This window comes from Pelmatolapia mariae, linkage group LG23, assembly GCF_036321145.2.
Source record: "Pelmatolapia mariae isolate MD_Pm_ZW linkage group LG23, Pm_UMD_F_2, whole genome shotgun sequence".
Taxonomy (NCBI): domain Eukaryota; kingdom Metazoa; phylum Chordata; class Actinopteri; order Cichliformes; family Cichlidae; genus Pelmatolapia; species Pelmatolapia mariae.
Genome location: NC_086246.1, coordinates 46,545,058 through 46,689,236, shown reverse-complemented (window position 1 = coordinate 46,689,236; position 144,179 = coordinate 46,545,058). Strand labels below are relative to the sequence as shown.

At 40.3% G+C, this 144,179-nt stretch overlaps 2 protein-coding genes across 3 annotated transcripts; both read right to left on the bottom strand.

The window, feature by feature from the left end:
• Positions 1-51,577: 51,577 nt before the first annotated feature.
• Positions 51,578-53,509, bottom strand: dmrta2 (DMRT-like family A2). 2 transcript variants are annotated; one of them, XM_063467029.1, is made up of 2 exons: positions 53,050-53,509; positions 51,578-52,675 (listed from the first exon to the last, which is right to left on the bottom strand). In XM_063467029.1, exons 1-2 carry the CDS (start codon positions 53,507-53,509, stop codon positions 51,786-51,788), a joined length of 1,350 nt encoding a protein of 449 aa, XP_063323099.1. In that variant the 3' UTR covers positions 51,578-51,785. The 2 variants fall into 2 exon arrangements, with proteins under 2 accessions (XP_063323099.1, XP_063323098.1); XM_063467028.1 differs by having other exon boundaries at positions 51,578-52,672.
• An 11,487-nt stretch (positions 53,510-64,996) lies between these two features.
• faf1 (Fas (TNFRSF6) associated factor 1) lies at positions 64,997-129,458 on the bottom strand. The gene is made up of 19 exons (XM_063467113.1): positions 129,170-129,458; positions 126,767-126,835; positions 124,815-124,861; positions 121,529-121,794; positions 121,327-121,418; positions 120,948-121,039; positions 109,999-110,104; positions 104,256-104,342; positions 95,678-95,773; positions 95,449-95,572; positions 95,274-95,337; positions 95,089-95,170; positions 87,088-87,242; positions 82,804-82,940; positions 82,614-82,702; positions 78,931-79,011; positions 77,207-77,284; positions 73,843-74,058; positions 64,997-65,952 (listed from the first exon to the last, which is right to left on the bottom strand). Exons 1-19 carry the CDS (start codon positions 129,227-129,229, stop codon positions 65,869-65,871), a joined length of 2,025 nt encoding a protein of 674 aa, XP_063323183.1. The 5' UTR covers positions 129,230-129,458; the 3' UTR covers positions 64,997-65,868.
• Between the last annotated feature and the right edge of the window lie 14,721 nt (positions 129,459-144,179).

The following is a 144,179-nucleotide window of genomic DNA, read 5'->3' as shown; positions in this document are numbered from 1 at the left end:
TATGTAAAACTTCAGCAGCAGCGGAGATCGATGTAGAAGGATACCTCTCAGGGGAAAAATGATTTTAAAAACATTATTTTTGCTGCAAAGTCAGTGTAAAGGTTTATGTTCAAAATAACTGCACGGATAACTGTGAGAAGTGTGTCAAGATGCCAGGTGATTTGGTTGTAGACGGTGATTTTGAATATTTTCCCTATATCGAACCAGAATGTAAGTGGTTCATAGATTTCCTCAAGTTCAGCACTGTGATCGACATTATGGAGTTTTTTAGGGACAGACGTGGGTTTGAATGAGAAGTGGATTGCTGACACTACCTTGGTTAGCAAGCTGCCTCTGTACACAATATAGTGGCTGTCAAGCACAGATAGTACAAACGATGGGCGTAGCTACTGTGATGTAACCTACTGGTCTCTGAAGTCCTGTGATGAGCATTCTGACCGTCCCCATTTTGCGTACACTGTTCACTATTATAGTCTGTTCAGAGAGCTATGCTTCCACTACTGTGAATATATTCATAGCACTCTGTAGATCTGTTTACCACACACCGGTACATCTGCATATATGTAGCACATCTGGTTATATTTAGCACATCTGTATATTTGTTCATAGTACATCTATATATCTGCCCGTCTGTATAGCAATATAGAACATCTGTATGCTATACAGATCATCTGTATATCTGTACAAATGTATACAACAGTACATCTGTACATTTACTGTAGTTCATCTGTATATTTGGTCTCTCTGTACATAATTCTGTTCATAACTATTCCACCATTTATACTACGCTTATCTGTATATATCAGCATATACGTGCATTTGCCTGTAGTACATCTGTATATTTGCTCTTTACTTGATCTGTATATAATTGCTCTTATTGCACTTACTACTCTTGCAATTCTGATTAGATGCAAACTGTATTTTGTTACCCTGTATTCATCAGTGTTGGGAAAGTTACTTTGAAAAAGTAATTAATTATGTTACTAGTTACTTCTTCAAAAAAGTAACTGAGTTAGTAACTGAGTTACAATATTCTAAAAGTAATTAATTACTTGAAAAGTAACTATTGCGTTACTTTTAAAAAAACGTTTAACCCTCTGGGGTCCAGGGTATAATTGGCCATTTTAACTACTTTTGATTTTACCTCTACATTTCACCTTTAAAAACGATTTACTTTGCCTTGTTTGGTATCATTCTTTTCAGCACAACCTCACGTGTCTGAATTTACAGTCATGTTTTCATTTTTTACATACTATATTAACACAATTGATCTAAAATCAGACAAAAAACATAAAATCAGAGTAGAAAAAGTTATATTTTTTACTGTAACAACCACAAACATGTTTAATGAATCATATTTCATAACTTTCAATGCAAATATAAATTGTCAATTTTAAAATCATATGCACAAGTTTTGCAAACAACAAAGTTATTTGCATCCATTTACCTTTTACCTTGATTTTTTTTAAATAACCATTTCAAACTATTTACAGAACAATCAGCTGTTCTGCATTCAATAAGATGCCACACAAATTATTTGTGCCACTCCAAAAAATTAATTTCTGTCCACTATAAAGGAGAACATCACAGCCTGATACCTGCAGGTCTGACAGCAGCAGGTGTATCACTCCTTTTTCTACCTGGAGACAGCAGTCACCTTATTGTTCTGACACACAACACAAAATTATCCACAACACTACATGCTAACTACACAAGACAACACATTAACTACACACCCCAAACACGCTAAACATCACAAATCTCTCACATCTCAAAACTCGCTCTCTCTCTTTTTCTGCTGTATTACTCTCTCTCTCGCTCTCTCGCTCTCTCACTCCTAAAACTTCCCATTTTTTCTGTTTTTTTTTTTGCTCATAAGCAGACAGTGCTTGCTAGCGCTGTCCTTAGACAGTAAACGTGACGAAACTATTGAGGAAAAAACGCCGCGTATAGATTGTTTATCATGACTCTGGTTTTACGTGGCCTATCAACACAATTTATAAACTGGTATAAATCACCTTGTTGCTTTGTCTTTAAGTGGTCATGTGATTAACTTACCACGACTACTTTATTCTTCCTCAGTCAAACAGCAGCACTCATGCGATTGTTTTGCCCCCTTAGCTCCAGGTGTTGTGCTAGACAGTGATCGTGATTACCGTCCGCGGGAGCGCGCGCAGCTGCTTAAAGCTGTAGCGTCCAGATTACTTACATAGTCAGCTACTTTCGCGCAACTGATATAAGATGCGGTAAGCTGAAAACAGCTTCGACTGTCTGTTTGTTGAAAAATAGTAACGGACCGCATTTTCTTGTTAGTAACTGTAACGGCGTTGTAACGATAGGAATAGTAATTAGTTAGATTACTCGTTACCGTTATTCCCATCACTGGTATTCATACAGGTGTAATGACAATAAAGTTGACTCCTAATCCTTGATGTTTTGAAACGGGATGTAATGAGTGAATTGGCTAATAATATGAAACAGTCACAGATTGTAAGCCTGTGAACATACCTGGAATAATCTGTCTTTCTGAAACAAGTATGACCAACATTTACAAAACAGACTTGATTTTTTTTATTGAACATGTCCCAAAGTGAATGAAAGAGCTCATAAGCTCAGCGGGAACATGTTTTCAGAAGTCAAGTGACTTCTAAGTCACTTGACTTCTAAGTCAAGTGACTTCTAAGTCACTTGACTCTTAACCATGTGACAGTTTTGGACTTGTGACAATCATGGAGATAATACGATGCGACACGATACGATTCACTTTACGATGCCAAAGTATAGTGACAATAAAGGAATCTTTATCTTTTAATATAGGGTCAAGTGAAAAAAAAAACAAACCCCAGTCACACTGGCCTAAAGACCAGTCTTTGACCATTTGGCAATCACCTGTCGTGGAGACAAAAATGTGTATTCCCTGACTGGTTAGCGAGTGGTTACTTATGGTCGGTGGCAGTCGCTGCAAATCGATTGCTAAAACCCCAGTGACACAGACCTACTGTGTGACTCATTACAACCACTGTTCACTAGGGAAAAATGTGAATTCATTTTCTGGTTGGAAAAAACCTCTTTATGATTGCTTTGGTCGCTAGCAGATTTCAGTGTTTGCCCACAGCTTATATGGAACATGCCGACTTGTTTACACTCACCAGCTACTCTCCAAGAGGCAGCGAAACTGTGAAAAGTATGGCACAAACTGGAAACAGGAAACTCCTCCAAAATAATGTTTACTACAACACTGAGGGACAGCTTTTAATTTGAAGGTGAACCTTTTCTACTTCCAGTTTGTGTCCCTTTTTTTGGCAAATAGTTAGCAACTGTTTGCAGACAAGTCACCGTCTTCCAGGCAAACTACGGGTGACTATGGCAAACTGCTAGTAACCAAAGATGGTTTTTACATCTACAACTCTTAAGCAATGTCAGAATCATATAACATGAGAAAATCTATAGTCCTTTTGCAGCCACAGGTATCGCCATCTGGTGGCTATCTGGTGGTAATTGAAAAAAACATAAAGGCCCTAATGCATTGGGGCCTTTACTGGCTTCATTTGTCAGACCGAGAAACTATAGTTTCCTTCTGTGAGACACACCTGAATTAATTAACATTTTCTGTATAACTGCAGTACCTCAAGAGGTGATTGCCCCCCAGTGTCCAAATATGTATTACACCAAAACAAATACCAAAACAGAAAAGGAAAGAGTGGCTCATAAATACAATATAAGTGCATTAAACAAACACATTTTAAGATGCGCCAGTTGTCACAAGCACAGTGTAAAAGCTCTGATGGCTACCTGCTACAGCCATCTTTGTCAGGGTGAATAAACTGAGGCCTCAACACTATTTAAACAGGTGACTTACAAACAAAATTAGCCTCAAATACAAACGTCATTAAATGAGGAAAGCAACTTTTAAAGACTGTGAACATGATTGTTTTGCTCTAAAGTTGTGTAATGTAATCTATGGGATTGATTTGCTGCTGGAGCCAGGCTCAAGGGGCAATTCAAAGAACTGTAGTTTTTAGCACTTGCACACTGACTTGACTTTTTATCTCCAGGGGTTGCTGCTTGCTCCCCCAACAATGCACATTGTTCTGCAGCCTGTAATACTCGTCTGATGTGTATTAATTTGCCACAGAAAATAGTTAGCAAAAAATGTTTAGTTTACTTCTATTTGACTGCTGTTTGCCACAAACCAAGGTGCCAAGTGTCTTAGGAAATTGTTTTTTAAAAATGGAAATATATTTAACCTTTTTTTCTTTAAATAAAAAATAAAACAGCTAAACCCATCATAGACTAAAGGCAATTCAGAGTAAAATATGGACCTTTTTATTAGAGAAAAAACACAATAAAACACCTACACAGTGGATCTGTGTACTTTGCTTTGCTTTGTTTTAACTCAAATTCCTCACGCTCACGGGTTCTGTGAAAAAAGTGAAAGTAATTAAAACACGTGAAATGGCACCGAAGTAACGGGGCTCCATTCTCCCCCTGTTCCAGACACCTAACACTACTATCATAATCTCTTTAAAGTATTCTTGCTCAAACTTTTACATTTTTTGCAATTACGACGTACTGGACCGTTTTCCGTATGTCTCCATTATCTAGAAGTCTCTTAAATGAATCTGTAATGCTATCTGATTTAATTGCCAGCGCTCATGATTTTGCTTTATGAGCAATAACCTATTCACCCCAGGGGTATATCAATCCTAATGCATCTATTAAAGTCTCCAGATGACATTATTATGATTAGTCACTTTGTTTTTCCAGGGCTGGGACAGTACAAAATCTGAATATGAATACAGAAATATTGACATTATTATCTACTGTCAACACACATTAATCACTACTAATCTTCATGACTGATATTAAATATATTCATGTGGCCTTTTTGGACGTCCTCACCTTGTTTTTTAGAAACAGATGGTATCAGACGCTGTTAAATAATTATTCCTAGGAGGATGTTGCAGTTGCTTTGATCCAAAACCCCTAATATACATGAACTGGTGTCATTTGGTGCGCATGTCTGGGGATTTGCAATAACGAAATAATTCAACGAGGAAATTCTGCCTTTTTCGGCTCAGGGTGAGAGATTCCACCTGGAGGAAAGGGACTGTACGATTGCATAAGCTTTCACTGTTGCACTTTAATAACAGCTGTGACTCTGTAAACATGACACATTTATATATATTCACAAGTGCTCTACAACTGTCTGTAGGCATATCCACAGTCTCCACATTGCCCTTTCACCTGACACAAGATAGCTGGACTAACAACCCCACCAAGTGGTCAGGTGTGCCACGTCTATTTTCTAACATCTGCTCATACCTCATTTATTCTCCCAATAAATCAACAAGTCATACGTATTAGTGATTAATAATGTAGATAAACCTCAGGAAACTTGAAGTAGACAAAAGCACCCTGTTCTCATTTAGCAGGCACTGATGGATGGCTTTGTAAAAACCAGCAAGTCTTAGTATATTAAAACTATTAAAAATGGCATAATATGAGTTGTATTACCCCGATTTATATGAGCGGTATGGACCTACTACTGTTTTGTGTGTCACGCTAATGAATAACATAAGAAAAACTTACATTACACCTGCAAATCCATCATAAAGTTTGCAAATGAGCTTACAAGTATTAGAACTATGATATGAATGACAGAAGCTCCATATTTCCAGTCCTTAGGGAAAGGAAGACTATTTTCCCCATTATCCCATTTCCATGTTAATCTCTCATATCTTCTCATACAAAGAGTAATAGATCTTCTTTTTCCTGGTTTGTGGAATATTTAAGAAAATTATGCCCACATATGGAGAAGAATATGTCTACATGTCTGCATGAAAACACTTGAAATTGGTGCCATGCATCATCAGAATCTGGACTGCGGAGTGCTTTAAACATGCAAAAGTTAACTATTCAGCAGAGATTGTAGCTTCATATACCAAAGGTTAATCTCAGGTAATACAAAATGGTTGGTGCGACCTGTCCAGTGTATGCCCCACTTCTCAAATCTCCGAGCTTCCAGTGACCATGAATTGGATGAGCTGTAAATAAAAGGCACAGATGTATAACAACATCTGCAACGCCTTAAAAAGCAGAAATAAAAAAGAACAGCATTTACTGTTCACTGCACCTCTCAAAAAAAAAAGACACATTTAAGAAGAAAACTGTAAATCAAAGAAGCAGCAGACAACTTTTACAATGTGAAAGTCTCCACTGTTAACTTATCACCATTGTCTTTGATTGAGATTGAGCACTGCTATAAGTTTAATACTTAACTTTTGTTTCCTGCACTGTGAGGACAGCTGACGATATAGTCAAAAGTTGCAGTGTTATGGTTTGGGGTCTTTTACTCAGTGTTTTGTGGGTTTTTTGTATTTTGAGTTCTGTTATTGCTAAATATCTTCAGTCTGTTTCTTAGTTTTCTTTGTATCTTTCTGCTTTGTTTGCTGGCTATTGTGAGTTTGGAACTCTCGCTCACTTTCTCTTTGTGATTTTATTCTCAGTCCTGTAATTTGAAATTCCCCGAGATGTTTTTCCTGCCCTTTCAAAACCACGTTTTTGTTCCCAAGTTAAGCTACTTCCTGTTTTATTTTAGTCTTTTGTCTCTGGTGCTTTATTTCTACTTTTACATCCATTGTGTCATTTTTCTGTGAGGTTCAATTGTCTTCCTGTTTGCCCTCATCACTTTGTGTATTTATTCCCTCAGTTTATCTCAGTTCTTTATTGCGTCATCGCTCATTCCTTGTGGTTGTGTGTGTCTCAGCTCTGTATTTCCCTAGGTGTTGAATTCCTTGTTCCTGTACAGCCTTTGTTTTGTGTTTTGTTAGAGTTTAGCATAGAGCTGCCTTTTGAGTTTATTTCCTGTCACCTGTATCTTGCATTGGGGCCCAAATCCTGTCTGCCGCGTCATGATGGTAACATGATGGTAACAGGCCACGGTGGGTTTACTACTTAAAAGGGGTTTAGCTCAGTGTAGAGTTGTGTCCTCAGTAATTTGAAAGTAAACGAAAGTTGGGGGAAAAAAGAGACTGGACTGTCAACCTGTTGAAAAGCTTGCTAGCAATGCCTAACATCTTCTACTTAACACAACCAATGGCTTAAAAAAAAAAAAAACAGAAAAAAAAACCCACACTAAAAGTCTACATTTACAGCTTGAAATGAATTGAATCACAGAGATAGCTTTGATGACCGAATCACGAGTTACAGTATTTGTCTTGATAATGATATAAAATTTACACTTAATGTAATTTGTACAAAAAAAAAAGTTTAAAATTTGAAATTCATGGACGCCAACTACGTTTACTCCAGAATATATGTATGAATGTATAACTGTCTTTAGGACTGTGCCGTACCTTAGCACAGAATTGTGTGAAGTACATGTAGCTCACTGTTGAATCACTCAATCAATCAGCAAAACATTTACCATTGAAAAATAGAAAAGTGCATTTGTTTTGATGGTCAAACATTCGCAGTCTAACAAAATGGTCGTTCTGGCATTAGCTTCTACTAGTAAAGCATTTTTTCTGAAAGCTGGTCACATTTTATCAAAAAGACACTTTTTTCCACAAATTTCCCACTGCCATTGTACACACAGGCACTGGTTGGGAGTTGATATTATCATAACACTATAGTCGATCTACAGGTCAATGAAAATGTTCTATAGAGGAAACCACAGTCCTCCCCTAGCTTCAACAACTTGAACAGAATAAGTTCACTCAACACCTCAAATATAACACGCTGCCAATCACAACAACCAACAGGTACAACAATCAAAGGTGATGCTGATGGTAAAGTTTATGAAAATACTATCGCATAAAATAGGTACATGTACAGCAGAAAAAGGCATCACAAAGGGCACAAAAGGTCAAACAACAGACACTTCGAACAAACAACATTACACCGCACAGTTGCAATAATGAAACATCTTTAAAGCTACTTTTCTGACCTTTTGTGAGGAGACAGATCAATCAAGTCAATCAATCAACTCGAAGTATATCAGCTGTATTTGGTGGGACGTGGTGAATAGCCGTGACAAAGCAGAGATTCTTGGTCACAAGGCTCCTTTTCCAGTTCTATTAAGTAAACAGAATATTCTCTTGTTAAGGAGGCAAGACTGCTGCAGATGATTGGATGAGTCAGCTTGTTGGTCTCACAAATTTCAGTGCCTTGTTGTGCGATGCGACAGGGTTGTGATGAAAAGTCACTTTCACTCTTTTCTTTCACTTTCCCTCCAAAGTTCTTCAGTACGCCAAGTCCCTCTGTGGTTCCCTGTGCTGCAGCTGTAATGAGCTAATATTTAGTTTACTGGCTTTCTGGTGTACAGGCTACCTTATAATCCACTTCAAACTTTTTCCAGGTGTGAGCAGTGATGATTGCAGTATGGGATGCTTGTGCATGTCAGCAGTACCCTTAAAGGGCATTTTTAATGCCATTTATTGCACCATTTAAAGTATATGATGACCATCAAGGGAAAGCCCTAACACAATCCTGTTGGACCATTAGCACACAATAACAAAATTAGCTTAGAAAATACAAAAATTATTATTAGCCCCCTGAAAAATGTCAAGGTTTTGATGTGTGGCAGGCAGTGGTTTGACCCAAACGCAGGACTCTGAGACGGAGTATTTAACTTAAAGGCAAACTAAAAGCAAACTAAGAAACACAATACATGAGCACTAGAAATAAAACAAAAACTCAAACTAGGAAAAATGACCTAGACTGGGAGTACATGACATAATCTAACCTGGCAAAACATGACGGGTGAGGACCACACAGGTAATGTGGGGTATGTGACAACTAATAGAGAAAAACAGGAGGGAAGCACAGCTGGAGCTAATCTGACGTAAAGAGACACGGGAGGCAGAGCAGGATACACTGACATAGGACATGGACTATCAAAGTAAAACAGGAAACACGACACATATGCAAAGACAGAGACTCAGGGACACGGGCTTCACACTGAAACATGACTGATTTGGTAATGACTAGACATGAGACGTAGGACCAGGACAGGCACAGAGAAAACATGAGAAAACAGGCTAAGAAACATATAAAGGGAAGAAGAACTAAGATCACTAAGCACAAACGAAAGATAACCAAAACCAGGAATAACAATCATCAAAGAATATTAAACCAAGAACTGAAACACAAGCACCGTGACAAAAAACAACCTTTTTATTGAGCTTTAGCAGAAGCCACAGCTGTGCAATGATGGGCTTTAATTTTGTAACGCTTGTAAAATCAAGTCAAAGCCAAGTGGTTTTTCAATTTTTCCAATTTCCACAAAAACTTCAACAAGGATTTAAGCTGTCACTTGCATCAAGCCAAAAACAAAATCAGTTCAAACTTGAGAAAAAGATTTCCCAGTGATCATAAAGCAGGAGATGGATATGTAAAGTTAGCACAGCCCTGCGCTGCTTATTTTTGCAGAAAGAAGGGAGAAGCATGTGATCCAAAGAGCACCGTCCCCACAGTGAAACATGGTGGTGGGAGTATTATGTTTTGGAGATGCTTCAGTGCGTCTGGAACTGGGAATCTCATCAAGGTAGAAGGAATCATAAAGAGTTTTAAAGAAAACCTCAAGCAGTGAGCAGCAAAACTGTGTCTGGACTGTCGCTTTGTTTTCCAACATGACAACGGCCAAATATTTGGCGAAGAGCTATCTCCAGAAGACCAAAGTGAATGTTTTTGACTGGCCTGCACAAAGCCCACTGAATCCCACTGTGGGGTAAAATAGAGACCAATGTCCATGCCACATGATCATCAAATCTGTGGAAAATTAAGCGATTAGCCAAAGAAAGATGGGCTGGGATTGCTCAGGAGACGTGTGTGCGACTGTGAAACTGCTGCACATCAGGGTGGTGGGGCGGGGCTAATAATTTTGTCCCAAGTAGTTTTTGGTTTGTGTGAAATCATTTTATTTCTGCATGCAAAGTAAAGTAATGTAAGCATTCATAACAAAACTAGGATGTTTGGAAAATTAACAGCACTATTTAACAGGAAATAGTAATAATTATGTCCTCATCTGTAGCAAAGAACTAGAAGTCTCACAGAAACTCCATATTGAGACATACGTGGAAAAGAGATGCTGTGGGTTATTGACCTTCCTCATGGTGACTTCAGTCCACATCCTCTGGCACATTTTCTTCAGCTGGTTTCTCCATCAGATTGAGACCAGCATTTTCATGACCTTATTACAGGCGGAGAGGAGGAACAGTTTGTGTTTGTTTTGTGACCATATGGCCCCATTAGTAGGGTAACGACCCCGCAGTCCCTCCAGGACACACGCTCATTTCTAAATGTGTGTGTGTGTGTGTGTGTGTGTGTGTGTGTGTGTGTGTGTGTGTGTGTAAAATAACCTTGGAGACCCTCCAGGACACTTAACACCGCCCCCAGTGGCCACTTACACAAATGAAGCTTCTCCATGCGCCATTTGGCCAGCGACCACTGCTTGGATTGTGTGAGGCTCACAACACACAAAAACGCACACTCAGTGTGTGTATCACTCACACTGCAAGATCACACAAGATTCATGCTGGGCATGTTGTTGATACAAAAATAAACCTTTTCTACCTTTTCTATGTCTGAGAAAAGTAAAAAGAGCTGAGTTATAAAGTAAAATCCTGAAATCTGAAAAAAGACATGAGGTTGGGTCAACAGGAAACAGAAAGAGAGCTGTGGAGATGTTGGTCCTTGTCAGATGAGTCACTGGAGGTGTTAGCACATAAGCTGGTTGGCCTGTTGCTAACACCTCAAGCTATGATTACTGGTGAGTCAAGCACATTAGGAAACCTTATTTGCCCTTCTCAGATGAGCTTAATTAAAAGCAGACGAATACTGTTTCCTGCATGACTGTGTACTCCAAGAACAAACTCCTATCCAAAACAGGATAAAAATTAATATGCTCACTGCTGAAATAATGACAGATTTCGGCAACCTCTGGACACCTTTTGCGGTTAATAAGGCTAAGCACCTATCTAAATGAATGGGAGGATATTCATAGCCATAATTTACGTCTCAGTCCAGAGTGTCAGCATGATCACCCTCTCAGGTTCATTGCAGCAGAGCACTTCAGCAATGTTCAAGCCAAATTCACAATATGGATGCAGTAAGGCAAACAATAAGTATGCTTAATGACATTTTTCCAACTGTTTGCTTGCCATCGCACAGCTGAAATAGTCCTGAACTTCAATTATGCACAAGAATCAGTGCAACACGACACGTCATATGTCTCCAGGAAGCTGGATATTGCCGGCTTTATGGTAGGAGAGGCAGGTCATCAACCATAGAGGATTTTTTGAGTACCATGTCTCTATCTTTTAATGTCTCTGGTACAATTGCTACATAAAGAAGCTACTTTCATCAGCTCCTTTATTAATGTGGGAAAAAAGCAGTGGGTGGTTCTACATGTTTTTTTTTTTGTTGTTTTTTTTTTTTACACGGGGTCCCCTTCCTGATTTAATTCCCAATTGGATTTGTGTCTCCTCCTGGGATTAAACTAGGGTTCTTTCACTCCACTACACAATGAAGTCATGTGCAGTTGTTACATCTACATACCATTGTATTTTTAAGTCAGTTATATAATGCAAATTCAGAGTCTAAAATATCCACTTTGGTAATCCTGCTTCCCTATTCAGTCATCTGTCCAGTAGCACCTACACTATACTGCTAAAATTATTCACTCACCCATCCAAATCATAGAATTCACGTATAATGGGTCATTCTCAGGAGCTCAAGGAATTCCAGCAGCTCCAGCATTTCCTCACTAAAATTACAGAGCAGGGTCAGTGGATGCTGCTGTGCATAGTGCGCACAGGTTGCCAAGTTTATACAAGATCAGTTCCCACAGACCTGCAAACTTCATGTGGCCTTCAGATTAGCTCAAGACCAGATGCGTAGAGAGCTTCATGGAATGGATTTCCATGGCCAAGCAGCTCCATCCAAGACTTTCGTCACCAAGCCCAATGCAAAGAGTCAGATGTAGTGGTATAAAACATGCCGTCCCTGGACTCCAGAGCAGTAGACATGCATTCTCTGAAGTGACAAATCACTGTTCTCTGACTGGCAATCTGATGGACGAGTCTGGGTTTGGCAGTTGCCAGGAGAACTGTAGTTGTCTGACTCAGTTTAATTCAATTCAGTTTTATAATGCCAAATCACAACAAACCTCAACCTTTCGGATTAATTAGAAGTGAGACTGAGTCAGGCCTTCTCATCCAACATCAATGTCTGATCTCACAAATGCGCTTTTGGAAGAATGATTCCCAAAAATTCCCATGAACACATTCCTAAACCTTGTGGAAAGCCTTCCCAGAAGAGCTGAAGCTGCTATAGATGCAAAGCGTGGGCCAAAATCATATTAAAACACTATGGATTAAGAATGGTTCGTGTGTGTGAAGGTAAACGAGCAAATACTTTTGGCAGTATAGTGTACGTCGGTCTGATCCAAGGTCCACTCTTATCCCACTTTTCTTGCTTCTTTATTTCTTTCTTATTTCTGATTCTAATTCAGGTTTGTGCATGAACTTTGAATGAGGTTAAACGCTCAATTATTATCAAAAACATGAACTTAGACCATTCTTATGCTGAGGACAACAGTCTACGCTGTTATAGCAGACTACTACATATGCAACACAGCCTCTGGCACTACCGAACATAATTTTTCCTGAGCAGTCAACTATCCAGCTGCTGAGTGAAGGAGTAATTATGAGTCATCTTTGAGTGTAGGAGAGAAGGAGATAGTTAGCTCCAGCAGCAAAAGCCAACGTAAAGAGGCACAGAAAAGAGCAATTCCTACTGAAATACGAGGGGAAAAATACCACCCCTACTGTCTGATTGACAAACACTCCCACTGGCAGGCACTACAGCAACAACATAATGGTATTCAGTTATTACCACGAATGTCACAAAATTAAATTAACGATGAATTTGTGAGTTATCGCTTTGAAGAAAGCCTTTTAGAAAAGCTGTTTGACAGACCAACATGCAGATAGATATCTGTGATTCCATGACAGCTGTCATCGACAGCAAGGCCTTTGTTGTTGTTGTTGTCTTAATATCTCAGGGGTGCAAACTAATACTTCACACAGCAATTCACATGTTTGCTTACTTCATTTTTTTCCCCTTCCAGTAAAATTCAGCATTAAATGTAAATTCTTCCCTTCACTGCTTTGGAGGTAAATCGTTGACCAGCTGGTCTTCGTTTTTGATGTTCATTTCCTCTTTCATATCAGCCACTTTCTCTCTCTTTCTCTCTCCATCAAACCCTTCTGGGTACCAATTAAGGCTCAGAGCTGCTGCAGTGTGTGCGCATAGGTGTTTTTGTGTGTGTGTGTGTGTGTGTGTGTCTCGCTGCGTGTGTGATAACGCCAACTCAGACAACAAGCTATAGGCTACCTGTCAACAGGCACTTCAATGCTCACCATCTGCTCACGCTGCAAAACGGTCTTCATTTACCCACAAACCAACACTACACTCACAAGGAGGGGGAGGAAGGGAGACGTGCAGGGTGGGGGGTTTAGTGTTGATTAAAATACGATATAACTGCCTGATGCTACTCGGAGCAGTAGTCTTTTTTTTTTTAAGCCTACAAGCACTATATCACCATATTTGCATTTTTGTGAGCGTGTGAGTAAGAGATGGTGGTGAGAACTGTATTGTGTACAGTTGTGTTGTGTTTGTGGGTGTTGTGTAAATGTGTTCAGCCACACTACTGAATAGCTTATTCTACTTAGCAGTGTTCGGTAATGACTAACTAGTTATAGTAGATTATATAAGATTACTGCTATTAAAGAGTTAACCTTCAAGCAATAAATGTAATTTTTTAGACTACTTTTTCACTATCCATTTTCTTAACCACTGATTCAGTTTATGGCCAAGACGCAGGTCGCACTCTGGACAGGTTGCCAGTCTAGTGCAGGGCTAACAGTCTTGTTATACTCTCTGCTCATGTTCACCTAAATGCTGCAAAACTGATCAGAGTTTCACAGTGCAGTTGGATAACGCTAAGCATTCTGCAAAAGCAACCCAACACTTCAGCAAGCTGCAAAGCGTGCTCTATTGTGTTGAAACCAGTCACCAAGTTTATATCCCAGGAACTCGGTGACTGGTTTTAGCTTTGCAGCTTCTGAAAACTGAATGCAGAGACACCCACAAACAAGCAGCAACCTTTACTGATGATTATTGATCATTTCAGTTTTTAAATCAGCGCCATGGACAACAACCACAGTCAGAGGTCAGGTCGGTGGACACATTTATTTAAGCTCAAGCTACAAACTCACACTATCTTCTTCAACCAGGCTACCACAAGCCCAAAACAGATTTAGCCTTGCTGAAGTAACATAAAGGCAACTGTCATGTTTGTAAGCATGGAACAGTAGAGAGGAGCCACCTAACCACAGGTACCCAACAATTGTTTCTGGTGGATTAACTACTAGATATTAGTGTATGAGTCTATATTACCCATTACCCAACTACTCACCCATCAGAAAAATCTTTCAGTTTGCTCAAAGTCGTCGACATCACTACTGAAATCCAAACTCCTGGTGGTACACTCATCCTACTCTCATCTGTCCATCCTCTTTTTTAGTCTAAAAAGTTATGTTTCTTTGACTCGATAAACGTCAATAGAACGATGACTTAAAACGCTTTTACGCTTTTATCGTACTGCTGTAAATATGGCAGTATAGCAATATATCTAAAATATAGAAGAGACCTTTGTAATAGCTATTTTACATGGGCCACTGGGCTTTTCCTTGGCTGCTCCATCGGTCTTTACACCTTTAAGGATGGTTTCTAGACTTCAAAATACAGACTTAACCTCATATTCTGGTGGTCTATCTGTCATGAAGTAGGAGAGACACTGAAAATGATGCATCGGAGATTTTAAATTTTGGTTGTTTTTTTTTTTTTTGCACTAACACAAAGTGAGAGTATGGAGCATTTGAACTACAAAGTCAACCTTTAATGTTACTTGTAACTATAAAGCACTCAGACTACTTACAGTTATTCTGTAATTTGTTACAGAATAACTGTAACAAAGTACTAATGTTTTTGAGTATTGCCTTGGCCCATTGTTTGCTTTTAAATCAACCAGTTTTAAATGTAAATGTGTTCTTTTGTGTGTCAGTTCAGTCTACAAAAAGTTTGAAGAAGTGCAAAGCACAAACTGAAAATTGTAGTTTTCCACTCGATTAAAATGCTGACAATGCGTGCCCTCTCTCCCCCATTCTGTCTTTCCCTCTCCCGCACTCAGGCTGACCACCCCTCTCGCTCGCTTTCTGTATAATGTCATGCAGACATACATTGCCCCCAGCCTTCAGGCCGTGGGGATTGCATACAGGCTATATTTATAGAGGGGGCGATCTGTTCAAACATATGTTCCCCTTAACAAAGTCATCAATGTCAAACCTTGCTCTCCCGGGCTCCACTAATGCTACATTTAGCTTTGCATGCATAACATTAAAGGCAGCTGGACAGAAAGTCTTGGAGTTGGAGTGAAAGCTAATAAGCTACGCTGTTGACCTTCCTGGGGCCCAATAATTACTTCAATAACAGGAGAAGTATACGTTGGAGACTATGTGCTTTGTGTTAATGTGGTGAACAGAATGTGGCCCACAGACTGAAACAGCTATTAACCAGGACAAAATATTTATACCCTGCATAAATAACTCGAGAGTTCAGTACAGTGAAGTTTAACAAGGTAAATAATTGGTAAATCAGCTATATAATTTCAAATGGAGAGCAAGCAAAGAGAACAGCAGAGTGTTAGATTTGGGCCTTGAATGGAAGGAAGGTGTGTTTATTTTAGATGAGAATAACAAACAATGAAACAATGAATCCCGATGATTCATAGCTATTGATCAGTAAAGTAAAGTAGTATATGTAGTGTATTGATGGACTTACTGCTTTTAAAAACAGAAAGCTGTTAGTCAAGGTAGGGGAAAAAGCCTTGACTGCTCTGAGAGAGGAAAACTCGTGAAATGAAGACTTTCCTCAAGACAGAGAAGTTTGGAAAAACTTGAAAACTCCTGTAAGTCTTTAAAAATTCAGCAGAAGGGGTAGATGTCTGAAAAGAGATGGACATTCTCTACTTAGGGTGATAACTGACAGAAAAAATCCTGCTTCTGTCCGGAAAACACCTGCATTAGTTCAAATAAGACAATTAGGAGGCAAGAGAGGTGTGGAGGCTCCACTATATATATGTGTTTAACCGTGTAGATCTCACCATATAAAGTGAATGATTCAGTGGGAGAGACTGACATAAGAGAGCAAAACATTAGGTACTGGAGGTGTGGAGACAAAGACTTGGTGTTTCCTAATGAAACACCTGAAGGTGCCTTCTGTTTTTTAGGTGTTTTATTGGAAAACACCAGGAAGCCTTGCATGCAGAGCGGAAACATGACCCTATCAGAACAATTAGGACAATCACCAGCTGAGAATAATATAGAGATGCTGCAAAGTTCAGTTTAAAGAGAACGTCTAGATGTTAGTATGTGTCCCATCTCTAATCCATCTCATGTGTTTACTAGACCCACACAAAATTACCTCCATAACAACATAATGCATCCAGGCAGGACATTAATTAAATTCAAAGTAACTTCATGATTTTGAACAGTTTTGTTCACTTTTTGATAACATATTTTTTTGTATTAACTTCATCTGTCAGAGATGACGTTTATGCAGAGAATCTACAGTCAGATGCAGTTCCCACCTATTCCCCCCGCTAATAACACTTTAACTCTCTTTTAGATTTTTTTTCTTTTAGTTCAAGCACTTAAGTGAAATTATTTACATTTTCCCACAGGACGACTCTGTTAAAGAGCTGATGCTTTCATTCTGTCTATCCATCTTTCCTATTCGCCCATCGCTCCATTTTCCCTCCATTGATACAGCTCCCCTGGATGTCTTATGAAAAAGAATGAGGTAAATAATTGCTGCACACTTTGCAGTGAATGCCTGCTGCTTCTGCTGCAGAGTGCAGCTGTGGAGACAACACAGGCTGATACTTTCTGCTCTTTAAGTACCCAACCACTAAAGAGAAAAAAGAACAACAAAAAAAGTTTATTGTGCATGATTTTTAAAAAAAAAAGAAAGAAAATCTTTCTCTAAGGCCTTGCAGACCTAATATAAAACCCCCAGGTTTCAGAGCTTTGTATATCAACATGACATCCACTACCTCTAGGTCTTGCTCAAAGTTATGTATTAGCATCCAAACCCTTTTTCGTTCCAAGGATTCAATCTCACACTATTTCTTTGGTGCCTTGGCTCAGCTATGGAGGCGAGATCACACTGTGCAGGGACCACTTTGTGCCTCGCATGCCCCGTGGCAGCACCATGCATTATGTACGCATTTCTCTGTGGACAGTGTGCTCAAAAATGCCCCCTGCCTGCCCTTGTTATTGGAAACCCTCTCACGATGAATAATGACAGACATCAGGGTGCCAAATGTCCCGTGCAGGACACCGTAGGCATTTCTCGGCTAACAGGAGGGAAACAACATCTGTTTGGCTGCTGAATGCAACGCTGATTCATCAGTCTCGCAAACACACCTTGTCTTAAAGTCGCAGTCAGCTGTTTCAGAAATGCACTCGGGAGTGAGTTTAAAACGATGTCAATCATACGGCAAAAGCACTCACACTAATGGCTAAACCAATCAGAAAGCCAAACAATGAAAAAGGTATGTTAGGAAATCAAAAGGAGAAAAGGTTTTGTAGTTCTCACACAGCTGAACTGATGACGTTACCTTTATCGTGATTTGCCTTTACTGCTATTGAAGGACTGCTTTGAAGGACATTCAGTTCAGGCTCTAAGTTCTCCCACGAGGGGGAAAAAATTGCAGACATTTCATTTTAGTGTCTCAACACTCATCAAACTTAAACATGCTCCAAGTTAACACTGATGCAGTGTGTGGAAGTAGAGAGGGTGAATGTGACCCATACTAGTGGATTGCAAGAGACACAGGGGGCTTTAATGGCTCATCTTGAGTATTAGAATAGGCCTCTTTAATCTGTAACCTCCTGACGCCCCTTCGTTTTGTTTACTCCACCATCTGACAGGTCAGTTCATATCACACGTGTTAGGAAGCGCGTCTAAGTTGAGCGTATACAGTCTGCATGTTTAACAGACTGTGTGCCCTGACTTCTCCTCAGTGGAAGTCGTTTTCACAAGCCTCAGTCTGAATGAAGCCATTTAATACAAGTCAAAAGTGCAAGAGGATTTCATTTCGTATTCCTGAATAAATCTGCAGGGGAAGGATTGTGGAGGGAGGAACTGACATGTGAATGGAGAGGAGAAAATGTATGCCTTGAGGAAGTAGACAGGAGAGAGAGAGAGCGAGATGGATGAATTGAGGGAGTATGAGGGTGCAAATAAGCATAAGTCATTTGAAGTAGTCTTCCCTGTTTCAAAGGAACAATCTCTTCCATCTGACAGGTAATGATAGCACTGCTTTCAGCATACTTCCCTCTCACCTGGGACACTATTGCTCTCCATTTGTTTCTTGTGTCTAACCAGACCTGACTACAAATGGATCCAACGAAGCTTTTGTGCGAGGTCAAACGACAATGTGCTGAATAGGTAAGGGGAAGGGGAACTTTTCAAGTTACCTCACTGGCAAGTCCTGAAACCAGAAAGGAAACTGTTCTCAAATTTTAAATGAGATTTAATGAAAATTAACTCTTCCACAATTCTTTTACTTGCAGCTGGTATATTTGTTTATAAGATTTCAGCCTGCTCAGCTCACCTCAGTCATGGTCAAAAGAAAGTAAACCTTCTTTCACTTTGAAGGTTTTACATATTGTGGACAGTACAAAAAAGAATAAAAAGGTAAACAACGATAAAATAATACTGGTACAGAAACAGCAGAGACAGAACTTCAGGGAGGAGCTGACTATGAAAGGCCAGGGAAGTGGTCTGGTGTAGAAATGATTCACTTCCTCTGTCACTGCTATGATGCCAAGCCTGATATCATCATTTTATCATCTTTGAATTCGTGAGCTGTGAACTGGATCCATTTCATGTCATGTGCGTCTCTGGGACTCACTTTAAAAGTGAAATGAAACAACCCTTGGGATCTGGCTGGCAACAAGTCATCAGGTGCCAAGTCTGAACATTATACTTACTTTATCAGTGGGCAATAGTGCACAGAGTGCAGTATCCGGCCTAAAAACTCTGCAGCTATTTAGCTACAGCAATAGCAGGTTGAGCTATCTCAACCAGCAAATGTAACTTTCCATGTTTGCAGCTTTATTTCTTAGGAGTGTTTCTGTGAAAGGCTACTGCCACCTCTCTCTTGTTCATCAAACCGACACTGACAAAGAGAAAATGGTCTTCATCAAATTGGAAATCTTGTCTGACTTGCCTTTTTCCTTGTCTCTCTTTTTGTTTCACTCTCTTTCAGTCAGAAAGCCATGATGCTCTGTCTCTTCTGTCTCTCTCCATCTCTGTAAACGTCCGTCCCTCCCCCCACCTCAGGCCAAGATGCCTTTATCCAGGGAGCAGGCTGTTTATGAGCTGGAAACCCACTGATAAATGTCACTGTCTGCAGTGAAATTAAACATTTAGTGGGAGTCCTTGGAAAGGGCTCAGGGAGAAGAGTAAAGTAGCACATCCTCAGGTTTTCTGCTTTTTCTTTTTCTCGTTTTTAATTAAGACGGGGCTAAACAGAACATCAGCGTCCACCAGCGCTGGCTTGCATTTCCTCGTCCTCCTCCTGAGTTTTATCACGTTCAAGGAGAGGCAAGGAAGAGACCGGCTGGAGATTTACTGCGAGCCAACTGCTTTCTACTTCTGAACAAAAACCCATTAACGATGCCATGTTAGTTATTTCAGTTTTTGTCCTTTTCTTGCATTCATCTCAGAAAAAGCTTTGCTTGAGTGTCTCTCACCAACGCCCTTTTTTCATTTACCGCATTTGCATCACAAAGCGTAAAACACATTTTCATAGGCGGCTCCTTTTCTGTTGTCTACTGATCTGAGTGTTAGACTAATGGTCTAGGAATGCTTCCCTTGCTTTGAGCTGCATATGCATCCCAGCATCCACACCAGGCGTTTAATGGCTCTGACTGTGTCTGACTTTTATGGTCGCGAATTTTAAAGAGGCCCTTTTCTAGAATTACTGCACATTGAGGTGTGGCAGAGAAGCAGGATGAGAGCTCTCAGGCGTTTTAGGGGGCAGGTGTTTTATGCTCTGTGTGTGCATGTGGGAGCTCACAAGTTTGTTGAAGGCTGCGTATGTGTGTCTGCCTGTTTATGTGCATTTGTGTGTGTCTCGCGTGGTCCGCTGAAGGTCTGACAGAGGTAATCACTCAGCGAGATGGAGGGACGAAGCAGCTTTAAACGCCAACTCTGTTTTAGGCTTCGCTGCATAACCAAATAACGCTCTGTGTGTCGCAGAGGCTAATAAGGCGTATTCCTTTTCCGAGCAGCTCAAGGGGAAAATAGCCTTCCTGCTTTGAAAAAAAAAAAGACTTTTACGAGATACAGACTTTTTTTTCTTCTAAGCTGACAAATAAATTGCATGCAATTTTAATGGTTTTTCTTCCTTTCCATGCTGTTGGGAGTGGAAATGACACATTTCGCTGCCCCTGCAATGTCTTCATATGGGTATTTATCAGCCCCAGTGACTCCTGGCTGTGTTAATAATCCCACAGCACTGGTGTAATGGATTCAGCCAAACCCCTGCTTTATCCCAGGTATCCTCCTTTTCTCCCACTAAATCCACAGATTATTACAGAAAATACTTTTTCTCTCTTATACTTGTTCTGTCAAATTAGCTCTTTTAGCATCCCAGCCCTTTGGAGGAATTACAGGACTTATTTGGTTTTTGCTGAACGCAGGATAATCACTGGTTCAACTGTGGGGTTTTAGGCTGGAGGTTTTAAAAAATGAAGCTCAATCTATCTTCTTTCTTTCTTTTGCTGTCTATGTCACAGAAAGCAAAGTCGACCATTTTGACCAAAGGCTACAAGAGATTCTGCTAAATTATGCATCCAGTTAAATTTAATACAGTTTTATTTTTAGCATGTGCATTTTAATAAATAATTTATTGAAGAAAAGCCGTGTTATATGTATTGGAGTATGATGTTGTTTATGATGATGATGATCATTTTTTTTGTTTTTTACATTATTTACATATTTTCATATAAACATATTTGTATTCTGTTTTTACACATTTAATGTACTTTTATACAAGAATTAAATCATATTTACACCGATTCATTATTTTATTGACTTTATTCATCTCTAAATGACTTAAATATGATAGTTTATCTGCCTTTTATCTGTCTATATATCTTTCCGTTCACTTTCACATTAACCTGCTTGTGTTTTTGCTGCTTTTTGTCTTTTCCTCCTCTATCCATCCATCAAGACATTAATTTATCTCCGTATTGCAGTTTCTGATGACGAGCATCGAGCACAATGCCTTGCTCAGGCGGACAAGGTCTATGGATGTGTGATGGAGTGCTCCAGTCTGCAACATGGCAGCGACGTTAACAAATTGATTTTCTGACAGATTAAAAAAGATTAAACCAGCCATAAAAACAAGCAGGAAAGTGCTTAATGGACCATATGTGCACAATAAGTTTTCATATGTATTCTTTTCCCGTTTCTCCTCGGGCCATCCATCTTATTTAGACTGACAGGTCACAGGCCATGCTAACGTGACTGTCATGACAGCTGGACCGTGTCCTTCATGTTATTTTGTAAAAGAAAAATTTTCGAATATGTGCCCAAACCACCAAGAAAAATATTTTCCACGCTTTTTACTTCATCTTGTTCACTCATGTTCAACTTTAAACAAATCAATCCGACAAAACATCACAACACTGCTGGGACTATCAGGTTAGCCATTCAGGTGGGCAGGCTAGCGGTAAATGAAATTTTAGGATTAAATCGTCAAACTAAGCTGACTCCACTTAGTCTCTGAGAAAATCAGAAGCTTTTAGAGGTGATTACAGGTTACTGATTATATTCCTAGTTCTATCCACTGGTTAAATCTGATGTCATTAGCCAATTCTGGGTCCAAAGACTCCTTAGTTCCCAAAATCAAACAACACAGATGATCCACTGATGGTTAAAACATATCTAAATACTCTAAGAGCAAATAAAATGATCAGAGTGGGTTTTCTCCAAAGTTAAACATCCAGGCACCCATGAAAAGAGGCTTTACAAGGTTTAGTAGAGTTAGAGGTTAGCATGACATTAGCTCAGTAAGATCCATCTAAAGGTTCTGACTAAAACACTAAAAAGTACAGCTCAACAAAAAGACGGAAAACTAAACAGCAGTGACATTTTAAGAGTCAGTGAAGTTGAACTAGTTGACATATAATGATGTCGAACCTGCAGGCTAGCTACAAAGCTATGGTTAGGCTAACATAAATGTCGAACCTGCAGGCTAGCTACAAAGCTATGGTAAGGCTAACATAAATGTCGAACCTGCAGGCTAGCTACAAAGCTATGGTTAGGCTAATATAAACGCTTTGGCACAGGGAAAATTAAAGATGGTGTTTAATTTTTCCTCAATAAAAGTTCATGTTGAGGGTTCCTGATGGACAGAATGAGAATGACCACTGATAATTTTCAGGGGCTTGTTTCTGTTAATAAAAACAAAACGTAGATATTCAAAATTTTCTTGTACAACTTCACCTTCTTCCAAGGTGGATGGAGAAAGACAAAGATCTGGCGGAATGAAGACTCCAGCTACTACTTTATAAGCTGACCAATGGCAGTGATGGGAATAACAGCGTTACAAATAACGGCGTTACTTTTTTCAGTAACGAGTAATCTAACTAATTACTATTTCTATCATTACAACGCCGTTACTGTTACTAACAAGAAAATGCGGTGTGGTCGCGACAAACAGACGGTTGAAGCTGTGTTCAGCGTACCGCATCTTATATCAGTTGCACGGAAGTAGCTGTCTACGTAAGTAATCTGGGCGCTACAGCTTTAAGCAGCTGTGCGCGCTCCCGCGGGCGGCAATCACTTTCTGGCCGACGATCACTTTTTGGCACAACACCTGGAGCTAAGGGGGAAAACAATCACATGAGTGCTGCTGTTTGACTGAGGAAGAATATAGTAGTCGTGGTAAGCCAATCATATGACCACTTTAAGGTGACAAAGCAACAAGGTGATATATACCAGTTTTTAAATTGTGTTAGGCCACGTAAAACCAGACTCATGATAAACAATATATACGCGTGTTTTTTCCTGAATAGTTTCGTCACGTTTACTGTCTAAGGACAGCGCAACACTCTGTGCTTATGACCAAAAAATAAAAAAACAAAACAAAAAACAGACCGTCCATGTTGGTGGAAAAATGCAGCATGTCGACCAATCAAAAAATGATATGGCAACATGACATTTGGTTGTTTAGGAAGAGGGGGAAGTTTTAGGAGTGACGGCGAGAGAGAGAGAGAGAAAGAAAGACAGCAGAAAAAGCGAGAGAGCGAGTTTTGAGATGTGAGAGATTTGTGACGTTTAGCGTGTGTGTAGTTAATGTGTTGTCTTGTGTAATTAGTGTGTGGTGTTGTGGATAGTTTGGTGTTGTGTGTCAGAACAATGAGGTGACTGCTGTCTCCAGGTATCAGGCCTCTGATGTTCTCCTTTATAGTGGACAGAAATTATTTTTTTGGAGTGGCACAAATAATTTGTGTAGCATCTTATTGAATGCAGAACAGCTGATTGTTCTGTAAATAGTTTGAAATGGTTATAAAAAAAGAGTAAAGGTAAATGGCTGCAAATAACTTGTGCATATGATTTTAAAATTGACAATTTATATGGTAAATGGCCTGTATTCATATAGCGCTTTACTGGTCCCTAAGGACCCCAAAGCGCTTTACATATCCAGACATCCACCCATTCACACACACAGTCACACACTGGTGATGGTAAGCTACATTGTAGCCACAGCCACCCTGGGGCGCACTGACAGAGGCGAGGCTGCCGAACACTGGATACAGTATATCAAAATGAAAACATAACTGTAAATTCAGACACTTGAGGTTGTGCTGAAAAGGATGATACCAAACAAGGCAAAGTAAATAGTTTTTAAAGGTGAAATGTAGAGGGAGAATCAAAAATAATGAAAAATGGCCAATTATACCCTGGACCCCAAAAGGGTTAAACATTTTCTTTTAAAGTAACGCAATAGTTACTTTTCAAGTCATTAATTACTTTTAGAATCTTGTAACTCAGTTACTAACTCAGTTACTTTTTTGAAGAAGTAACTAGTAACTATAATTAATTACTTTTTCAAAGTAACTTGCCCATCACTGACCAATGGGTTTTGGCCTGTGACCTTTATCAGGGTAATTATGAAATATTAGCTTGTTTAGACAGAAAACTCCTTGTGTGTAGGTTCCTACTGTAGGTTTGTGCAGAAGTGGGATGTTGTTATACAGAAAAGAAAAGATATTTTACAACCTTTATATTTCTGACAAGAAACAGCAATGTATATCATCATAGGACCAATTATAGCTAATTCCAAGAATGATCATGTAAATATGAAGGGCACTCAGGGAGAACCACTGCCCCATTTTGATCTAAGAAAAGTAACAGAAGTAGAAGACGAGTATAAGGAAACAACCCTGAATTGTAGACTGGAGAAATTTATCATTATTTTTATAGACTGGATCGCTAAAATCTTTAATTGCAACTTATAAAATGACACTTTTAGCAACTGAGATGTCACTTCCTGTTCAACAAAAAGATTTCCAGTGTGTGTGGAGTTCTTTTCTTTAAAGAGGGGGAGCCTTTGGTTTAACAGAAGCTTCAGTTGACATTTTAAAGCTCTGATTGTGTAGAAAAGGAGAGGAGATCAGAAGACTATAAAGCTGTAACGTTAAAATGTGAGAACAGAGAGAACAGATGTCATTTTTAAGTCCAGACTGGATGGTAAGTGAAAGAAGGGATAATCTGAGGATATTTTAGGTCAGGAAAAACACCAAGACTGACATGTATGGCTAATAACATAAAAACACAGCATGCAACTCGAAAAAATTGAACTCAAATCAACTCATACTTTTTGATGAGGTGCAATAAAGAAGCTAAAGGCATGGCTGGGTTCAATTTCTGTCAGCGGTGGCTAACGTTTGGCTCACGCTCTGACTATGACCTGTGTCTGAGGATGTAATTAACCAGTAGTTAACCAGGCCGAGAGTCAGAATCCCTCATGATTGAGTTCACATCAAGTTTACATAAGTCAGGGGGAATCTGGAGTTCAGGCTGAATATGTTCACATTCAGGGTCAGAAGAAATACGACAGAAGAACATATCAGTTTTAAACGAACGTCTTTAAATTTCAATGCTTTCACTGGAAAGACAGGCGGTGGATTATACGACGGCTTTTCTGTTGAATAGAAAGTTTTAATATCCTCTCTTCACGGTCTAATATGATTTGTGCTTAAGACAAACACTGCAACAACATAGAAGAAACATAAGCAGAGTTTGTAGCACAATGTCCTGACATCGAAGACAAATTGGCTTCTATGCTCATTTTGGGAAGAGTTGCAGAAATATTTTTGGTAATTGACCTTTACCCAAAAAACTATGTATGAGTATAGAATAATTTAACATGCTAATGTTACGAAATTGGCATCTTAATATAAATGTGTCACAGTTACGAAACAGTAAGCCTGCAATTGCTTTCTGTGTATGAAAGACCACTTTTGGAGACCTACAGGATGAGATGGAATTACCTCCATGTAGTCAAAGAGAAAACGAAAAGAAGTTTTAAACTTTCCATGTTGTGTATGCAGCATCTGTGTCATAACATGTGTATACGGTGTATCTTACCCACCATAACAGGAATCACAACTTAAGTTAAACTCTTGTGTTAGTGACAAATAATGGACAAATATGTGTAATCCAAAATATGGAAATTGTTATCTTTACTTGAAATTACCACTGATAATTGCATTAACTTTCATCCCAACCGTTGCAGCAGATGGCCCCACCCCTCCCTGAGCCTGGTTCTGCTGGAGGTTTCTTCCTGTTAAAAGGGAGTTTTTCCTTCCCACTGTCACCAAAGTGCTTGCTCATAGGGGGTCATATGATTGTTGGTTTTTTTCTCTGTATGTATTATTGTAGGGTCTACCTTACAGTATAAAGTGCCTTTAGGCGACTGTTGTTGTGATTTATAAAATCCAGGATAAATCCAGGAATAGGAGGAAAATCATGATCCTAGAAATAAAAAAAAAAGCTTCAGAAACAGCGTGACAAAGCAATCTGAGGAAAGGAAAAAGATTTTGGAGCGACTGCAAACAGGAGTTTAAGCAAAAAGAGCGGCTCAAGAACATGTTCAGTATGAAAACACTGTGGACATACTTTCTTGAAACAGCATTAAAGGGACTTTGAGGTACTTTTCTTTGTTTGATGAGTGCGTGTTACCCAATTTGCAGCAACATACACCTAAACATACACCAAGACAATGAGTGGAGAAGGGAGGGGTGGGTATGACCAGGCTTGACATTTTCCAAAAAACATACTGTGACCAGGATCCGAGTAAAGTCTACAAAAATAATAATTTAGTAGCCTGTGGGATAGAGATATTTCTCTGCTAAATTTTAAAATACTGCTGTGTGATGTGCAGAACTATATCTCAGTGAACAGCTGTTTCACACTAACTAACCTACAGCCGAAAGATGTTCTGTTCTGGTTAGTGGGAGTGAATGAGCCATTGATTATATCATATCTGCAATAGGTTGCACAAAGAAAGAAATGGGCATACATTCAGCCATTAAGATTAGTTCAGAGCAGCACTGCTGACTAGATAGGAGGCAAGACACACTGGAAAACCCCAATCTAGCATACATTAAGGCTACAGTCTGGGCCTGCAGCGAGGACATGATTCCCATATGTGTCGTCCCCTTGGAAATTTTGGCTTTTGCCTTTTCTTTTCACCATCATCTCTCACTTCCTGATACTTTTTTTCTACATATCTTCCACACACCGGGAGCTTCTTCCTGCTGCAGCTGTCCAAGTTACCCAGCTCGCGCCTTGACACGGTCACTTTTCCACAAACGCCTTTCTGGAATGCTGCAAATGACTATTACATAAAAGCTGAGTGAATTACAGGCAAATCCTTTCTACCCCAACACTGCCAGAGAATTCTGCCAAACTGAAGAAAAAGTGGGGGAGAGAGAGTGATGGTGTATTTTTGGGCACTAAGAACTGCAGAATGTCAGCATTTAATCCAAACTCAGCTCCCCATTATTTCCACTCACTTCTCTTCTTTTTCACTCTTCAGACATCACCGCCACCTCCTCACCCTTGCCACACCCACAGAAACTCTCTCCACACAACCCCACACACACTAAAAAGGACGTGAGGAGGCATTATGAACACAATTTCTCGTTCCGTCTTTGCACAAAAATGGAAAACAAACAACTGTGTATGTTTCATCCCTTCCCATGAAGTAAGGATGCTATTAAACATGGCATAAAAGGTGTGTGTGCTCCTGTGTGCATATAGTGAAAATCTGGATTCTCAACAGGCACCAAATGTGTTTGTGTCTTCAGCTTCTGTGATGTTCTTGGCAAAGAGAGGTTCTGCATTTAAGCATGAAGTTGTGTTTGAGCTAGAATTTTATGAGGATGAAAATATTATTAATATCGTGTGCACTTGCTTACAATTGCTTTCATTAATACAGTGAAAACAAAACCAAGGTTCTCTGTGTGTGTTTGCTTCACTGTAACAAACAAATGCAAATACACAAAAATGCACATTCACCATACTGTGTTACATAAACACTCCTTTTACGCTCCTATACAGACAAAAGTGCTTTACAAGAACATGCAAACACACACACACACACACACACACACACACACACACACACACACACACACACACACACACACACACACACACACACACACACTATGTCAGTGATCCCACAGCATCTCTGGCAGGAATACAGTATTATCGCAGTGTGTGAGCGCCACACTCTGTCACTCTGCCTCGCTGGCAAGCAGCCTATCATAACGCAGCAGCCCACACGTCCTGGTGTGATGGAATTGAGCCTGTTCCTAATTTTTTTTCCTTTTTTTTCTTTTGCTAAAAGATCCAGCAGTTGTTGTCAGGAATAGTTGTGTCAGGAATTTTTCTGACAGAGGATGCTAATATTCATAAACACCTTGATGTCTATTGACTCAGATGGATTAAAAGTTATTAGAACATGTGGGCTTTTGTACGTCAAGCTCGATTTTGGCAGGCACACATCAAAACAATGTAATAGGATTTCCTGACAGTGGAATGCAAATTTAAAATCTCCCTTTGAAGTGTTAATTAGTATAGGTAAATGGAATCCACATCACCTACAGTAAATAATGCTATAGCAGTTATAAACAGGCACGGTCTATCAGTCAGTTAGTATTTTGTAGGACATTGTTGGTGGATTCAACTTAGATTTTGGATCAGGTCTCTCAAGAATAAGGTCTTTATATTTAATGGATGGTAATGGATAGTGGGGTATGCCAGCAGTTACAGGTTTGATTCCCACAGGTATCGGTTGTTTGTCAAGTCCTAAGTCTCCTCCAGCAGGTCACTTTGTTCCCACATACTGTAAAGCACTCTAGATAATAACATCAGCTGCAGCAGCTTAAATGGAAAACACAGTTGTGTCTCTGATGATTTCATTAATTTCTCAGTGCAAGAGATTAAAATGAATGAAGTTCCTGAACTCCAAAACAGGTGCGTTTTTGTTATGGTAAGTGGTCCCTGAAGGAGACAATGCCATTAGTGACTGATTCTTCTGGGACAAAATACTGTTTACCTTCATTCTAGTTCTGCCTCTAAGACCAAAAAAATAAGGAACATTATTTTTGCCTCTTAAAAGTTATCCCTCCCTGGTGCCTCTGGCTCGGCTGGGCACTCAGTCAAGACAGTTAGCACTGAAGGGCCCAATTCAAATCTCCACCCTTAAAATGAGTGTATGGTTGCTATTTTTGCCCTTTCAGCAAAGTGATGCCATTATAGCTCGTGTACCAGGACTTCGGTGTTGTTTCAGCTGGTTGTACATCTGTGTGCAGGCATGTCTCTACAGACATCTTTGCAATCTGTGGATTTCCACGTGGCTACAATAGTTAGAAAAGACGAGATTTTCTGCAGAGGACTCTAAAAAAAAGATTTGATTGTGTTGTTGTTTGAATGCCATACAAATTTTTCCATTAAGTTTTTTTTTAAATTCCAGCAGTCTTCTTAACAGCAACACCTATTATTTAGGAGAAGACCACAGCAAGTCAGCTGTGTATCTAGAGCCAAAATATTAAATGTTATGGCGCTATGTTGACGTCACAGTTTTGCATACGCATCTATGTCTTAAAGGACTGCTGCCATAGGGTGAGAGGTAGGTTACACTCTGGACAAATCTGCAGTTCGTCACAGGGCAATTAATGAATTTACTAATTTTGTTAAAATGGCATCATTAAGCAAAACATTGTAACATTGAGGCTTGTTGCGTCTTCCCTCCTTGTTTGTTCTTGTCCTTGCCTTTGGATTTCCCCTTGTAAACCTGTGTTTAACGTCACAGTCCTGTGATCTGCATAAGTATGCATGAAGAGCTCAAAATGTCTGTGTAAGAGCCCTCGTGCTCTTGACTGTTTAACAATGGGACACAGAGGCTCACAATGAAATGTGCCTCAAAGTCTGTGAGCCTGTGAGTGTGAAGATTGGGATCAGGCGTAGGTGTGAAGCCACTGAGGAATAATTTTCTTCTCTCTGCAGTCACTAGAGACTCTGCTATTTGCACGGGGCACCTGTGCAGCAGGCGCTAAGATCTCCACACTGTACTATGCTGTAACACCATCTGTGAGTGAGAAAAAAAGCAGCTGGAGACATATCTATGAGATGAGGCCTTTGGCTGTTTATAAGCCAGAAATTGGTATAGTATGGGAACTAGATTTTATCATGGATATGCAGTTCTTGACCTGGACACCCTAGAGACATTAGTAACAGCAAAGGTTTACATAAGTAAGAGCTAACTCCTTTTATTCAAAATTTAAATTATTTAGTTAGGGTAAAAAACTAAATAGGGAGAACGTAAATTGCACTCCTACTAAGGTTGTTGATAAAATGCATTGTTTTTATTAGCTGCATCCTCTATTACTCCATCTGGAAATAGGTGCTGCGTTTTCATCAGCACAAAAACTGATAATAGTGACACCAAAAACGGTAAGACAGCATTTTGAATCTGATGAACATCAAGACAGCACAGGCTATTTATTTCACAGAACATCAGCTCAAAGGCTGATCTGGCTCTGTGTGAATCACGTGTAAATTTTGATTTGTATTTGATTTTTTAATAACAGCTGCTTTTGTCAAAGTGTGCTACAAAAGCGAGTGTTCATGATATTTGAGTATCAGAGTGCAAGTTTGATCTCTGACTGAAATTAATGTCTTAACCCAACTACAGCCAAATGTTTCAACTGAATCTTGCAGATTGTTCTCTTGTAGCTTGCATTCTAAATAACACAGATATTCATATTACAAAAAAGATTTATTGACACAAATTGCATGCACACACAAGTATATCTTCCCAAACACTTGAGCACACAAATACCAACGCACTCTTTGTCACATGTGCACACACACACACACACACTCTCTCTCACACCAGGCGTTCGGCAGTCATGCCTTTCTGTAGGATTCTCCTCTGGGTGCTGTGTCCAAGGTGAGTGCGCTGGCTGGCAGCTCCTGAGGAGTTGGTAGGAAGAGATAGCTGAGCGAAGCTATTAAAATACGGGCAGGAATTTCCCTTATCTCTCCCACCGAGGCAGCTCGCTCTGCTTTGTGCTATTATGGAGATAAAATGCACAGAGGCTGGGAATGAGGGAGGAAGGAGGGAAGACGAGGAGGGGAGGGTGAGGTTGGGGAGGGAAGGCGTAAGAACGTCAGATTTATGGAGCTAGGGAAGCTTAAGGTTATTAAATCGAAAGATTACTCGACTGCGAAATTGTTGAAGTTTTTACGAGAAGTTGAGGGATTTAGGCCTGTATTAAACGGCAAAGCATTAGGAGGCCAGCAATATACATTATTCACAATTTATTTTTACCCCCTTTCTTCTATTCCATTCACCCTCTTCGTTATTCCCCCAGTCTTTCTTCTCCGTCCTTTCATCAACCTCACAGACAATATCGAGGTCCTAAACTTTCATTCAGAGGAGCATCTGCACCTCCCATTTCACCCCTCTCCCCTTCATAGTATCAGCATGTAGACAGGCAAAAAAAAAAGAGAGGGAAAAGAGTGGGAGTCAAAGAAACAGTGATAAAAGGAAAAAGGGAGACAACAGATGCCCTGACTGAGAGGATAGACTTGTCATCTCCTGTTTCGCTATTGACACAGTGTGAGACAATTCATATTTCTATCAAGGACATTCGTCACTGTCACATTTTAAGAGACAAGTTGGGGGGAAATGTGGCAATAAGAGCAGCGGTGCCATATTTAACACTAACATTTGTATAATATAACCTGAAAACACACATGCTTGTCAACATTAACTAGTCTCTTATGCATTGTGTAGCGTCATAGCCTACACATCTAAGCTACACATATCTACATAATAGACATGTGTAGCTTCTGGGTCTGAAAATGTAACCATTTTGAGGCAAAAGTGCCTTTTTAAATTCTTTCTAAGAGACAGCATGGGCCAACTCTTCTAGTTGCAAAAAGAAGTCAGATTGCATAGATGTCTATAAAAAAATAGCACTTGCCTCTCTTAATGACCAATATTAATGACTACTTTTCAAGTGCTATTGAATGCAATATAATGTTCAGTTTGCAAATAATAGACCCCATTGAAGTTTAGAAGATGAATAAAACACATTTTGGCAGACCATTCAAAAGACTCTAACAGTGTCAAGCAAGGCAAGCACTGCTTGTCCAGTGAAATCAAAAGACAGACATCAATTAAAACCAGTAAAAGCTACCTCTCTCTTAAGCTTCTGTCTTTTCCAGTTTGTAGTCATCTTTTAAATTACTGGTACCTTACCGCATCTCTGGAAAGAGGTTTAACTCTACTCGATTCAGTTTCCACTTAAATTTATACAGATCCAGCATTTTGAGAGCATATCCATGTCGTATTAACACTGGCGTAAGTTTAACCAAGTTTTTCTGCTTGTTTGCACATTGTTCACAAGCCTCTGGTCTTTGATGGGAGACTGATCGGAGACCAGCATGCTATGAAGCATTTGTTGGCTCTGTTTTCACTTCTTTGAGCTCAGTTACCATGTGTGAGCTGTGTAGAAAAAGAGATAACATTGGCAAGTAAGAAAGATTCTGTGATTTATCATTTTACGGACAGAATTTATTTTACTAAGCACCATGGGAAGAAATTTTTCATTTCGTTAGCAAAGAAGGCCAGAATCATTGACGGTCAGCTCCCACCATGTCTGGTATAATAAAATAAGCAAACTGAACAGATGTAGTTTCCAACAGCACTTTCACATTAGCACAAAAATATTTTTGTTGAATGCATGTGTAAACGCTAAGCAGCCAACATGCCAACGCATTTTTCAATAATATTTTTAATCCCTCTGTTGACAGTTAGCCATGTCAAATGGTGCTTTCAATTCAATTTTTGTTATTTTTTCCCCTCAGCCATAAAAGGCTGATGGGGTGTTGTCGCCAAGCGGTGTCAGATCTGCCCCTCACTTGTCTCATGCAATTTCAAAACAGCAAGCTAGCAAATGTGAAAACAGCCAGGCAAACCCAAATAATAGAACCAGTAGGACGTTGTTACTATATTCGTCTTTCAGATACAGTGTGCAACATGTATGTAAATTGCCCTCATGCCAATGTAATCATTTTATCTTTGGTGCAGATAAGTAGCAACACTTTAGCAATAACAAGAAAGGTGATGTACTACTCAAATATTCATTAAAGACTGCAAAAAGGCACCCTTGGTCTTAGAAATATTTTTTTACACCTATTTTTACAATGTAATAGATCTTGATACATCCAGCTGCGTTTGTTGTTTACTGTTGACGCTAACAAATGATGGTACGGTCAGAAATGTTAACCCGAGTCCTTGGTTCACGAAAACAAAATCACTTTAACTGAAGGCATATTTTTTTTTTTGAGATGATGAAGTATGGGGTGAGCTTTTTTTTTTTTTTTTAAATGGAAGCTCTCAGTTTTGCATCAAAGCTCAGCACTTGTTGAGAATTTATTTGTGAATCACTATTCCTCACGGCGCGCCCTGGTATGCCTGTTTGTGAGAAACTGTCCCTGGCCTCCACCCCTTAGATTTTTTCAAAAAGAGAAAAAGCATTTTTCAGAAAGGCAGTTACAGGAACATGTTATTGATATATAACACATCACACAACAATAGACATCAAACACAGGGTGAGAAATTTGTCTCTCCTCTAGCTTGATGTGCACACACACACACGCAAAACACAACGTTACAAACTCCACTATCAAACCAGTGTGAGGACTTTATAGGGATGTGTCACTTTGGATGCACAACAGCAGTCTTACACACTCGCACACACATACACACATCTCCAAAGCAGAGCCTCACACATACAAATCTGCACCCGTAGTGCTTCTGCATTGTCTCTCATGATTGGCTTGGTTTCAGATGTTTACTGTGCCTCTCTCGCTCTCTCTCTCTCCGCTTGTCTCATTCAGGTCAGGCTCGTTGTCTCTCGGTAAACAGAAAAAGTAGATTCTCAGGAAAGGACATCAGGAAAGGAAATGTGAATAAAACATTTCTTTCACAACAAAACTCTTTTGAGAGCATGCACATAGACATACTCACATATTCATATCCACACATACATATACATGAACATTGGCGGAAGAGTATCCGTCCTCACGGTGTCTGTCCACATTTTCCCGAATTTCCTTCCATGAACATTATGCAATTTATATATTTATTCAACACAATTTCAGTTCATTTTAAATGAAAGAGGTTGGAGAGATTTCTTTAGTGATTAACTGATGGTTTTGCATATGTGTGTGTGTTTTTGTTGATGCTCATAAGCTGCTAAACACACAGCTGGCCATGCTCTTTGATACACAAGAAGGCCTTGAGGGTATTTTACACTCCTTTTATGCTTCTTTTCTTCAGTGCACTTTCTCCTCTCCACCTAATTTGCACAATTTCCATAGATCCTTCATTGACTTGGGGAGAATTTATGCGCCCCCAGCTGTGATCTAAGGGATGGCTGGTCAGCTTATATGTATTTGTCTGCATTCATGAGTGTGTTAGTACATGCCATCAGACGTAGATCCAGTATACTAGTGAAGCTACTTTTACTGATATTCACATAGGGGAGTGCGTTTGCACATCCCAGCTCATTTTCTGCGCTCATTTGCTTGTGTGGCGAGACTGATTACATTTTCACCAAATACTTGTGAGACGGCAGCATAATGCGGCTTAATGTGACCAGCTCCGTCTTGTCGTTTATGGAGGACTCCCCCACTGTTTGTTGACACTTGGAAAGAGAGCCAGCCATCTCCCGCTTCACTAGATAATTCTCCTCTGTGGTGTAGCAGAGAGAAACTTCATTAACCCCACTGCCACACAGTCAGTCCTGGAGATGTGCATGTGTAATGTGGCTGAAAGCAGCCTTTTAACGCTGTAAACACTAACTTGCTAAACGTCAGGATGTATTACACACTTCAGCTAAATTATCAAAAGCTGGTCTACCAGCTTGTGTTTCGTGGACTGTGGATAAGTCTAAATATTGTGTAATAAATATTATATGAATGCAGATTTGTAGTTTCAGCAACAATGCACTCACATTACATGGTCCCAGGAAGCACTTGTATATTTAATTTATGTTGATGTAACACTTTACAACCATGCCAGCACTGAGACCCTGCATCAAGAACGAGAGTGAAAGTTAAGACTATATGCATTACTGTTATCATCTTGTAAACCTGGGACTTGCTTTGTCTTGTCAGTTCAATTTAGCTTTAAAATCTGTTTTTAACCAGCTTAAAGTGATTCTTTGGCCACCTGGGGGCAGCACAGCAGAAATAAGCCCTGAATACAAATAACAACAAGCAGCTTTTGTAAGTTGAAAGAGTGAGCTTGTAAGCGGGGGATCAGACAAACACTGAACGACATTATAATTTATTATTACACTATACTATTATCATTATTTTAGAGACACGTTTATGGCTATTATGTGAAGTCAAGTAAACACTCTTGCTTTAGGCCCTTCAGATTTTATTGTTTTACGTTGAAAAAGTCTTGCCCCATCCCTCATTTCTATATATTTTCCTCCCAGTAGCAAGACTTTCCTGTAATATATTTTCAAAGTATTCTTGAGCAATATTTAGGGTTAGGGGCAGGCTTCCTGAATGTCTTTCAGAGTTTTTCTTTGGATGTTGGCTTTTTTCTTTAATTCACTATCAGTCCAGTCCTTGTGCCTGACCATTTTCAGAGGGATGTTTTTTTTGTTTTTGTCTGTTTTGTTTTCTGTTGCTTGTTGAACCACTGACCTATGAATCATTCAAACATAAAAAGCATAAAGATGGCACCCAACTCAAGGGATGAGTCAGTGTTGTGTCTACCCGTAACAGACAACCATTTTTAAGTTGTTTCTTTAGGCACTTTGTTAGTAGCAGCCTGTCACAGAAGCACATAATTTGTTCCCATTACTTTAGTTGAATCTATGAAAAATGCACAAAATACTATTTTTGCACCAACAAGGTGATTCCAGGGGAGCTATTAGCCAAAGACTTGGCATATTTCAGCAGCTTAAAGCAGACAGGCAAACAGGCAGGCTTAAATTGAAAGTATATCCTTTAATGGTGAATAGCAAGCAGTCTGAAACACAAAAATCCAGAAAAACACTAATCGAACAGGCAGGAATAATACAGGGTAAAACGACAGATATCATCACAAGGTCAAAGGAAGGACGGAAGCTTTATATGGAAAAAGGGCTAATTACAAGAAGTAGACACAGCTGGGGGGAAAAAACAGACAGCTGCAAATAATCAAGGTAATGCAACAAGGGGAAGTAAATCGAAATACAAGATAAAGGTAACTACCAAGGTAAAACAGAAAGTGAAAATCATAATTAAACAGGGAAATAAAAGCACATGAAATATCTTAACATTGGGGAATAGACAGAGAAAGATAAGATGGGAAACACCAAGGGAATCAAATAAACTAACATAAACAGCAACTAGAGCTAAACACTCAAGACAGAAAATGCTAGGAATAACACGAAGATGAAAAGATACACAATAGGCAAACTAGTAATCCAACCAATTTTTTTTTTCATTTAATTTAAAGTCCAGATTTAAAGTCCAAAAAGGACCAGGACCATGACGTGTGGTGTGCAGTTTGTCCCTAAAATTGTGAGAACGCTGAACAAGTGGAGCACAAAAAAAGATGCGTCAGGTATAAAAAAAAAAAAAAAAGAGAGAGATCTACACTAGATGAAGCAAATTATGTCTTTAAGTAAAGAGAAGAACTTCAACAAAGACCAGACACAAGACCTGAGAAATGCATCTGTCCCTATAGTGCAGGGGTGAGGAACTCCAGGCCTCAAGGGCCGGTGTCCTGCAAGTTTTAGATATCACCCTGGGTCAACACACCTGAATCAAATGATTAGTTTATTACCAGGCCTCTGGAAAACTTCAAAACATTTTGATGAAGTAATTTAGCCATTTAAATATGCAGTGTTGGATCAAGGACACATGACAGGTTTTATGGAATGATAAATCCAAATCATCAGAGTTTACAGAAGAGTTTAGGAGAGAGGTACAACAGGAAGTGTCTACAGCCATCTGTAAAACACCGTGGAAGCTCTGTCATAGTTTGAGACTGCATTTCAGCCAGTGGTGTTCGATAGAGATCTTGTCAAAATTGATGGAACTATGAACAATCATTTTTCAGCATGACAATGATCCCAAACACACTACCAATGCCGCAAAAGCATACCTGGCTAGAAAAACATGCAATGAAACACTATCAGTCATGGACTGGCCTCCCCAGAACCCAGACCTCAACATTATTGAAGCAGCGTGGGATCATCTTGACAGAGAACAGAACAAAAGGCAGCCAACAACCAAAGAAGAGCTTTGAATGTCCTTCAAGAAGCCTGGAGAACTATTCTTGAAGACTACTAAAGGAAATGACAAGCTTCCCTTAGAGAGTTCAGGCTGTGTTGAAGAATAAAGGTGGTCACAGAAGTGGACTTGCAAGCCTGTTAGAATTGTAGTGACTCATTTTTGCACATGGACTGTGCTTCAGTGTGTGTTTGGACATGTTTCTGTAAATCACTGAACCTATTTTCTATTTTTCTGGCAAAATATAAAGAAATTAGAAGTTGGCTTGTGACTTCTGGCTTCTGTATTTTATTGTATTTTTGTAAAAGTGCAATAGTTTAGGCATTGCTAAATTTAAATAAATGCAAATCATGAAATGTAGGTATTTGTCTCTTGTGTTGTGTATTATTTATATTACATAAAAAGCTAAGTTCTTCATGCTTTTTCCATGATTACATTTCAACCTTTTCAAGCTACATTTAGTTGTTTGGTCCACTCTGAATAGCAAAAAATCAAATAAAACACCACTGAGGACTCTCTATTTTATATTGCACAAACTTTGGATTGTAGCACCTACAAAATGCTTCCAGCGTACACTGTGTAGGTGATTGGTTATCAAAACCCCTTATACAAAAATAGACATGCACATACAAACACAGCTGTTAATTTAGCAATATTGCTTCAGGCTGTAAGAGGCTAAATAAAGCCTTCAGGGACAAACTCAGCCATCCTGCATCCATCCTGTCCATCCTCCCACTCCCTGAAGCCTGCAAGGATGCTTCCTCGCGGGATATTACTCCCACTATGCCTAGGGGCTGGAGCACATATGGAAGTGATGTGGAATGTCAAGCGCGAAGGAGTTAAAAGGGAGAAGAAAGGAAGACAGTAAAATATATTGTCTATATTTAGAAAACTGGCTACGTGGGCACTTCGGTGATTACAGAAGTGATTTTTTTCCCCTCGTTTTAAGTTAAGTAATGACTTTGTGAGGACACACAGTCAGGAATGGCCATCAGTGATGGCACCCAGTGTAAACTCTGAGCTGGGCAGCTGCCTGCATATCGTTTATTTCCTCCAGTATCTGCCTCCAGCACACTCACGCGTACCAGCCAACAGGCTCCTTCTGTTCCTTTATCACACACACTGATATTCACACATAGGAGTGCAAAGGGAATAAATGAGCACGCACACGCACACATAAATGCACAGCGACTGAGAGAAAAAATAAGAAAGAGAGACAGTGGAGATTGCAGCTTAACCTCTTGGCTCTGCTGTAAAGCAGCACTCACTCTCAGGAGCCTTGCTGATAGCCATCTGTCTGGCAAGGAGAGACAGCTTCACCTTCCCAGCACATCAGCACGCTCACAAACGCTCATCCCATAAACACAAAGGCAAGTATCCACACAAACACTGATGATAAGTACACAATGTAAAAATTATATTTCCAGTGTTACTTTGGTGCTGTCATATTTTTATCTAAGTGGAATGAAAGCTTAGATAATTCCTTATCGTCAGAATGAATCCAGTGACCCTTAAAAATGAAAACAGCATGCCGACAAGTTTCCACATAAAGTTATTTTTCTTCGTTCATACAAAGTTTGCTTTTCAGATATGCAGCGTGCGCACACATAGCAATGATTAGCATCTATTTAAAGTGAGAGTGGGACATTCATTGACAAAAAAAAAGAGCTATACACTTAGAAATCCTGTAAAGAACCAAAACCCTTTAGAGTCGGGCTACAAATCTGGAGCTTAGTCAATAGCTCCCTCTCAAGGTTGATAGCTGAGCCAAAGAAAATCTTTTCTGCACCCACATCTTTACCCTGCTTCCCCCTCCTCTCCACTTCTTCTTCCTCTCTCCCTCTCCAGCGGTGCTTCAGCTATATTCTTAAAACATAAATTCTTTGAAATACTCTCACTTTTCCACCTCTGCCTAAACTCCACTGCTCCCACCCCGCACCTCCGTGTCCTCTCCACCCCTCGATCCATCTCTTTCCCCCTGATCAATAATCAATCTGCAGCAGGCAAGGCCAGGGGCCCTGCGCCATCTGTCTCCATCGGCAAACCTGGGGGAGAGTGTGAGAGGAAAGTGTGAGAGAGATCGAGAAAGAGGGAGGAGATAGAGTTCAATCCATCTTCATCTATCTCCATCCACGGTCAGGTCCACTCTACCGGTATAGATCATAATTTGGAGAGGTGTAATTGCTGGTCAGAGACTGGGGGTGAACGCTAAAGGGGGCAGGAGGGGAGAAGGGGGTGTCAATAATGTTTCTACAGTCAAGTCCTCCCCTCTGCCCCACCTCTCCACTCTCCTGCCTGACCCAGTTTCCTTCTTTTTCTCCTCTTCATCTCTTCCTGTCTGTCTTTTCTTACTTCTCCTGCTATCTTCACTTTTCTCACTTCTACTTACAGAGAACCACAGACCCCAGCAACATAATTCATCACTCTTCTGGTCCACGTTTGTGTGTCTACGTGAGTGTGGATTTCTTTGTGGTTTGCACGCCTGAAGTTTGTTTTTCCACTCTAATCCTGTAGAAGAGGCACCGACGACGCCTACTCTCAGTGTTTCTGCTGCACTTGACATGCATATGAGTGTTAATGTGTCACAGGAGCATCGCAGTGCTCTGATAATGATATACCATGGAGCACCTGCTGTGGAAAAATGATTCTCAGGTCACAGTAAGCTTGCCCAAATAATAACAATTTGAAACCACCATTCCTGAGAAACTCAAAACATGTCCGAGGAGCGCAGAAGAAGTGTATCTGCTGCAATGTGCTAGAAGCAAACGGTTTGATCCTGTGCTAATTAAGAAAACAGGTCCATATATTTGACTTATTTTTTTCCAAACAACTTACCTCATTTGTGAATACCGTGAAGCAGATTCTCACACACTGACAAGACTCTAAATCAAGGATGTTGAACCAATTTTACATCCTAGGCCATTTTGATTTTAAATGGGTAAAAAAAATGTAACTGACATTTCTGTCAGTAAAAAGAAGTTTAACTACACATTTAATCCCTGAGATGATTAAATATAAAAAACTTGTGCAATTTTAACAATATTCATCAGTTTTTAAACATGACAAAGAAAATGCTGCTGTAGCAAATGAAATAAATGTAAACAATTACAGAAAAAGGTTTTGTTAGCTCATTCCCCAAACTGTGCTGTAATTACAAAACAGAAAGTTTCTGTTCATTTACTGTTACATAATTACTTTGGTATAGCATGAATTGTCTCGGGGGAGGTATTTATCAGCAGGGAAAATGCTGTAAAATGATTAAAATACATTTAAAAGTCCCAAATTTATGTCCTTTATATTTTCCAGTGGGCTGGATTGGAGACTTTGCAGGGCTAATTCTGGCCCTTGGGCCTAATGTTTGACAGCATCTCTGTGCTGCTGCACAGCATCCTAAGATGTTGCCAATAAGCATTTTCATTTGCTGTGTTCACTGTGTTATTTTAGCATGTTAATGTGCTAAGAGCCGCTAATTTAACACCAAACACAAAGCTGCACACAGCTAAAGCTAACTGGATTTCATTGTGCTGAATGAAAAGTGAAGAGACCACCAAGTCACTGCATTGCAGCAGTGCTGGAACAAAGAGGTGGCCAGACATCACCGCAGACAAAAGTTCTTCCACGCCACAGATCCACGGGTGAAAGCTGGCTGATCTTAGTGGAACTGATTAATGCAAACCCTAGTGCAGTCTTCAATGTTGGTGTGATCCATTTGTGCAGATGTAAACATGCATCACACACTTCAGTATGAACCAAAACACATTAGAGGAGGTGGTCTCAGTCCACTTCAAAATAAACTTGTGAGAATGTGATCTGACCTCAGTCTATCCCAGTTTAAAGGTATTCCCATAGCTAGCTATGGTTTGCATTCTGGGATGCAGCAGAGTACCACAGATGTGTAAAGTACGATAACTGTTGCAAGACAAAGAGCGCGGTGCATCATTTTATTGATATTTAGTCAGATGACTACATTTATCAGCTCTTTCCTGTATTTACTTTTGTTGCTCCCACCCCAGACACATCTGACCGATACGCTGACTGAACGTTTTCTTGTGATTTTCAAATTCTGGCATTTTCAAAGCTTTTTATAAATACTGCTCAAAACAGCCATGGCTGTTAACTGAGGTTTTGGTGCATTTCATCCCAATCTCAAAAGGTGACTTTCCTTTTGCTTCTAGGTCTGACTGATAGTATCAGAAAAGCACTTCAGTCCAAAACAAAAGAAAACTAAATATTTTTGAATAAAAATCTTTAGATTTGACAAATTTGGACATTGTTACTTGATTTCCCCATCCATCTATCTATTCTATTTTCACTTCTTTCAACTTTAGATGAAACATTTTCCACAAAGATGTGAAAGATGTGGAAGCCTACCAGCAAATCCACAAAAATTATGTGGTTATAGCAATAAACATGGTGGCCTTTACTGGATATATTCTATTTTATAAAGTGGTTTGTTGTGCATTGCTGTGAATTACTGAGCAACTGAAACAGCCTCAAGCATGTTAACACAACAGGGAGACTTTTCATTAAAATCTCACAGCTCATTGTCATCAACAATTTCAAACTTTTTCTTGCTTGTTACGTCCGAATTTATCCAAAACATGTCAATCATAATTATTGGCAGTCTGGTATAATGCGTAGCCTTTTTTTTCAGCCCCATAAACCTGAACTGTAAACAATTTGCCAGAAAACTCTAATTATTTTCAATGAATTTGCATATAAGAGTTTTAATTTGGACAATTTTTGTTGGTAATTTTGTGAAATTTTTTGCTTGTACTTAGTTTATCGTAAACAAATTAAAACATTTAAGGAATTTGAGGATGTCTCAAAAATGCACGTATCATATATGGTACACTTGGCATTTTGTGCAGTGCTCGTCTGTGCCTGTTTCACAGAATCACATTATTTCGGAAAGCCTCGCTTTGCCCGTCTCTACATTTTTGTTAAATTGGAAAAATAAACCACAAGAAAAAGCTGCAAGTTTACAAACTCATCAACTGATTCGGACCACAGGAAATGAAAACGCACCAAAAGAGATGAACACAAAGGTGAACCACATAAAGAAAAAGCAAAGGTGTGTCAGTGCTGGAGAAAAAGAGGAACTATGGTAACTTTTTTTTTTCTTTTAAATACTACATAAGTACGTACTTAAGTAGATAAAATTACATCCCAGTGCCACCTTAAAGTTGCAGTAATATGGTTTATGTCATTCTGAAAAGAGCTGCTCTACATAGTGAGTATATTTTGATGCTTTTAGGCTAAACAGAATTATTTGTCTTTTGCCACTTTTCAATATTCGGTACAAAAAACAGTGTTTAAACTTTTGTGCAGCATTGACAGAGGGCCGAGCATGAGCCTTCTTTTTGCACTGTATTCATTTCTGATCAAATATGATTTCCTCCGCCTTCATCCTTATTATTGGTCCCCGCCTCCATGCCATCTGGATGAGAAATAAAATCCTGGAAATGCCCTTGCACTAACAGTGCTGATAACCTATCAAATGTCCCATCTACAGTCATTACTCCAGTAGGAAAGGATGTGCTAATATTAGGCTCTGTGAGTCATCAGCGGAGAGTGAGTAAGGGCGCTTGTGTCACATTTTAGTCCTTCATACTATTAGTTAAATAAACAAACACAGGGACTATTTAAGAGTGTGCGCACACAAATGTTGTACATAGATGTTAAAGTGCACGTGCTAAATTTAGAGACTGAGTGACAGAAGTAGGTCTGCGTGAAAACAGCTCTTCCCTGTCTGGCTCTCCTTCTGGTGAGTTCTCCTCCTCAGCATCTTCTTCCTCACAATCAAGAACATTTTCACTCCTCTCCCTTTCTCTCTCTGTTCATTCTTACAGTGTTTTCCGCTTCCTGCACTAAGTGAGAATCATCAAATGAAGATTAAAGATGCTTCTGTTTTCACTAACAAGCTCACATGACTCCCACAAACACACACAAGTACATGCACAAAGGCATCAGGAACACAAGCACGTGAGCACACACACACACACACACGCTGAAGTGCACATGCAAAAAATATCTAGTATGAGCACACACACACACACTTGCCCCCTCGGGAAACCTTACACAATTACGGCTAGAATGGGATTCATTCTCAGCCTTCAACAACTCATTAACTGCATTTTGCAAATTGTACGTTTCAGCAGAAAGCATTGATGAGGAACAGCGAGAATGGGAGCTTTGGGAGAGGCAGGCATCTTTTTAGCGTGTGTTCAGAATTTATTAACATATCACATACAGTACACTGCATGTATATTCCATATGGGGGCATGGGGTGGAATGACAAGAGTGTATTTTGTTAGTTACGGCGGCCACGTTGGGAGACCTATAGGTCAAAGTTTTTTTGCAGACATTCGTTTTCATTCTGCATATACAGCGATGTAGATACGCTGAATGTCATACAGCACACATACATTTTTAAAAATATTTTTTAAAGTATACACCGTCCTTCAACTGAGTACATATCTGCAGTGCAAATGTCTTCATCTTTTAGTGTTTCCTTCTGGATTTGTGTTAGCTACTCTTTAGCAACTTATGCATTTTACTTGAATCCTTGAATCTCTCCCTTCCAATTATGTTCCTCCTTCTATTTTCTTACCACATGAATTTCCTCTTCCTCACTTCAGCTCGTGCTATCAGCAGCCTGTGGTGACTGTGAGGCCTGGTTACCAGTTGTTGCTGGTCCTACTGTTCACACATTTTGCTGCATCTATTATTGGTGTCTTTATTGTTTTCTCTTAGCTTTCCAGCTTCACCTCCTCGCTACTTTGAGAGCTCACAGCAAAGGTAGAGGAGGGGCCGGTCACATTGAGAGATTTGATTGGACAATCCAGCGTGAGTAATAAAAATGAACCAATGGGCTGCTGTCAGTGCTTGTATGGCTGGTGGGAAGAGGCCCTTCAGGCCGGTCTATTGGCCCAAAAGTGTGTTGACCCACCGGGAAAATCCCCGGTATGTCAGATTACCAGTCTGGCCCTGGTGGTGACCCCCTTCCTAAACTTCCTAGACCTGATTTTAGGATTAGGGTAAGTGGCACATGGGCATGTCAGGGGGTGGGATCATTGGATTAGAGTAGGAGTAAGAACAACAGGAATGTAACCAAGTAAATTTACTAAATTACTTGACTCAAGTATAAGTTTAATGTACTTCTACTTCATTTAAGTATTTCTATGTTAAGCTGCTTTCTTCTTTTACACCATTATATTTTGAATGCAAGTATTCTACTTTGTACACTTTATTTTAAAGCTTTAATTCCTAATTATTTTGCAAATTAACTGCATTATTATTGCTCAAACTACCCAGCAATATATAAGCACTTAAAATCACCAACAGCTGGATGTACACACATCAACAGATTAAAATTATGATCTAGTAGTATGTATATAGTACTGTATACAATCTGAAAAGTGCCGTACTACATAATGGACACATTTACTTTAGGTGCTTTTGCACTAATAAACTACTTAGTAGGATTGTAACTTTTCCTTAAGTAAAAAGTGTAAATTTACACATATACCCACACACACAGGCAAGCTTTGTTCTTGGTCCCCCCATAACACCCAATTTAAAATATCCTGGAACTGTCCCTGAGGTGGGGAGGTTGGGTTAAATTACCAGTAACACGAACGTAAGTCAGTGTATTTCCCTCAGAAATAGTTTTTCTGGATAAAGTTTGTGAAAGTTCTTGTCTGAAAGCTTTGCAGAAACGAACCCAAATGCGGGACACACAAACTCTGAGAAAAGAGTTTGCAGAAATTTTAATAGAAAGTTGAAGAAGAGGCTGGACAGAAATATGGGTGGAATTTAAAAAGGACCAGATAGTTGTGTGGCAGGTTGGCAGTGGGCAGAAAAGTTGTGGTGAAGAGAAGTTGAGTGTAGCATCTAACTGGCAGGCAAGAAAGAAAAAGGTAGTCAAAGAAATTTACTTTTCAAGGAGTAATGTTCTTAAATCGATTAAAGTAATATTCATACGACTATAGTGATCGAAACAACCCAGCAATAACTGAATGGAAGGCCGGGAATGATAATCAGCAGTGTTGATGAGAAGATGAGAAACAGATGTGCCAATGGTGAACAGCTCAAGAGCAGAAAGGTGGTGATCTGTGCAGCCACACCCACAGGTGACACAAACAGAGAAATAAGGGGAAGGGGAGGAAAACACAGGAATCCTACCATAAGCCGTGATAGCTTGACAAGAAACAAACTGCATTTCCTGCAGACTTTTATACACGTACAACATGCGAGCAGAAATCACGAAGCACACAATGCACACAAACACACAGACACACTGTTACATTCCAGCACTCCTTATCTGCCCCAGCAGTGTTGACTGACACTCTCCACTTGAGGAGATTAAGTGTGCTCACGCTGTGTCGGCACAGCTTGACGTCCATTTATCCTTAAAACTCATATGAAGCGTCTCAGTGAGCTCCCTGCCAGCGACGTGCACACATCATCCAGCACGCTCCTCAATTTCCTCATACACCCCGACTACTTTATTATCACTGCTGTCATTGGAGGAAACAGTTTAAAGGGTCATCTGTGAGCTAAGTTGAATTTGGGACCAGTGGGACTGTGAAACTGGGGGGAAAAAACCCTGATGTAGATTTTTAGAAAATGAGAATTCTTTTATGTGCTCTTAAGAACAATTTTAGATATGTGCGTTTCAACCAGCGTCAGTTTTCTGAGGCTTAATTGCCACATAGAGAGACGAAGCCGGCAGCGTTTGTAGTTAAAACAGCAGCAGATTTAACCAACACACTAATAATACACACAAGCCAGCTGGGTATATGCAGTGTACAGATAACTTTCAAACAGCAGCTGATGGTCTCTCTAAAAGCCTGTTAACCTTATTGTAATATAATTTCTTCTTCTTTTTCTTTTAAACCATTTTACAGTCTGAAGGGATAATTATAGAAAGTTCTGTTATTAACAGGAGGTGCTCTAATGGAGCAAACTTATCATCCTGCTGGACATGGTCAGCAAGCTGATATGCTCTGTTGATACTAAGACATCTAAAGTGTTCATATAAGGCAAGATCTATGCTTTCATATAGTTGTTTGTTTTTTTTTTTAAACCAAATTCTGATACTACCGTCTGAATGTTGCAACAGAAATCAAGACTCTTCAGACCAGGCAATGTTTTCCAATCTTCTGTAGCCCCAATTTCCTGTTATTAGCTAACAGGAGCGCCACTGATGTGTTCTTGTGCTGCTATAGCCCATCTGCTTCAATGTTCGACATGTTGAGCGTTTAGAGATCCTCTTCTGCTTTGCTTGGTTGTTGGAGTGTCTGTCGCCTTCCCATCAGTTCAGAGCAGTGTAGCCATTCTCCTCTGACCTCTGGCAGCAACAAGGCATTTTCATCCAATGAACTGTCGATTACTGGATACTACCTCTTTTTCAGACCTTTCAGAGACGGCTGTGCGGGAAAGTCCCAGTAGATCAGCCTTTTCTGAAGCACTCAGACCAGCTTGCCTGGGACCAACAACCACGCCACATTCATGGATCTTTCTTCCCCATTATGATGCTTAGTTTGAACTTCAGCAGGTCATCTTGACCATTTATGTATGCCTAAATGCACTGAGTTGTTCCCACTGAGTTGGCTGATCACTCCTTTGTTTCAACAAGCATGCACCTAATAAAGTTGGCAGTGAGTGTATACACAGTAAAGTTGTAGCATTTTGCAGCTGCACAGTTAATATGAAAATCTAACTCTGAATATGTGCACGGTGTGATGCATCCCTTTGACCTGACTGATCCCATGTGCCTTTTAGTGTTTCATGAATAGGTCACTTCCCCTATGTATCTTCAAAGAAGATTTACCAGCTGCAATGCAATGAATAATGCACATGCACAACCGCAAGCTAGTGGTTTGGTTATCAAGCAGCTGATATGAACCAAGGGCATTAATCTCCAGGTTTTTGCTCAAAATCCACATTTTCAGTCTCGGCTGTGGAAAGTAAGTAAGTAGTCCACTTGATTTATGCTGATTGCAGATGCTCTTCTCATTTAAAGAATTTCTAACTTCTGCCTGAAACCACCAAGTGAAATGATAACAACAGCACTCTGCAGATAGCCAGTAAAACTGGAGCGCTGCATCAGGCAGTGAACCTCACACATTAGATTTGTGCCACCAGCTTTCGCCGCCCGAAAATTTGGTCATATGTGTTGTTTATCCACACTTGAGGCACCTAATATTGAAGGCGTGGAACTAGCCCCCACAGCCAGCGTACCACTAAAGCATCACTTTATCTTACTGCCAATAGGTGGGCCTGTGGTTCACTTGCCCCAAATGACTTGTCACTTTTTGATGTAAGGAAGCTTTATTAAGAAAGAGTCAAAGGGGGCAAAATGTAATGGCAGAGAGAAGAGTCTGTGTGGGAGGGGCGATTGGTGTTAGGTTGTTGATTGGCGCTCCCTGGGGCGCAGTGATGAAGGAAACCTCTGAAGGAGAAATGGGAAAAAGGTTTCTTGAATCAATATCATCTAAGAGAGGTCTGCATACAAAGTGGGGCCCAAGATGGCAGAGATCCTAATAAAAGCTAATGCAGTCTTTTATAAAGAAAAAACTAAGTTAAGACTGAATGCTGAACGTTCCACAATTAGTTTGCATGAAATCAAAGCTTTTACTTATTTTATCAGTGGCAGCTTGTGACTCAGCATTATTAGTGAACAGGCAAAAGACGTAAAATGCATCCTGGAGCCCAACTTTATTTCTTATTTAGTTTATTTATTTCCCCATTTTGCTGCGGGTTTACTGAGCTGTAGGAGTCGAGCCACTAAATTCAGAACTGAATGTGCGCAATTGTTTTTGTCTTTGTGTTGGTTTGTTTTCCTGTTATCTATTTGTTATTCTGACAGTAAACCAAACTGTGTCTCAGAAAATGAAAATGGGTTTTATGTATGGAGTAATAACCTAAATGGATTTCCCTCTCTCTCTCTGTCTGTCTCTTTCTCTGCACCGCTCCGGGAGCCTGTGGCTATTTATCTGCCTGTGTCTAATTATTCATTAGTGAACACAGAACAAAGCACAGAAAATATAGTTGTGTGCTCAGTGTAGCAAACCAGCTTTCTCTACAAACTGATGCTCCCGCTTTCTGTTTTTCGTCCTTCTCCAACTTCTCGGTGTCCATTTGAGCTGAATTTTCACACGCTGTGGCTGTGCATCTAAAAACTGCAGCAAATCTCCATGTTGCAGATGAAGAACAGATGCAGTGCTCTGTAATAAAATCAACCATGAACTATCACTCAGTATGACCATCCTACTACTGTTTTCTCTGTGAATAATATTTGTACCACTTTGGCACTTTTTATAACTCACAAAATAAGCTACAAAAAGTCATATATTCAGATTTTGCAGAGGAATTAAAATGTTTTTACTCAATGCATTGCACAAATGGGCAGCAGAGGACGCTGTAGCGTTCCAAGAAAGAGAAGAAAATCAAAGCCACTACATAACTTGTGTTACATATGAACATACACGTGCGCAAATACACGTGTCAGCATTTGTTTAAGTCAGAAAAGAAGAAAAAAAAAGCATGAAAAGAGCACTGGAAAATAAAATCATCTCTTTAATATTCTAGATCAGGGGCAGGTAACTCCAGGCCTCAAGGGCCGGTGTCCTGCAGGTTTTAGACATTACCCTGTGTCAACACATCTGAATCAAATGATTAGTTCATTACCAGGCCTCTGGAGAACTTCAACACGTGTTGGAGAGGTCATTTAGCCATTTGAATCAGCTGTGTTGGATTAAGGACACATCTAAAACCTGCAGGACACCGGCACTCGAGGCCTGGAGTTGCCTACCCCTGTTCTAGATTTTGAAGCAACATCCCATTAAAGCGGGGGCAGGGGAACTCCAGGCCTCTAGGGCCGGTGCCCTGCAGATTTTAGATGTGTCCTTAATCCAACACAGCTGATTCAAATGGCTAAATGACCTCCTCAACATGTGTTGAAGTTCTCCAGAGGCCTTGTAATGAACTAATCATTTGATTCAGGTGTGTTGATCCAGGGTAATATCTAAAACCTGCAGGACACCGGCCCTTGAGTCCTGGAGTTCCCCACCCCTGCATTAAAGCATGCAGGTGTAGGGCTGCCTGTCAGGAGCAGTCTGTTATAGCAGCACTGCAGAAGCTATTTGTTAGACAATCCTGTCATCTAGTGGTGCTGTCTGTGTTATACACACCAGCTTTGATGTGAAATGATTTAAGTGCTCATCCACCATTCAAAAACCTTGACAGCACAACAGCCTGTTTGATGGTGAGGTTTCATTGATCTGTTTGAAACTATTACAACTCTATTTGATGTCTTCAGACTCTTGGAATAAAAACAAGCTTTTATTTGTTTTCATCTTTGGGAATTTCTTCCACATTTGCTTCCCTGCTGTCTGAAATGACTTTTACTGGTCCTGTTGTCTCAGGTGATTACACCCAAAACATCGCATCACTCACACGATGTGTAAAACATGACAGAAGCGCCCGATTTTAAGCCTCTCCAACATGTCACAAAAATAATGTTAATACAGGCTGAGAACAACTTCCAGTTTAGCATTTTTACTGTTCCCAGAATCAGTCCTTACCTTCCCTCTCACCTGCAGTACTGTCAGGCACACGATGGGATCTTACCAGTGCTCAGCCAATGAGCATCACGCATTTCACCGGCTCTGGTCTGCAACAAAAGTTGGGGGGACGGGGCTTGCTACTAACACAGGGTGACCGGTAGATGGCGCCATTGCTATTTGAAAATTCTTCTTTTCTGTGGCGGCAGTGAAATCCCTGAATGAGTGAAGTAATTGTCCATTGAGGCACGATCCATTCTAACCACAGACAAACGAAGGCCCGCCGCTCTACATGATAACGTTATTTTAAAAGCTAAAATAATAAATAAAATAAAATAAAAATGGTTATTATTATTATTTTTTTTTTCATTATAACCATGAATGAGAGGATCATCATGAGAAGATTCGGATATTAAATTATGCAAAGCCATGCTGTTTCAAATAATAATAATAATAATAATAATAATAATAATAATAATAATGATAATAATAATAATAATAATGATAATAATAATAATATAAGAGTAAGAAAGCATTACTTGTTCGATAAAAGTTTAATTTGTTTCACCTTCTTCTCTAGTTACAGTCATAAACTTTACACTTTTTTCTTCTTGTGTGCGATTTCACGGCGGTTGTGACTTTACGCAGTCATGCAACTGTTTCACCTACAGAGTTAATCTGCACAGTCACCTTAACAAATGTAGTTTGGAAAATGTAACGGTCACTATTTTATACAACACGCTGATTTAATGAAGGGAACGTTACTGTAAAGCAACTATAGGAACCTTCGGGTGTCCACCAGCTGAATCTGACCTGCTGGCGCGTTACAGAAGCATATAATCTCATACCAGTAAAAATAATACTTTTTGTTTTCCTGTACAGCTACTTATTGATCAAAGCTTCACTCTATATGTACTTGAAACTATGCTGGTGGCTGTAGTAATATCGGGCAAACTATATAAGAGCGAGTAGAAAACACATCTGTGTCTGACCCTGAGTGAACCAGAAGAGTCAAAAACCCAAAGGAGTTAGTTTATTAAATGTTTTATTATTTTATTATTTATTATATTGGCTATTTGTTTCAAGTCAGATGTGTGCGTGTTGTGAGCCATATTCTGTCTGCTTTGTAAGATTCTGCAGAAAATGTCATTTTTTTCTTGTTAAAAAAAAGAAGTAGAATGTACTGTTATATTTGCCATTTTAACCCTGCTATCTATCCAGATGAAATGCCTTGGATTTGCTGTAAATTGATAGCATTCTGTGTCCTTTCCATATCAGAATATCTGGGGTGACCTTTGCAGAATAAATAGATTTTACGCAGGAAAGGTTTATCAGTGAAAGCATCATTAATAAGTGTGATGTTCCACTTGTTTAAAATAACATTTATTTTTTTCCAGCGTTTTGATACATTGTGACAGCACAGCGTGTAACATCTGAGGAGGAACTAACTGAATCCAACACTTTGTCACAAAATATTTGCGCTGACTAATGGATAAATGAAAAGTCAAATATAGGCATAGTGATTTCATATTACCAAATGCAATATATAATACAGGCAGTTGGACATAAACTAAAAACAAAATGAAATAAAAAGGTGAGATAACTGAAATAATACATAAGAAAAAGAAACATGAATGGCATTTACACGTTATAGATCAACTTTTACAGCAGGAAACGGGGTTAACAAGTAAACTACGTGTTTTAATAACTTATTTTACTCGTGCGTGTGTGCGCGCGCGTGTGTGTATGTGGTAAAATTTGATAGGCTCTAAAAAGTCAGAACTCTTTGATAAATAATTTCTTCGTACTTTTGCTTTTGTGTGTCAGTTTAGTTTTTACTCTTCCAGCCTGATCGGGATTCATTTCATTCTGCAGTCTATAAATACATCCGGTTTTACGTCATTTTACTGATGGCGTAGTAAAGTTCAAACATAGGGGTTGCCATTCAAACTTTTGTGGTCTAACATATAAAATTATTTTGGAGAGTTACACATAAGTGGTTTAGTTTCTTTTCTTCTTCTTTTTTTTTTTTTAAATCCCTCTCAGATCATTTGACTACAAGCCAGATAATCCTATTATGTACAGCAGCCCGTAGCCAGAACACATCACACATTTTCAACACTTGTGGCTACAAATACAATGGAATGTGTCTCTATGATCAGTCCACCGGCTTCACTGTTTCTCCGGCGTGTTGTTGACCAAAGGCCCATACAGGCCGCTGGCATAGCCTTGCTCCTTGTGCAGCATTGTCCTGTCTCTTATCAGGTCGCTAAATGCATAGTCCATTGGAGGTCTGAAGCCCAAAGTGGGCATGAGCCCGGTGGTGGAGTAAGGTGTCATGAAAGCCAGTCCCCGGCTGTGCGCCGAGTAGGCCAGCCGCAGCGGGTTCAGTCCCAAGTGTGTGCCCAGCGGGTAGGTGCTAGGGTCTGCGCCAAAGTGCGGTGCGTTTGGCTGCAGAGGAGAAAACGCAGAGCGGTTGCTCAGCGTCATAGCCCCGGGGAGCATGGGCCTCGTCGGGGCTGTTGTGGTTGCGGATGCCGCCGGAGGCTGCTGCGCATTTTGGAGCATCCTCTCTGCCGTCCACGTCTCGTCTGGCCCGGCCTTGTTGGGGCCCTGAGCGCCGCTGTTGTTGAGGATCTGCTCGATGGCCTGCACCACATCTTTGCCACAGCCCTGCAGGACGAGCTCCAGGACGCTTCGCTTGTGGCTGGGAAATACTCGGGTGAGGATGTCGATGGCGTTCATGTGCCGAGAGGCCGCAGAGGAAGGGGAAGGCTCCTGCTCGTCTTTGTCGGTCTCAGAACCCGAATCCGAGCCGATGGAGCTGACGGACCCTGGAGTTTCTTCTCCGTCTTTCAAAGGCTTGGATACCGGTGAGCTGATGAAAGACTCGCTATCCCCGTTCTCCGAACCAGAGCCTCCGTGCCGGCCGTCCGGGGACGAGATGCCGGGGGCTGAGTCACCTTCGGTGGAAGCCGGTTTCCCCGCAGATGGTTGAGGGGTGGCGGACCCGGAGAGCTGGTTCTTAGGAAACAGCTCATACTTCTGGATGCTTGAATCTGCTGACAGAACCAGAGTGTGTAAAATTGAATGAAAGCATAAAACAGAAGGCCATCAAAAGCGTATCAGCACAGAGTCATAATCAGTACAACGATCACATCAATAAAGAGGCAGTAAAGCGACAGACATACCAGTATTCAAACAGCAGATTTAACACGTGAGCTCAAATATCAGAATTTAATCTGTAAAGGTTAAACAAACGACACCATCAGCATTTATGCTGTGACAGCTGATTAGGCTCAATGTTTAGGGTTAAATGATTCTGCGTTTAACAGAGTCGCAGTTTGATGACAGATAAAGCCTTTTAGTTTAACACACTGATTTGCTACCTTCTCACGTGCTTCTTTAACATTACAGCGAAGCTTGATCCGCTCACCTGAGTTGCTTTCGCTGCTGACGGAACCAAACACCTCGTAGTTCGGCCGGGGTGGGATGATGCCGTTGGCGGCGGCGATAGCGAGTCCCTCCGCCGTGCCGTAGAGCAGCTGCAGCTCCCGGGCTTCGTTCTCCTCCTGCGCCTGCTGCCGCCGGAGCGCCACCTGAGCCGCCATCACCCGCTGCCTCTCTGCGATCAAGGTGCACTTGGCGCACATGCAGTCCTTCCAGCGGCAGTAGCGCTTGTGGCCCTTCAGCGCGGACACCACGCCGTGGTTCCTGCAGCGGGCGCACTTCGGAGTGCGCGGGTACTTGTCTGCGGCCCGCAGGAGGAGCGGGGGCCCTCGCAGCAGGTTGCCGGCCATGGACACCGGAATGGAGGCTGCCGCGGCCGCTGCCGCCGCTCCGGGATGGACTTGTGAGGCGGAGGAGGCTGTGGGGAGCTCCGGTCTCAGATCCATGCCCGCGTTCCTCACCAGCAAAACGAACGTTTTAACGAGAAATCGGCGACGTTTGAACGATCTGCTTTAGTTAAACCGACGTTGGACTGATCACATCTGTCCGGCGGTTCTTAGCACCTCCGGGCAACAGGTGAAGTCACCGATTTCTGCTGTCAGAGAGAAACAGGAGGGGAAAAATAACAATTTATGATCGAAAGTCTGGTGGAAACTGTCCAAGTGTTCTCTGCCGAAGAAGCAAAAATCTGACTTTACAGTCAACTTTAAATCCGACAAGAGTCTGAGCAGAGAGGAGCGATCATTCCTCCCCGACAGAAAGTTCAAACTGTCCAGGAGGAGCTGAGGTTGTTACTCGCCGCAGCCTGAGACACTAACTTCCTCCAGAGATTGTCAGTGGATACAGATCCCTCTCTCCTCTCTCTATTGTTGCTCCTACGTTTTCATTAGACAAATTTGACAACAATGTGGCGTCTGTCATTGGCCAAAGGGGGAAGGAGCAATCTGATTGGCTTGCCTCTTTTTTCAACTGTGTCCACCTGAGTTCTTTTTTCCAAATATCAAGTGTTAAGAATCTGAAGGGAGTTCCCGGAAAGCTCAAATCGATGCAGTGTATTACCCCCAAAACAGAATTTCATAGATTTAAAACAATAGCCCGTGTTTTTTCCATTTATTGTGGTAAACCAGACTTCCGGTGCGATGCCAAGCAGGACCATTAGAAATGTAATGAAAAAAAAAAAACTTAAAATGAAGGAAATTTTCAAACGTTCCAGGAAGTTTCTGTATATATCTCGATTTTAAAAACTAGTTTAACTTGGCGACATGATTGTTAGGATATGAAATCGCTATTCCTGCATCTACATCCAATCACAGAATATTTTTAAGACTTAAAATACTCAAAATAAAAGATGATGCGTGACTGTAATCTCATCCGTAAAGGTAAGTATCATTTATTTCATTGGTTCAAAAAGAGGCAAGATTTTTCTCTGTCGACACACAATATATATTTTTTCGTAATATATTTGCTACAGAAAGTGGAAGAAGCTGTCGATACTGCTAAATGTCGCGGGAAAACCAGAGCGTTCACATTAATGTCAACGCTAAGCTTTAAATATTTGTTTCGCACATGATCCGTTTAAAAGTTAAAAAGTACAGAAAATGTGCCACTTTTTGTTTCATCCATATACTGCGGACTGCATGAATATGTTGTTCTCTGCTTGGTGATTTAAACACGCGAGTTAGACCAGTTTTCATCCGAATTTCGTTTTTTTGTCTTTTTTTCCTCCTCATTTGAAGCTTGAAACGGTAACATAAATTATTAATGACGACTTTGGTTCTATATTAGGTGTTTCTCTTTTAGTTGTTGAAATAATAATAATAATAATAATAATAATAACAATAATAATTTTTAAATAGTGTTTTATTTTTTTAGGTTCCACAATTTCGTTTGCTCTGATTTTGTTCACCTCATATATAAATTTTTTTTTCGTTTATTTCAGCATTTTTTAAAAATTGCATTAAAAAGAAAATAGTTGTTTATTTATTGTAAAAGCGTTTTGATTGGATAATAAAAAGTAAGTAATCGCTGGGTAAAAATTGTAACATTAGTTTATCATTCATTTATTTATTTTTTAGCTCGGCGAGTTTTAAAAATAAAATACTACCTGAACCGATATAATAATAATAATAATAATAATAATAATAATAATAATAATAATAATAATAATAATGACAGTAGTATTGATAACACTTAAAGACAGAAGAGCGGCTTTCCGTTTTAATTCTTTGCTCTGCTCCTTCTGTGAACCGGGGAAAAATAAAATAAAATAAAAACTGGATTAACAAATTGCTTCCGCCCTCCTCTGTTGTCCTCCATAAAATAAGCGCTCTCCTTTGGGTTCTGCTTTGTCCTCCAGTCACCCTCCATTACCTGAAAAGCGATAACGCTCTAATGCTTCCTGAGATTTAAGAAGTCCGCCGCGCACAGAGCTACAAAAAGGGCATCGCGCGCAAGCCACCTGCTCCCTCACCTGTTCACTGATGATTCGTGCAGCTACTGGAACTCGGATTTTTTGAAAGTTTTAGCTCTGATGGTTTAGTTCTGCTTTTTTTTTTTTCTTTTCTTTCATCAACAATTGCTTGCACCTTAGAGGCTGACAACAGTCTTTGTGATCCACACAACATCTTTAGCTGGAAGAAATGGTTGCTCGGTGTGCAGCAGCGAGTGTGTGCAGCCCTTCCTCTCTCTCCCCTCCCAGGCTCATTGTTTACTTTCTGAATCACTGTAAGCAAATGCCATCTGTTTCCCTCGCCGCTGTCATCTGCACCTTAATTACCTAGCCAACAGGCTAATAGAGACGATATTAAAACTACATCTTTTTGACATTCAAAGTAATTATCTGCATGGGCGACGATCTTACTCGGATAAAAATTGCCCGTCCTGCACGCAAGTGAAAGTTGTACACAGCAGAAAGGGCCTGACGCTCACAGGAGAGATTATGGGCCTACAGCCTCACCTCAGACTACAGTCAGGCAAACAGGAAGGTTTCCACATCAGCTTCTCTTATTACGCGCAATTTTCACTCTTAATAACCGTAGAAATAAAGTGACAATTACTTGGACTTGACACGTGTTTGCTGAGCTATATTTATCCACGAGGAGCTCATAAGGCTTCTCTGCTGTTTTAATATCGTCGCAAGACTTTTAATTACGTCATCACCGCCTCTGGTTGAAGTTACCGCTCATTTCTTGTCCACGTCAAGCTTGGTTTAAGTTCATTTGTGGAAAAATATGTATTATGATTAGGGGATTAGCTTCACCGGTATTCCTCCTGGTCCAATTAAAAATGCCCCCCCGCGCAATTAAAAGTGACTGTGGGCACTTTAGAAAAAAAAATCCGACATTCTTTTAACCACTTCATTAGGCCTGTGCATCAAAAACTATGCGATGCTTTCATTTCTTTCAGGAAGGCTACAGACGAATGGGTTTTTAACACCCTTTTAAGATCACAACAAAGGCCATGCTTGACCCAACATATGTAGCAGCATGTTTCCGCTGCCCCCGCACCCCGGTGCGGCTTTCTAGCGGCCTCTCCCACTGCCGCTGCCCCGCCTGCAGCCCGGCTGGGCCCGGATCCCCTCCCGCGCTCTCCCGCTGCAGCAGCCGGCTCTGTCACACAGAGGCAGAGGTTAGAGTAGCAGTTAGACAAGGGCCCGCGGAGAAAAGAAACGCACTGGGTTTTTTTTTCTTCTTTCAGCAGAAGTATTTACACGCTTGACGGGCACACCGAGGAGGACTCCGGGTTTATAGACAAGAGGTTGTTAACCTGCCACTTCACACCAGTTCTGCTGAGCTGGGGAAATGGATCGGTCTAAATGCATTCCCTTAAAGGCAAAGTCAGGAGAGCAGTGAAGATTAGAGAGCCACAGAACACAATGCTGTGGGAGTTTATAACCGCTGTGCACTTATACGCACACACGCACACCAGGCAAATTCATTATATGAAGCATGAACAGCCTCGATAATGATTATTTCAAGGCCAAATATTTGAACAAATGCATTTTATTTGGCTCTATGTGTGTGATATCTATAGTTTTTCTACATAAGAAGGAAATGCCTTTACAAGATAACTAAAATTTGCCATATCTGTATAGTTATGTCATAAAAGCGGACTGTATTCATGATTTAGAAAGGCTCTGCGCTCACACAGAGAAGTACCAATGATTCCTTGTAAGCAGCGTTTTATTTAGGTTTTCGGCTAAATATGTGGGCTAAAAATGTGGGCTTCATTTGCCAAAAACCAACCTGCAGTAAAGCAGTGCTGCAGAATAAATAGCGCAGTGTGAAAAGGAAACAAACAAAGCGACTAAAGTGACACCGCGGTTACTCGCCAAGCCCCGCAAAAGTCAAACATATAGGCTAAATTTACGCAGGCCTGGCTGAGTGAGGCCAGACGGTGAAGAGGCACTTGAGCTAAAGAGGCAGACAGAGGTCTGTCAAGCATCACTCTTCACCCGCTAGAATAACACTTATTTGTAAATGGGGGATAACCCTGCCATGGCGTATGAATATTTCAAAGATTTGAAGGGTCCCTCTCTGCCAAAGCTGTTGGCCAGCACTCAGGCAATCTCTCTCTCTCTCACACACACACTCTCACAAAATACGTTTTTCTGCCCCCGAGGTAGGTTGGCAGGGATTATCTTTGTTTAATGAATGGGCTACAAGTATTCATCAACACGGCGAGATTATTGCACAGCCTATAGTCGCATATAACTCCAGCGTGTGTGTGTGTGTGTGTGTGAGTGCGTGTGAGCGAGAGGAAAAAAGGACAGAGACAGACCTACACACTGCAGCCAATTAAAACGCACTCTCCCCTGCTCTATCCCTCCACATCTGCCTCCTTTTCTCCACCAACGAATGGCGCAGAAAAGAAGGAAGCTCATGAATAGGCGCTCATTGAGATCACAGATGGAGTATGGCTTTCTTTTTGCTAGAAATTTGAGAAACACCATTGTCCCCAATCAAAACTCAATGTGTTCGCCTACAATGGTGTCGGCTTTGAGCTCCGCCGCTTCAATTGGCCTTGTTTTTGAAACTTGAAGTGTTCAGCACAAAGACTTGGCCCTCCTAGATGTCACCGTCGCTTCGCTTCAGTGTGTGAGAGTGTGTGTCTATGTGCGCCCAGAAGAGAGAGAGAGAAAACACAATTAATATGAAGCTGTAATTACTCCCCTTCACGCCACTGCACCCATTCAGGACCCCACTGGTCCATTTATTGCTTTATCCCATGTGGCTGATAATCCGAATACCACAGGTTTTTATAAGGCCTCTGTGGTGTTTTAAGGAGACAGATCTGGAGGTATGAGCGAGGGATGCAGCGACAAGAGCGCACAGCAGCGACCGAGGGATGGTTGACGCACATCTAATTATTCAATTAATATTTAAAATAAATCTATTAGCGCAATGGTCTGTAGGTATGTGCGGGAATTCAGTGCCATTAAAAAAAAACAGATCTTCACAAATTAATTACGAGATACTTTATTAACCTTTTATATAAAACTGCATCTGTATTCACACGATTTCTATTTGACATTTTCACATTCAGGCGTAAAAATATGTAACTGTTATTTAAAAAAAAATGAGAAGGATATGTTGGTATATTTAGTTATTTTTGGTTTTGGAGGATACAATTTTTTGTTAAGGGACGTCCTGTTTTTGTTTTTCTAGCGGTTGTACATTTAAACACGTTTAATTAGACCAGAGAGCGCCCCCTGCTACCGTCAGCTCTGCGGTGGATGCGACTGCTAAGGAAAAGAATAATATTTAAAATATTTAGAAATAAAACGGCACTAAAGAATAAAAACATAATTTTTGAGATTTTGTAATGATTTCATTCAACATCCGAGCAATATAACGAAGTTACCAACGCTACTGAAAATAGAAAAAAAAAGGCTACAATTCTGCATTGCGATAAGGAATTACTCCCTTTGGCACTGAGTAGGAAGAATGCTGCCTGATTGCTGTAAATGTGAGATAAATCGAGACATTCTTGCTTTCCTCACAGCGGCAGCTTAAGGTTTACATATAATTTTCCAAGGCCCATCGACAGTCTTCATAACAGGCTATAAATTAATTTCATTATCCTAAATGAAGATTCAGAAAATGAAACCACTTACGGATCCATGTGGGATTGTTTCGGGGCCTGTACGTGCGCATAAAAATGTGACATGTGGGGTGGAAAAAGATTAGTTAAAAAAAAAATGCAGGATGGATGAGTGCTGGAGAACAGTCATACTAAATCCTTAAATAATAAATAAAAACTCCTTATAGACAGCATGGGGATTTAACTGCCTGCCAACCCAGAAAACCTTAAATTATTTTAATGAAGACTCGCTTCTCTTATTTCAAGATGTTAACCTAATAAAACTGAATAATCTTTATTGACTTAGACAGAGCTTGTGTCAAACTAACAAGGTGGCATCTGCTGCGGTTTTGCTCACACTAACACCCGTTCAGTGGGCCGTGTATTAGAATAAGAAGAAACACAGAGAAGACATATTTAAATCAATGTAAGTATACTCTTCTTCTTTTCTATATCAGATTATCTGGAGTTTAACTTGGCATAGAGGGGAAAAAACAGCTCTCTGAATTGAAGCATACAAGCTGAAACTCTGAAGAAGGATCTGTGCCCACACATTCAGTTTTGTTTTTGAGAATTTAGAGCACTTTAAAGCCTCATGTTTTTACATTAGATTGGTTACATTTATTTATTTTAAGTTTTTGTTTAGATAAAAACTACAGTCTTTACATGTCCATTGTGTCATTTTCAAACAGAGCTGCAAACAGAGGGAGACAGCGAGGGAGAGATGACCCTCCTTTTGTGCCCACCCAACAGTTTAAGCTGCATAGATTCTGTTTCTTTGGGCAGGGTCCGCGACTCTGAGAAAGTAAACTCGGAGTGACCTTCCAGGTTAGGCCAGTCTGGGATATGGGCAAAGATCCTGTGATTCAAGGAGCTGCCATGCTCTGAGATCTCATTGGGTCCTACTTCAAAAGGAGGGAGGAGGGATCACTTGTGTCAGGAATTTTGTTCCCTCGCCAGTGGGCTGCATTCTTGACCCCAAAGGAGCTGGTTAAACATCATGGACGCTTTCCTCTTTTGTGGTCAGAGAATCAAGACAGAAACCTGATGTTGCCACCACTGATTTTGTGGCGGTGTAGGACAGCAGCATAAGCTCATTACCACACAGACACTTTCTTGTCCCGCTGGTGTCAGATTTAAGGGGTGTTGCCTAGACAGACACTGATTAAGACATCCAGCCAAAGTTTGCCTAAAATGTAGCCCCCAAAAACCCATTGAGCTGTGTTTCAGGGCAACAACATAGAATTACTTTGATTACTGATTATTTTAACAAAAACATTTGTTGCCTGTAATGCTTAAAAAAAAGAGAGAAAGAGAACGAAAATGAACAACTTCAACATGGTCTGAGACCTAAAGATGTTCAATTTTCTGTCACGTGATAAAGATCAGATTGGAGAAGCTGAACCAAAGGAACGTCTGACATTTCAAGAGACCCAAAATATATAAAAATGAAAATATTTAAAAGTTTTATATTTTGTGCAGTAGCTAAAATTTTCTGTACATTGAGGCTGGTCAAATGTGACCTGTGTCTACTGAGCTGGATCTCCCGAATAAAGGAAAATTGTAGTTTTAGGGAATCTTAAAACAGGGAAACTGCACCTCTCATGTCTGTCACCATGTCCTCTAAAAAAAAATACAGAGTTAAAGTGAAACCTTGACAATGTCACGAGAACTGTTCATGTTCACACAGAGAAAAGCACCTGCTGGTCTTTGAAGGATCATTGGGAAATCACCAAAAGGTAAAATAGGAAGGAACAGAGGTCCTACAGAGGTCAGAGGATGCTTTACGAGATGGTGCTGTGACACAGACATTAGATCTGAAATACAGCAGCATAGTAGTGGAGTCATTACAACTGTCAACTTGCAAAAAGAAGGTTCCTGGTTTAAATCCCAGCTGGGGCCTTTCTGTGTAGAGTTTGCGAGTTTGAGCCACTCCCAAGTAGGTTTTCTCCAGATACTCCAGCTTCCTCTTACATGCACATCAGGTTAATTGGCGATTCTAAATTGGCTGTGGATGTGAGGTCGATAAAGTGCTTGAAGTGCACAGAACCAAGGGCTGTTTGAACGTGTAATTAAAAATGCGAGTGAGCAGCGAGACTAAATAAGTGATGCATAAATGTGAGTACATTAGATTCCCATCTGTTGGTGCTCGTGCTTTGAAAATTACGCAACAAAAATTAATTAGACTGCATTTAATCTGAGCTAACTCAGATTAAAGCACAGATATAAAGAGGGGTTCGAGGGGGGTCATAAGATTATAAAAGCACCTGAGCTGGTATATCGTAGAGTGCAGGAAACACACCAATCATCACCACACATACAAGGTTTCTCATCACTGCTTTGAACCCACAGTTTGCAGTTGGAAGGTTTTGTGCTCTTAATGTTAACCATTATTGAAATGAATGGCTGTAGTACTAAAACATGGTTATATAATAAATCCCAACAGTTTCAGAATATTCTTACCATTTTCACTTACACTCCGCCAGCTCTCAAAAACATTAACTAACGATTATTCGTCCCTTTATTAATGTTAGATGGGAAGTTTCTTCTTCTTTTGGCTGCTTCATTTAGAGGTCGCCACAGCAGGACATCTGCCTCCATCTTCCTCCTCTGTCACGCCAACTCTCTGCATTGAGAGTTGTAAGGTCTTTGTGGTGTTCATCTTTTCTTCCCGCCTGGCAGTATATCCACTACATCTGCACATGTCCACACACTTCAGTCTTGTCTCTCTAACTTTGTCTCCGAGCCCCCAACCTGAGCTGTCATGTGATCGACTTATTTCTAATACACTTCTTTCTAATACTGCCCCTCCTGGTCACTACCAGTGAAGACCTTTTAGCATCTTCAGCTTTGCTTCCTGTCTTTTTGATTAGTGACAGATCTCTAGTTGAAAGTTTGTTGTAGACACTAATTATGAAGGAATTCTTGGCATTGGTCAAACGGACACGAACCATACTGTGAAGGCATGGAATATGAACAGTATGTAAGGGTAAAACACGAGATGCAGCACCTGTGGAAAAAATTCAGGACTTGAGAAAAACAGTCACAAAAACCTTTGACGGCGCTCCTAATAAACTTGTCCTCCTGTTAGAAATGGCCAGTCAACAGAGGCCTAATTAATTTTTTTAGACTAATTCAACTGATGACAAACCCTTTCATACAGCTGTCTCTCCCCAGACAGTTAAACCTGGTGACTTTTGCCCGTTAAGACAAGTTTGGTCAGGTACCAGAGAGAAATATCATTAGGCCTCACTGGCATTTCTGACCCTCACACCTTCATTAGCCACAGCGGTACAAATGAACATGCTTGTGCACATGACGTTCAAAAAGCTGCACGATAGAAACTGTAATCTCACAGTCGAGAGGAGCTGCACTATGTGCGCCCCTCTCTGAGGCACAGGCTCTCTGACAGACGAGCAGAGGTGCATCTGCCTCTTTCATAAACACGTTCAGCTTCACGGTCACTGAGCTCCTCGCCCCGCCCTGAACTCACCCTCGCCCCAAGCTGCACGTGTCGGTACAGCCAGCGCACTCAACTCTTATCTCGGTGCAGCCTAATCTGAGTAATACAAATGTCAGCCATAGACACTTAACTTTTGCCCTTAGAGCTTCAGCAAAGTTCACCATTTTTCTTGAACTGAACCGAGCTCCTCACGTTTAAATTGAAACATTTCAGCTACAACATTTAGCTGAAATGTTGTAGATTTGGGTATGAATGGAAGCCAACCAGGATGGTCCTGACCAATCATTAGAAGCTTTAAACACATGTTTAGGCAGGATGCAGTGTAAGGCCCAGGACTGAATTAACTGGATAGCCAGAGGTTGTTGAGTTCATGGATACGGAGAAGGAAAACCAAATATATAATTACTACTTCTCTCTCAACTAGTATATCTCAGTGCTGCAAATACAGTAAATGCCAGCATTACTGACACAGCCACAAGAGTCAGTGCCACAACTTTGGCTCAACAAGTTTGGCTTGAAATGGATTCTGCTATTAGCTCTTCCACAACTAATAGCAGCTATTTACTTTAAATACAGGTGCGTTTGTGGTGTCTTTTTTCCCCAGTGTTGGATGACAAATATTACACTTCTCTGGCATGCAGAAAGAAACAGCAAAGTCAGGAGGATTTGCCCTGCAGCGCATCTTTCCCAATCCCGCTTTCAAGCTGCATTCAGCGAGGAGCTCCTGTCGGGTCAAACCTTTGGAAGTGCGGCTTGCTGAGCACATTAGGTCGACTCATTCCTCGCGTGAGAAACAAGGCAGCCACAGAGAGGCTAACAAACACACACAGGATGCTTGTGTGATATATTCACTGTGCGTAACACACCAGTAGTCCAGATTTACCGAAGCAAAAAGAGATGACTATAATTTGTTGCTGGTGACACATAATTCTTTGAGACATATATTACTCAACAACGAACAGCACAAGATTTAAAGACAGCACCCATAGTAGTAACTGTCTCATTCACTGAAGAGGATAAAGTTGAAGCCTACAGAAGTAAGACTACCTCCAAAAAGCTTAAACAGACGTTGCTTCCTCCACTTATTTATAATAGTTTAATCTAATCCAGCACATGAAGTTGTTTTAAACTACTCTGGGTCTGCAGTGCACCCCCAGAGAGACAGAGTTCCTCTAAAAGTAGTTTAAATCAGCAAGTTTCACTTTGACTGATATAACATATTATAACTTTTGGATAATTTTAATATTCTTATTGTAATAACTACTCTTTGAAAAGAAATGTTAAATTTCAGTGAAGTCCATCTTCTTCTGCTCATCCATTTGAGAATCTTGGGGACTGCTGGAGCCTCTCCCTGTTCTAGGGTACACCTCGGACAGGTCCCTAGTCTTTCAAAGGAATACATTCTCTTCTGATCCAAAGAAATAAAAATATATAATCATTACTCCAAGGTCTCCATTTGGATGAAATGGTGCCAGTTATTCTGAAGACTAATGCACACTCCAAAAATAGTCAAAGTCAGACACAAGGTCCTATAATTGTCTGAAAGAGAAAGAAAAACAACAAACTGTGCTACTGAGATCAGAGTTCACACTTCAAATAAGCATCGATTAAAAGATTAACTGTAGAGGAAATACAGGTACAGCTTCCTAAAGCACATCACGGGGGTTATTTAAATAATATGAACAGGCGGTGTTTGGTGGGAACACAAAATGTGTTTCCCATCAGTGTCCACTGTTAAGTACAAAACGAAAGTCTGTAATATAATCAGTGAAACTGCAATTTAAACAGCAATCCTTTTGCCAAGTCTGCTTTAGTCCTGTCTTATTACATATGTGTGAGTATAATCCAAGTCTGAGTGCTTATTCATGAGGGAGCAGCATTTCGCCTGAAGTAGTTTGTTTATGGCATTTATGACTCTGATGGGGTTCTTAAACTTTGCCTTTAGTTGACAGAGGAGCCCCGCTACAGATGGAGGGCTAAGCCCGTGTGATCTCTCCTCGCTGAAGGCAGGAAATTAGTCGCAGTTTGGCTGATTTCACCAGGTCGTGTAAGAGTGAGAATAATAAGAGAAGTAAAAGGCCTACGAGTGAGTGTGCAAATCTAAACTTTGGTATCTGCAAGAAGTGAAGATGCACAATCAGAGCAGGACTGGAATCCCGTTCAAACACAGATACACACACACTTAATAAAAGCATAGAAATGCCCCACATCTTTCCTTGGCTTTGTTTTCCTCTTTCGGTATTACCCCAGAGTTGTGCCACGAATTGAAGAAAATCAGATCTCCAGTTTAAACAATATCCTCTCACATGACGAAAGAAGACGTGTGTATGTGTGCGATAAGGTTCAACAGATTTTCGCCTGAGACAAATTGATGTTCATATTCATATATTTTATATAATGTATATCAAACTAAAACTAATACAGCATCAAACTTAAAAAGGATTCAAAGGAGAAAAAAAACAAACTAAAAACTGAGCAATCTATTGGCTTTTGGAGCAGTGGAAACCAGGAAGAACGGAGCTTGATGGGGCCAGCGTGTCGTGTCCCAACCCCACCTGGACAGCAGACGGAGGTGTGCAGCTCTAGAAGGGCGGTTTGGGGAAAAGGGTCAGTGGGTAAACACAAATGGAGATGAGACGGCCCGGGCTTCACGGAGCTACGCCTCTTCTCGAAGTTTATTTAATTACATTTTTAAGCCTTTTCTATTTTAATTTCAAACACACAAAAAACATGTCTTAAAAAAAGCAGCCTCGGTGTCTTCAATGAGGAAACGGGAAACAAGTCCTTGTTTTTTTTATTTGTTTTTTTTGTGTGTGACAAAGATTTGTCTACTCAGTCTCTGAATGCTGTTATTTGTACGGTGTTTGTGTTGTGAGAGAAAACAATGACACAGCAGTTTGGGAACGTGAAGTCGAGAAGAGTGTGAGGGGAGTTTGGGGGGGGGGGGGGATTGTAGAGGTGAATGTTTTGGCTGTGTGCTTGTGGTACTGTCTTTGCTCCTCTGTGCAACACGTGTACATCAGGCATTCATGTACGACGACCAGGCTGAGGGCAGAAAAGCTTACTTCAACTTGTGTGTCACTGGATCTGCATGCCAGTGTGTTTATGTGTGTCTGAGATGGTAGTTTGTGTGTGTGTGTGTGTGTGTGTGTGTGGTGGAGGCCCAGACTGATGTGTGGGGGCCATGCTCGGTGACGAGTGTGCATCCAGCCAGTTCATCAGTCAGTCAGTCGGACCTCTCGGGGATCGGAGAGCCTGTTCTTATTCTTTAGCCTCCAGGAAGAGCGTCTCCTGTGGAAACAACTTGGCCTCTAACAGGGTCGAAACTGCATCAAGCTGGGTGATCTGAGAAGAGACAAGGTGGTGTTTTTTTTTTTTTTTTTTGGGGGGGGGGGGGGGGGGGGGGGGAGACAACATTAGACTGAGCAAAGGATTGCTGCAAATATGACATTCAGCCTATGACAGAAACTTATGAAAATCCTAATCACAGCTTCCCCAAAATACAATCCTCAGATTGCTCGATTACGATCGGCAGCACAAAACAAAGACGTTAACTTGAAGCCACTTTTTGCTGCAGGAACTCGTAAAACTCTCCTTAATGTGGTTTAACTTGATTTGGAGTTTAACTAGGTGGCTGTTTTGCCCTCACTTGTTTGTTATTTTGCTCCACGGTTTCTGTTTATTGTGCGGAGAGCTTAACCTGAGTGAGGGGGTGTACTCTGGCCTTTTTGGTCATTAGTGAATTTAGTTTAAAGTTACCCCGGGACCTGTACAGTACTGAAGACTGCAGCACAAACAACGAGGGCATGATGAGCTCTAGCTTGAGTTGTAGCAGCCAAAAAGCAGTGAACCCCCAAATGCTTTTATGAACACCTCTTCAAGTGTGAACAATATGGACGTTCAGGCCATGCACCTCCCAAATGACTCTTGCACTGTGACTGGCAAAGCCAATAGGGGTGTCAGAGGAGTATCACACTGTGGAACGTGCAATTGTGTACTATTACTTCTTAAAGACGACATTTCTGAATCATTACTGTTAATGGTTTCTCTCCTAATGTACAATCAACTCAATGAGCCAAAATGCCAACAAAATTATCAAATCTGTCAACCCTGTTTTTAATTTTATCAAACTATTTAAAATGCCTTCTCAGATTTATCTACACTAGTGTCACCATGGCCTCGGTCATTCACTGAAGTCCCTGTGTGACTGTCTCACCATCTATTCCCAAGAGTCAGACTGGAAAACAGTGTGGTTTTAGTGCTAAATTCATTTAGTGTGTGTGTGTTTGCAAGTGAGTGTGTACGTTGTGTATTATTCTAACATCGTGTTTTTAAAAAGTCTAAGCAGTAACCTGAGAATTGAGAGATTTGCTTCCCTAAGAGGACCATTAGGTTTGTTTTCTTAAAAAGGTTCCAATCCAGAACAAACTGATGAAGGTTACAGGACAGGAGTGTGTGTGTGTGTGTGTGTGTGTGTGTGTGCGCGCGCGTGTGTGAGACACAGACTGAGTGCAGTGGGAAGCCAGAGAAGAATTTTATGTGAGTAATTTCTTCTTTAACAGAAACATTTCTCATAATGCAAAAAACATTTATCTGTTCTGAAAACTCCACACGACGCAGTACCACCCACCGCGGAGCTGATCGAGTTAGCCGACATGAAGGAGGTCTGACCTCTGTTTTTAAAAACAGGACAATCTGACTCTCTCCCTCTGACACCCACCACCCCTGCGGGCCTCTTAGCTTATGTGAGCTAATCACCGGCGGGGTTGTGTTACATCGGGCCAATCTAACACCTGGGCTGAATGGGCGAGGCGGTGTGACACTGAGATGTGTCCGAGGCTTATCTGGTGACTGCTGCATCAGCCCCTCTGATTAGAGATCCTATTCTAAACTCACGGTGGGATAATTAGCCAGCTCCCTGTACCTGCTCTAGAAGGTCAGAGGGCAAGCCGAGCACAGTAAAGGTCGGCCTCACAACAAGCAAAGCAACAGATTTAAAACCGACTTTTGTAGGCAATGAAATGTGAACTCTGACCATTAATTGAATTGCATCACCTGTGCTCACCTTCTGAGCATATAATAAATGTATTATGAGTCTAATTAAATTAACACATTTTTATATTTTCAATTGGCATGTTCAAATCTTTGTTAGGCGCCAATTCTGCAAAACTAAAAAAGTGTTCGAGGCAATTAAATTAGACAAGGTGGACAAATCCGCATTAGATACTACGTCTCCGATCTCCCATGGGTGTTTGGAAATGTCACACTAGATCTAGAAGGCCTTGGACTCCTTGCCTTTCATCTCCTTATCCTCATTTCAAGGTGTCATTTAGCATCTTGACTTCTCAGCGGGATCCTTCATAGCCCGGTGCGGGCAGGGAGGGGCTGCCACATCAACTTTATGCCCCTCACCCCGTCGACAGCCTCGCAGCACAGAGCGAGACGATAGGAAGAGATTATATGTTTGTTTCCACCCGTGCATTCTCAGCAAGCATATTCCGTCCCGACGGTGGGGGAAAACGATCAAAAAGAAGCTGCTGGATTCCTTTTCCCACCTCGGGAGCAGCGCCTCACAAATGGCTGCCATGCTAATGAACCCGACAGGCTGTTATGACACCGCAGCATCAGGTAGGAGTAAATGAGGCTTCGGGGTGGAGCAGGTGCGCGTGAAGACGTGCGTCTGTGGGTTACGTGCGAATGTGTGAGTGTTCCGAGCAAAATCGGGAAGAGAGTTTGTGCTCGCCGAGCGCCGGGGGAGAGGCAAGCGGGAGGAGAGCAGCATCTGACTCGGAAAAGGAAAAGTAGGGAAACAAGATGCCACACTGACACAGGAGACGGGCACCATCGGTGATTGTTTACATTGTTATCCAATTAACAGACCATAAGCATGGAGGCATCTGTCAACAAACAAAGCTGTTGTTTTTCCTCTGCTATGCCTAAGCCATATTCTCTTCTCCTGTGCCTACACAGCCATACATACATTCATACATACATACATACATACATACAGTACATAAGACAGACACAATCTAGTTCCCTTTTTTGCAGTTTGTTTTTAACCTTGAGTCAATATAAATTTTAATCATCCACTTCAGATGAAATCATTCAGGGAAATGAAAGGGAAACTGTCTGCCTAATTTAAAATATTATATTATTTTCATCTGACTAAATAGCAATTTAGGGAAAAAAAATAACAAACAGAACTAATTAACAACCTGCAAAAAGATTTTCCAGTTGTTAATTAGAAATTCTGAAATTAACACAATAAAAAAACTCAAATAAGCGGTGTTTGTGCAGAAGCAAAATCTAAAGAGGAAATATAATAACTGGGGAGCCTCGCATTTAAAAACCCAGGATCCGAACAAAAAGACAGATGGTGTTTTTCTGCAATCTTTGCTATTTTATCTCTCATTTCTTATGAAAAATAATTTGACGTAAAATGATCGGCTAACATAAACCCATAAACCCCCCCACCCTCCCCTTTTTTGTCCTTATCGAAAAGCAAATCTCAACACAGTTAAAAAAATAATTAGCACTTAATGTGAAGTTTTAAATAAATAGCACAATTGTAAGTCACTTAATTCAAATGAATAAAACAACACTGATAACAGAGGAGGCGACACTAAGCAACGCTCAGCCATGAAAGAAAAGAAAGGGAAAATAAACACAGGCCCTCAAGATGTCCGTTTCCAACATAATCAAACGTGCAGCTGAAATAACGCATTTTTAATGAAGCCATTACAGGCCCTGCTATGTTAATTAAAACCAAATAACTTGTCTGTTTTAAACTAGTGTTGTCAAGTGTTTATTTGGCCAATTACAAAAGCAGTGGGAGATCATTATCTGCTGCCAGGAGCGTTGACAGCACGTAGTGCTGGGGCGTGAACAGAAAAGAACAGACCAGAATACGGCACTTCAAAGGACAAATGCACCGCACAGACTGCGAGGGAGGGGGGGACTGAAGGGGAAGGAAAACGCTGAAAAAAAGGGCTATGGGGAAGAAGAAAGTGAGGAAAATTAAAGACAGACTACAGCACTTAAAGATATAGAGACGAGCGACAAATCAAAGCAAGAACAAGCAGAAAGATTTTGTGTAAGGTGTTGGTTCGCCACCACGTTCCACCACAAAACCTTCAATTTGCCTTTTCGTTGACTTCCAACGTCTCTGGAAGTCATAACAGGATAACGACGTCTAACATGTCAGTGCAAAATTATGTGCAGGTGTGAGATCCGCTGACTGAAGAGATGACTGCAGTCAACAATGTTTCACTCAGAGTGACTTTGTATGAATTTGAGGTGTTGCTTTCCTGTGACGGGACAAACTATCCGAGCATAGCCGAGTCCCTCGGTGTAGGATTAAGGACTTTAGTTTTTTTCCTTTAATTTTCCACTCGTCTGTTTTTTAAAGGTATATTTTAAGTTATCTAAAGGATTTTTGAAGAAAGGGGGATTTGGGTAAAAACGCAGGGTGGCAGGAGACCAAAAAGTAAAAATACAAAAGATGGAGCAGAAGAGAGGGAGGTGTACAGACAGCAGGCGAAGGAAAGAGGAGGGAACAGAGAGGCAGAGGGAGGGAAAGCTGGAAGGAAGAGTAGGAGGAGAAGGTTAAGGTAAAGAGGGGGCTGAGATCCCTAGGGTAAAGCCCAGCTTTAATACTCCCAGCAGAAATGTGTTTTTCCTTTCCACAATAAAATATTTCAAGGTTTCTAGCTTGTTGTATAATTTTTATATTTAAAAATCAATCTCCGAAAGCTAAACCATCATCTCTGAAAAGTCTCATTGAAAGTGCACGATGCGCATCTTATATTTCCAGAACTTTCCAAACATTTTAGGACCTTAATCTAAACTGTCGATGCTTTTAAAATAAAGCCAAAATACATAATTTGGTATGATCGCTTTTTTTTTTTTTTAAGTACACTTTCCCAGCGCGTCTTAGGGAACTTGCCACATTCCTCCTGCAGCTTTTGGCTGCCTCACTTTCTTCAGTCTCTTCATTTAATCCCAGACTGAGTTGATGAATTTGAGATCAGGACTCTGTGGGGGCCGTTACATCTGTTGCAGCACAGCAAAATGTATCTGAAACCAATCAGACGCCTCTTTCAGTCAAGAGGAACTTATAGAGATTGGACGGATACTCGTCTCCACACGTTATATTTGTACTCAAGGATGAAGCCCCACACAGCACCATGAACCCATGTTGCGTGTTATAAAAATGTATTTTATAAAAAAACACTTTAAAAATAAACTACTGCTCAACTTCCTGTGAGTCTTCCTACGACTTGTTCAGATAGGAGGACAAGAAAAACAAAACATACCAGTACAACAGATGTAAAACCTATTACAGCGCAGAGCAAAGCTTCTTCTGTGCCATTGTTTATTTTTACTGCATCTCAGGTTTTGTCTAAGAATCATTCGGGCAAATTCGCCGATGGAGCTGGAAGAAGGATTAGCAAAGGTGAAAGAGAGTACAGTATCACAATGGGAAAAGTAATACGCCGCTTTGACAGCGTTTTGGTATCCACGAGCAGCCGGCCAGGAAGAGCCTATCGCAAATTATTATAACGGCAGTCTAAACATATTCGCCGCACGCTGAAGGAAGACCTCGGGCCTTTCAGCAGAGGTTTGTGCTCAACAAGTATCAAAGAAAACGGAGGAAATTCTTGAATGAAAAGCTGAAAACTGAAACACTAAAAGCCCCCCTCCTCTTCCTCAAACTCGCTGACAGTCATAGAAACAGAGAAAGGGTTAGTTCCCTGAGCACGGCTAAGCCTAGTACAAATGATGCCAGTGTAAGGCCTGCTGTAGTGCTGAAGAGATAAGCCACTGATACCAAATGTTGAGGATGAGACTGAGTCCAAAAAGTGGAGACTAATAGACATTTATTGGCTAAGCTACAGGAAGGTGGCAAAAGCATGATTCAGACATATCCGAACGTCCGTGTGATTTAGGATGAAACTTGCAAAACCCGTGTTAGCGCATTTACTAACTCACAACACCGTTCTTGCTCCTGGTTAACGAAGTTGTACGCATTTCCCGCTCCCCGCCCAAAAACCCCCCAAAACTAAACACGACATCCAGCTTTGCTTAATTTTCTAAAGATGGGCTGAGCAGATCTACTAATTTGTGCTGCAGCTTAATGAGTGGACGTGACACGAAGAAGACTGACGAGGAGGGTAATAGCAAAAGAAAGAGTGACACTGCACAAAGCTGCTGAAAACTAAAAAAAAGGGAGGAGAAAAAAAAGGTTTCAACAGTTGTGCAGTATTACAAATGCAATAGTGGTCTATCCTCTATCCTCTGATCCTGGCAAAGCAACAGTGAGAGCGTCTGGACGGGATGGAGGCTTTCTATGCTCTCTCTCATTTAATTACAACACAGAGCTGCAGGATTAGACAGGGGCCTGTGTTCACAGCCTCATACTGGCACTACCACTGAGCCACTTCCCTCCTCTCTTTCTCCAAATCTCTCGCCTTTCTGTTTTCTGGAATAATCTCCCATCTTCTTCTTTTTAATATCTTCTCCACTTGTCTTCTCTATCCTTTTCTCTTTCAGACTGTTTCTCTGATTAAATCTTTTCTTTGTTCAAGCTTTTGTCTTCTCTGTTCTCTTTTCCGACTAGTTCTGCAGTCACCATCCTCTTCTCGCTTCTCTCCCCCTCTAATCCTGCCATCCTGTTTTTGCCGGAATTTCATCTGCGATGCAGACACATCTTTATCTCTGTCTCAAACACATGTTTACTCTTGATTATAAAGAGACAACTGTGAATCCTTTAAGTGACAAAGTTGTGAGCGGGGCATGTGTTTGCTTGAAAATATTTGTGCATGTGTTGAAGTGTGCGATCGTGATGAAATGGAGAGTGTGAGCTGCGCGATAATGTGTGTGTTGCTTTGAGGTGTTTGTGCCCTGGCGGTCTCTACAGACTACGATGGCACACTGCCTGGGCAAGCCTACACACACACACACACACACACACACACACACACACACACACACACACACACACACACACACACACACACCTCTATACAATCACCACCCCTCCACATGCACTCCACTCTTGATTAATGGAAATCCCATTTTTGTTTCCAGCAGCAGGGCTAATTAAACTGGTAGTTAAAACAGTGCTCATTAGCTCGCCACCACACAGCGTAGCGACCGAGCCCTCAAATGGCTGGTTGTAGATAGCTGAGTGATGCAGGGTGTCAGCAGAAGAGCCACAGAGAATACTACTCTTAGTGCTGACAACTGTATCCTAACACAGTCAGAGTGTACTGTATTCACAGTGGACTGATACTAATTAATATTCACTGAATAATACGTGTGCGCAGGTGGACGGATAAACAGTCGGCTTAACTTTCCCCGTCACAGGTGCGAGTAAACAAAGGCGCCGACGCAGGGCTACTGCTGCAGCACACAAACAGTAAAACAAATACGAAGCAATAATGGAGGGAAAAAAGAAAAAACACAAAAACAAAATCGCCAAACAGTGACAAGAGATTATCTGAACTATTGTCCCTGCTGCACTTCATACACAGCTGCTGCCTGAGGTTGGGCTGAGGCCTAAATGGAAAAGCCAATTAGGCCTGTGGGTGTCACAAGCGGAGATGCTGATTTGATTCATCTGAAGGATACAAAGTCATTCTTAAAAAAGATAAAGATCCACAAAGAACAGTTGAATGAAAGACAACTGGATGATTTCAGCTTGTTGTATAATATACTACAGTATATTTCTCTATATTTCTCTCTCTTGGTACTTTAAGACATCAGACATAACACTTTGTTGGGTCCACTTAAACAAACTGCAAATGTGAAATGTTAAAGTGACATCAGGGGTTAAATTTGACATGCAAAATATGGCCAAGACATATTTTAGGCATGGTTTTAAAGATAAAAGACCTTTAATGGATGTTTGACCTTATTTGACCTTGAAGAAGAGGTCAGAGCTCTATATTTAGGATCCCGATATATCATTCCCTATTTGCATGTATGTTGTCGATATAAATACTGGCAATTAAAAAACAAAAAAAACATAAGAATGCATTCAAAACCTTTGGAGCTAATTACCTGAGGAATACTGTGAAATGGCTAAATCATTTGGCCTGTTCTTTAAGATCAAGCAAACTCTTGAAACAAAAAACCGTTTTTCTATTCTGCATCTTCACTTTGCATTAAAACAGGAGCAGAGAAGCGATTTCGGCTTTGACGTGTCTGTAAGAGAGGAGGCAAACCACTCACATTTCTTCGAGGGAAGGTCGTGAGGAGCTTGAATTCTTCAAAGGGGTATCCCTTGGAGGCCACAAAGTCAAAGAGAACCTGGAGCTTACAGCTGCCCAGGAAACGCCTTTCCAGAAACTCGCCACTTGGTGTGCGGATTCTCAGCTTGCTGATTTGCTCGCCTGACTCTTCATCGGGCTCTGGAGGCAGGGCCTGCTCCAATGACAAGCGGATTGCCTGAAACAAGAAAAGCCAGCGTTTTTGTTTTTGTCAGTTAAATGCATTAATGAATTTGAAAACACAGATTTGCATACAGGTGTTGGTGAGATGCAGCAGTCAGCACTGCTGCTGCAAGCGTTTTTTTGCCTTCCTTTCATTTAAACAGCAAAGTCAGCGTGATTATTCCAGTGACTTCAGTAAAAATCCGCATCTCGTTCTGTCTGTGTTTACAGTGAACTTAAACCAGAGTATCAACAGTGACGTTGGCAGCGATAAAGATGACGACACGCTTTCCAAGCATATATGAAAGGCAAGCCAAGAAGTTGCTCTCAGAGTTTTACTGCAACACTATTATTTCACATTAATTAAACAATCTTCTTGCCCTAAGAATGTTATTAAATTAGTTGCCCTGTGTCTCACCCTGTTCCCTAAAGCCCGTTGTAGCTCAGAAGGTTGCCAAGTAGCATATCAGTATGCTAAGAGCAGCCAAGTGCTTCATTCTTTCATGCTGCCTTGCTGTTTGCTCTGTCACCCTCTGAAAAAAAACTGTCAAATACCCCTGCAGAAAGTGGAAAACCCTCACTAGTAAGAGGAAGATCTTTGAAGATCTTCTTCATGAGAAGCAATCACTTATTTTACAGACGCTAACGGTGTCTGCGCTAAAGGGCAGGGCTCATGAGTGACGACAACCATTGACCGTCATCTTCCACAGAAAAGCAAATCAAGCCTCCTGAGCTCCAAAAACCATGCTTCAGCTGCTCCCTGGAGCCTTCGTCTCCTTTCTGCTCCTACCCCTCACCTCCTCCTCCCCTGGCTTGTTGTTCCTGTTTGGCCAGCCGGGGAGCATATGCTGTGACAACACGCCCCGGCTTTATTTACACACCATAATGCAATTATATTTCATAAGAGTGTACAACAGTAGCTCATTAGCAGCTTCTGGTGTTGGGTGGGCAGGGTGGAGCGCGTGCTGCTCCGCCATCAGCTCCCTCAGGTACAAGAGCTGAAGCTGAGTTAAAGGGGCCCCTGGGGACAAAGCTAACACATACGCACACACAAATAACAGACAGGAGCGCATGAGGTGATGGACATACAAATGCAGACAGCTAGTCAACCACAGACACAAGCACAAACGCCCACGCGAGTTAGAGGTAGCGTCCCCAAAGCAACCACGAGGCACACGTCTGGTCGAGCTTCGGGCCCAGGAAGCGCCGCACAAATAATCGGGAGCATCTCTCCGTCCATTTACCTGCCTCTCCAGCTCCGCTCGGCTAACCACAGAAAGCAAACAGACGATGAGCAGGAGAAATAGGTGCACCTGACAGCCGCACAACTGTATGCTAAGACCCCCTGACGGAGGTAAATAATAATGCCAGTCCACACAGGCGCATGAAACACACATGCCCTCCACCCCCTCCCGCCCCAACCCCCAGTTCACTGGCTCCCATATTCATCTCCCGTTTCTTCGCACAAAGGCATAAAATCACAGAGAAAGCATTCCCACTAGCATTGTTCCCTCTCCGGTGGTGACTGGTGTTTTTCTTGTGTCTGCAGTTTCTACTGTAAACTCAACCGAAAACTGTAAACAAGCACTAACAAACAAACAAAAAATTATTCCAATTAAAACGGCTCACGTGGTAGGCAACGCCGCGCCTTCCTCGAGGAGATGGATAACTAAGTTGGCACCAGCACAGCGAGGAGTGATAAAAGAACCAGTTGCCGCCATAGACTGTTTAAATAAAGAGCAGCATGTGTGATGTAAATGCTAAAATCCAAGTTACTAATTTCAAACGCGCTCAAGTCCAAAATTCTCTTTTAATTCAACCGAATTATGAGCTGCTGTTGTGGAATAATAGCAAATTTGTTCGGTACGAATTAACTAGTAACTAACTGACACTTTTTTGGCTACCTAGGTTTGCTGTATAATTAGTTTTCACATGTTTGTCTCCAGTTAGGAGAAGAATTCACAACTAGTAATAGTGATTAAATAAAAGGAAAGCAAATTCCCAGTTTTGTTTGTTTGTTAATTAAGTTTTTTTAGTGTATTTGAACCGACATCCATCAGAGCTACAGGTACACAAAACAGGATCACGTTATGATAAAGTTATCCTTTAACAGTTTGGGAAACTTAAGTTGCCATTGTCTCGGTACACCAGCTGCTGCTGCTTCTCATATTTATGGATATCTAGACAGTAGCACAGGAGACACCATGGAAACCTTTGAGCTCGAGCAGAGAAAATTAATATAAGTAGGAAACACAACGCCATCCCGGCTATTGTTGTCGAAAATACACAAGCATGTATGCACTGTTTGATTCGTGGACTACAGTGATATAATTAAGAAGGCCAGGTTCAGGGCTCTTTTGTTGTCGTCTGTTTAACTTAAGTGACAAATCATTTGAGCAAGACGGGTCACCCAATACCTCTCGCTGCCCTCGGGCTCTGACCTGCAGAGCAAACAGCAATCAGCGAGGACTACACTGTATTACAATAGACTATCACGACGCGGGTGCCATCCTCACCGACAATTATTGTTTTCCTGTGTGCGTGACATTGTGTCCGCCGTGCGTGTGTGCGCGCTTGCCCCGTCTTTGCAGACAATAATTGTTTTCCGGAGAATATGTGTGTTTACTTAGGTGTATGTTTGTGCATAGGTCTGTGTACATGAATTGCCTCTTTTATTCACTCGGGTTTGAATATGAGGCTGTGTGCTATATCAGCATAAAAAAAGCTAACCAGGACAATAACTGTGTACACTGAACGTGACATTAATGGGGATCGGCCTTGCTGTAATTAGGATATTTAATTTCTCTGAAATGGCTGTATGCTTGTATACTGACACAACACAGGCTTCACTGACTGGCAGATTCCACCAAAACCACAATTTAATTGAGTTACTATTGAGTAAGCAGAAAAGGGACATAAACAACAGCACAATGGTACAACCCTGCTAAATCATACTACTAGTATGTTAGCTAATAGTAGATTTTCATTTGATCATTTTGAAATGTGTTCCGAGTCCAAAATTCTCTTTTAATTCAACCGAATTATGAGCTGCTGTTGTGGAATAATAGCAAACTTGTTCGGTACGAATTAACTAGTAACTAACTGACACTTTTGGCTACCTAGGTTTGCTGTATAATTAGAATAATTATGGCTGTTGTACTCACCTCCTTCTCCTCCTCCTGCTCCTTTCTCATCTGTTCCAAGCGAAACTGTTCGGCCTCTTCTCTCTCCTGGGCTTCTCTCTGAAAACCCCCCCAAAAAAACCCCATGAACAAATCATTAATTGGATTCATTTCTCACACTGTGTTACTTTGCTTTGACAAACTAACTGACTGATCAACAAAAACTTTGTTCTAGACACGCAAGTTGTAGTCTGCACCAGCACAGCATAATTTAAAGTTAAAATGAGCTGCTCTGTACACACACTGGCTCATTATGATCTCACTGAACAACAATAAGGCGTTTCTTATTATTTATGACACCTCAACTAAACCTAGTAACACAGTAGGAGTAGACTGTACTCTAAACCTGATGTTTGAGGTTCCCTTTGATTTTAATACTATGCTTCAAAAACAACACTTAAGAACTGACAGTGATACACAAAGATAATTGGTGGTCAGAAGTTTATGTACACTCATCAGGGGCATGAATGGATTTGAACTATCCTTTTTCCAGGCTGGAATGACTGCACGCCGTACATCTTTAATGCCTTTCAAAAGCAAGAACTGGGTGCACATTTGAACATACTTTGGATTATCTCTAATCCACACAGGGTCAAATATATACATACATCCCCACTGATATTTAGTTAAATGTCTCTTAGCAAGTTGAAACTCGGCCAGATGCTTTTAGTAGCCATCAACAAGCTTCTGGCATAATTCTGTCTTCTTGGCAGAACTATAGAGTTCATTTAAATTAGCTGGTTTGTTGGCACAGACCCAGCTTTTAAGCATAGTTCACAAATTTTGATTAGGGCTGAGGTTAGGGCTTTGAGTAGATCCTACCAGAAGCTCAATCGGCCATTTCTAAACAACTGCAGATTCCAGATCACTAGAGGAGTTTAAACACCAGCAGCTGCACATATGGACAACCCAGCCGTATTATGACGCAAACCTTTATGGTCAGACAAGAAAAAGACTGAGCTATTTCGCCACAATGGCAAGAGGTATGTTTGGAAGAGTAAAGCTGAGGCTTAAACCGAAGAAGTGTATCAACTATCAAGCATGGTGATGGTAGCATTCTGCTCTGGGGCTGTTTTGCTACCAGTGGTACTGCTACACTGTAAAAAGTGGATGGAACAATGAAGTACTACCTCCAAATTCTTCAACTTCACCTCAAATCAGCAGCTGGACGGGTGTTCCATTAGGACAATGATCCCTGGTTTTGAAAGGGATAAAACAGGCTAACATTAAGCTGCTAGGATGGCTTTCGCAAAGCCCTGATCTCAACCCTATTTAAAATTCGTGGACTAAAAGCTGGGGCTCGGCTGTACCAAGAAAACCAACCAACTTAAATGAACTTCATCAACTCTGCTAAGAAGGGTGGTCAAATATCCATCCATAATTGTGCCAAAAGTTTGTTTATAGTGTCTGGTCAAGGTGTAAGTTGCTAGTGGACATGGTGTATATATTTGAGCCTATATATACACAGACATTTTACCCCATGTGGATTAGAGAAAATACAAATTAAATTCAAAGATGTGCACCCAATTCTTGTTTGTGAAAAACAGTGAATGATGGCACAGCATACAGATGTATGCTGTGCCATCATTCCACCCTGGAAGAGGAACAACTCGCAGGAATCATTAAAAGCACAAACCTACATGACATTCACGCCCATGATAAGTGTATGTCAACTTCTGATCACAACTTCATTATTCTGAAAGTACCTTCTTACGATCAGCCTCTAAAGACAAACGATAGGCCTCGTCCTGTTCTCTCTTCACCATCTCCCTTGCCTCGCGCTCGTCCTGAGTGGAGAGAGAGGAAGAAAGAAAGTCGGTCCCATTAACTAACAGCATAATAAAGGATACACGAGGACAAAACATCTAAGCAGAAGTGCCGGCTGTGGAAGCTAGCAGCAGAAAACAGCATGTCAAGTGCGGCTACATACAAACACCAGGTATGAAAGAGTAGCAACAGAAGGGAATTCATTCTGACTGGGCTGTCATTTACCAGACCCCGAGCCCCTTTTATGTTTCCTCATCTCAGTTTCACCCTCCCTTTTTCTTTTATTCACGCTGCCTCTCTTCCTGTTTGTACAGAGGGAAAGGGACAGGCGGCCTTTCTCTTTCTACCTGCTGTGGCTACAAAGTGTTTTATAAAGACTGGGACTAAATACAAGTGTCCATTGTGTTAACAGTGCACAGCCATTAGTTTTCTATTTTCTGAAGGCCCACGCTGTGTGTCAGCCCGGATATGGCAAAGTAAGCTTATTGTGATGATCAGAGGGCTACTGTGAAACCAGGCAGCGGCTAAGCAAAATGACAGTGTGTATTGTTGCACTGAATTGGAAAATGCAAATATACATTTGTGCTTTTGGGCTATATAATAGATGAACTTTGAAAGGAAACTGTAAAAGAATGGCACAGAGGGACAAAAGCATCAAAAGTGGCTACTTTCAATAGATTGCCCCCGAGTCACGCAAACAAGTCGCACAGTAGTTCATGTTTGATATTCATTTTACATTCATTTGACCTGCTGTTGAATGTTTTCAAACACTTTGAATAACCTAAAGTGAGAAGGCATGAAGGGAAATGTTTATCTGACATGCTCAAACACCATGTGATTTTCAGGGCCTTAACTTTGGAGGAAAAAAGAAACAGATTTTCCACAACTATATCTTGGCTACTGTTCAAGTTGGCAAGACGTGTGCCGTCTTTTAGTCGTGATGATACACTTGGTGTTCAGAAAAGCAAGCTGTCACATATTTAATGTTTGCTCACAAATAACAACTAGTGAAAGACGCTTTATATGGCGGTTTTTGGGTTGTTTTTTTTGCAATTTAATTTTTGGAACCAAGTGGCTGAGCTCTACTTGACAGAGGGCAAATTTTATATCAAATGATTTCCTTTTGGACTGCAATATCAGCTTTTATGCGCACTGTCACTTAACAAACAGAGGGCCCTGGCTTAAATCAGATCCTTTCTGTGGACACTAGTACACCTAACCATGAAACTTGACTCAAATTTATACTCTTTTTATATACAACTCTTCTACCAAATCAGCACAAACTGCACAATAGTTAGTTTTTGGCTAGATTTCATATGAAATGCATGCTTAATGACCTGAAAACGACCTTTAAAAAACAACAACCGTGAAATGCTGACAGATGTAGACCACAAAATTGCATCGAGTAGTCATTTGATTACTAACTACTAAGCTAAAACACAGAAAACCATACAAATGACTGGCGAGTCAGTACGGCTGGTAGAAATCACAATGTGGCCTTCCAGCTGCTCCGATTCCAGACTGACACAAAAGTCGCTGTCAAACAGGAATGTCTGGGTGTCTGTGTTCATGTCTGAGTTTGTCTTTGGAAAGGAGAAAAATGGAAGAAGAAGGACGAGACACAGGGAAAGAATCATATACACCAGCACCCAAAAGCAGGTACCGTGAAAATGAGGTTTGTCAGTGAAAATCTTGAGGTTGATTGTACTAATAATGAATAATTAGTCATATATTACACTTCGTTTTTATAGTGTTTAATTTTGGTAATAGTACTATTCTTTTGGCACACACACAACCACACACACACAGCACCAGCACTAATCCTGTAAAACAAAAAAACCCTAGGATCCAACACTTTACGTACAAACTCTGAATATTTCTTGTTTTAAATCCTATCATTAGTGATTATTTGACGAGCGACTAAGAGTGACAAATCCACAATGAAGCCAGAGCATTACAGACATTATAACAACACAGAGAGAGTAGCTGTCACTCAGCAGGGCGCAGCTCACCTGAGCAAGTCTGACCCTCAGGGTGTGTGTGAAACTCAACTCATTCCTCAGCCACGATTCCCATAACTGAGATGCTATGACTCCCACAATAGCGCTGCTCATTGCTAAAGAGGCTGTTTGGTTGACTTAACTTAATGGCTGAACCTAACACAGCTTGACATCTGTCATCTATAGATACAGTAGTCAAAAAAGAGGCACAGTGTAGTCAGGGCTGACAAAAATCCGTGGAAATAAAACACGCATAAAAGTGGAAAGGGCAGCTACGAAAGATTTCACACAACCAAAACCAAAACTTCTGCGGCATACTAAGAGACTAAACACCAGTGCTGATTAAAATAAAAGTAGGAAACCCGCACTGCTACGATTATTCCAAAATACAAATTACTCTAAAGCTTAGTAATGTGTTATTGTTTTTTATTAATCTGAACGAGTCAGCTTCAAGTCACACAGGTCAGTTTTCAATTAAAGACTTAGCCATAGTAATATTCACATATCATTTACAACAGTTACCATGGCACTCACATGGTTTGGGAATGTCAAAACTAAGCTAAGTAATTAAGTTAAAGGTAACTACAGTGTTTTTCATGTCAAAAGGAATTTGAGTGAACATATGAGATGATAGTTAATAAATTAGTTAAGTTCGTTGTAAGTGACTGATGCATTGTCTCATATTGTTAAGTTTTGTGGGAAGGACACAAAATGCTAGCTCCACCTTATCATTTCTATGGAAGGAATGTTTTAATCATGTTTTAATTACATTTTCTGTTTGGGTAAAAGGAGGTCAACAGATATGTTAGCAGTAGCCAGACTCTAGTTGATAACTAAAGTGGATGAAATGGCTGAATGGTTCTCGAGTCATTATAACAAAGCCATATTTTAACAATGCCTTCTGATGTGCTCTGACATGTTGCAATTTATCGCACAATGTAAAAAGTTGGTTCAGTTACTGGAGCCACTGAGATTAGCCAACTAAAATAAGATTAATGGTAGAAGTTCAATTCAATTTTATTTATACAGCGCCAAATCACAACAACAGTCGCCTCAAGGCGCTGTATATTGTAAGGTAGACCCTACAATAATACATACAGAGAAAAACCCAACAATCATATGACCCTCTATGAGCAAGCACTTTGGTGAAAGTGGGAAGAAAAAACTCCCTTTTAACAGGAAGAAACCTCTGGCGGTCTTCAACTTATCCCAACCAGAAAAGCACGGCTTTATCTTGAAACAATGTCCTTAATGTCAAAAGTGTGACTCTCACAAAAAACTGTATATTTGAGAATTTGGCTGGTATACTTGGAAGTGCTCCCCAGGCCACAGTGCCTCCTTTAAATAAAAATATGAAGTCATCTATATACAGTGGAAACTATAGATCGTAGCAAACTGGTTAGTTTGTCAACAGCAGTTTTGCACAACTTTCCTAGCTACTGTTAAACAGCATTACAAGGAAACACGAGCATATGTTTCCATTTGAAAGAGCAAATGGTCCATAATGAATCAAGTAGTTATTGAAAGAACAAAGAAATAAAGTATTTTCTCCATCTTTAAGGATCAGAGGCTGACGTTTTTGTTTCCTGCGAACAGACTGTCTGAATCCACTCAAGCTTTACCTCGTCTTTAATGTCCTCTTGCTGTTGTGCTGTGAAGATCTCCATTGCTCCCATTAACCTCATCATCAGCTCATCCACTGTTGTATTGCCTGAATTAGAAAAGAAAATCAGAGGGCAATAAAAGTGTTTCTGTTTTCATGATAATTACAGAAAACAGAGTTAATTGTAGGATGAATAAAATGAGAATTACCTTGAATAACATTTAGAACTTCGTTGGATGTGCGTTTCCCCATGACTATGAGGAGCAGGGGGAACTGGTCTGTCTTGTATGTCCGTATGGTCTGTGTCACCACACTGCCAAAATGCCTCGTACACATAGTGAGTAGTCTGGAAGACAAAGAAATTTATCTAATTTGCTTTCCCCCCCAATTTATTTACTTTACCTGCTTGTTCCTTTGGTAATAAGCATATATTTAAGCCTGCAATAAAAACAATTTTAAAGAGCGATAAAGTATTCGCGCACATATTTTCACTGGGAGGTGCGTGCTTTTCAGATTGCAGCACAAAAGAGAAATACACACAACTTGTGGCATTAAAGACTTTAAAACCAATTCTGCATTTTCTTATTCCATCAGGGCGACATGCTATCTCAATTGGAACCACAGACGAATTAGTATTCCTCACCAGACACCCAGAATTGATAGGGCAAGAGAGGATTTCTTATTCCATTACAAAGACAGAACTTTTTAAATTAACATTTCAGAGAGGGAAAAGGGTAGCAGGCAGTCGGAGCCCCGCCAAGCTCCCTGTAAATGTCATAATATTAATGAATTGCTATAGACTGAATGCAAATATAGATTAGCTTTTTCTCCTGCCTTTTAATAAGATCTACTTTAATAACTGCCTGGTAAAATAGAGAGGTAATGGAATGGATGGCGGGACAGCGGGTCAGAGGAAGAAGATAGATAGAGCGGATGCTGTCTGAGAGGGGGTGTAACTCATTAAAAGATGAAGCCAAAGCTGAGGGAGCTACTTGCAGACTTTCCAAACGGTGAAATCGAGTACTTCCAGTCAATAGGACAATAGCAGTAGTAGTAATAATCATGCCAAAACCAGCGAAAGTGCGGACGTTGGACTGAAAGATGAATGAAATGAGCTTTGGAATACAATGCAGACAAAAACTTTTTCCAAATGTTGAACTTTGTGTGACCCACACCTTGCAATGAAAAACGTGGGTACCCTAAATCTTAGATCATTTTGTTCTGACATTTGTCCCTGTTCAGACCTCAACCCAGCCACAATATAACAAAAGCTCACAGGGAAACTCTAACCTGTAATGAAAGGCCAGGGAACAATGGACACTAACTTGAAGGGTAACCCAATCTTAAACCTCTAATCAAGCGCAGCCTAACCTGCTTTGGTTTCTAACTCTAAACTAAGGAAGTCAGTTCAGCACAATGATGATCATAATCACAACAACATAAAAACAGCACAATCTCAAAACACAACTTACATGTACTTTGTAACCACTATCGTTCAGGGTAAGACGGACATCGAAACTAGGAAACAGGAAGAACTATGAAGCACTTATGGAATTACGTAAAGAACAATAAGTATGGCCACAACACTTAATGTCAGGAGGAAGTCACTCCAGGAAATAAGCTGCACAGTTCGGCCTGTCTCATCTAGCCCTAATATAACATGGTAACCTGCGGCCTTTAAAAACCTTTAGGGGTAACTAAATGCAGAAGAAACACCTGCATGGAATTTGCAACTACCATTAAATGCTTTGGTGGCTAATGTGACTGACAGCTTCTAATTTGTTGCCCATCCCAGCTTATTTTCTCACTGCCGATCCCGACAGCTATAACAGTAAATGTTTTCCTGGACTGTCAGCTTGCACTTCTTCAAATCAAACTGATGCACTAAGATGCGAGTAGACCGGTTAGACCTGGCGTCTGCTCCACTGAGCAGCTGATGAGTCAGGGTAGTACAGTAGCACTGCAGGGAATATTTTTGCCAGCCACCTGTACGTGTGCAGTATGGGAACCGGATGCTCCGATAGCTCACTGTGTCATACACACTTTGTTTCAGAGTGAACATGGACATGTTTTGATTTGAAAGTGACATTTTGTTCTCCCACCAAACGAGTTATGTTTTCAGGGAAGACTATGTCAAGAGAAGAAGTCGAGTGTACAGAACAGGTCCGCACAACGGTCTGTTCCCGCCTTGAGCAGTTAAGACACAAGTTTACACTTAAAGGCTATTAATAAGATCGCCTGTATTGCTATAGACCAAACAGGTAATCGCATTAGACTGCCAGGTCTGTATAATGTTTAAAACGCTAAATCTAGTGTCAACATAAGGTCACTTTAGTGCATATTCTTACACTGTAATGTATTATGAGAACGTGCACACAACACAAATAATCGACTTTCAATGTGTTTATTTACTTACATGTGCAATGACAGTATACTGCCTGGGCGATATATCAGATTCATTTCCCACGAGTGACAATTACACTGGCATCCAATCACCAGCACTGCATTTATGCATAATTAATCATTTAACTGGTAGGCCTGTGAGAATAGATTAAGCTAAGCAACAGGCACATTCCAATATCAGCAGGTTTATCACTCGCTCACAGACACACACAAATGCACGCACACATAATCAGGATACCTTTCTAACAGCTTGTGTGACTGATGCCAATCACCAGTCACTTTAGATCAGCTAAAGAGCGTGAGAATGCCGACCAGCAGTTGGATGTGTGAGCAAGTTAGTGCGCACATGTGCATGCATGCGTTAGCAGCAAAGCTGCGACTAGCTGTGTGTGATGAAAAGCTCCAGATGTTGCCTCCTTTTTAACGTGCAATAAAAAGGCCCAGCTGGGGCAAAAAGCAAAGGAGGCCAATGGGAGAGAAAGGAGTGCGGAATGAGGAAAGGAGGGAGTTTCCTTAAAAGAAATAATGGAGAGGTGAGGTCAGGGTGCGAGTCTTTCTCAATGACTGCTACCAGAGGGCAGGCTTAACTCTGGAGGTTCAGGGTAGAGTGAGAGAGCTGAGGTAGCTGATTAAATAGAAGAGAAATAAAGAAATATCAGAAAGGAAACAAGTAAAATATGTAGTATAAAGATGAAGGGAAGGATGAAATACATGAAGCATTCCTTATTTACAATGTGAAACAAATTGGTTCAAATTTACCTAAACTTCTCCTCTGTTTAACACTTGAACCTGCAAGAGATCTAATAGTCTGTTAAAAATATACATCTCACTCACTGAACCAATGTAATAAACAGGTGTTGTTGTAAAATACCAACACAGGGTGCTGGAGCTAAGCTAGGACTTTCAGGATAAATTGGAGAGATAGAGATGTTTGGACTCCAACGGAGTCCTTCATCTCCCACTGACCCTCTATTCAGACAGTTTGGTCAAGATTGCCCAATCAGGGGCCTCACCATGCAAACACAACGCCTTTTGTTAGCATGCAACCTCCAAGCTTCAAAAAGAGAATGAGGCTGAAGAGAGAATGAGAAGAAAGAGATACAGAGTACGAGTAATGGAGTGAAAGATGAATGCCAGCAATTACGGATGTGTCAAACCGATTTTTAAACACTGTTCATTTGCCAGATAGGATTCCACCTACACTAGCATTTCTGGATTATTATCTAAACGCTACCCAAAATATGCAGGATTCACTCTCTAAAGTCCAAGATTTTCTTACTTCACACACACACACACACACACACACACACACACACACACACACACACACACACACACACACACACACACACACACACACACACACACACACACAAAACTGCAGGATGGGGCAAGGCACGACTGAAAACTAAATTTACTTTCTCTAAGAAAACTATTCAGAACAATAATGCGGGGACAAGATAGTAGCATGCAACAGACTGCTTCCCAACCAGAGGACTCTGACAGCTCACAAAGCCCTCAGCTCATGATCAAGCTTCTCTCCTGCTGAAATACATTCAATATCCTCTTTATTAGATACACCTCAGTATTTATGCAAACAGTCGGCTCCTGCAGACAGTAAGTCACATATAAATAAAACATAAGGATTAAGGATGCAGTCAGGGCTTAAAGGTTCTCTTATTGCATTACTAAACTTTACAGCTGGCTAAAGCAATTCTAAATACAGCATGATTCTGATAGATTACTGGATCTTCAGAGAATTAATTCAGTGTTTAAAACCTTAGTTTTTTTTATTACCGTTTAGCCATCATTCTCACTGACCAAACTGTTTTCTCCCCCAGCTATAGCATCACAGTCAGATTTGGCAACCAGAAAACACTGCCAGATTTAGCTTTGCAACAGAATTCACGTGTAGCTGCAGTTTCCACAATTTAAATATTTGATCCGACAACTCAAAGATCGTAAGATTAGCTTAAAACTTTATTTACACAAATGAATTATGCAAAAATGGACTCATTAAACAATAGGATTCTTGGAATAAGATACGTCTTCAATCGCACTCCAAGCGTGCTGGTCAACTGACACTGTACCTGGATTTGTTAGCTTCTTTAGTGACATCCCATGCCCATGTGATGAAGTTCTGGCTCAGGTAGGAGACGATAGAGTCAGCGCACATCATTTGGGAGCAGAAGACATTGCTGAGAACACTGTCATCATTGTGGAGGTAGATAGCCAGCAGCTTTCTCTGTGGAGAGAAACAGTTTGAAAATCAGAGTGGGAGAAGAAGGCATGAGCAAACTGCACCTCTTACTGTGCTAGGACATTTGGTAAGGCAAGGGGTCACTGCAGCTGATCCTTTATTTTTGTCTTCAATCAGTTGTTCAGTGGCTAATAGGTGGAACCAAACACCAAAGTATACAGTTGACTTTGTGGAAGAAGTTTGACTAGCTAAAACTCATCACTCCCCAATATAATAAATGTCATATCTGTGATCGGTGCTGCTCTGTCAGCCATGCACTAGGCGTCTCATTATTGGAGAGACATGTCCATATTACATGAACATAACATGACCACCGGCAGAGAGGACTGGGCGCAGAGCTAGCAGGACTCCTAAAGACCACGGTAGGACCACAACTGGCAAAAAAGCAAATACCACGCAAAATAAAATGGAGAGCGGTGTAAATAAAACTTTGCTTGGAGGCGACAAAGATATGGAGAAAACAAAACAGACAAATCACTCTATTTATTTTACACCAAATGCCAGCAGCCTGTTCAGGTTAGTAGCGGCAGGGCCAGACAATATTGACGAAGCTCCAAATCCAAGGATATTGACACCATCATATAAGCCTGGTAGATTCTCCCTACTGACAATCTAATTAAAAAACAAACACACCCACAAACATAAAAGGTTCCAGGGGACAATGTTGGAAATAATGCTCTTTAAATTACATGTCACTTCTCTTGCTATAAAAGAACAAATAAGAAAAACTCGCACTCTCTGCTTAGTTCATTTTTACCCACGGCTGTGAGAGGGGAGTTAAGGGGTCTGTTCCTCGGGAACAGTAATCTAGGCTACGTGCGCCAAAAAACGAAAAATCTACACAGGGCGTAAAACGTGAGGAGAAGTGAAAGAAGAAGTTGTGCTATACTGTGGCCTGTGTAGAATAGGAACGGGAGAGCACTGCTGTGTTTGCTCAACGATTAGTGCTTTAGAATAATCTCCAGGGCTCCTAGAGAGAAGGAGCTGGGGACTCATTCACTAGGCCGATTCAACAGCCTGAAAAGATTAAACACTCATGCTGAGAAGACAAGCAAATTCAGTCTTGAGAGAGGAATGAGTGTGAGGAGAGGGAGAGTTTTACAGCGTGAAAAAAAACAAAAAAAAAAAAACAACAAAAAAACAAAACCCCGATACACACTCGAACGCCGACGTCGCCAACACACACGCACAGATGTGCAAACTTAACTCCGCTGCCCGCGAGTAACGGGACTCATGCTCGCACACATGCATGCTCAATTAGAGCAAGTGTAAAGACTAATCAAAGTGGGCATTTTGGCAAACTGAACTCCTTCATCTTAGTTAAACTGTCCGTACCCCTCTGTTCCCTCTCCGCTTTCAACTCAGATCTTTTGTATTGCCTGTCTTAGCGGGGAGGAGCAAATCCCTCAGTTCAGCTAAATTACTAGGTCCAACCTGAGCTAGATAGTGACCCCATAGCCCTTCCTCACACCTGTTCACCTAAAGCTAAGCTTGCTTTGAGGCTGTGAGAGAAACAAAAGAGTTCACACACTGTAGAATAGCGTTGCGCTTCATTTGCTGTTTAATCAGTGCACCTCTTTCTTGGAAGACGGCCCAGCAGAAAGTTTGAAAATATGAAATATTTGTGTCTATAAATATGAAAAAAGCAAAACTTCCCCGTCTTGAATTGAATGTGTTCTCGTGTTGTTTTTTGTCATAAAACATGCAGGTTTTTTATGTTTCACTTTTCCTTTTTAATTAATTGCTGCACTTGCCTTTTTTCAGATTAGACCTTTTTTTTCTTTTAGGGATGTGGATTACCATGTGTGAATATGAAGAGCAGGTTTTTCTTTTTTATTTGTTCGTTGTTTAAAAAAAAAAGGGATTCTTTATTTCAAATTCTTAAGATAAAAGTGCATGTATGCAAATAGAACAAAAATAATTTCTGATAAAACACAATGATGTTAATAATAAAACCCATTTGCTGTTAGAAATCACCTGAAAAGGGGTGTAAGTGGATCAGGCTCATATCCCACTCCAAATCTGCCCGTATTATAAATGACCAATTATAAGCACCTCAAGAATGCTGCTTCTTCTACTCACATAGTATTCTAACTAAGCCAGTAACAGGAGTATTTACGTTTACACAAACGGGACTTCCAAAATGTTTTTTTAATAATGAGCAGCATCTCCTACCCTGGGATGTAAATAATATAATATGTGGTCTGGGCTGACAGATGAACACAATTTATTAATTTACTCAAGTTCTATTAAAGGTGGACTCGTCCTTCATTATGAGGATAAAAAGTGAATTTAATATGTGATCTGTCACATATTAAAAAGGCTTTATTTGCAGACTAACTTATATAGTTTACACATGGAGATAATGAAGTTGTCAGCTCAGGCGAATGAAACTGCGAGCAACAGACACCAATGTGTGTGCAGAGCGCTCTGTGATTTACGCACACTGTACAGTTCTTACTTTCATTTTTAGTCCAGCTTCAATTCACCTTTTCTGCAAAAAGTGTCTGCACAGGGGTTAAAATAAAAAAAAAGAAAATGTGCCTTTATGCCCAAACATTTATCCTTTCAAAAACGTTTAATATAGCCAGTTTAGAGTTAGTTATTATAAAGAGAAACAATCAAAAACAATGTCATCAGTTTCTGTCATGATCAGGTCGTCTCTATGGCTACGAAGGAAAGACCCAAATAGCCGAGTTTCTGTTGGTGAATGAAATAAACCAAGCAAGCTTGCAATATTACAGGCTGTGTCTGACATCACTCCAGATTTAGCTTAGAATTAGCTTCATCATTTTGCCCTTTTTAAACATGAATGAAGAGATACAACTTGCTGATAAAAATCTCACCCCACACCCATAAACACAAAGTCTTAGTCCACATGAAGCCACAGTCTCTGGTGTTAGTGGCCTTTGCAGTCAAGGAGAAGATAACTTTTGCCATGATTCATCCATGTTACATTATTTTGCCACCATCAGAATTTTAGAGCAATGATAGAAATAAACGTGACACTGCCAATTTCTTTTGTTTGTTTGTTTTTGTTTTATTTTAAGCCTCTTTAGGGAAACCGAGTAGTGGAACTGAAGTCGTATACTCGTCCCAATCAACAGCTTTTAGTTTAATTAGGGCCCTTTTTCTGTGGATGACATTTTCTTTTTGCAACATCAAGAAGAGGCTTAATCACAAATACAGCGTGTTGAACAAAGCCAGGAGAGACTAGTTAATGAGATACAGACATGTACAGATGAAAGGAAGGACAGAGAAATCCAGATGGTGATTTTTCTTTAGATGACCGGCTCAGTCTGGAAAAGCAAATACTTCAAATCGAAGAGCTCAAATGACCTACACAGTGGGAAAACTCATTGTGATCGATGAGCAGCCATATAAGAGGCACGCTACACTAAAACTACCAAACGTCACACTTTAGAGTCTTTCCAAACAATTATGAAAGCACTGAAATAATATGAAGTCCGCAACTGAAGTTAAGTAGTTAAAAGTCCATACCATAAGAATATGGACAAGTTTGAGTTTGCACACCACATTTAACGTTTAACCGTAATGGCCACACATGCTCAGTCATTAGCCACATATAAGCCTTTTTTGTGTATATCTAACTGCTCTGACACATTAGGGATGGAGCTGTCTTATGGTTATCCAAGCTCCTGATCATCGATGTTTCTGATGGATTAAGAGAATGTAGAATAAATATATCAATATTTAAAAATTTACACTGATGTAGCCCCTAATCTATCCATTTACACGTGACAGTAATCATTTCAGGTGCAGTCAATAACTAATCAAAGCCACTTGTGATCAACATCTCACAAGCTGAGAGAGATACATGTACATCTACACGCCATATGCCATTCTGATTGACCGCTGCTTTTTCCTCTTGACTCTGCGAGGCTATTGCTGGGTTTTAAAGCAGATACTTGGCAGCGATAAATCCCTCAACTCCGCTCTTCAGCAAGGCTATGAATTTTGATGTGTCTTTGTGTGTGGCAGACAGAAGAGCAGAGTGGAGAGCGAAAAAGCGTGGGGTTAGAGTGATTAACCAGTGCGTTGATGGGGATTTAGTGAGGATCGTGGTTAGTGATGGGTGGCCTATCTCTCTGTACGCTCTGACTAACCACTGATCCCCAAGAGGGTTCAGCTCAGCTCAGCTCAGCTCAGCAGCCCAAAGCATTTTCATTAAGGATGGATTGAGTCTATCTCAACATTCCCCCAACACACACCTTCAGAAACACTTCATCAAATGTAGTGTTTTGCTTAGTGATTAGCCTCTCCCAGGCTATGAGAGAGTGAGACTGATTCCTCTGTTTAAAAACCCCTTCAGTCAAACCTGCCCTACTCTAATATACCCTTAATGAAGTAGGCCTTTTCTACTACGAGGACACAAATACTAGATTGCTTTTCAAATGGAAGCGAAAGAGCAAGGGATGGGATTGTCGGATAGATGGAAGAGGGGACGGTGTAATTGTGCACATATGCTACTGTGTAATGAAACCGTGAAAAGCAGCTTGTTTTGGCCTGTCATCTCGGATGTTTGTGACAAAACAGGACAAACACAGAACAGATCAAATAGCTTCTGCTTTCGTGCAACATCTTTGCACATATCCAGCTTCTCCAAAGCCATTTTAACCACAGCACAGTTGGCAGGCTAAATCAAGCTCACCCAGAATAAAACAAAATACAGTGGAAATGAATACTATTCTGCCCTCATGCTGTTTAGAGCACAGTGGTACAGTACTGTGTGTGAACACCAGAGAGACATCAGCCATATTGTGCTGGCTTAGGAGAGGAGATCAGCTGGGAAACAGGCAAAATGCCAAGCTTCTCTTTAGATTTTTTTCTACATCTCTGTTTATTTCACACTCTCTCATTCCCTTTCTTTTATCCCCCCAAATCACATTCGCTTATTTTTCTCTTTCTTCCCGCACAGCCTTTTTTCGTCCAACTTTCTCTTGTGTTCCACGCTGCTTTTTAAGACCATGTCCTTCATTTTGTGGCCCTGCTATCATCTTTTTCACCCTCCCTCTGTGTGTGCCTGGTGATCTGAACCCCCAGAACATCTTGCTGTGTCCTCACAGTCTAATAAGGCTGTAATCCACACAAGCTGTCCGTTGATACAAGCATCCTTAAAAGGACAAAAGCTGAAAAACAAGGGGGAAAGTGGACAGCTAAAAATAAAGCCTCAGCTGTCGGGGTGAAAATTTGATGATGGTTTTGATAACTAATATCAGTGTCGCTATCAAGCCACATCCACGGTACATACATTAAATATCACCATCATCATCATCAATGACTATTTTTTTTAGAAAGAAATGTAATTTTACGGTTTATGGAAAGTAAGGCATAGATTATCGTCATGCCTTCTGCACACACTAATCATTTACTCAGTTACTCTTTGCACACTGTGTCTAACATGTTTTGTTCATGCTGATATTCCAATTGTTCAAGTTTCAAGAAATACTCAGTAAAAGTCTTGAGCCACTTTTTATTTCTTTATACTTTGGTAGGAAAATGTGAAATCTCTCGAGCAATATGTCAAAATGTGCAAAAATACAGTGTATAACAAAATGCACTCTCCTAATAAATCTTGTTTGAAATGTAATGCTCAGTAATAGTTCTACAGGCTTTGCCTTTTGTTCCGTTCTCTGTCAAGATGATCCCACGCTGCTTTGATAATTGTTGTGGTCTGGGCTCTGGGGAGGCCAATCCATGTTTGATAGTGTTCCACTATGCATTTTTCTTTTTCATCAAGGTTTGCTGTTACTGCATTGGCAGTGTGTTTGGGATCATTGTCATGCTGAAAAATAAAGCCGTTGCCAATCAGACGCTTTCCAGATGGTACTGCATGGTGGACAAGGAACGATCCCTAACACGACTGACTGAAATGCAGCTGCAAACCACGACAGAGCCCCTAGTGTGTTTTACAGATGGCTATAGAGACTCATTGTTTTATCTCTCTCTGACCTCCTCCAGACAGATTAACGATTATTTAAACCAAATTTAAAATTTGGATTCATCCCTATAAGACCTCTTGCCACTGAATATTCATCCAGTTCTTGGCATACCTCAGGGTTTTTGCTCTGTTTCCATTCCTTAAGAATGGCTTTTTAACAGCCACACATCCACCGAGACCATTTCTGATAAGGCTTCAGCATATGGATCAACTGTAGTGCCAGATACATCTCTCGTATAGATAGTTATTTTCAGGCTTACCGCGTTGTCTATTGACCTCCACTTGTCCAGGCCCAAAAGCCCGTTGGGAAACACCTTGTTAGTGTAAAGATACTGTTTATGCTCATCAAATTGTGATACTTTTGACATGTTTCATAAATTCAGCTAAACAAATGGGAACACATTACATGCTTTTCCCAACAGGCTGCTAGTAACAAAGTGCTTAAAAGCATAATTTCATATTGGTTATTTGCCCAGTTGTCCGTTATGTGTAGACACATCACTGGTTCATCCCTTAATTTGGGTGCCTTTTTGTGGTTGAATGATTTATAGGTCACTGTTGAGCGGTTTAACAAAAAAAACAAAAACAAAACATTTCTCTATAAATGGTCAAGTATAAGGACTGGACTGAAAACGAGCCAATGGCCAAAGAAAAACTGAGGAGACCTTAAGAGAACCTGGGGAACTATTGGTCAAGACCACTTTAAAGAATTATGATGAAGTCTGGCTTCTTGGAAACAAAATATAAAGAGAGGAAATAATTAGAGATGAAAATATTACTAGGTCTCCATTACCTCTATTATAGATGACTGAAATACAGGGGGGGACCGAGCTTTTGCTGTTGTGGCCCCCAAAATATGGAATAAACTGCCCCTCCATATTAGGTTGGCCCCAACACTTGAAATGTTTAAATCACTTTTAAAAACGCACTTTTTTTCAAAGGCTTTTTAGGAGTAGTACCAGAGTGAGTTTGTAGTCAGTTTTTAGTCAGCTGTTGCTCTTAATCTTTTTTATTTTGTTAATTTTATTCATTGTATATTTTATTGTCTATTTTACTCATGTTTTAATATTTAATATATATACCGATTTATTTTTATCATTTTAATTTATGTATTTATTTTAATGTTATTTATATTTATTTCTTTGTCTGCTTAGTGTATGGTTTTTAACTTTTATCTGTTTTATTATTGGAAAGCACTCTGGTCAACTTTGTTGTTTTAAAGTGCTATATAAATAAAGTTGGGTTGGATTGGATTGGTTTTACTGGCATTAAACCTAAAACTAAATGACGTATATTTAAAGTTGTGTCTCATGAGATCTCTATAGATATCATTCTACATAAGCGGACTGAATTATGTGTGCAACAGACCAGCAGCACGGCATCAGTGATCTCTGATTACCCTATGCATCCATCTATACAATGTATAAGTTTGTGGTAACCAGTTTTATCTAGCTTTCCCCAAATTAACAATGAACGCTAATCCAAATGTAAAAAATGTAGGCCAGGTGAATAAAGTTCCTGATTATATTAGTGTTTTAAATTTCCCCCAGCCCAGTAACAAAAGAGAAGTTATGAGAAATAAAGTATCTCCCTTGATAGAATTAATAATATCCTTCTCTGTTTGTGTTCCTTTGTCATGTTATCTTAAGCAAAGAAAACTCAAACCTGAAAAAAGCGACTCTTCCATGAAGCAGAAATGACATCAGTGATAAAGGACAGGCCGTCATTTGTAACATCAGTACCTCATATCACTTGCACAGCCCAAATTAAAAGGGATAAGAATATGAAGCTTCAAAGAAAAACACAAGTTTTTCAGAGTATATTAAAAATGTTCCTGTGAGACCCAAAAGAGTCCAAAAGGTTACTTACATCTCTGGCTTTGCCATGGAAGGCCTCTTGAGATGCTGCCTCCAAAGACCCAATAAAGAACATTGGATGGGTCTCTCCATATCTACAGGACGCACACACACACACGACTCTTATTTAAAACATTGTTACTATCCAGTTTTCTCAGGTTTCAAAGCCATTTTAAAACGAGCATAATAACAGCTCACCTCGAAGAAAATTCAGAAGTAAAGTGAATTAAGGCATCAGTTTCATTTTCGCTATTCTCTGGCACTGCAAAAGGGACAAAAATAATTATATGGTCAGGCTTTACATGCTGTATCTGGAGGTTAATACTACAGTGGCAGCTATAACTGAGTTCTACAAGTGGTTCACATTACGTACTCATAGGTGATTTCCTACAGCTCGAGGAGCCCACTCCAAACATCTCTGAATCGTCCACACCAAATTCTGATGCGTCTTCATAATCATCACCCTCACTGTCGCTGATCATATGGACATCCGCACACTGTAAATAAGAAGCATTTCATGAGCATGTCTGATGCTTGAAAGTTGCCCAGGGGATGAAATGCATAACTCAGAAGCGTGCAGTGGCATACGTAGGTCAATTTACCTCTTCTGTGGGTTCCTGGGCATTAGCTGGCGAGGACCTTCGACAAACACTCAGGTGATGGCAGGGATAGCTGATTCCAGAGAGTGCTAGTGTCATCTAAAAAAACAAAGGAAAAAGAACAAAAGAGTGAAGCCAACAATATAAGAATGACTGCCGACCGTGTGCGTTTACTCAACACAATATAATAATACCATCAAGTTTAAGTATGTGATGGTATCTACTGCTTATGACTTGCCTAAAACTGATGCCTAAACCAAAACAAGGCAAACTTCACCACTGATTCTGTAGTTGTGCCTTACATTTGTTTGCCTTTTTACCTAGGCAGAAGAAGCATAACCTGTATCATGACATACTTTGTATTTTCAAACAAAGGCTTGATCATCTCTCTAATGAGGCGTGACCACAATGAGGTTTCTGTACACCTGCAGGATCCATAAGTGCAGTAGTGGTCTATAGTAGAAGGTAACCTGACTAATTAGCTCCCAAATCCAAAACCAGGACTGGAAATGTCAGCATTCAGCAGGGACTCATTACAGCTGGCGTCTCCTGGCTCAGACCCCAAGGGATATCAGCAATAGAGACAAGGCTGTTGCAGAATGAAACTAAAGTTGTCTTGCTTTTAGATCTTAGATCTTCCAATCTGAATATACTGAGACTTAATAATAAAACAACATTATATTCAGTGGCACCTGAACTGAAAGCACACATGCAAATACTGTTCTGGTAGAGAGAACAACAGCACTGAGGCAGGGTAGGTAAGCTTGGTGTGATAAGAGCCAGAGGAGCTGCTCATCCCCTGCAGAGGTCCTCTTATCTGCTCCATTGTCGAGTGCTGAGACACACAAAGAGCAGCTGGACATGGCTGAATCAAGAGACGATTACACGCAACGCCAATTGAGTCTGAAAAGAGCTACACGGGCTGAATGGAGTTTTCCTCTCTGCGTCTCTCCTAAAATAAAAGTACTTCCTCGTGCTGGTGTCAGCTCTCTAGAGCAGGAGAGAGCAGTGTAACCAGTAGACCTTATCACAAACACGGACTTATAAGTGTATCTCTGTTTGCCTGGCACTGATAAGAACTGTGCCGTCACGTCACACTTAATTATCTTTTGACTGTTAGAAAGTAAGTGCGCTGCACACAAAAGAACCAAATATTTATACAAAATTATTTGCACAGTTGTGAACTAGTTGAGTCAGTGTAGGCGCTGCTGGGGTTGGGCAGTATTGCGATACTCATCCTGAGATTAGTTTGAACATTTTAATTGCTTTTTATGCTGCGGTTTTGTATTTTACGTAGACTCCACAGTGCTTCGCCATATAACAAATCAACAAAAGGGCTTTTTTGTTGGCATTTACACAAAATAACCAAATTATTTTCTACAACAAAGAACAAGGTAGAAATTATATTTGCATAGATACTGATCAAGAAATCATGAGAAGCTGTGTCCATATTCCCCAAATCTAACACAACTATACTCTTTGTCTCTTTGCAATCACATTTACAACATATACAGAAATAAAACGATAGTATTTATTTACATATTGGGTTTTTTTTCTCCTAAAAGAGCAAGTGAACTCAGTCTCACTCTTGGGAGCTGAAAAAACATTTATTGCACCATTTCAAATAGTTGACAGAGGATATACTAAAACTGGCTATAATATTGGCGTTTCAAATTCCCACCAGTCGAGCAACGATTGACTGAAGGGATATTTCACCGAGTATCTCCCCTGACAGTATGAGAAAGAATAACATCTTGATGAGTATTCCTCCTCAGTGTTGTCTTAAGCGCAGAAATCTGCTCCAAAAAGCAGTGGCTAGACTCTCAAGCAATATTGAAACAAAACAAACCAAGAATGACATCACCTCTAAAGGGACAAATCCACCGTGGAGCTATGTTTGCAAGAGCACATCATATAACACTAACTAAAAAGGCTAAATGTTTTGGGGCAAAAATATCTGACTGTCCTTTTCTTTGTGAATTTATGTTTTTTTGTCTACGGGGTCATGAACAGATGAATGTTCCCAGACAAAAGGAAAACCAAACAGCCAAGCACATACAGACAAGAGAAGAGACCGAATGTACTTCTTGCACATTACCAATTAGTAGCAAGTGTACTATTGTCAATAAAAAGCACACAAGTGTCACAGCAAGGACAGCTGATCCAGCCAACGTTCACATAAGGAACACCTACGAAGAACACTTAACTGAATTGCCTCGTCTGTGCTCAAGTAACTCAACTCTAACTTATTTACTTCTTTTATTTTATTAGATCAATCAGTCATTCTAATCAGAAACCAGAACATCACAAAAGAATTTACTGAAAAAGTGGGAAAAAAATTAAGCGATGTAGAAACACAATTTGCTTTTTCAAAACCAGCAACGCACTTAATGAAAAGCTACGACCACTGAAGACATTATGGGTGCCAGGTCTGTGAGCTGAATTAACACTGACGTTATTGAGCTTAAGATGCACAGGATCTGAACTTTAAGGACGTGAAGGAATGGCCCCGTCTCTTCGCTGCCTATGAGTGGCAATCAAACGTGAGAATTTTAACACAGACTGGCGAGCAGATCCCCATAAACCCTTTACCCCCGCCACTCACAATGAGAGGGTTTTGTCTGAGCACCTAATAAGTGTATAAATAAAGTTGATCACTTCCCCTGTCAAAGACAGCCTGGAGGGTTTGGGCTGACATGGATGCAACCAGGGGAGGTGAAAAGGGGGGAAAAGGAGAAAAAAAGAGAGAGATGAGTGCCTCTCAGTCCTCTTCCTCACATTGACCCGATGGCTTCTCCCGATGTTGAGGTACACAAGTGCAGCTTGACGGCTCAGTGGTGAAACGTGGAAACAAGGTTGAAGCGCCGCAGGGCACAGGGTCTGAGGGGATGAGGTTAACCCCCAAAATGACCCTCTCCCACATCTCCACACAAAAGGAACTGGCTCCTCTTTTTTGGATTCTTTTAATTAACACTTTCATTGAGGCTCTAAGCATTCAGGCGCCGATACAGGGGAAGAATTTTCTCTTTCCCTCACCCCCCCTCCCCCCTCCTTTGCTTTCCCAGTCAAACTTTTTTTTTGTCCCTCTACTCTATCCTCCTTTTCCTCCCTTTCTCTCCCTTCATTCTTTCTGTGTTTCATTTTTTTTTCTTTTCCAGTGTAGGCAGTGTTTGGATTAGGTGTCTGGCTGTGAGTATGAGATAATTACCACTGACAGCTGCACTGAAGGCAACCAAAACCTCATCATACCACCTTACTCTACTATGTCATTTTTAGAGCAAGAGAAGAACAGAGAAAGAAAGAAGAGAGGAAGTTTAAAGGGAAAGGAGATAGAAGACTTAAACTCCACCTTTAAGATTTATTAAGATATTTAATAAATGACATTGTTTCCAGGCTGAGATGCAATAGGAAGGTATACAGTGTGACCAAGCTCAGGAAAAAAGGATCCTATTCTTCAAATAAAAGGTTCAGTGAGATGGGAGCGTAACACCAAGAAATAAAAAGAAAACAGATACAGACAGACTAAGTCAGCACTGAATTTCACCTGAAGGAGGCCAATTTCATGAGGAAGGGGGGGTGGCTCTGCCTGACTTTACTGCTGAGCCCTGATGCTATGGAAACCACAAGCTGTCCCCCGGCCCGTCAATAACTGGTTTCATAGGCCCCAATCAGGTAGACGAAGATTCCAGTAATGCCAGCTGGGAAATGGAGGGAGGTGCTGCCCTACAAGCCACGGCACCTCAGAGGCTCTGTGGCATTAATACATTAGCAAACACCATGAAACACTGCATAAATGTCAGCAATTACTGGCTAGAAGAAAGGGCGGGCGGTGGTGGAGGGGTGCAGAGATGGGGGGGACGTAATAAGGATGTCCCACTGGCTGTCAATCACTCCAACAGGTACGGGAGGAAGGACTGCCAATCAAAGCTGCTCCAATGAGATGAAGCCTGTCCAGAGACTCTCTGTGCTGAAATGCTAAGGGCAAAGTCTCAGAGAAGGCGAGGACAGAGGTTCAACCGTTATATTTGCAATAGCAAAGCAAGTTAATTTCCATCATCAGTATTATATTCAGAACAGCTTTGTCAATGCCACACAAGCGAGAAAAAAACTGAAAGGCAGTACGACCATAATATTTCCAAATGATGCCAGAGTAAGCGTTTTGCTCTACTTGGAGAAAATTATTTTTTATCAAATTTAAACTATAGCAAAGTCCAACATACTTTTTCTCTGACTGAGAACTTTTTCCAGTTCTGTCAAGACGTCTGTGATGCAGTAAACCCAAAGAAAATTCAAACAAATGCTAAAATAAACAGTCACAAAAACCATTTGTTTTGCCCACATGGATCTCTACTACTAGTAAATATTACAAACTGGATTCTAATGAATCTATAAGAACATTGTAATCATGGCACCCAAAACAATGTTCAAGAAACAAACATTTAAATTGCTCATCATGAACAGCTGCACATTTGTCAACCAAATGTGCTCTGGGTAAATGTCACACTGGGGACATTAAATTATTTATGGAATATTAAGAAGCGATACAGAAGACTGGGAAAATGTTTTATATGCTTTGAATAGCAATGTGTTCACATTAGCAGTCGTGTTTGATGGTGAATTTGAATTAGACTTAGGAATAAAATGTACAGCAGTTAAAGCAATGTGACTTTTACTACCTGATCTATCCATCTATCTATATATACATATATATATAGACAGACAGACAGAGATATTTATTTATTTATATATAGATATTTATTTATAGATATATTACTGCTACTATGTCCCATTTACTACTACATTTAATACTGAATTCCTTTATTCTAAGAACCCATAGCAAGAACAATAACAATAGACTGAATAAACTAATCTGCGATTCATTGCCATGAAACCATTATGCATCCTGATCCAATTTCCGATGACCATCAGACCTTGAATTTCAATGAAACGTGCTGAGTGAACAATATCAGGGGCTGACACATCACGTAACCACTAGTTTTCTGGAAAGGTGAGAATTTCTTTCTAACAAACCATCTCCTATACTCCAACAATACATGACATAATTACACTAACATTACACCAACTCAAATAACTTTCTCACAGCACAAGAATAACTGAGAGAAGAAACTGATATTCTGAGCAGTTGATCAGCTAGATGAACTATGATATATATATATATATATATATATATATATATATATATATATATATATATATATATATATATATATATATATATATATATATATATATATATATATAAAAACAAAAATGTGCTCTACATGACTATGAAAGCAACTATACAGCTAAAGCAAAGGCAATTTCCCCAACACTGTCACAGTCAGCGTGTGAACTCCTGCTAATCCAATTACAAATTTTCTGTATCAGTACTAAATATGTTATACCTTTTCTTAAACAATGTATAATTATTTTAGTACTTCAATCAACAGTTTATTTAAATAAAATAAAATTTGCAATATTTGGAAAAAAACAAACAAACAAAAGACAAAAAAACAAGTAAAAAGTACTAATAATTTGACCAAGAATTCAAATGAAAAATATACATTTTCAAAGCCACAGGAAATGTCTTTTCTAAAGACACAGTTCGGTTGGATCAGTATTGGGGTTCGATAGCTCAAGACACAGTGTGTACAACACGAAAGGCAAATTTGCAAATACACAAATGCAAATATGCACACACAAATATAACTGCACAGGTGAACGCATTGGTATCGCACAAGACAGAAGAGTTGAGTAGCAATCGATTCCACCGCAAGCAGGATAGTGCGTGGAGCTAAATGCAATCTTGGGTCTCTGACTGCCATCTTTATTGGCCCAAGCCCCGGGAGATGAGACTGGGCTAATGAGCTAGACACTAACACTGGCTCCCTACCCGACTGCTAGGCCAGCCAAGCCCTTGGCTTTCTCTGTTAATACCTTCAGACGTTTCAATAAGAGGGCTATAGCTAATGCAGAGGCCATTATTGCACTTCTGTCTCTTCTCTATACTTTTTAATATCGCTTCATCCAAGGAAACACAGACACTGCGGATGTGTGCTAGTCAAAGGCTGACCGGGCCTATGATAATCTATTTGCAATCCCTGGCCGTTATATATACAGCTGAGTGTGACAAGCTGAGGCCTGCTGAAAACCAGAATACGGAGAACAAAAGTGCAAATATAAAAAACACAATTATCAAGTGTTTTTCTTACATATCTCACATTTAAACTGAAATTAGTAGGTACAGTTTAGTGGTTTGGAATTGACAAATGAGTGTGCATGGCTAGATGGTAGTAGTTAGGTCAATAGTGCATGAAATGCACTGATTACACTTTAAAATGTTCAGAGCCCGTCTAAGTATTTTCAAATGATTAATTGTTATGGAACATACCACGTGAGGAATCCTTACTGTGATGATTCCTGCATGTCATTTCCCTCTGCTCTTTCCCTATATTTCCCAACTTCTATCAATTTACCCAAGAAAATAATAATCTAATTTTAATAGATGTAAAACAGTGATTCCTTTATTTGTGGTCGGCTCAATATACAGTACATAGACAAATGTACATTTCCAGTAAGTTGTGAATTATTTGAAAGTTTGCTGGTATAAATTTGAAAACAAAGGCATAATTTCCCTCAAAACACTGATATGTTGCTTCTGTATTATTTTCAATGAGTTTTACAGTTTTAATTATTTATAAATTACTGCACTGTGTTTTTATTTACATTTTACAAAATGCCCTCCTTCCTTTTTTTAAAAAAACTTTGATTTTGGAAAATGTCAGCACTCTTCCTATTAGTGCATAATGTGGCTCCGACTCTGAAAAGTAAATAATTTGGTGGAATAATACCGAACATTTCCACTCAAGACTGAGGTCAGTCATTGCACCACATGTCCACAATGTGCTTTCAGATTTGCAGTAAGATTTGTATTTCCTTTGCAATCCCGGGCTGTTTACTGATCGCATAATTTCAAGTCTCCAAAGATAATGCTAACAATGGAAAATCTGCATTGTAGCCCTATGGTTTGTTTGGTGGTTACTGGATTTACAATTGGCTGCTCTGAGCTGTCATGGAACAGAATACAGCAAACAGTCTTGGGTAGTGTAAAACCGTAACCTTTTATCCTTTTTATGTAGGTTAATGGGTGTGTTGTATTTGCTTCCACTGTGAGTACTAAAAGCTTTACTTTGAGTCCAAAAAACAGTTCAGTCATTGTGTATCCACTTTGAGTAATATGACTAATAGGTAACAAATGTAACAGACTCTTCCCACATAACACTGCACAAAGTAACAAGTTTATCCATATGAATCACAAGTATGTATCGCTTTTACAGTTAATTCTTGCACAAGACACATATTATAATGCATGGAGAAAAAAAAACAATACACCAAACCAAACAATTACAAAGACCAAAATTAAAATTGTTAGCTGGAAGAATGTGTGCACAACAGATTCGCAATGTAGGCATGAAAACATCCCAAACAATTAGCATGGGAACACATATGCTGCCAAAGAAGGGGTGAGGCAAAAGGGGTCAGAGGTTCTTCGAGGTTCTGTATGAGGGCCGCCTCTGATCAGCTTGACTGTGTGTAGGGTGAATGGTTGGGAAGGGCAACCCTGAGACAAGAGAGGTCAGCGGGACCGAATGATGTGAGCTTTAATGTCCACAGACAGAGGACACAGAATGGGAACCATCTTTGACGTCTTAATTACCTTTAACAGCTTACTCTCATACTTCTGACAGCTGTTTTGGCGCAGATTAGAGATTGGAACAATTTTCTGTGCCTCGGGTACTCTAGCAAAACCAATGGACAGAAACTGGAAGGGTGTTTATTCTTTTTTTTTCTGAAAAGCACATAGATTTTGAACCATGTGACAGATTTGCAAAAGCGCAGTACGAGTGGATTTCTTGGAAAAAAAATAAATATATTTTAACATTTTTTTGCTTGCCTAGATTGACCTTAGACCAATCCTCAGAAAAATCATAAGGACTTTTGTTTATTTGACCATCACATCCAGCTGGAATCAACAGAAACGCCGCAAAATCATGAATCACATCTAAGCAATGTCTTGCTGTATCAAAATCAAACTTATTTCATGGACCAATGACACCATTTTGAGAAACCACAGACAATTTTAGGGCACTTGGGTAATGCATGTGTCAGCTTGCTGTTGCCTAATTTATGCCACTGTCATGAAGGACTTCCTCCCAAGATTTAAAATATGTTTTAAGACCAATTTGTGAGACTATGTCTCAAGTAATAGACTCATCTGCTGAAACCCAACTTAGGTTCCAGTCAGTCAAAAATGAGAACACTCTGGATTATTTAACTAAAAAAAACAAAACAAATAAACAGAAAAAAATGGCCACTGGGGAGCACTGCAATAAGCAAAAATGTATTTTTCACTATCACTGCTTACATGCTTGTATCACCATTGCATACCTTTACTGATTCAAACACCCACAGAAAATGTTCCCTGATGAATAGTTTGGCTGACTTCTTGCATTCCTGTGTGTGTGTGTGTGTGTGTGTGTGTGTGTGTGTGTGTGTGTGTGTGTGTGTGTGTCTGTCTTACAGAATCATCAGACGCTGATGCAGGCCATCCCTCCCACTGCTGATGCCGGACTGGGATGTTGGTCAAGTCTGAAATGTTTCTTTTCACCTGCAAACAGAGGAAATGATTGTATTTTATTCAATATTACTGTATACTCGCAATACACAAAACTCATGTAACATCCGTAATGACAACAGCATGCACTGCCTCTCTGACTCTACCCAAAGAGCTTTGATATTTCTCTTTATATTCTAGCCAGCAAGGGGGGGGGGGGTCAGTTTTAGCGTCAATATGATTGCCTCATTACATTGCATACAACGCTGTAAATTTTAGGAGCCATCCTCCACTCGGAAGAACAGAAGAGGCAGAGAATAAAGGGCTTCACAAGTCAAAGGAGAGAGAAGGACAGAAAAGAGACAGCCAGTGTTATCAGCATTCTTCAGATGCCACTGCTAATTCCCAGCGACAACAGCCCCACGCTCTGAAATGAACAGTATTTCTCTTCTCCCATTCATGTGCGGACGCTGTATCTGCATCACTTAATAACACTCCTTGCCTTTAAACAGTTAGCAGCCAGCAAGCGCCTGTCCCGTCAAGCGTTGCGTTACACCGGCTGCTGGGTTGTTGGTTTAAAGCCCTAACGCCAGCCTGATGTGCGCCAGTCAACCCTGATCAAAGCCCCGTCGGTGTCTGAACGCTGGCGGCCGTGAATTCTAGTGCGTTTGTTCTGCAGGATTCTGCCGTTCAGGCCCGCAGGGCTGAACACTGATGCTGAGAAAACTATCTATTGTGGAACTAAGATCCCTCCACACACACTGGGCAAATCCTGTCTTTGTAACAAGCACTGAGAAGAGATGGATCCTTGAGCATATTCAGGGCTGCTGGTCATGGAGGTGGAAACTTAAAGAACGCTACAAACACAAAGTCAAAGCCAATCTCGGGGAAAGCAGGAAAGCCTGTGCAGCACACTGAACTGTAAAGATTATGAAGGTAGACAATGCTCGGCTGCTTGTCACATAATACTACTTATTACCGCACTTTGCATTTATATGTAGTTTAAAAACTGTCTGGGAGCACAATCAGAATGACTCTTGTTATCTTTTATAAAAGAAATGCTCAAAAAAATTAAATAAAACAAAGTAAGGAACACTTTTGTCCCAAATATTAAAGTTGAAAATCTTTACTGGCATAAATGAGGTAAAAAAACAACAAAAACAAAACAACAAAAAAACTGTGGAAACACAAATCATCAACCCTCTTAAAATAAAAGCAAAAATCAAAGCTAAAATAGTTTTTGAGCAGAATTTTTTTTTCCTATACATTATCAGTCACAAACAGAAATTTTATTTCACTGTGGATGGGCAAAGCACAGCAAAGCAATTCAGAGTACAAACATGGAGGGAGAAGAATAAAAGAACAATAATAAATGAGTGGCACAGTCCATCCTTTGCCTTTCCGTCGTAAATCCCACACCACACGGCTCGGTGCCTATCCTTATGAAGAGAGGCTATGATCAGGACAGCAGGCTGGGGTCAAAGCGGGTGGCCAGTGTTATTACAGAGTGTAATATCTATGTTTGACCAGCCAGACTACAGGGATTTGACTGACCGGCTGGCCGGCCGATGAATAGAGGGGAAAAGGGAGGAAAGGAGAGGCATAAACACTAGTAATGAAGAGACTGCAGTCAGAGGTTAAAGCAGCATCAGAGAAACAACAAACTTACGCCCACCACAGAGAGAGTGAAGGTGAGAGGTGGAGGAGGAGAGTGGAGACAGACAGTGAAAGACACCTGGCAAAGGACAATCTGATCTCACCACCAAAAAAACAACAACAAAAAGTCCCCAAAACCCACCCACATCTACACAGCAAGCGTGTCCACCTGAAACTGCACTGTCAAAATCTGAAGGGAGTCACTCAATCTTTTCCTGACATATGAAATATTGTGAGAAACGCTGAAAGAAAACAAATTATTAATAAAATTAAGGACAGATAAGAACCCAAGACTAGCTTGACAGAATGCCTGGCCTTAACCCAGCTAGCTGAATTTCTTGTTGCAGCCCTCGGTTACAGAGCATTGTTACTGAGGGCTGCAATCCAATCACACATGGAGCAATACTGTCTAATGCTGCCCCCTGTCTACCACAACAGCCATCTGACTGATAAGTGAGACTGAAACAAACTAAAACAATTACGTTTAATAGTTGCCTCTCAGCAACACTTCCATAGCAAATTCCTACTTACAAATAATTCAGACTTGTTTGTCTCTAAACAAGGGGCCTACATTTGGAACGTCATTGCATGGGGTATTAAGCAAAACATGGCATTGGTGGTCGAACGATTCGGCGGCTTGTGAAAGGTATTGATCAACCTGACTTCTACACAGAGAAGATGAAATGTAAAGAAAATGCCTTTAAGGGAGCATAAAGGGATTTATATCAAAGTCTAACACAGTGCTGCAAATTGTGTGCGGCTGTTCATGTTGAGATGAGGCAAGGGTGTATGAGCCAGTTATACACAACATTAGCTAAACTGGCAGTGGTGCTGAGCTGCTGGGCAATATGCCTCACGGCAAAATTAATGATCCAATCATTGTAAATGCCAATTGCCTGTAATCCTTGCCTGGAAGCAAATCAAAGAAAAGGAAAGGTTTCCGTTAAACAGTCACAAGCTCCCTCTCTCTTTCTTCATCTCCCCTAAGCACCAGATGCCTTTCTTTCATTCCTTTTTCGATCCAACCCTCCTTTTCTCAGCTCTCTAGCCCCTGTCTGCATTCGGTTCCTATATGTCGCCCAGCTGCGGAGCAAAGATGGGGCCCATCCACAAGTCCTGGGGTGGGTGGGGTGGGGGGGCAGCAGACAAGGGAAATCCCCAGGACAACTGGTCTGGTCACGGACAACTCAGGACCCGGCAGCCATGCCTATTCTACCCTCTACTTCCCTGGCAAACATTTGCTCTCCAGCTTAGCTCAGAAGCTAGCCAGCAACTTACCCCCACAGCATAGTCTGGTAATGCCAATCAGAGTCTACACCGCCTTGAGCTCTAGAGATGGAGAAGAAAGAAAGTGGAAAGGGGACACTGGGAGAGAGATGGAGAATGAAGGAATAGAAAGGGAGGGGTAAGGGCAGTTCCCTGAGAGCCACAAGGCAAAGCCACAGTCTTTGGCAAAGACAAACAAGAAGACAAGACTCCATCCTTATTGATATGCACAAGCAGGGACCATCGGTTAGTCTTCAGTAAAGACAAAAGGGAGAATGGGGAAAGAAAGGTGCTCTGTAGTGGTGTCCATATGTGAGATTGGACACAGTATACCAGAAAAGAGTGTCAGTCGGGCTGAATATGTGTTGTTACCACTTTGTTGCGTCCCAAGATATTTCTGTTGACAGAACAGCATTTCTCTTCTTGCTGGTGTCTTTAATTATTCTTCTTATTGTATATTTTTTTTCAGTCTATTTCCTCATCTCTCCCACAGGCAAGCCATACTAAAGCAACTCCACTCCACAACTACTCTTTCACATTCACTCTGACTCCGAAAACGTTTCTGAGCCAGCCCTTACATGATGTATACACATGATATATTCAGGTTAAAGTTCTGGGTCTCATTTTCCCCGCAGGGGGCCTTGAGATGCCTAAAGACAAGCATTTGTAAGGAAAGGACCGCAACGTGGAGGCCTGTTTAAGCCCACATGGTCCCTTCTCTATCCCCCGTGGCCTCTTACAGCACCCCCACCAAGCCAACAGTCCTTTGCCTCCTTTCTGTGTCCACAGTTCCCCCCTCCCACACCACAGGGACCCCTCCCCAGTGTTTGTAATCCCAGCAGAAACACTTAAGGTTCACAGTGGGTGCTCATCAAAACCATCTGCCTGAGAAGAGAGTGAGAAAGAAAAAGGGGAGATGATGAAGGAGGAGAAAAAAATGAGAGCGCAAATGGAGAAGAGAGAGAAGTCCAGGGAGGCGAGCTGCCTCCAGTTCAGATGCCGGTTATACTAATCTGTTCAATTAACACCATTACAGGCCCTGCGTGCAGCCTGATTATTATTAGTGTAATCTTGAACTGCAACGAGGACCTAGGCCAGAACAGCAGTGGTTGCAGAGAACAAGGAAGAATAAACACCTTTCACTGTTGCTTTTGAGAAAACAGTTGGTCTGGATGTAAAACACAGAAAGCATTCAGCACATCTAAACTGACAAACAACTAGTCAAAGGCATGTAAAGAATCCACAGACATTAAACATCCTGATACACCGAGTTCAAATCGTTTAAATTGAGTTTAAATTACCTAAACTTTCAAGGAGGTACTGTAAGACAGAGTTGGAGTTCTTACTTCTAGCAGCTGGCTAGCAAACACTGACTAATAAATGTTTCCTGCTCAGGTCTCTCCCTGCAGGAGCAGAGCAGGACAGCACAGGGCAGCTGTGTATGGCTATATCCACTCTAATATGTTTTCATATTAAACAGAGTTTCTGCACCATTAATAAACAAACTGAAGCAATATCTGTCCATTCACCTAAAAATGCATTCTACATGCCCACTGACGTACACCTGGACAGTCTCTTGTAGAAAGTTGTAGCTTAATAAAATAAAAATAATAAAATAAAAAACAGTTTAGCTGTAGAACAGCTGAGAGCATAAACACCAGGCTCAGCAACACCTGTAATTTGTTTTCCTCGTTGAATTAACCACTGGTTGCCAAGACCAATGCCTTTGTTTTCTCCCAGAAAAGGGTCATGTGATGGGGTGTGATGACTCACGGAAGGACAGATAGTGACTGATGAGATTCAATCAGTCAGCAGTTGGATGTTGGTGCCTGCATGATCAATTCCGAGTCTTCTTTATAACTCGTCCTTACTAAAACTAAATCTTAGCTTAGTAGAGTTTTCAAAATACTTGACTTCAGGGGACCTAAAAGGACACAGTAGTGTGGTCAGATATATGCTTTAGTGTTGACAACACTGGGATGTGTACCACACAGTAATTAACACATAATGCACCAGCGCAAGCATAAATTTCGTCAGCCACTTTCATAGGTTACGTCGTAAGCTCTCTAAGATTGCCCGTGGCCTGAAGTCTAAATCTGGCCTTGCTGTGAATGCAGCCTAAAAGACATGTTTCTATATGCAGGCAAGTTCAGATTTCAACACAAGTAGGACCTAAAAACCGATACAGCAAGACACACTTACTCGTCTTCGCATTCAAGCAAGCATATACTTACATTCTCATGTTCCTTAACATCTAATCAATTTGCAGCTGTGATAGCAATACCAACGGATAAAGACATGCACTGGACTCACACTGGGTCCTAGATGAGTAACTATAAATATTTCATAGGCTGCAAAGGCTACTGTTTAGTTTCAGATGGAGTAAGCGAACACACTGTCTTTTTCCACTGCACCCACATGCCTAGATCAAACAATGTTCAGTCATTTAAACGGCTTTCTAGACTGCTGACACTGCAGCGAGAGAGAGAGAAAGGGAGGAAGGCGCAGAGATGGGGGAGTCCAGAAAAAACGAGGGGGCTGTACCAGAGCGCAGCTGTGAGAGTAATTATGTGCTCTGAAATGTGATCATTTGTGATGAATAATGAATCGATGGCTGAGATAGACTAGCAATGTTTGGCAAATGGAATGAAAGTTGTATTATGAGAAGCCAGAATAAGGCACAATAATATTATGCGAGTGCATGATGTGGGTGCATTACAGAGACATTGTGCGTATGTGTGCATAGAAAGTGACACTGTGATATCTAATGTGGTGTGTGTGTCCATACCTCCTGTATGGTTCTGGAGCCGGGAAAGTTGAGGTTGTAGTCCCTCTGAGCCTCACGGTGGCTAATGACCAGCAGGAAGTTTTGGTTTAATGAATCCTGAAGAGCACTAAACGAGAAGAGGGAACATTGTAAACGGTAAGAAATAGGGATAAATTCTATAAAGGAAATGAAAACACAGATTGATGCAGAGAGAAAACACCTAAACAAGGTGACAGAATAATGACACAAGAGAAAGAAGAGGGCAAAGACAAACATACATAATTGCTAACAGTGACTCGAGTTGAGTAAAGGGCAAGCTGAAACTTGTCAACTAGTGGTAGCCTGCTGGCCTGTGGGGAGGTGGGTGCTTCCTCAGGGGGTAAGTCGTTCTCTTTTCTGGTTATGTCTTAACAAGCCTGTCCAGAACTATGTTCAGCACAGCAGGCTCCAACAGCTATGACCACCTGCACATTAACAGCAGGGAGTCGATCAATCTGCCTTAACGCTAACAAAACTGGAGAAAAGGCCTACAGTACTTTCAGAACAAAAAAATTAATATAAATAAAAAGCAACATTTTGCTGTGGCATATCCTGAACTAGCTGAACATAGTCAAAAATCTGAAATAGCCTAAACCTAGTGCAGTTACAGTTACAATAACTGTATCTAGAAACCTGTTAATGTTGTTGTAGGCAGGTCATAAAGGATGTATTGACTGACTATGCTATAGTTATCTCCATTTGCATTCCCTTCAGCATGAAATTTTTTTCACCGACCTTAAAAGTGAAAAATAACAATAATACAAAGCTGAAACTGAATGTGAAAAAGTTTCAGAGTAATGTCTTGATGCATTCTCAATCATCCAGGAAAGTAAATCTCCAAAAAGTTGATTCTGTTCATCTGGATGTAGCGTTTTGTGGGAGAAACGTTTCGTCACTCATCCAAGTGACTTCTTCACCTGACCTCCCAGCCCATTGTTCCTTCAGTGGGCTGGTTTCAGTCATTATGCAAATGTACTGTTTATAGATTGGGGAAACCTGCAGTCAGCTGAGACTGAAGAAGTCACTTGGATGAGTGACGAAACGTTTCTCCCACAAAGCGCTACGTCCAGATGAACAGAATCAACTTTTTGGAGAGTTTCAGAGTAATTCTTCAAATAAGTCCAGCAGACATTTACCAAGAAACTTTCATATTAATCTGTGAAAGCGGTATTTACAGACAACCGCTGCTCTAAGATGTTGCCTCTGGACCGACACCCGTAGCTCACTGACTAACTTACAGCAGTGTCAGAGAAGAAGAGGTGGGGGAATCAACTTTTGGAAGCTTAATTTACAATAAGCTGTGAGGTTAAGTAGCGTTTTGAGCAAACGCTGGGTCTGTGAGGCTGAATAGCAATGGGAGGCTTAAAGGCCGAAACAGGCACTTAATCAGGGCTCAGAACCCAAGGAGAGGAGGAAGAGTTGAGAGAAAGAGAGGGATGGGGGAATTAATATGTAGCGCACACATTAATTATGCAATCACACCCTTAATCTGCGCAGATCTGGACGAGCTTATGTTAACAGAAGCTCAAATTTACTGTAATGACAGCATATTTACATTGACTAAAACTACGAAATCAATATGTAAATGTAATGTTTGTTGTAGCTAACTGGAGAAGATTGGAAATGTGTGAAGTGGGAAGGATGGATGCATATGTAATAGGCCCGAGCAGACGGATGAGAGTGATGTGTGTGCGTGTGTGTGAGAGAGAGGAGAGATGGAAGGGGTAGGGACATATAAATAAGGATCTAGCTAATATCACGATTATGTTTGGACACAGTCCCGAGCTGCTGCTGGCAGGCGGCTAGACTCCTAAATAGGCAGAGATAGAGGGTAAACTGAGTGGAAGTGTTACTCTGTCCTTCCAAGCAAAGAAGGAACATCTTATCAGTCATTTATGGCAGGCCGATGAGCCATTTGGTGTGTGCGTGGGTGGAGGTTCTGTTTGAGATTTACTTTGAAAAATCTATCACTCATCATGCTCTATAGTACAAATATAGCTACTTAAAATATCAAATGCATTCAGAGCGGAAACAAACTGCCATTCATGATGAGTCATCTCCTTGTCATTTCCCATCTGTCTAAGGAAGGCCTGCTGGTCCACATATAAACAGAACAACCATGTTTCAAATCTAACCCTTTGTCTGGACCGCTTTCACCACCTGTGTTTTCAAAGCGGCTGTCTTCTCAGGGAAGCAGGCCCTTCAAGCAGTGCAGGGTTGAAATGTGGATGTCGCAGTGTTTGCTTCTGCCTTCAGAGGTCCCTTTCTCACTCAACACACACACACACTCGTTGACATCTAGGTCGGCCTGGAACATCTCCGGAGGCACTTGACATGGCATAAGGGTGCCGTGAGGAAAATGTCATTTAACTTTATGGACAGCAAAAATGGAGCGTTCTGCAGGGGGAGAAGAGCAGGCTAAACAGATTGGTTTCATTCTGAGGTAAGCCCGTCGCCTAAGCTGCGAGTCCCCGCGGCACAGAGCAGACTCTAGACCTTATTAAACTAGCACTGCCAGACACAGAGACGCACACGCACGCACACATGCACACAATGTGCCTACAAAACACCAATACCCATACACGCATACGCTGTCCCATAAACATTCACCAAAACTGCTCACTGGTATTTACCAACTAACCATAACGCGTGTTTCAGCTGCTGCTTTAAATGCTTGAAATGCTTGAAAAACACACTAACCAGCAGAATACATGCCAGCTCATCTTATGCCCCTAACAGGTACAAAGGAGATTCTGAGGCGCACACGAGGGTCTGCTTACCTCCTCCATATTTTGCATCCACAACAAAGCAGAAAAATGTGAAACCATTCAGGTTCTGCTCTATTTTGATCTGCCATTGTTTCCAAAAGGTTATTAGTGTGCTTCTCGCACAATCCTTCGCATCACTGCTTTAGCTGACCAGTTAGCTATCTCCCTGAAGTATCTGTGCATCTGCGACTGGACAGCTGACACGCGGAGGTGAAGCGTAAGCCGACAGGCAAAGCTCAATAAAACAAGAATACATAAAAAACTCATGAATCGCTTTTTTAATTTCAAACTTCTTTCCAGAGTTCAAATTAAAATAACCTTTCCTCGGCAAACACGTGCCTGCTCAGAGCTGGAGCAGAGAATAAACAATAAAGGAAACAGGCTCCATTGAAATATTCATCAGCCCTTCATCATTTATGCAAGAGATTAGCTCCTCCTTAACACCATCTTGTATTCACATGCGGTCATCAACATGGCCACAGAAAAACTTCAGACCATTACTAACTGCACATCACTTCACTAACTAAATAACTATCTAAATGAATTGGTTCTCAAAGGAATACCTTCCGAAGCCTCGAGATTTATTTCTAATCAAACAAGACAACCAAAAGGAGTTTGCTCAGCGGGATCATAATGACAGTGCAGCACTATTTAATCAGTCGGTTTTGGTGGAGGTCTGTGTACAGCATGAGCCAAGCTCTACAAAGTAATTGCTTTGGATATTACCATTTACGGGAGATTTGAATTTTTACTATGAGCACTGAGAAATTACATTTGGGTGGATAACTGTCTTTTCAGATTAAAAAAAAAAAAAAATACAAACTAGCAAATATAGTTCGGGAGACAGTGAGAGGTTCATTACTCTCATTCAAAATGTGTGTTTCAAGCCATTTTATTTAGATGGTAGTGGTTCCTTTTTGCTTTTTGTTTGGAAAAAATCATTAGCAGCTAGAAGAAAACTTTCACTAAGAGATGTTTTTCCCTGCTTTCATAACTATACTATTAACCCTTGTGTTGTCCTTGGGTCATTTTTGTCCTCTACAGAAATCTTTTGCTATCAAAAATATGTTTTTTATTCATCAAATGGTCTGAAAATAACAGAAGTTATTCATTACTATACTATGCATGATTGGAATAAGTTTTAAGTAATTTGATTTATTTATGGGGTTTTTATTGGATTTTATAACACCTGTGGTCCTCGTGGACAAAAATGACCCCAAAGTACAAAGTGTTGCAAAAGGCCGTATTTTCACAACATACTGCTTTCAAACATCTTTGATCTTGGATCACTGATGTGTGGGGTCAAGCACTGGTCATAACAACCACAACAACAACAACAACAGGCAACACAATGAGGAGGCAGGTGCTCTATATTCACTGAAATTTTATTTATACAGCGCCAAATCAAAACAACAGTCGCATCAAAGTGATTCGTATTGTAAGGTAGACCCTACAATAATACATACACAGAAAGTATGTTCACAAGCCTCCATTGCACTAGAGATTTGCATACTTTGATGAGCATACTTTTTTTTACCATGTTGTGCAAAGCAATGACCAGTAGGACAAAGCACACATTGTCCTCTAGTATAATGAGGAGGGAGAATCAATGTTCAGGAAGATCCAGGGTTAGAAGATACAGAAAATATTGTCAATATTTAGAGCACATGCTACCCTTTCTCTGAAAAAGCTCATCACCCACCTGCAGAAGTGGAAGAAGGCTATGAAGTGAAGAAAAGTGATGAAGAATCTGAACTATATTCAAGTAGGTTCTCAGGCATCCAGGACATGGTAGTCTGAGGAGCTTGGAAAGAAAGTGACTGGGCTTCTTGAAGTTTCTTGAGTTTTCAGAATGTGAAACTGAAATAGAAGATGTGTCAGAGGACTACACATCTTCCATTTCAATTATGATGAAGACAAAGAATCAAGCAGGAAAGAGGAGTCAGCTGAGACAGAGGAATATTTGCAGTAATGTGAGGAAACATTGATCTGGTCTTCTATCCTTCCCAGTGTCAGACGATGCATGACTCTCTCATGTGCCACAGAGAAAAATATTCTATCACAGTCCAAGCACATGTGCCAGGTCCCATACTCCTTCAGTTTCTTTTCTACTCGAGTACTGAAAGCATTACACACAGTGTATTCTGCTTGTATTCTGCTTTTTAACGTTCACATGCCGATGGATGCATCAGAGACCAAGTTGGGGTTCAGCAACTTGCCCAAGGACACCTTGGTAAGAACTCCAGACTAGAGCACACAGAGATTGAACCAACAACCATCCAATTAGCAGATGACCTGCTCTACAACTCAATGACAAACAAGGAGGGACAACGAGAGGGGAAGAAAAATGGATCAAATGCAGCTGTAGGCATATGTGGGTATGTTGATTCTTACTGCCGCGCATCCAGTAGAGTCGCTACGGCCAGTTTATGACATCCTGAGTCTGGTAGAGACGTTTTAAAGGTGACACAAGATTAATCATAGAAGCACAAAAGTGATATTATTTCTTGATAAAGACACAATAGATGATCATCGTTCATGACACAAACGTGCTACCATTTGAGGTGTATGGAACAAGTGGGTGTTTCTCCTGCTGTGATGTAAGATCCTGATACTGATGTGACTGTATGAGCACCAAGTCCCGTTCAGAGCACTCTGTCCCCTCCAACAGAACATCCCAAGTAAACCTATGAGATAAAAACATGGCATGTCATGCCAGGTCCAGCTGTACATGGAACATGCTAGTGAACGATGGCAAACCGTCTGGCCTGCAGTCAGGACACGCGAGTTGTCCCTAACATTGCAGGTTTCCAAAAGAAAACAATCACCTGTAACAACTTGTTTACTGTATATGACCCTTGCCTGCAACTGCAGAAAAGAAAGCTGTCCATGATGGGACCAGTACAGAGGAATAAACCTGAGCTTCCTCCTGCACTTGTGTCAAATATGGACACACATTTGTTCTCATGAAAGTTTGCCTTCACTCAGACCCATGGCCTGGTGTTCCTACCATGCCAAAATATAGAAAACTGTCAGGTAATGAGTTGGAATAAAGTTGAATAAAACCTTGAAACACAGAGATGGATGATATTTTATACTTATGGCTTTATAAACAGTCAAAGCAGACGGGGTCATTTTTGAGCCCAGAGGACAACAGATGTGATTATTTGCTGCCAGTAAAAATCTTGAAGTAGTTTAAAAACAGCTTTCTAAATTAACTTTGACATAAACCCATCTGTGATAATCTGTTAAAGCAACCGACTCTGGTTGTGAAACGATAATCACAATAACTGATGATTTGAGTTATTTTTTACCCGAAAACAAAGAAAAAATTCATTTTTATAAGGTTTTTATCAGAGTTAAATTTGAAATGGAATAAAAAAAATGTGTCAAAATGTTTGAATTAAGTTTTAATTAAAAGTGGGGAAAAAATCCACTTCATAGTAATTAAGTATCAATCAAACCAGATGGGGACATTTTTGACCCCTGAGGACCACAGGTGTGATTATGTGCTGCCATTTAAAAATTATAAATGCTTCAAAAAAAACTTTCTCACTAAAGTTCAATATACAGCACTCTGTAGTTAGTCAGATAGTCAAAATAATCTGAACATTTAAATATTTTATTTTCTTGTTTTATTTCCACTCGAAAACACAGTGTACTTTATGTAAACAAGGTCTGGTGGCCCTAAAATGTAAAATGTTGGGTAAATTATGTATTAATGTGTTGGTCTTAAGTAAAACTAAGGTGTAACACTGAATTGATTGTCAATTTATACTTTATACGTTAAGAAATACTCAAATTAAATGGGGACATTTTTGACCCCTGAGGACCACAGGTGTGATTATGTGCTGCCATTTAAAATTTATAAACACTTCAAAAAAAACTTTCTCACTAAAGTTCAACATACAGCACTCTGTAGTTAGTCAGATAGTCAAAATTATCTGAACATTTAAATATTTTATTTTCTCAATTTGTTTTTGCTCAAAAACAGGGTGTATTTTATGTAAACAAGGTCTGGTGGCCCTAAAATGTATAATGTTGGGTAAATTTTGCGTTAATGTGTTGGTCTTAAGTAAAACTAAGATGTAACACTGAATTGATTAACAATTTATACTTTATACTTTAAAAAACAGTCAAATGAAGTGGGGACATTTTTGACCCCTGAGGACCACAGGTGTGATTATGTGCTGCCATTTAAAAATTATAAATGGTTCAAAAAAAACTTTCTCACTAAAGTTCAACATACAGCACTCTGTAGTTAGTCAGATAGTCAAAATTATCGAAACAATTAAATATTTCATTTTCTTGTTTTATTTTCGCTTAAAAAACAGGGTGTATTTTTTGTAAACAAGGTCTGGTGGCCCTAAAATGTATAATGTTGGGTAAATTTTGTGTTAATGTGTTGGTCTTAAGTAAAACTAAGATGTAACACTGAATTGATTAACAATTTATACTTTATACTTTAAAAAACAGTCAAATGAAGTGGGGACATTTTTGACCCCTGAGGACCACAGGTGTATAGAAATCGGGAGGACATTATGAGGGTTAAGTTAAATTAAGGTTATTCATATATACCAGTCTTAAAATATTATCAGGCAACTTTACGTCTCTGCACGTTATACTCCTGTCATACCTGCTGTGTGTTATACTGGCTTCTCTGAAACCAACAAAAGCTAAAAATGAATATGTCTCAACAAGCAAAACAATCCTGGTAGAAAATGTGTCTGAAAAATGTACTTAAACTGTTTTTTCCCCCCTTTTTTCTTTGATACTGAATATCAATCATGCAAAATTACAGTGTTGAATATATAAACATTTTCAGTGCACGCCATATTGCAGTCTGTAATATGGAACATAGCTACCAACCAAATTAAAAGAAGCTCAAACTTCGATAAGACAGTCTGTATGACCGCTATTTTCTTCCTAGATGTCAAAAAGATATTGCCCGAGTGCCATGAACCACCCATTTTTACACTTTGTGGTCATCCTATTATATGCACCATGTAACCTAAAGAAATCCCATAAAACTGCTCTGCCATAAAGCCGACTTTGGGATATCTAAAATGTTTCTGTTGACACCACTGCGATGGTTTTAAATAAGATGTTTTAGCACTGAGGTTTAGCTGCAGTTATCTTCTGGCTTGTATTATATTCAAAGGTTTTTCAAATATTCTCATAAATGACAAGAACCACTTGTCAGTGCATTATTAGTGCACAACACCACTTTCACTCTAAATATACATACACAACAACATTATACACTCCACAAAAGGTTAAACGCAATAAAAATAGGTTTTATAGCAGAGCTCTTGTACTGAATTGTGGCAGACTACAAGTGCAACTAATAAAGAGGCAACTCCGTGTGCGGATTTTTGAAGCAAACACTGTTGCCGGATGCCTGTTTGAAAATGGCTTTAGTGTGTGCAACATCCATCCAAGTTGAGACAAACAAATAGATTACTTAGAGGGAAATGAGATACATAGTTTTTTTAATGTTACTAATTAGATTTTCCTCTATATTTGGATTAATTATGGTTAATTAGATAGTAATTACATGCTGGAAGGCTACATTTTATTAGAAACTTGCAGGACAGTAGGTAAAAAACAAATAAAAGTAAACCTTTGTCCTACTGTTAACCCGTAAAGTGCTGCACTCAGTTTTGCTTATTAGTAGTGAAACAGAAATCAGGCCATGGTTAAAGCTTCTCAAAGGCAGGGATACAATGTAATCAACAGTAAAAAATAATCATTAAGATATATATACACTATAAGAATTACACATTTCCTTCCATAGTGAAGTTTCAGATTTTATAAAGACACACGTCGTTTTTCATGATTTTCTCATGACAATCAACCTCTTTCTCATTTTCCCTCATATTGTAATGCTCATTTGATTCATCCTTAATTCCTCTAATTATGTTGCATGAGTAAAATGAGAAGACTGCCACTTTCATCAGTGAATCAAATGTTATAAGATATTTAAAACACAAATAACACAAGAACTGGTCATTTATGATCATTTGATACCAAATCAGTGCATTCATAAGACATGAATACTTTGAGATGGTATGACACTAATTCTTGCACTGAGATCTGTCTGCTACAACAAATCTGCAGACACTTCACATGAACTGTGTGTACTGTGTGTATATGGTGTGACCACAGTTTATTTTTACTACAAGCCAACAGCCTGTTTGGTCTCGCTACAGGGGACTGCTCCCTTCACATTCTGTGATTTGTCACCTATCCGCTCCCAGTATGCCAACACGGTCACCATACACACGCAGGCGCACGTTAACAGACAATTGCATGTGCATATACACAAGAGCCCACCCACTCCTTTCAGCCCCAACTGTCCGCCGCTAAAATAGCTGACACAGAATAACGAGCTCCTGACACCCAAAATGATATCGATAACACTTGGAGGAAAGGCAACGGTGCTGCTAAAAAGACACAGCAGTCAGTGTACGAGTGAGAAGATGAGGAGAGGCAGGGAAGAGAGAGAGCAACGGAGGGTCATTAACTGCCAACACCGTATAACTACCACTTAGCCTAACTAGCATGGAAAGCAGCAAACTGCCAAATTACTTCTTCCACACATATTCTGCTGACATGTGGATGCTTTCTCAGGGGAGAGCTACAGTACAATTTTTGTTTTTTTAATTCACAGCTGAAAAAAAGAAAAGATTTAAAAAAAAATTGGGGGTCAAGGTATGACACGCAAAAAAAAAACCAAACCTAAACAAAAACCCTCTTGATCTTCTAACAAACTAACTAATGCTCATTGCAGATACATGCCCCGTATTAGCCACAGAGCTTTTCTTTTTTGATAAAATAAAACATTTCAACAAAGTTAAGATGATTCATAGAGACACGGGAAACTCGGCTCACAAAATGTTATACTTCAAAATGTCCCAGACTACGTCACAACTTATTAGGATCCACAATTACATAATTATGCACTCAAGAAGACCTTACAGCTGCTTTTTTTTATCCAATGTTAAATTGATAAATGCTGATAACGGTACTGGTACTGGATCTGAAACTACACTGCTCAACCATTAATTTCAAAAATATTCTGAAGAACACATAAAACACTAACCACTGCTGGTAAATTTCCATTAAATCATTTCTTTCCCTTTTTGTTTTTAGCTCACAGACCATGTCCTCAGGGACATTAGCTTCAAAAAAGAAAACCAATTCCGTTATTAATCACAGAAGTGGCACTGTACATCCTCAATCATTCTGCCTGGATGTGTCTTCAAATTACAGTGCACACAAAATTACACGTCGGGGACAATGACAGACAGCAAATACTCATACAAACAAAGAACTCAAATACTGCAACCATACGAATAGTGCAAGGTAATATTGTAAAGACATATTCCCACAAACAAAAAATGTGTACCCTTCATATCTATCATTATCCGTCCAATCCCCTCAAAGTAAAAAATAAAAATGATCTTTGTCATCCTGTGATAACCAAGTAGAATAAAGCAGATATATTATTTCTTTGGATGATGTTACCTGATACTGATGAAAGACCAATCACATGCTCAGCTGCCAACTATGATTGTATTACTGCTATGACTTTATCCTGAGCTGCCTGACATTTCAGAGAAAAAGGTTGCTAATGCTGTCACGCATTCACTAAGACAACCCGAGAAACCTCTGGATGAAGAACACCGACTTCACAGGCTTTCCCAGAAAATCTCTATTGTTACTGCGTGTTAATGTGTGATCTTTCAAGCAAGGTATAAATAATAGATATGAAGTGTGGCTGTCATATACACAACTTCTGAAGAGAAAGATGCAAAGGAAAACCTTTGGCAAGCAACAATATCATAGCGAAGATGACAAAGAAGGATGACAAAATTATTATTTGCATAACACACAAAGAGTGTGGCACCAGACGTTCCTCTCATCTTCTCAAAATGTCACAAAGGATGTGAAATGCGAATGTGCACTGCCAGGTCAAACGTCTCCTAATAAAGCTATGAAAGCAGCATTGGCTCCCTCTCCTCTTTATAAGTGGAGATATAGCACCACCTGGTGTTTGAACTGTACTCATGCCACTTCCTATAACAATTTATAGTGTATAGGCAGCAGAATGACAAGAAAGGATTTATCCCCATAATAAGGATGGGAGTTAGAGAGTACCTGTTTTTGCTGGTGCTGGCAGTAGGGGCAATGTCGGGGGTCAGGACATACAGGCTGTTGTTCTTGGGCAGGTGTAAACTTCTCAGCACCATCTGAGTACACACACATAAACATACACAACTGTAAAAAGGTTCTGTGAATGAGTTATAGCTGTAGAGACAATATAAATTAGATTGGCTCCTAAATGTAACACCTGTCTGGTAATGTAAAACAATTAACAGAAGGAGCAGACTTGTGTTATATCACCTGTGCTTCTCATTTTTCTTAGTGTCTTAATGTGTTAATTCAACTCAATACAATTCAGCTTTATTTATACAGCACCAATTCACAACAACAGTCACCTCAAGGTGCTTTATAAAAATTAAAGCTTTTAACTCACACTATCAGACACATCTCCGCTCTTCCACCCTTTCAACTGCATTTTGGACACTGGAACACCAAGCTCTGTTTCAAGGATCTGTTTGATTTCTCCTATGGATTGGATTAGACAAAGAAAGGAAAATTGACCTTTTGTTTGCAAAAGTCAGTGTGAAAGCGTTAAATATGGACACGGTACATCTGTGCGAGTTTGTGGTGCTCACCAACTGTGCTGCCCTCCTCAACCACCAGCTCTACAGAGCGTTGCCGGTACTCGACCCTGAAGTTGAGCATCCGGGACTGACGCTCTACGATGTGTCGGGAAGAAGGGTTGATTGGGCAAAAAGCTGAAGCTGAGGACGATGGAGGTGAAGAAGACGAAGATGAAGAAGAGGGGGGAGGAACTGCGCTTCCCGCTGCTGCGTCAGCTGCTTCTGAGAGGCTAGGAGGTCCGTACATTGTGGCCTGACTCGCCTCACTGGAAAAGTTACTACAGGAAGACGGTCAGAAAAGAAATTCAAAATAAAACTAAAATGACTTCCTGGTGGTTGTATGCTGCTTCAAATTATTCAAGTTATAGTGCAGCTCCATGTCTGTGTAAACTCATACAGCATATTTACTTTAACAGTTAGGCAGCAAAAGCAGGTATAACCAATTCAATAAAAGAGATATATGGTCACAATCTCCCCTTGTGCCCCTCAGTTATGGTGCTGAATAATGACTGAAAAATTGCTTTTGGCAAACATTATGATGGGGCAATAAAGCTGACCTTTGACTGTTTGGATACTTAATGTCATCAGTTTATCCTATTAGAAATTTGTGTGAAACTTTCAGGCATAAGAGGCTTGCGTTATAGCCAAAAACTTGTTTTGTTATGTCATAAAGACCTTGACTTTTGGCCACCAAATATTGATCAGGTTATGCTTCAAGTCCAAGTGAATGTTTGCTTCAATGCATCTATGTGACACAGACTGCTACCAGCACAAAGACGATAAATTTGGCGAGTGGTTTTCTCTCCTATCCTCTAAATATCTGTTTACCCTATTGTGTGTTTTATCTTTGTTGCCATTTCATACGACACAGTTGATAATGTCGTTTCTCATTTGACCAAGAACCAAGTATGTCCCTTGTTTCTTGAAATGCAGGCAGCAAGTGTTCTGAAATAGCAAGCGCAAAAGCCATGCTTAAACATTTTATCAGTCTAACAACAGTGGAGAGGTCACTGGCCTGAGCCGTATGTCGTCCGCCATAAAAACCTCCACAACAAACCTGAGCAACAGGAAAAGGACTACATCCAGCCATATGTTAGAATAATCTAACTGCGCCCCTGCTCATCAATTCAGTGAGAAATAAAATTAATCCACCAATAAATGGAAAATTAGCATTTTTTTCCCTAAAATCAGAATGTCATGTACTGAGTTACAAATACTGTGCACCCAAAGACAGCTCCTCACACGTGCGCTGATAAATTAATGACTTTCATTGTTTGTGTTATTAATTAAATTGTATTTTATAGATATAAACTTGTAACTTAGATGAAAATAACATAACATTTTACGTGTAATCGATGCAGGAAATCAACTAAAACAAAGGGTTCACATAATGGCTCTTGATGTTTTATAGTGTATATGCAATCAACATCAAGCTGTTGTGAAATATACCAACAAAGGAACAGAGACAACACATGTGCCATGAACTACAGAAAAATGGTGGGAAATACAAGTCAGGACATAGTTGGAAGTTCTCCTTTCTCACCATTTCCAATACTGGAAATACTCGGTTTGAGTAGAGCACGCAGCAAGGACACAGGACAACCACTCGTTAGCTTTGAATTTACTGAACTCATTAACTGTGCAACTGTCAAAGATCAGACATCACACCTAGACTTTGTACTGAAATGTTGGCAGATTAAATATCATATAATGGCCAATCCAACTGTGACAGGCACATTCGTAAGGCAGTGACTAGAAAAGTTTAGGGCTGCAATGCATGTGTGAAAACTACAATAAAAAGCATATCATGTTAATAATTGAAGGTGCTAACTGTACATTTGCTCTATAATCAGAGATGGTTTACATTTGAGACAGATGATGCAAAAAAAGAGATTTTGCAACAAATATGAAAGAACAAATATGAGAGATCCTGCCAAGATCATCTTTTTTTTTTAATGCTGAAAGTGCCCAGGGGAAATAAGGCTGATTTCAAGAGCTGTCAAAATGAATAGAAAAAAAGACCCCTATTGAAAAGGCAGTTAAAATATCTCTTATTATGTTCTGGGCGCAGTTTTATCCTTTACTACAAGTAGATGGCATTCTTCTCCATCTAAACCAAACTACTGAGGCCTTCACAGGACTCATGACTCCAACAGATGACGGAGCTGAGTCTCATGAGAAAATCATATTTAACGCTGTTAACAAGCTGCTTATGATTCTTAAATTGCTTAGTTATAAAGACACGATTAAAGACAGAAACACTGTTTAGACAGCAGTGCTGGAGTACCCTCCAACTGGCCCCAGATCAGGTCACGTCATCAGAGCCTGTTTACAGGACAACTCTGGCCTACTCATACCAATGCCAGCCACTGAGTGAATGTTTTGGCTGCTGATCACACTGCCAGCCAGCCTCCGTTCGTGACAGTGTGTGCCTTCAAGAAAGCCTGGCAATATCCTCATGGCGCAAGAGCTGAAAAAACTACAGCACATGCATGTGCACACGTGCGCATAAGTGACTTGCAAAATAAAACGGTTAAGGGGATGCCTCCAGTGGGAGGGTCTAGATTAACTAATTGTATTCATGGCCCAAGAGCTGACAATAGTTCACTCGTGCACATGCATGCATGTGTGCCTGTTCACATACACACATGCATTGTGTGCATGTGTATGCATTAGCTCACGAGTAACAACTAACTGTTTAAGGAAAGTGAATGGCACAAACCCTCTTAAAAGAAACCCGTTCTAATCAGAAACTGTGTTCAACTTGATTCTAAGCAGAAAGCTTCCTTGCGGGAAGTTTTTTTTTTTTTTATATCAATCCTCCATTAAAAAGCAGAATAGAAAAATCATAGCAGAAGCAATACCCTGCAGCTCAGTAGACTCTGGGTTATTATTTCCTGGATGTTGCTGCGTGTGACTGTTTTTATTGAGCAACACTTCTGTATCCACTATAACCGTGATAAAGTTCACAACGCCTTGTCAACACTGAGATGAGGACTTGATGTTCCTGCAAATACAGTCAGACTTTGGTTAAGATTTCCTTATTTATTTTCTGACTCGCATACGCAGGTGATGTACATCAGAGGCACATATTTCACTGAGAGTTTTTTGTGAATCCCCAAACTCATTTATGTGTTTTCACATCTGCCTGTGATTACATCTAACCTTTAACTTGGTCATTACGGTTTGACAAAAATACAAAAGTGTTCTGAACTTATGCAGCATTCCCTTGGAATCAAAAGGTGAGCTGGTACGTTTTCTCTTATTTAGAGCAGATTTGTGAGAATGTGGTTATTACCTTTGTAAGATCCCGTTTTCCTGTGGTATGACCCCATTGATGGCTGCCTGTAATAAATGCAGAAGTCAAAATTTCCGTTGTTGTCCTTTTGCTTTCAAACACCAAATAACACCATGACAAAATATGCAACCAACGTAAACTGGACTAATTTCAAAGAGGCTGGCAGATGCAGCATGGATCTCCAAACAGGTTTTGACTGTAATTACTGTAATAAACTACTTTTAGCAAACAAACTTCATTTAGGCCTCTATGGTCTTAGGTCTATTTTCATATATATATATATATATATATATATATATATATATATATATATATATATATATATATATATATATATATACATACACACACACACACACACACACATATATATATATACATATACACACATATATATATATATATATATATATATATATATATATATATATATATATATGAAAAATTAAATATCTTTCAATAAAATTTACACATTTTATACTGGCTGATTTGCAAACTCTGTCAGGCTGACAGGGAGAGTCTGACCTGTGCGTTCTGAAAGTTTACAAATTCTGTTACTTAAAAGAAGAAAAAACACTGAAGGAGGGTGAAAGATCAGAACAAAGGGAAATGAAAGGCCAAATATAGCCACTGTCTGCTTTGCAGTTTGCTTTTGTTTGAATCGACAATTGTTTGGATTCCTCTCGAACACTCACTATTCTACACTGCCAAACAGGCAAAGTAAAGCTGGTAAGCGCTGTTATAATCATATCCACTATTCATTGTTTGTATGAAAAGCAATACTAGAATTTTCTTGCAAAGAAAAGGTATAAGGAACTGTGAAATAGTGGCAAAAAAACACCCAGCCCCATCATCAAACATGCTATAATTGGCCTTCACTGGAGTATACAGTCATTATCTTTAGGTCTTACAACTGTCTCTGTTGTTTATCAAATGCCACACATTACTGGCTGGTGAACTGCCAGAAACTCAGTGGGCAGTTATCACAAACAAACATAACCTCAGCACTTATGAACACGACTCTTTGTCTCTTAACTGAAGCTTCCACCGGCTTCGGTTTTAACTTAAAGTCACAACTTTGTTTCTCTTTTCTGAGCTATTAATGTACGGTTTCTGTCACATTTTAAAATGTCACAGTGAGAAGAAGCTCAAATACATAATAAAATTAATCATTGATAGTTAAGTGTCAGATCCTGGCATTGTGCATGTGACCTCATAGTCACTTAGTCTCAGCTTGCTGGGACACTACAATATAACAGAGCTGGAGGTAGCATTAGGTGCGTGTATAAGTAAAAAAAAAGAAGAAGACTTTTAAAATCAACAGTGCATTCTTACTCAATACAAACATGCTCAGGCTATAAAAAGTTTAGCAGCATTTTAATGATCCATTTATTTGATCTTTCCTAGCACTAAAAACAGCTGCAAATGGGTCACCCTTCCTAAAAAAAATAAAAATCATGTCTGCTTTTATTACTGTAAATTTAAAAATAAAATAAAATGGGCAATAAGCACACAAGAGCAATGGCAATATTTCACACCACAAACCCCAACTTGGTGGCAGATGCAGTACTAAGGTATTGGGGTGAAACTCCACACTCACACTTAGCAAACACATTTGTTTTTACAAAAACTAACACCTACTGCAGAAGAACTGTGAGCCATCAGATTTACAGCTGCAGTGAGTCCAGCCTCCACTGTCTATCTCGCTGCCTGCTTTGAGCTCCTGCCAGCATCTATCTAAATATAGACTGACCTCTTCCAATATGCACTTCATGCTGAGAGGTGCATCATGAATTAATACAAACATGACGGGATTACATGAGGAAATCATTTGCCCATTACACGGTGTGTGCTACTGGATGTTAACTGCCCTCTTGAACCTGCCCTGTAGACAGACTAAGTCCGTGTGTCCAAGAGTAAAGCCCAATAGAGCCTGCAGATAATGAACTTACCACTAAATCCCAGTTATTAAGCTCTAACAGAGTGATTGCCTCTGCAATGTTGTCAATTCCAGTGCAAGCCTGTGAGGGGAAAGCAAAACAAAAAAATGAATTGAGCAGATTAATGCATTGTATGAGATCAAATTCGAAATGTGAAAAGAACAATAGCAGTTACAGTTTAACTACTACTCTATTACCCATAAAAGCAACGTGAAATGGTAACAGTCTTAAGAATGATTATGGACATTCAGTGATGTCTTGATCAAAACAAGGTTGCCAGTTTCTCAGAATCTCGGTAATACATATTCAGTATGACAACAAACTTGGGCTTTGATGTCAGTACCATTGAAATAAATTAGTATGTCTAGTTTAAATGTAAAACATTAATAAATAAATAGAAACAGACCCAGATAGTAAAACAGTAAAACACGTACTGAGCATTTTGGTTCTGTTGTGTTCAACTGGTCTTTAAACCAGCATGACATTTCAACCTATTAGACGTGTGTAAGAAATGTCTATTTTCTTTATAATAGGAGCAGTTAATACTTGGAAAACAATATTTATGCCAACATTAAGGAACATTTTATGCCTATTTAAAACGACCCTCTATAGAATTCATAAAGTTTTTACTTGATGATGAAGAGCTCTTCAAGTATCTACACAAAAGCAAAGTAACACTGGCATGTCCCTGCTGTCTGCTGATACCAGGAAAATTTGGTGTTAACAGGAAGAAATGAATTCAGAACAAAGTGTGATGCGGTGTTGAAACCAACAGCCCAGTACTACATATCAAGAATAAAATCCAAAGCAAACTAGTTGTGTGTATATAAAGTATATTATCATGCTGGCTAGACATAACCTGGACTTTAGCCCAGCCTTTGATACCACTGATCTTGATTCACAAGTCAAAGCCCTATCTTGGATTAGTTTACTTCATATCTTGCTGATAGAATGCTTTTGGTTTCAGTGGGCAAGATGTTTGGTCAGATCTGCTCTCATCATCCAGTGTCGTACAAGGATCTGGGTTAAGTACTCTGGTGCTTTCATTGTATAGTCTCCCTCTCTTTTAAATCTTGTGAACTGGATCTGGTTGAATAATTCTTTACAGTTAAATGCAGACAAAGACAGCACATCTAATTATTGCTCCTCAGAGCATTACTGCCAAATCAGACAGCAACTGGGGTCCCTTTTATCCAATCTAAAACCTGACATGCTAAATCATGGGATATTTTGTTTGTTTTTCAGTCTTTGACATTTAATGCTCACATTAAGTCTCTGATATGCTGGTGTTTTGTTTTGTTTTGTTTTCCATTTGAGAAATATTACTAAACTCTAAAAGTCAATTGGTGATGCTTGTTTAAGACTTTGCCTCCTCTTGCTTGGATTGCTCATTCTTTTAAGTCCTTACATTCCACCCCACTTTTAAGGGTTTTGCATTGCCTTCCTATCAGGTTTAGATTTCGGTTTCAAATCTTGGTTCTTACGTTTATGGCCCACTGCACCCCTCAGGTCCTCAGATTGGGGCCTTCTTGTGATTCTGCGTACCCATTTGAAAACAAAAGGGAATTCTGCCTCCAAACCTTAGCTCCAAAATATGGAAGAGGTTACCACTGTTTAGAAAAAACAACTAAATTGTTAAGATAAGTATTTAAGTAGTGGTTGTGATTTTTTTTGTTGTTTTGCTTGGTTAATGTGTGTCAACTTTGCGAATAGTGTGGGCTAGTTTTTATCCATTCACCTTTTTAAAGCACTTTTTGACAGTCCTTTGTCTCGAAAAGCGCTATAAAAATAAAATTCACTTACTTCCCTAACAGTATACTAAAGTAATCTTGCAAACAAAACTACAGTAACAAGCTCTTCACCGGGGAGCATGCGCACAGTTAGCTAAACACAAACAGAAGATGACGATTATATGCTGTTCTAGTAAAGACTGTCAGATAAACAGGATCATAAATTACTGCCAGTTTGCAAAGGTTTATCGCCATTATCGCGGCATATTCACGGCAAACTGGGGTTAAAATTTAGAGTCTTTATGGATGACACAGTTTCTGATAAGGATTTGAAATGCTGGCAAAACAATGTGTAAACAAGCTGACAGCAGCGGTTAGCCCCGAAAATTCCCTCTCAGTAGTAGTTGGATCGTTATCCTTCAATGATGTAAACGATTCAAAAGATTAGATGACTGTTGTCATCTGTCTGGGTTATCTTTTCTGTTATGTAGTTATTGGTCACACAGATAACAGGCTTCTTCATAATCAGGTAGCAAGTTGTCACTGTGTTAGCTCAGCGTGCTAACCACAGAAACACCAGCTCAGGTCTGCCGTTTACCACGCCAGTCCGAGGCGTTTCAACAACAACAGGCACATTATTGCCCACCTCGTACAATATGAGGGGCTAAGAAAAAATGACACTCACCTGAAAATCGGCCAGAATCATTTCTCTATCCATGTTGCTATCGCCGCTTTCGGAGGCCATGGCAATGACTGGCTAAAAGCAGTTCTTGTTCCACTGGCTCTCGCTGCTTTCTGTACTCACACACGGACGCTGAGTGCTGGTTTAACTGTTTGCTTAGGCGTGGCGGCGAGTGAGCGAGCTGTCAAATTGAGAAATGTTGAACTTTCTTTGATTTTTAACTGCTTCAAATAAACAAAATGCTGTAAAGTAACGTTACAGTGTTCAGTTATCTCATATCATTATTGTCAGCTTTACGGCTGACGTAAACCGGAGATTTTGTCGCAGATTGTCGTAAAAAAAAAAACCCAAAACCCTAAAGGCGATAAAGGGAGGTTAACTTTCATGTAGCTGCATGAAATCAGCGCTTCTCTTCTTAATGACTGTACCACTATAAATATGTTTACTATGCACATGTCTGCAGACTGGAGTCATACATATTTAATATTCTATTAGCCAGGGCTTCCACATGCCTAAGCTTTAGGAGTGACACCAGAAATGATATGACTTTGCCCAAGTGTTATTACAGAGTTGTAAGGTCATTTAGATTTTATAGACCAGTCTTGTAAATGTGACATAGGTGAAGAGTTCACACAGCCAGCCCATGCAGTAACAGGCTCCTCCTCCAGGTCAGCAACTCCGCCTGCTGTCTGGTTCATGATATGCTTTTTGAAACAGATTAAACCAAGCCACCGATGTGAGGCTCTTTCATGAGCAAGCCTTCTCCCTTTAGGGTTTCGCCACAGCGGATTATCTCACCCTATCCCTAGCATCCTCAGTCACAGCAATCCTCCGCATGGCCTCCTTCACTGCATCCATGAATCTCCTACTGCAATCTCAGGTTTCCCTCTTTACCTCCTGCCTGGTACCTTCATACTGTCACCTCCAACTCCGCCTCCTGTCTTTCTGTTAGTGCCACAGTCTCCAAACCAAACATCATCGCAGGTCTCACTACAGTCTTGTGAGACTTCCTTTTCTCTCTTGCTGCTATCCTCGTCTACACCCACTCCACCCTATCTGCACGCTCCTTTTCACATCTTTAGTGCACTGTCCCGTGCGTTGGGTGGTTTCACAAACAAGTAGAGAGCCTAACTTTTATTCAAATAAATATTTTAAATATATTTTCATATCAGTGGTATTATTATTATTATTATTTCTCTTTCCGCATGCACCGTTTCAAAGGAAAGTTTGGTCATCTATACGAGTAATATGTTTCTTGGACACTAGAGGGGACCCATACATCAATTATTCTACTGAAATAATATGGCCAATAACACAGTCCTCAGTCCTTGTTAATACAGTTCCCGTTGTAGTACGTAACCAGTGGAAAACTCTGTGGCTAACACACAAGACGTTTCTCCAGATGTCTACCAGGAGCATTGTGAAGCATCGAGGCCTTTTAATTTAAAAAGGATAGGCTACCGAAATGTTCAAACTGTAATTCAGTACCTTAGTTAGTTAATTGTTTTTACATAAATACGAAAACGCTTGGTACTTTTTTTTTAAAGTTGTGTCCACGTGCTTTACAAAGTAAAACTAAAGTGGTCCCAGTTATTAAGTCTGACACTTACAAATCGAATTAGTTGTCCTCAGGAAAACTGAATGGAATGTGCTCAATTATACTCTTACTAATGCTCCTAAATATTTTTAAATAATAATAAAATAAAACGTTATTATTATTATTATTATTATTATTATTATTATTATTATTATTATTATTATTATGACATTTTATTTTAGGCGTTGTTTAAACAACTCTAGGTCACCTTAAACGGAAGACTTTAGAAATACATATAAGAATAACCAAGAAAGTATCCATGACATCAGTAAAAGAAGTAAGAAGAAGCCTTTCTCTGGTCACAAAGAAAAGGAGCATTTATGGTGCCAGAAGCACGACTGAAATTTCACCGGCTAAAAAGAGGTCTGTGGACCAGCCTGGGCTGAAAGTGAGGGAGTGGTTTAAAAACGCTCTTCACAACCCTCTAACCATTTTTGGGGGTTGTGAAGAGGGCGGATCTGAAATGAAACCCAGTCAATTTCTCGTCTTTTTCTGCTGTCCTCTCTTTCTTACGTTTTCCCCATCTCTCAGTGTTGCACATAAACACGTTTATCTCTCTCCCTATGAAATACAGTAACTGCATATCAGAGACACTTTGTGAGCAAATGCACAGAAACAGTTTGTGTGTTCGGTGATATCTCGAGCTGTTTGAAAGGTGCATTTTGAAAGAAAGTTGCACTTTAAAGTTTTGTAGCGTCCCTCCGACAGAAGACAGCGGCTGTTTATTAAGAACAGTAACACAGGCTACTGTGGGCCGTAGGCAACGCCAAAGCAACAGGCGTTGGCTACGCTTGGCTGTTTCTCAATATGCATACTGGTATTTAGCAATCTCCCTACACTCTTTGATCGATTCCCAGAAGAGTTCCTTGGCCTCGTTCCACCACCAGGACAACATCTGGAGAGGCCTTTCTTACAGTTGAAACCACATTAGTTGATTATTGTTTTCAAGAAGTAGTTCAACAAATGGGACTGAAATCCTCACAGTATCCAGTGCAATCTGTCATCCCAGCTATGCTGTAAGGTAATGATCTCAATCTCAGGCAGTAGTTGATAGTATTGTCCCACGCTTTTTAATCAGCCACTGCAGCAGATAAGGAGAAATGTTCTCACTACTCTAGTTTACATTAGATATTAAAATATCATTATTTATCATATAAACACTGTATGTTAGGATTTCTAACTGGCATGGGCCTGGGTCTGTGACCCAGGGATCATGTGTTATTTTGGGGTTTGATGAATAATTATTAGTTTCATTTGCCTTCTGGAATGCTTACGGTTGTTTGTTGGTGTGATCTGCTCCTGTTCCCTCGCTTCCCTGTGTACGAATTGGAGTGTGTGTGTGTGTGTGTGTTTTTGTGTGTGCTGTGGTATATTGGTTTTGCTGCCACACCAAGCCTGGAGAGTCTCCTGTTTTTGAGCCAGCCACACCTGGGATTAATCACCTGTTGCCGATCTGCCTATCAAGGAGCCCTACTTAAGAGAGCAGTGGAGTGGTAGTTGGCGTGGGATCGTTACACTAGGAACACAGTTGGTTCTCCAGCTCATATGTTCGTGGTTTATGTTATTTCCTGTGGAATGGTGGATAGGACTGTACTAAACGTGGCATCTCTCATTTGTAGGTCAAATGCAGAAACATGTGGAGGGAGCAGCACACTGTGTACATAGGCACCAAGGAGGACAAAACTTCACCACATATCAAGGAGAGGAATCACGGCCTGGGAATTGGGAACACACTGTGGATTGTTGGCACTGTTTCATAGCTTTTTGTAAATAAACACACTTTCTCCATTGTGACAGCCAGTGAGCTGGCTGTCACACCATTCAGAACGTTCTGCATTTGGGTCCTCCTTCAACCAACCCTGAGACTAAAACAAATTTCCCACGTGTGGGACTAATAAAGGTTATCTTATCTTATCTTATCTTATCTTATCTTATCTTATCTTATCTTAACAGCCTTAACTTTCATTTGATCACCACAGGACATCGGTCATGAGTTTAATGTGTAATGAAATATGAGCTCGGGCAAAACTTGTGTTTAATATCTCACAAGAAACAAGACAAAACAGCTTTCCTGTCTTTGAACAACACATGGAAATTTTCACCTCTTCAGAACAACTACTGAAACGTGCAGGAAAACCAGTGTTTATTACACAGTGTGGAAACTTGATGCTGGACTCAATCAAACATCAAAGCAGCTTTAGTCTTTACAATATATATACATGAATATACACATTTTATTTATTTATTGCTTATAAAAAAAAGAAAATTCCCCTCTCACCCCTGCGGGTAGTCTGTCCTTCAAGCTCAGGTCCTCTATCAGAGACCTAGGATCTTGAGGGTCCTGCGCAGTATCTTAGCTGTTCTTCTCCAGCTCTTATCTGAGCCCTTGGTAATTCTAAAGCTTCTCGTGTTCCTTCTTCCTGATGTTGCTGTCATTCAGAACCACTACCTCTATCACTACAGCCGTCTTCTTCTGTTTGTCTACCACTATGTCCGGTTAATTAGCCACCACCATTTTGCCCGTCTGGATCTGGAATTCCCACAGGATCTTAGCTCGGTCATTCTCCACCACCCTTGAGGGCGTCTCCCATTTTGACCTTGTGACTTCCAGGCCATATTCGGTACAGATGTTTCTGTATACTATGCCACTTGGTTATGGCGTTCCATGTATGCCCTGCCTGCTAGCATCTTGCAACCTGCTGTTATGTGCTGGATTCTACAACGGGGTGGCTGTAGCTCAGGAGGTAGAGCAGGTCAGCTGCTGATCGGAAGGTTGGTTCAATCCCTGGCTCCCCCAGTTTGTATGCCAAATATCCTTGGGCAAGATGCTAACCTCGACTTGCTCTCCCTTGCATCCATCGGAGTATGAATGCGTATGAATGATAGTTAGAAAAGCACTCACCGTATAGATAATAATAGGTGTGTATGGGGTGAATGCGGTGTGTTGTATAGAGCGCTTTGAGTACTCCACGAGAGTAGAAAAGCGCTATATAAGAACTATATGCAGTACAAATGGACTATATAAGAGTCCATTTGTCTCAGGGGGATCTTTACACAGCTGAGTACACACAATCTGTCGAAAGGGGGCCGGCTGCTTCCAAATAGAGCACATTTCATTCATAATGTTGTAAATCCAAGCCCATTATGTACTCATGATTTGAATCCTGGGTTGTGCGAAACCCCAGAAATACACCCTAGACAAAGTGAATCTGTGAACTAAGGTGGAGGTCTGTTAGGTTATGTTGTTGTGATCCTTGAGTTGGGGGATGGGTGTTCATACTGGAGTGCAAAATTAAAACCAATGGAAGATGGACAAGAAAAGTTCAAAGCCATCAGGTCCTCAGTTTAGAAAAAAAAGAAGAGGAGGAGAAACGAGCAAAAGATACAGGTAAGCAGATGTGTCATTGGATAATGGCAGGTCATGTATCCTGAAACAATCAGAATACTTTATTAGTCCCTAAGAAAATTATGTGGGTTATAGTTACTCCAAGAAGAAATGGTAAAAATAGCAACAGTAAAAGACTAAACTCCAAACAATACATTATGTTACAGATTTTAATATTAATTAGTCAGTGTCAATTGTTGATTTGTCCTGTTCTCATTGTATGACGTGTTTGGTAGCCGTTGGCATACTATGCTCTCTCTCTCTCCTTGTGTGTGTGTGTGTGTGTGTGTGTGTGTGCGCGCGATTTACCTCTCCACGTTAGACAGGCTCCTACCGTCAGTCTTTTTAAATCCTATCTCAAAACACATCTCTGCTCATTGGCTTTTAATACAGTGTTACGTTCCCCTGAGGGGTCTAGGCGGTGAGGGGGAAGTAACAAAAAGTATCCGGGTCAGAAAAAGGAGACAAGAAGGCAAAAGGGTTAAATTAAAGAGTTTTATTAGAGTTTGTATTAAAACTAACTAAAAGAGACGGACAAGCCGCTATCACCATTCAAGAAAAACAAAACTCAAGCATTGGTCAATAAAATAAAAGTCAAAGGGCAGCTCACTAGCTGCCAACACGGACATGCAGCTCACTAGCTGCAAACACAAACAAGCAGCTCACTAGCTGAAAACCACCAAAACACAGCTCACTAGCTGCAAACGCAACAAACACTCAGCTCACAAGCTGTAACCACACTAATGGCACTCTGGCCCAGAGCTCACCTTTGCCTGGGCTTAAATCCCTTTAATTACTGATACGAGTCAGGTGTGTAGAGGAGAAAAGGTGGCACCTCAGGCAGAAGAGGTGGTGGGACACGCCCACACAGGCACCTTCAGGAGGAGGCCCTGCTAGGGCCGTAACACCTCCTCCCATAAATACAAACCCATGGTTTGTCAAATTACGATAACCAACATGATTACGATAACCAAAACGAAACAAGTCCATAACCATTTTGTCACCAAATTGCAGGCTTTCCACCTACCAAACCCCATAGCAACGGTTAGGCATTTCCTGTGGAAGCTGCCAATCCCATCTCAGTGGGTTCACAACATTGACAGAGAGTGGCCGCAGACCCTCAAAACAATGTCTCATGTGATAGCCAGGGCTTTTTTGAGCCATCACATGTGGAGAACACAGCAGGCAGTCAGAAGACCTTACTGCAACAGTTTTCAGACGATTGCTCAGGTCACGGGTACAGGCATGTTTGTTAGTCAGGGGTGCAGGTCTGAGTGGTGGTGTTATACATGATCTGTCCACCTGCAGGTCATTTTGAGGAACTGGGACATTGTCAACCAGCAGCAGCTCAGGGCTAGTTGACCTCTTACACTGACTACAGGGCGCTACTGAGCAATTGTGCTCCAAGTTTAGCCTTTTAGTAGGCCTGGCAACCTTGTCGGTTTGAGAACCCTGACTGACTTTACTCAAAGCAGGCCCTTTTTGCTTTGAGTGTGCTTTCTGTTTGAGTTTCAGCCTCAAACAGTTAGCAACAAGGTGTCCAGGTTTGTGGCAGAAGAAACAAAGCTTCGTTCTGAGTCTCGAAATCACAACTTTCTCAGCCTCGTTAGCTGGCCCACTCTTACCTCTCCAAGTGGTGCTATGGCACAGAGGGATATCATGTCCTACAGCTTTTGTTTTATGAGTTAGCTTAAACTCATCTGCCAGTATGGCAGCTTGCTGTAAAGTGGAAACCCTCTGTTCACTCAAATAAAGAGCAACACACTCAGGCACCGCGTTCTTGAAATCCTCCACCAGCATAAGCTCACGTAACGACCCCAAATTGTTAACCTGGCTTGCAGAGCACCACCTATCAAAAAGCTTTGCCTTCTCCCTAGCAAAGTCAAGGTAGGACTGACCATGTGCCAACTCCAAACCTCGAAAATGCTGCCTATAGGCTTCAGGTACAAGTTCATAGGCTTGGAGGACGGCACTTTTAATCTTTTCATAAACTAGGCAGTCGTCCCTAGACAGACTGGAACAAGCTTCCTGAGCCTTACCTGTGAATTTACACAGCAACATCACCCCCCACACGTCTTGAGGCCACTGCAGTGCAGTTGCTATGCGTTCGAATACACTGAAGAAGCTCTCAACACTGGCTTCACAGAAAACTGGAACCAGGTGGATGTTATTACTTACAAACGAGCCTCTAGACACCTGTGCACTAATAGCTGTGTCATCCATTTTGAGGGCAGAGAAGGCTCAGCAAACACATCCTAATTAGGACACTACCACACCCCTCTGCCAACTCAGAGACAACTGAACAATTAACAGAAAACTACACAACTTACTTTAACTGACCAACTTACCTCTTACTGCATACACGTTAAACAAACACAACTTACCCAGTTCCTAAGCACACCAAACTATACCTACCTATCTTCTGGAGCGTGCTGGGCTCGAGGCGACTTGAAAGGCAGAACTTCAGCGACCGGAGCCCTGAATTGCCTACCCCCAACAGGGAACTTATCCCAGCCCAGGATTACTCCAAAAATAAGAAAGGCAAAATAATAAGAGTGCCCGAAGGAAAAACTTAATAAGCTCAGCTGGACACTCACCTAACTTAACTGGGTAGTTGGGGAAGTTGTGAATCTCTAAAGGTGAAAAAAAACAAGATAATCAAAAACCAATTCCAACTCGAAACTCCCTTTTCAAATATCCCGGACGAGCCCCCACTTGTTACGTTCCCCTGAGGGGTCTAGGCGGTGAGGGGGAAGTAACAAAAAGTATCCGGGTCAGAAAAAGGAGACAAGAAGGCAAAAGGGTTAAATTAAAGAGTTTTATTAGAGTTTGTATTAAAACTAACTAAAAGAGACGGACAAGCCGCTATCACCATTCAAGAAAAACAAAACTCAAGCATTGGTCAATAAAATAAAAGTCAAAAAGAGAGCAGCTCACTAGCTGCCAACACGGACATGCAGCTCACTAGCTGCAAACACAAACAAGCAGCTCACTAGCTGCAAACGCAACAAACACTCAGCTCACAAGCTGTAACCACACTAATGGCACTCTGGCCCAGAGCTCACCTTTGCCTGGGCTTAAATCCCTTTAATTACTGATACGAGTCAGGTGTGTAGAGGAGAAAAGGTGGCACCTCAGGCAGAAGAGGTGGTGGGACACGCCCACACAGGCACCTTCAGGAGGAGGCCCTGCTAGGGCCGTAACATACAGCATGAGAGTTATTTATTTATTTTATTTTTATTTCTTTCTTTCTGCTATCTGTTATTTGGCATTGATGTTATTTGATACTTGTTATTTGGTATCAATATTTTAAGTAATTTTGCTGTGTAATTTGTGTCTTTGTATAGTACTTTGTTCAACACTACTGTTGTAATTAAATGTGCTATATAAATAAACAAACATGCGTTTATGAAGTGGCTGTTTGGTCTCTCCAATACAGAGGTCCGAGCATTCCTCGCTACACTGTACAGCATATACTACATTACTAAGTTTGTGTTTAAGAGTTTTGTCTTTGGGATGAACCAGTTTTTGTCTGAGTGTGTGGCTGGGTCTGAAGTACACTGGGATGTTATGCTTGGAGAAGACTCTCCTGAGTTTTTCTGATAAACCGATTTCTTTCTGATCCTCCCTAGTTGGTGTCTGATCTTCTTTTCCGTGCCTCTTTGCTGAGGATAACCACATGTTTAACCACAGTTCTTCTCTTTTAAGGCACACTCTCCTTAAACTTTACAAGGCCCGATTGAACGGCTGCTGCTTTCTCATGGAGAAAGTGCAGTATTCCTACAACCTGTAATGTTGCTGTTAGTGCTACATCCACACGTACACGGGTATTTTTGAAAACAGAGATTTTCCGTTTTTCGTTTTTTAAAAAAAATCCCGTCCACATGTGCAGTTTTGAAAAAATATATCCGTCCATATGTAAACGCCAAAAAGGGGAGGGAAGGAAAGAGTAAACAGGGTTTTATGCAAACATTAAGTACTTCTGAAAAGTTTTTGTGTTTTTCTGGATAGGCAGCTAATTTTGTGTTACATTTCAAGTGCCTTCATCATTTCAAATGTTAATAACCAAAGACAGTATTTTGGCTGTGTAGACTCGCAACTTAGGAATGAACAAAATGCATACAGCATACATAAATTTAATTTAAAAATTCAATTTATCCAAAACCGATGACAACATTTGCGTCTGGATTTAGGTTGTGAGAGTGTCTGCGTTAAATGGAGAAGTTCACTCTGACATCTGTCTTTCTAAATGGAGGGACAGTAACTGCGTGTGGGGGGATTTTTTCAAGCTGTCAGCACTAGAAGATAATAAAGCAGATTTTTAGTGCCTACTTGATGTTCTTTTAGCTTCCAAGACTTTTTTGAAGATTAGTGTAGATCTGAAACCAAGTTTAGGAACAACAACATGTCGAAATCTGCTCAGAAAAGGCTGAGTAACTCGAGCAAACCACATGCAACTAGCATGCTCGCTAGCAACCATAACTATCTGAAAGAAATGGATCGACAGCAGTTGGATGAAGAAGAATTTCCACCACTGCCAGTAACACCTTCTAAGCCTCCAGTGGCTAAAAAACCAACATTATCTACTAGTCACTCTGATGGTGACTCCCTGAAAGCTGATGCGGTCAACACCTTGATCAATCTGATCAACATCAGATGCGATGCCATTGAAGAAATGATAGGAAGAGTTCGTACGGAGCTAAAGAATATGAGTGATAAGATTATGGTCATTGAGAAGAACGAAATGCTTACACAGAAATGTGACGAACACATTTCTGAAATTGAACGCTACATTCACTGTTGGAACCTGAGACTGTATGGGGTGCTGGAGTTGGAGAAAGAAGATGTGTGCGCAAAGGCGATCCAAAAGCTTCCAGAGGAAACAAAATGACCCGAGACCCAGAGGGATCATCATCCGGTTCATCTCAAGGAGGATTCGTGATGCGGTGTGGAAAGCTGCCAAGAACAATCCTTTCCTTCAAAATAATCATTTGCGGTTCACTGAAGACCTGACGAGAGAGGAGAAAGAAAAGAGACTGAAGCAGTGGCCCATTATAAAGAAAGCACGTGAAGAAGGGAAGTCTGCCTACTTTGTTGGAGGTCGAGGTTTCGTAAATGGAGCTGAAATTCGCACATAAACTCTAAAATATACCCTGAATCGCGGTTCTTCTCAGGTTGGTCTACAAGGTATTCTTTATATTTCTCCATATGGTTTATGGCCAAAAGAGAAAAAAAAAGAAGAGAAAAGGGGGTTGAGAGGGATGTTAGTTTGATGGTGTTGCTTGATTTCTGTTGGATGTCATGTTTGGTTGCCTAATTTGCTCTCTGTTGTTAGCAAAAAATGTTTAATGTTAAATAGATAAAACACTATTTTTTGATTATGCTCTAATTAGGTGTCTGAAGTTTGTTTATATTTATACGGAGAATAATTTCATATTCTAGTGCTGATCTTGGTGTTAGGTTAAAAGTTTAACCTCGATTTACATTGCAGTTACACATTTTTTCTTTTCTTTGTCAAATTGTGTTCTCTGTTTTTTGTCTCTATTAATGCTAGGGAACTTCACAGCAACTTAAAACGTAAAGCCATTTTTCTTTATGCAAAACAACTTAAATCTGACTTTGTGTTTTTACAAGAATCTCACTCTATTCTCAATGATGTCAGTTTTTGGCGATCTCAGTGGGGAAATTCCATATGGTTATCTCATGGAACTGAATGATCAGCAGGGGATTACAGATTAATTTCTAAACACTGTAGTCATTTCTATAAGGAACTTTATAGCTCTAAATTTTCTCAGGAAGAGAATATGCTGAATATGCTTAGAATTGCTGGATGTTAAATCTACCAGCCAAGAAGAATTCTATATAATGTGATAAACCCATCTCATTAGAAGAAGTCAAAGATGCAGTTGAGCTATTAAAAAATAATACATCTCCAGGTACAGATGGTCTTACCCCAGAATTATATAAAACTTTTTCTGAAGAGTTGTCTCCCTTTCTTCTTGAGGTTTTGTAGAAAGCATAGGAAACCAACAACTTCCCAGTACAATGAATCAAGGTTTGACCACATTGATTCCAAAACCTAATAAGGACCTATTAATGACTGATAATTGGAGATCAATTAGCTTATTAAATAACAATTATAAAATATTTGCTCTAATTTTAGCTAAAAGACTTGAGATGGTTCTTGACTTGGTTATTGATGAAACACAATCTGGCTTTATGCACAAAAGACATATAACAATATCAGATTGGTTTTAGATATTCTGGATTATTCTGACCTAATAAATAGTAATGGATTCATATTATTTTTAGACTTCTGTAAGGCCTTCAATACGGTGGAGCATGAATTTATATTTCAAGCTCTAGATGAATATTGTTTTGGTACTTATTTCTCTACAGTGATTAAAACATTATACAATAACAGTAAAAGCAGTATTAAATTAACAAACGGTACTTCACCCAGATTTAACATACAAAGAGGGATAAGACAAGGCTGTCCCATTTCTCCATACCTTTTTTTGTTAATTGCCTAACTATTGTCCTACCATATGAAGTCAAGCAATGTAAAAGGTATATCGCAAATTGACAAAGATTTACTCATGACACAGTTAGCGGATTATAATAACTATAACCTATTCTAGAGAAACTCAAAAACGGATTTACTCAGTGGCTTTGGGGTCCATAGGGACTAAGTAAAGCACTATACAAATACTTAATATTTACCATTCAACTTTATTTGGAAAAATAGAACACACTACATAAAAAACAGTCCTTATGAACTCCTATGTCAATGGAGGACTTAATGTGTTAGATTTTAACACTCTAAATAACACATTCAAAATAAATTGGTTAAAAAAATCGAATTAATAATCCTACTTTCATTTGGAATACTATACCTATGTACATGTTGTCTAAGTTGGGTGGCGCACATTTTTTTCTTTACATGTAATTTTTATATTGATAAAATCCCTATAAAAATCTGTGCTTTTCATCGCCAAGCTTTTTTATCATGGACTCTTATTTACAAGCATAACTTTAGTCCACACAGTTATTATATTTGAAATAATAAGGATATCCTGTACAAAAGAAAATCTCTCTTCTTAGGTAGTTGGTTTAGGAACAACACTGTTTTAGTCAACTAATTATTCGATTCAAATGCTTTTTGTCCTATGAAGAATTTTGTCTACATTTTAATTTAGCTATAAATCGTGATGATTATATTAAAGTATTTGGCTCTATACCTTCAGGGGTTTGTATGCTTTTTAAGAATAAACCTCATATCCCTTCATACCACAGGCCGTTGGCATCTCCAATACAAACTGTTGTTGGTAAGATACGCTTTTCTAAGCATTCAAAAAACAACAATAAATCTGTTAGATCTTTATTTCAGAATAGTATAACCACGCCACCATATGTAATTTTTTTCTGACACCGGTTGACTGATTATTGAATAGTAACAAAGTTTGGAGACTACCTAATCAGTTTTTAATTACCAACAAAGTTAAAGACATTTCTTATAAATTAATACATAGAATTGACCCATTTAAAGATTATCTTCAAAGCAAATTCAAATTAGACATTGATGCAATACGTTTGATTGGAATTCTGTACACTGAAATACAAAACAAAACACCCCCCCCTCCCCCAACAACACAAAAAAACAAAAAACAAACATCCAGTGCCTTCATCTGTCCATTAAATGTCAAACATCGCACTGACCCGTAGTCCGTGCTCGTCAGCACATGCTTTTAAAAAGAGCTCCATGTCCTCTGCAAACTGAAAAACAAAGAGGAAGAAGTCCCTCTACACAAACACACTGCAGATGACAGGCCAGGCAAACATCTATTGATCTGTCTGAACGCCTCCTCATCATGTGAGCCTTGAAGTTTTTTTTAAAGACTAAGACCACAGTGAGGTCATTTCATTTTAATGGACTTTCCATCAGCCGCAGTTTCATTTAGCACAGAGGGTAGAGCATATGAATGTTCTACCGAAGATTCAGAAAATGGTTTAGATACTGGAGACAAGACATCAAGAGGGAGACGGGGCTCCACCGAGAGTTCAACGGGAGGAAGACGAGTCTCCTCGGAGAGTTCAGCAGGGAGCAGTCCTGATAGTGGTGGCTGACTTGGCATTGAAGAATGCTGACATGACAATAAATGCCTTGCCATAACCCCATGCCGTATGATTGCCATGTTACAGACAGAGCAGTCAAAGTGTCCTGTCGTCCTACATGGCAGCCCGCACTGGCATATCATTTTGTATGTAAGAGAGAAAAAAAAAGCCACATGTAATTTAAATGTAGTTTATCTAACAATCAGATTGTACATGTTAATAAAAACATCCAAGCCATCCTCAATAATGAAAGCAAAATGTATGGATCACAAGAGCTGTCAAGAAATGTGGTGAACAGGAAATAAAAATATATTTAATAAAAATACTTTTTTTCTTGCTGATGCAAGAAAACTGTACAATGTGAATAAAATTGTTTAAGTCAACAAAGAGACTGCAGAAGTGCTGAAAAGAAATGCATATTTATAACTTTAACTATAAGGTATATTTAATACCAACATACCTTTGAAAGGCAAAGCATTTTTAATGTGTCCATTTATACGCTCCTCAATCTTTGCTCTGACAGTAGGGCTGAAAGTGGGGCACAGAGGGAAGTGAAAAAGTCTTCTGCAACATGTTGTACATTCCTGCATTTCTGGCTTGGAGGCAGAATTCCAAATTGATATGTGCATCTAAAACAGAGAGAAAACAGATAAACACCATATACACTTTTAAGTTCAGTTGAGTTGTAGTAAGTTGTAGTAATGTAACGACCCTGATTTCAAAATGTAGTGAGTACAAAGAACAGATACTCATGCTATAATGTAAGAAGTAGAAGTATAAAGTGGGCACAAAAAAGTACAGCAGTAAATTACAGATACCAGAAAATTCTACTTAAGTACAGTAATGAAGTATTTGTACTTGGTTACTATGATTGTGGTGTGGTGGGGCTGCCAATAATGGTGCCACTGGCTCTCTGGTCTGTGAGCCATACTTCTTGGCCTGGAGTGAGCCTGTCGAGGCTACGTGCGCGATGATGAAGGTTGTATGACTGTGCCTCTTTAGTCCTCCTCTCCTTCTCCCTCCGGGCGACAACCACACTATCAGGAAGTGCAGGGTCAAGCAGAGATGGCAGTATTGGCCCTGTGGTGCGAAGCAGTCTCCCCATCAAGAGTTGAGCTGGTCTGTAGCCATTCTGCAGTGGGGTGGCTCTGTAAGCGAGTAGAGCCAAGTGTGGATCATCAGCTTTCCGTAATAGGTTCTTGACAGTCTTAACTGCTCGTTCGGCTTCGCCATTGCTTTGGGGATATTTCGGGCTGCTCGTGATGTGGCGAAAGCCATACAGTTTTGCAAATGTCTCAAAAGCTGGCCCTGAAAACTGTGGCCCATAATCTGTTACCAGCTGCTCGGGGATCCCGTGACGTGCAAAAATACCTTTGAGATAATGGATCACATCCTCTGACTTTGAAGGTGTGAGAGGGGCAATCTCAACAAATCTTGAGGCATAATCTGTATAATTTGTCTCTCTTGGCAACATGTCCGACAGTTAAGGACAAGCTCGTTTAGCTGCTGGTTTAGCTGCTGGCTTAGCCCTGGCCACCAAACTGACTGTCGTGCCCGCTCTCTAGACTTAACCACTCCCTGGTGACCTTCGTGTAGCCTGGTGAGCAGATCATTTCTCATTGTTGCAGGTATAACCAACCTGTCCCCTTTGAGCAACAGACCGACATGTACGGTGAGGAATGCCCATTCTGCCCAGTACAGTCTTAACACTGGTTTGCTGTTGAAATGTGTGGGCCATCCTTGCTCACACAGCGCATCCAGTGTTTGTGCCCCCAGCAGACTCAGCAGCGGCTTATGGTCTGTCTCTATTTGAAAGTGTTTGCCAATAAGAAAGTTGCGGAACCTCTCACAAGCCCAGGTCAGACCCAAAGCCTCCTTTTCAACTTGAGTGTATCGCTGTTCTGTTGCAGTGAGGG

Bases quoted from the DNA above. Each gene is read 5' to 3' on its own strand.
- dmrta2 (XM_063467029.1), bottom strand. From the start codon at position 53,509: ATGGATCTGAGACCGGAGCTCCCCACAGCCTCCTCCGCCTCACAAGTC. The intron at 52,676-53,049 runs GTGAGCGGATCA...TGGTTCTGTCAG, and splicing joins CAGCAGCGAAAGCAACTCAG to CAGATTCAAGCATCCAGAAG.
- faf1 (XM_063467113.1), bottom strand. From the start codon at position 129,229: ATGGCCTCCGAAAGCGGCGATAGCAACATGGATAGAGAAATGATTCTG. The intron at 126,836-129,169 runs GTGAGTGTCATT...TTCCCCTCACAG, and splicing joins TGATTCTGGCCGATTTTCAG to GCTTGCACTGGAATTGACAA. The intron at 82,703-82,803 runs GTAATTCTCATT...TTTCTAATTCAG, and splicing joins AGTTCTAAATGTTATTCAAG to GCAATACAACAGTGGATGAG.